The 144,179-nt window shown below is 44.5% G+C and overlaps 1 protein-coding gene across 1 annotated transcript; it reads left to right on the plus strand.

Moving 5' to 3' along the window:
* Positions 1-28,578: 28,578 nt before the first annotated feature.
* ACSL3 (acyl-CoA synthetase long chain family member 3) lies at positions 28,579-106,180 on the plus strand. The gene is made up of 16 exons (XM_058665070.1): positions 28,579-28,820; positions 55,881-55,938; positions 67,521-67,934; positions 75,412-75,589; positions 76,911-77,020; positions 78,081-78,219; positions 80,387-80,537; positions 82,038-82,161; positions 82,405-82,476; positions 83,848-83,987; positions 86,071-86,243; positions 87,732-87,806; positions 88,779-88,970; positions 90,102-90,216; positions 92,148-92,305; positions 105,446-106,180. The coding sequence occupies exons 3-16, from the start codon at positions 67,557-67,559 to the stop codon at positions 105,601-105,603; spliced, it is 2,163 nt and encodes a 720-aa protein (XP_058521053.1). The 5' UTR covers positions 28,579-28,820; positions 55,881-55,938; positions 67,521-67,556; the 3' UTR covers positions 105,604-106,180.
* The last annotated feature ends 37,999 nt before the right edge of the window (positions 106,181-144,179 follow it).

Consider the following 144,179-nt stretch of genomic DNA (forward strand, 5'->3'; position numbering starts at 1 on the left):
AGAAAACTCTCCCATCCACGGGTTTACCTCCCAAATGCCCAAAACCCCTGAGTTGGACCAGGGACAAACCTATAGCCAGGAATCAACCCGAGGATGATGAGGATTCATCATTTCAGTCATCACCACTGTCCTAGTTCCAGTTCAGTTGAAATGTCACCTCTTCCAGGCTGTCTCCTCTGCCTCTCCTGTCTAAACACACTATTAACTTTCTGTTTTTACCCTTCATGTATCTTGTAAGTCTTTGTTTTGCTTAGGAGAGGTGCTAACAGTAACAGCGCCTGCTGCTCAGGGGGTGCTCAGCAAACACTGGCTGAATGAGTGGATTCCGTCTCCTCTTGTGCTTACCCAAACAAGTTTTGTCTGCGTTTGTGGGACCTATATCTGAGTCATCCGGGCACTAGGAGGGTATCTTCTTTTTCATCTGGCCTCTCTTGAGTTTTTACTCATCAATTCCATTGTTTGACTGGCTCAAAAAAATGTCGATTAAGACTTCTATATTTTGCTGAAGGGCTTGTGTTTTTTAATTGTGTTTAAATATATTCCTAACCAAACATTCTCACTCTAAAATCCCTTGGGTAAATTCATTATTTTTACAAATTGGATATAAAATATTGAAATTGAAGAATCCAGACACTTTTATTGTTATCATTTTCTGAAATCATCTCTTCTAAATTCAAATTTGCAATTCAATACTTTAAAAAATTAGATTTTGATTGCTAATAGTAATCAACAAAAAAAGCTTTAAATTATAACCAAAAAAGCCCAATTGGTATTAAAAATAGAAATTGTCACCTGGATCATATAATGGTATCATGTTAGGTATCATTTTTTAAAATGTTTAATTTATTGAGAGGAAATAAAAATTGTGTGAAGAAATTTTGCCTGGAGTACAATGTGAGCTTTATAAGAATGTTTTTAAAGTTTTAAAAACTCATTCCTACTAGGAAATATTAGTGATATATTTTATCAAATAACAGATATAGAAAACCATTGAGAAAATTGGCTAAAACTACTAATTTTGAACGTTATATTACATATTTATTTATCCACTTGAAAGACAGAGAAAAAGGGAGGGAGAGAGAGAGAGCCAGAGGACCAGAAAGCTCTCTAATCTGTTGGTTCACTCTCCAGGGAACCATAATGCTTAGGCCAATACAGATTTGGGATCCAGGAACTGAATCAAGGTCTTCCAGATAAGTGGCAGGAATGTGTCTGCTTGAGCCATCGCTTTCAGCCTCTCAATGTTCAATGAAAGAAAGTTGCACTTGGGAGGAAAGCCAGGACTCGAACCAAGGTACTTGGGTATGAAATCCAGATGTCCCAACTGGTGTGTTAGAAATTAGGCCAAGTCACCATCCCAGCAATTTTTAAGCTAATAGTTATGTTGCTATATAAATTACTTATATGGATTTTTACATTAATATATCATTAATGAAATTTGTTTTACCTTTTCAACTTTTTAACTTAGTGCAATTAAAATACATAAGCACCTTATTTTTCTAATTCATATACTTTATATCTTTATATTACAAGGAGAAATTTATGAAAGCTTCTGTCCTAGAAGAATTTCTACCCAATTAAATACGAGAGGTTAAATAATTCAGTTTAGAGAAGAAAAACATGAACTGGTTTGGCTTAGTTAATTTTACATGATCAAAAACTAAGCATATAACTTGCTTGGTTAAAATATGAAAGCATTAAGGATAGAGAAATATTAATACACAAGCCATAATACAAGACACTACTTATGCATCTCCTATGTGCTAAGGTTTGGAAGGTCCATTTGTTGGAAAGTGTAACCCCAGGGTGGTGGTGCCTTGAGGTGGTGTGGGATCGCTGAAAGGAAGGGTCTACTGGGGAATCCTTGGGTCACTGAGGAGGCTAAGGAGAGACTACCCTGGTTCTCACAGAAGCCTGAGTTCCTGTAAGAGGAATAAGAGGAAATGGTTTTGAAAGAGCCTTTCTCTGCTCTCTGGCTTCCTGTCTTGTCAGACGCTTGCACCTTTCACACATGCTGCTACTACCATAATGCTGTCAAACATGAGGGTCTCCCCCGAGCTGACCTGAGGCCAGCACCGTGCGCTCCGGCCTCCAGAAGTGTGGGTTCAAGAGAGCTCTTTTATAAAGTAGCCAGTCTTGGGTATTTGAATACAAGAAGCAGAAAATGGCTGAATGCAATGTCTTTTTCAGGGTTAAAAAAAAAAAAACCCACAAGTAAGATGTATTAAATTGAACTGAGTCTATATATGTGAGTAAAGGTTCAGTGTGCTCCACTGTAGCCTGGCCACAAACAGAGGGGATGGGATGGCTGCATCAACGCAAACAATCTCACGAGAGTGTGTTCACTACTTGCTGAGATCATCGCATGATATTATTTTAATTAGAATAACCTGCTCAACCACATTCAAAGTTCAAATAAGGTGAAGAGTCCCCTTTATATTACGTTAATCAAGGCAGCCTTGCGTTCCCAGATGTGCAGGAAACCTGCCTACATTCCCAAGAATACCAATGACTTACACAGTCCACTTGGATCAGCCCTGCTTCCAAACATCTTGCCAAGGGAGAATTTGATTAGTCCATGGATAGATCTTAAGTTTTCCTCGGGTTATGCTGTTAGCAATGCTGTGCTGGTTTCCACTCTGTGAGCCACAGTTCCTGATGGCCTAGTTTCCTTGTCAGAGTAAACCAGGTACTCAGCTGGGTTCAGCTTCCGTAATACAGACATGATACTCAGACTAGAGACCTAGACCAGTTTGCCCTCTTCTCCATGGCCAGAGCCTCCTGCTGGTCATCTCAAGTCCATAGAATAGGAACTAAGTTCTCAAAGAATAATCATTGTAAATCTACATTTTCCGTAAAGGTTTCAGTTCCACCATGCAAATTTGCCGCACAAAATCTAACACTCCTGTGTATCAAGGAATACTCAAAGCAGCACACTACGCCGGACTAGAAGCAAAATCTGCACACCCAAAAATAAAGATGAGTCAAGAAACAATACTTCATAAACCCACAATGCATGTCCCACACTTATTCCTGTCACTTTAGGGATGTTCCATGCTTTTTCTTAAGATTTACTTATTCATTTATTTGAAATGCAGAGTGATAAGAGAAAGACGAGGGAAAAGATTAGGATCTTTTATGCATTGGTTCACTGCCCAGATAAACACAACAGCCTAGTCTGGGCCATGCTAATATCACATGTGTGGCAGGTGCCCATCATGGACCGTCATCTGCTGTCTTCCCAGTGGCTTAAGCAGGACTTTGATCAGAAGCCAAGCAATCTAGAAACTGGATATGGAATGTGACAATAGTGAGGGGTGGCTTAGCTCACTAAACCACACTGCTGATCCCTCTAACATTGTTTGAATGACACTCTGCCAGGTAAATTTTAATTCAGCACTAGGTAGTAAAAGAATATTGAAAGAACAATAAGGTTGAAGGTCAGTTAATTTCTCAGCCACTTCTTGCATTAACCTGATTTCCTTACAGTCTAGTGGGTATATAATCTCTGCTAGTGGATGAAGAAATTTTTTTAAAGTACTGCAAAACGCATTGACAAAGAATGGGGCTTCTCCTATAGCATTAGAAAATATATTTCATGGTACGTGTAGGAAAAATAGAGCTCTTAGTATTTTGTTTGTTCTAATGTAACTTTTTGTATATTTTTAAATTCTCATTCAACTTCAAAGACTTTCTTCTTGAGACAAATCTATGGTATCCGACATATAGCAAGAAATATTATTAATCTATTGCAGATGGGCTATAATTTAATTCTGTCTCTCCAAGCTTGGTTAACCTTGGCAAGTTGGTGATGATAGATGTAGACAAAAATGTCTAAATCAAATAAAATCAAACTGAGAAATATCTCTACTTATCTTCCCTGTAATTTTTCATATGATGCTTTTAGATTTTATGTCTCCATGGTAGGGGATTTTAGATGTGTTTTCTAAAAAAAAAAAGTTTGGGTTTCATAATACTCATCCTTGTGCTCTAGTCTTCAAAGCCGGGAGTTGTTTTTCTCTATACTTCTTGAGTTAAAAATCTTATTTATGGGAACTAAGGCTAATGAACTCTTTTAGATTTTAATAATTAAAACGTGTTTGAAATGGGTATGTTTTGTATTTCCCAATCGCATCTAAATGTCTCTAGTGCCATAGAGAGATTGTGAGACACCACGTAAGTAGTTCTTAATGCTCCAGATAAGTCCCTAGAGATGTGTTAAGTAGTATTTACTAAGTAATGAATCCCTCAAATGTAAATATTTCGGTAGCACTTTACGGGAAATCCCTCCCAGAAGAATCTCCGCCACTGGTAATTAAGTCTGTTCTGAACATGGTGTTTCAAAAATGCTTTAGAAGTTGGTTTTCAAGGTCATAACCTCACATATCTGTGATATTCTCAAACGATGACTTCAGCTGAAAATTTTATTTCCAAGTCAGCACCTTGGCAACATACCACACAGTATCAGAAGGATCTGCTGTATTAATTAGGATGCTTTGCAAGTGACAGAAAAACATCTCTTAACTAATTTAGACCATGAAGGGGGTTGATTGGCTCATGTAATTAAAAGCTACAAAACAAGCAGCCTTCAGACAAGGTTTGAGCAGAAAGTTCAGTTACTCTCCCCATGAAAGTCATCACTGCCTTCCAGTTCTTCAGGCTTATCAAGAGTCTCAACGACATTTTAAAAATCCCTCCTTGGATAACAAAGATAGGAACTGCCACTTACGGAATGTTTACTAGGCACTATGTTATTTATGCTACTTATATTATGCTACTAATTCTTCACAACCAACAAACATCCAAAGTACAAATTTACAGTTTTACCTGCAATAAAAAGGAGATGTAGAGAAGTCAAGTAAACTTGTCAAGGTAGAAAGTGACAGAAGCAGGAAGTGGCTGCAGAGCTGCCTAATACCAAAGCCAGCACTTGTTCCATGGGCTTCTCCCTTGCATGGGCACACGCACTATGTCACTAACTAGAGTCTTATTTTCATTCTTATCCATCAATCATATTAATGTCTACTCAGTTGAATTGGGTAAGTAATTCTGAAATAGCTGTTTATACTTGGAATCAATCTAAAAGATCATGCAAATCTGAGAGTGCTTTAAAAGTTTTGTGGAAGATTGAATTTAAAAATAAATTGACTTTAGTGCAAAGAATGTTAAAATTCAGGTATATGAGGGATCCCCAAAATTCATGGAATGTTCATATTGTGAAAAATATCCGTGGGTTGTAAAAAAATCTTTTTGCCTAAATAAACATATCTTTAGTTCCATTTTCCATGAATAATTTAAAGATCTCCCTTGGAACTGTATTTTTCTGGGGACTAAGAGAACTAGGTTCCCTAATTCTAAACCTGGGGTTCTTTCCTGGGTCCTACCAAAAAAAAGATGCAGAATTTTCTAGAATGTATAGTCTCAGGGGGAATAGGACAAATAGAAGACAATTGTTCTTGATTGCCATAGTATCTACAAATGGATCCCGAATGGAGCACCACCAGAAGTAAGAAGTACAGGTGGATCTTGGAGAGTGCACTGACCCTATTTCTTTTTCATTTTCACACGTGTTGGGAGAAACCTTCTTCCACCTCATTGTGCCACATCAAAAACCCACATTGGAATACTGTGCCTGTTACAGGCGTGTTATCTGACTGGGAGAAAGCCAGGATCCTATACCTAACAGTGCCAGTTCCTTGGCATTGCAAAACCAGTTAATCAGCTGCCACTTTTGTCTCCGCCAGCCATTCTGTTGTGTCTCAGTTCCCTCAGATCTCCATAGAAGAAGAAAAGCTGTTATTTATTGGTCTCTTAAAACTCCCATGAGCTGGCACTGGTGCCGGGGGTTAGGCCACTGCTTGTCACATGAGAACCCCATGACAGAGCACTGGTTTTAGTTCTGCCTGCTCTGCTCCCCAGTGCAGCTCTCCAAGGCAAGGAAGGCGGCAGAGGATGGCTCAGAAGCTTGGATGCTGCCATCCATTTGGGAGAGTCAGATGAAGTTGCTGGCTCCTGACTTAGCTCTAGTTCAAGAAACAGCCCTAAAGAAACTCTTTAAATCTAAAACATCGACTTTCTTCTTGATTTAAAATCCAGTGGGGTTGATGTTCCACATTTCAGGTTAAGCATATGATATTAGCATCCCATATAAACCTGAGTTTGAATCTTCACTGCTCTGCTTTGATATGGAACCCTGTTAATGTGGCTGGGAAGGCAGTGGAGGATGCCCGGCCTAAGCATCTCCTACGCACCTGTGGGAGACCCGGATGGAGTTCCTGGGTTCCTCTAACTTTGGTTTCGATCAGCCCCAGTTATTGTGGCCATTTGGGAAATGGACTAGAGGATGGAAGATTTCTCTCTCTCTTCTCTCTGTCTCTCTCTCTCCCTTTCTCTGGAACTCTTCTGTTTCAAATATATCATAAACATAATCCTTTTTTAAAAATTCAGCTAATACCATGACTTCTTGCTGAGCCAAATGAACTCAAAATAGAACTTCTCTTATTAATGTTAATGTGCATTAAGAATGTTCAGTAATGATTTACCAAGATGTACCTTTTTAAAACCCTTGGCTGCTTTTCCCAGGGCCCCTGGCAGACGATGACTGCACTGGGAGTTTCTTGGTCGGCTGTGTCCCAACCCTGCTTGCCTCTGCCATCCTCCACCCACTCAGTGCTCAGAAGGTAGTTTTCTGTGCGCTCAGACTGACCCACCTCTGGCAGATGTCTGTGCTGCTCCACTGGCAGTCCAGAACTGCCTTCAGGCCTTAGGAGGCTGCTCACCCAAGCTGAAAGAACAGCCTGAAATCCAGGGGGAGTTCAGGCCAGCAGGAATAAGCCTGAAGTTCCAGGAGAGGAGCACTGGGTAAATACTATAGACACTTGTCCTTTGAGGGGACAATTCAAGCAGGCAGGAAGCTTCTCAGACGGGTGCAGGGGAAACAAACTCTTGCTCACAGAACTGGTAGATAATGCACCCTTCTGTTGGTGTTCCCTCTGTTCCAGTCTCTGTCTTCCGGCTCACTCCTGCTGTCAGGCATCACCACTCAGTTAAACTACTTGCATTCAAATCCTGGCTCTGCTATTGGAGAAACGCAAATGAAGCCAATGACAGGAGGATGGAGCCTACACAGGATGAGACGGCTACTTTTCTGTTCTGTAGAACTCTCTCATTCCCAACTTACCCAAAATACATAACAATTTCCCTTCCCCCTCAACATGTGTGCACACGCACATACACACACTGATGTGCAACAAGCTTGTGCCAGTGCCTCTGCTGACTGAGCTAAATCTACAGATTTAGCTGTCACCACCTGAGGGCAGAAAGTCAGAATATCCCTCCATCAAAACCATTCTGATCTTTAGTCTTTCACCATTGCCTGCTTTGGACTCATCCTGCTTTGTTTTTAATACTTCCTGTTCATTACAATCAAGCAACTGATTCACGTGGCAAACAACTGCTTGTAACAGTGTGAGAGACCATCAAGGTCTTCACTGAGCTGAAAGTACCAATGAAGTTTCCAATTCCCCTGCTGGCTTCCCTGTTTCAAGCCATTGAATAGTCTTGTCTGATGCTTATGGTTCTCCTTCCTTTAGCTTTTGGCCCTGAAAGTTTTTCCTGGACAAACTCTCTTCTTCCTTATTTGACTTGGATTATTTCTATTGAGTATTCTTTAGGGTTTGGAGTGGATCTGTTTCTAGGTGTTCTCTGAGAATCTGGATAAAAGAGTTGCTTTGAAAACCACTTCCTGGGACCTGGCTGCGTGGCCTAGCGGCTAAAGTCCTCGCCTTGAACACCCCGGGATCCCATATGGGCGCTGGTTCTAATCCTGGCAGCTCCACTTCCCATCCAGCTCCCTGCTTGTGGCCTGGGAAAGCAGTCGAGGACGGCCCAAAGCTTTGGGACCCTGCACCCGCGTGGGAGACCTGGAAGAGGTTCCAGGTTCCTGGCTTTGGATCGGCGCACAGGCCCGTTGCGGCTCACATCGGATGGAAGATCTTCCTCTCTGTCTCTCCTCCTCTCTGTATATCCGGCTTTTCAATAATAATAAATCTTTAAAAAAAAAAAAGAAGAAAAGAAAACCACTTCCTACTCATTTTTTATTCTCACAAGAGCTACGGCTTAGAATCCTGCTCCATTTTTATCGCCATGGTTGGCTTTCCCTTGGAGTCTCTCTGGTTAAAGTGCCGTTGCAGCTGGGTGCTCTGGGACTAAACACTGCAATTGTTGTTAAATAAGATCAAACACTGTGGTGTGAGTAGATAGCAGAAGAGATGGGCTGCAGTCCAGGTGCATCAAGGCCTCTTCCAGCACACAGTCCTGAAGCTGTTTGGCCCTCCACAGATGTCCTATGTTGGAACGAAAATCAGCTGTGGTCGGCTACTTGCAGACTGATCATTGGATGTAGGCTGCTTTGAAAAGACAGTGTCCTTGATCATGGTGGGAAATAAACCATTCACACCTGAGGATGAGGTAGGAATATGGCAAGTGCAGCATCCGCATCCCTCCATTCTCACACTTAATCTACCAACATCCACTCCATGTTTGCATGCTAAGTTCTGGCTGGAGCTCCTTGATATGTATATCAAAGACCTGGAAACATCTTAAATATACAAAACAGGAGATGAGGAGATGACATGGAGCCTGAATCTCACGTCAGAGTACTGAAGCTTGGTTCCTGGATCTAACTCTGACCCCAGTTTCCTGCCACTGTACCCTGGGAGGCAGTGGTAATGGTTCGAGTATTTAGGTTCTTGCCATCTGTATCAGAAACCTGGGTTGAGCTGCAGGCTCTTGGCTTTGTACTGGGTCAGGCTCAGCTATTGCAGACATTTAGAAAGAGGACACGCAGATCGGAACTTTTTTGCAAGGCTAATAGGTGTCTGTTTGTCTCTCTGCCTCTCAAATAAATACATAAGTATTGTTTAGAAGACTCACAAACAGAAAAACCTCTACAAAATGTGGTACCAAAGTTGTCTTATTTTTTAAAAGATGTATTTATTTCTATTGGGAAGGCAGATTTCTGGGGAAGAGAAACAGAAAGGTTTTCCATCCATTGGTTCACTCCACAAATGGCAGCAATAGCCAGAAATGTACTGATCTGAAGCCAAGAGCCAGTAGGCTTTTTCCATATCTTCCATATGGGTGCAGGGACCTAAGTCTTTGGGTCTTCCTCCACTGCTCTATCAGGCCAGACGCAGAGAGATGGTTGCAAAGTAGAGCAGCCAGGACTCAAACCAGCGCCCATATGGGAAGCTGGCATTGTAAGGTGGAGGATTAGCTTGTTGAGCCATTGTGCTGGCCCTAGTATTTTTTTCTTACATACGCACAGGCATATGCTCGCAAACACAGAGAAACCTTTTTTTTTTAAATTTTATTTTTATTTTTTTATTTTTAAAGGTGCTTCTAATTGATCGAGGTGACGCTCTGCTGGCTCTGCCTACAAACCTGAGAGGGCCTCCCTAAGAGGCGGTTGAACTTGAACTGGACAAGTGGGATGCTGGACTCTGTATGGTGTAAACTTTTAATTAGGGAATCTCAACGGAACTTGAGCTGTGGTTATGCATCAAGGTGAAGGAATTCATGATGGGGGAAGGGTTTGGGGTGAAGGGGGGGGAATCCCAGTACCTATGAAATTGTGTCATGTAATGCAATGTAATTAATGAATAAATGAATATTTAAAAAAAAAAAAAAAAAAAAAAAAGATTTATTTTATTTTTATTACAAAGTCAGATATACTGAGAGGAGGAGAGACAGAGAGGAAGTGGAGCTGCCGGGATTAGAACCAGCAGCCATATGGGATCAAGGCGAGGACCTTAGCCACTAGGCCACGCTGCCGAGCCCAGAGAAACCTTTTTTGACATATGAGTATCAATGTTCCAAAATTCATTTCTGAAACCTAGAGCATTTTTTTCCAGATATACTAAACCTTGTGAATTCCATAGGAAATGGAAACTTAATTTAAAAAACAAACCTTGGATCAAGCTGAAAATAAAGACAACTCCCCTTTTGAACCAATACTAAAAGTTAAGCAGCCCACAGGCACTGTGAACCAAACGTCTGAAGAATTCTTCAGAATTTGAAAAGATTATAATAACAGATGTCTGGGAGTATGGATCAGGATTTTAATGTAGTTTAGGGAATACTGAAAAGGCTTCCAGTGAGAAATTTACAAATCTCTTTTTTCTGAATTTAAAGTACATTCTAAGACTTTACAAAGTTCTGTAAGATAGCAAGGTAAGCCTGCCGGAGGTATAAACAACAAAGTGTTAAGTTGCTATTGTGTGTTCTGTTGTGTCCCCTACCTCTTTCCCCAAAATATTGAATTCCTAATTTCCTAACCCTCTCTGAATGTGACTTGCTTTGAAGACAGGGTCTTTGTAGAATTAATCAAGCTAAAATGAGGTCACGGGGGCGGGGCTAACCCAACATGGAGGTTTCTATGCAAAGGTGAAATTGGACACAGAGCTAGGCATGGGGAGGCTGAGAGAAGACACGGCAACACTGGTGAACAGCAGTCGGGAAGCTAGCAGAAGGTCTTCCTGACTTCAAAGACGAATGGTGTTGGATGTTTACATCCCACTTGTTGGCACTTGGTGACGGTAGCCCCAAGACACTAACACAGCTACTGACAGCACTTTCCTGCACTGTCGTCTTTCAAGAAAGCAGTTCAGAAGTTGAACGGGCTTGATCCTGGTTCAGTCATTTCATCACATTCTTAATTCCTTTTTTTTCCTCAGATGTAAAATAAAGAATATTAATATTACCTAATAAAAGAACCTTTTGAGAGAGCTAAAGTAGATGAGTTCCTTCCTTTTTGGGTGCTTATCAATTTAAGAGTGTCACTTGAAGCTTACTGATTTGCCTCCAACAAAAGCTGATCTGGTCTAATGAGCCTCATGATATTTGCACCTCTTAAAGATTCAAGTTCAGTGCCTTCTGTCCTGCCCACTGGCTCTCGGCATTAACACGGCTGCAATTTTTATTAGTTATTTTCAGGACTGTTGTCTTCTAAGACAAAACTCTTACTTTCATGTGTTGAGGAATTCATAGACTAGAAAAACAATCTTCGCGCAATCAGCCAGACTTTCTCAACAAGTCATTGTGGCCCAGGCCAGGAACACGGTGTATTAATTAGCTCAAGGAATCACTCAGCCATGGACCTGTACGTATGTTACGCTACATATGTACACAGGGCTTAGATTTTGCACATGATGGGGATGGGGTGGGGAGAAGGGGTGGGCAGACACCCACCTGCTTGAGTCATCACTGCCCCGCCACTTCCCAGCGTTCTCATCGCAGTGGTGGGAAGGTGGATGGAGTGAGGCTGGCACCTGGAGCCAGGCACTCGGATACCAGGGCATCTCAAGCAGCAGCATCTACAGCACATCAAACACCACCCCGAGGTCTTTCTTATTTTAAATGTATTTTTTAAGACACAAAGTTCTCCTTGGTTTATGTAGGGCAATCTTAAATAATACCTAAATTCGAAACTAAATATAGGTGGTCTTTACAGTATTGATTAGACATAATTATCTGAACAGTTTCCTTTTGTTGACAGGTAATTAAGAGCTAATTAAACTACATTGTGATACTACTTCATTCCTACCAGGAGGGCTATCATTAGAAAGTTACAAGATGGGCCTGGTATGATGGCGTAGCAGTTAAAAGTCCTCGCCTTGAATGCGCCAGGATCCCATATGGGCACCGGTTCTAATCCCAGCAGCCCTACTTCCCATCCAGCTCCCTGCTTGTGGTCTGAGAAAGCAGTGGAGGACGGCCCAAAGCTTTGGGACCCTTCACCCATGTGGGAGACCTGCAAGAAGATCCTGGCTCCTGGCTTCAGATTGGCTCAGCTCCAGCTATTGTAGTCACTTGGGGAGTGAACCATCGGACAGAAGATCTTCCTCTCTGTCTTTCCTCCTCTCTGTATAGCTGCCTTTCCAATAAAAATAAAATAAATATTTTAAAAAAAGAGAAAGAAGACAGCAAATGTTGGTGAGAATGTGGAGCAGTTGGAAACCTCATACTCTGCTAGGAGAAATGTATGTGGTGGGGCCAGGCGCTATACCCTAGTGGCTAAAGCCCTCACCTTGAATGCGCTGGAATCCCTGCGCCAGTTCTAATCCCTGGCAGCCCCACTTCCCATCCAGCTCCTGCTTGTGGTCTGGGAAAGCAGTCAACAATAGCCCCAAACCGTGAAACCCTGCACCCATATGAGAGACCCGGAAAAGGATCCTGGCTCCTGGCTTCGGATCAGCGCAGCTCAGGCCACTGCAGCCACTTGAGGAGTGAACTATCGGATGGAAGATCTTCCTCTCTGTCTCTCCTTCTCTATGTATATTTGACTTTGCAATAAAAATTTAAAAATAAATCTTAAAGAAAAAGAAAAGCAAGAAATATGCACGGTGTGGTGTTGTAGAACAGTTTGGTGGTTACTCAAAAAGTTTTAGCATAAAATTGTCCTATGACCTCTAACAATTCTACTGCTAGGAATGTATCCCTAAGCATGAACAACAGATTCTCAACCATCAGTGTTCACTGTGCTGCTATCTGTAATGACCAAAACACAGAAACTTACATCAACAGATGAATGGGTAACCAGAACATGGTGCACATATGCCATGGAGTACTGGCCAGCCATAAAGAAAGGACAGAATTCTGATGCGCGCTTGCTGGGCTATGGTTTCATGTATCCCCTAAAAGTTCATGCCGTGGAAGGGTGGTCCCCCAGAAAGGTGGACTTGATATGGCGGAACTCTTTTTTTTTTTTTTAAAGATTTATTCATTTTATTACAGCCAGATATACACAGAGAAGGAGAGACAGAGAGGAAGATCTTCCGTCCGATGATTCACTCCCCAAGTGAGCCACAACGGGCCGGTGTGCGCCGATCCAAAGCCGGGAACCTGGAACCTCTTCCAGGTCTCCCACGCGGGTTCAGGGTCCCAATGCATTGGGCCATCCTCAACTGCTTTCCCAGGCTACAAGCAGGAGGCTGGATGGGAAGTGGAGCTGCCGGGATTAGAACCGGCGCCCATATGGGATCCCGGGGTGTTCAAGCCGAGGACTTTAGCCGCTAGGCCACGCTGCCGGGCCCAAATGAAGGGAATTTAATTGCTTAACGGATATAGAATTTCTTTTGTATTGATGGACAAGTTTTGAAGAGTTGTGATACTTGCATAACTCGGAATGTAATTAATGCTGAAGAACAAATGCATACATTCCCTACCACATAATTATAAGAATAAAGCTGATTATGGAGCAGGTGTCATGGTGTAGCCAGTAAAGCTTCTGCCTTTGGAGTCGGCACCCCATAGGGGCACCAGTTTGAGTCCCAGCTGCTCCACTTGAGATTCTGCCTTGGGAAAGCAGTGGGGGATGGCTCAGTTCCTTTGGCCCCTGCGCCCATGTATGAGCTCTTGGCTTCTGGTTCCAGATGAGCTCAGCTCTAGCTGCTGTAGCCATCTGGGGAGTAAACCAGAGATTTGGGAGATCTCTCTCTTTGTATTGCCTCTCCTTCTCTCTATAGTTCTACCTTTCAGATAAAAATAAATCTAAGAAAATTTAAAAAATAACAATTAAGAATCTGATTATATCACAATTTTATTCTATTCTCATGAACACCCTGCCATCATAAATTACCTTGTTCCATCTTCACACTTGAAGTAAAGATTGTTGTGCCTATTTGTCCGCCAAGGAAACGAGGGCTCAGAAAAGTCCTCCTGGCCAAGTAGCTAGTAACTGAGATAGCCAAGCATGTAATCCAGTTCCTCTTTGCCCAGTGCAACACATTAATGGTCAACACACTAATTTCTCCAATTGACCAAGATATCTGAAAGATACCTGCTATTCACAGCAGCAGATCTGAATGAGTAGACGGATCGCCATAAAGACAATGTTTTGGATCTGAGAAGGGAACGGGACAGAGACATTCAGGGAGGGTTTGCTTTGAAAGCGCCCCTGTAATGCTTCATGCATTTTATGAGCTCAGTTATCCGGAAGGTAGCCAAGGATCTGGAAATGAGCAATAATCCCCCGCAACTGAAATAGCAGAACAGAAAGCAGTACAAGTGTGTGAGCATACCAACGTCAGCTGTTCCAGGACAGCAATCTCACCTTCACATGTTTGTCGAGTCTTTTTCCCACTGCCTTGTGTGTCGTTTTGGTAGAGAGTGGCCAGAACACCACATGGAATTAGATGTTAGAAAGACAAACTGTTCTGCCTGCTGTGGTGGGTATCTTCATTTTACTCATTTAGGTCTGGTGCCTTTACTTTCATTTCTTTTACGTCTTTTTATCCACCGGACTGTTGAATGTTGGAAATTTCCAGGGTTCTGCTCTCTGCACCTCATTTTCTTATGTACTACTATATACTCTCTTGGCAGACCTCATTAACAAACATGACTTTTTTCTTTTTTCCCTAAGAGACCTGGATCTTTAGCCCTGACAGCCCTCCTGAACCATTATATCCATCACAGATCTCCAACTGAAAGCCCCAGGCATAGTTATAGACTCCCTCTGTCAACCAGCCAGTCCGGGAAGCCCAGGGACCTCTGGCCTCTTCCCCTTCTTCCCTCTTTTCTTTTTTTGTGTGCTGTCAACTCTGTGTCTTCGCTGCAGCCCCTCTTTTCCACATTCTCTGTGCTTTATTCAGTCCCTCCTTATTAAAATCTACCTGCACTACTGCAGCTGTGTTTATCTCGCTGACTACAGTCTGAATACTGTGCAATCTATTGTCCAGGGAATGATTAAACAATCAAATAAAACCACATCTGGTCATGTTTCTCTTCTCTCTGAAAGCATTCAGAAACTAATGCTAACTTGTAAGACAAAGTTCAAAGATCCAGTCTTGACATAGCTGACAAGTCCAATCCTGTGCCTTCTCTCTTGTTCTCAGGCCATTTTCCTACATGTAACCTCATCTGTAGTTATTCTGACCTGCTTGGGATTCCAAACACACACCATGATCCACCGTGCTGTGTGCTCTGCTGCTTCCAGATCTGTTTTCTGGCAAAGTCCACCCACCCCTTCATCCTCCACCTCTGCCCAAGTCTTTCATGTCCTTTGGGACTTCATTCAAATATCCTGGCTAAGCTTCTTAAAAGGTTGCCTCTTTCAATGTTTCTCTCAACAGCCTGTGTAGATCTCTATCCTACTCCTTTTTTACTGCCTTACTATTGATTTTCTTGTCTAATACCCTCAGTGAGCTAATGATTATTGGCAGGAAATGAGTCAAGTATGTGTCTTATACTTAGAGGAAGATGAAAGACACATTAAATAAATGACCCCTACCTGGAAAATTATTTAGACTCAGGTCTAAATCACAGGGGGTTGATAGACAACCACTCTCAACAATGACAGTGGAGGCCAAACTGTTCCTTCAGTTGCTAAGGCTGAGACCCAGAAGTCAAAGCATATTAAACAGATATTAGAGACACAAAGGGATGACACTGACAGTGAGCCTGAATTATTGGATGTGACTACTCGCATCTGGGAGGCTGGTGGACATCTCTTTTTTTATCTCCCAGTAATATTTCCCTTTCTTTTACTCCACTGGTAGGCACATAACTGAAATTTGTCCAATTAGGACATTCAATCCACTTTGCCTCAGAGGTAGACATGTGACCCAAATAGCATTGGTGACACTCAATGCCACCATGGTGTTCTCTGAATCTATCTAGAGAACAAGTGTCTGTTCCCCTGCAGTTCCTTGGTGGAGATGAAAGGTAGACTTACAAAGCTTGCCATCTTCATCTTAATCTAAGAGATGACTTGACATTGACAAAATTTGAGTATCTAATCCAACTTTGGATGATGTCTGGGATGTTTTGTTTTGATACTCCAGTTATGGGATAAAAATCCCTCTTTTTGAATAAGGACATTTAGTTTGGATTTCTGTCAGTTGCAACTCAGAGTCTCTATTAATAGAGAGGTCAGAAAAGCCACCCAATCTAGTAAAATCAGAGCCTCTGTGGTCCTGGAATAGGATGTGGGCTGGGTTTGAATGTAATATGTCCCCTCAGGAACTCATGCTCAAGACCGGGCCCCGTAATGAGTTCCTAAGATTCAAGGCTATGCCCTCATTAACAGATTAATCCACTTATGCAATTAATACATTATCTATGGAGTGGAATTACTATAAAAGCCACTTTAGTGAAGTCTTATCAAAGCAGCGTGTCGTCATGTGGTACTTCTGCTACCCGAGGACTCTACAATCATAGGTGACCTCGCAGCCTTGGTCCAGGACCATGAGCCCAAAGCATCCTCTTTTCCTCTTAACTTACCCAATCTGTAATTACCAGCATCAGAAAAATGGACTAGGACATCAAGTTTATTTCTGTCCAAATCATTTGGACAATCATTTGGACAAGTGGTTCTTTGAGCATGTTGTTATTGACATTATGGGCAAGAAGTACAGGAAGGAACTCCTTGTAGGTGGAGTGAGTCCTTAACTACGGCTCACGTAAGGCATACCGGCTCCCCACTCCACTCACAGTTTCCAAAAAAGCCTTTTTAGACATTATTTGGTTTTAGTTTTCTAACTAGCAAACTCTGGATATATTATGTGGTAGAAATTGAAATATTATAGAAAAAGCAAAATGTCCTCTTTCCACTGACCATTCCCTGCCAGAGGTCACCCTGTACTCAACTAGCGACCTTTCAAATGTTACAACCCAGTGTGCAAACACGCAGGAACACACAAATCCTTTTCATGTGATGATGACGATCACAGGAACTCTGCCCGCACGCCCTCTGAGTAAGGACCCAGACTCAGCAAACCGTTCCGTCTTACTACTTCATCCTACCTCAGAGATATGTGAAATGACCCTTGCTTTCATGGAGTGGTAAGATAACTGAAAATTCACATACGGTATGATCCAGCGAACTCACTTCTGGGGATAAATCCAAAGGAAATGAAATGTGCATATGAGAAAGTGATCTGCAATCCTATATTTACAGCAGCACAATTTACAGTAGTGAAGACACGGAAACAAACCAGATGCCCGTTGAAAAAGAAATGGATAAAGAACCTGGGGTACATCTATTCTATGGAATACGACTCAGCCACTGAAAAGAATGAAATTCCATTCTTCGTAACAAAATGGTCCCCACTAGAAAACATCATGCTCAGTGAAATAAACCAATCCCAAAAGGACAAGTATCACATGTTCTCTCTGATATAACGCAAATTTCATGCAAAATACATCAACAGATATGTAGGTAAACATGCATGTACATATATTCATCTAGAGGAACTGTACAAGGGGGACTATCATACCAAGAAGGGAAGATATGTTTGCAGTATGCATCTCTACTCCTGAATAAAAAATGGACTCCCAACGAAATTGTTAAACATACCTTAAAAATAGGATGATGAACTTTCCACCATTGTTGATACCTACAATGTCAGAATACACTTAAATAGCAGAATGATGGACTTGTGACTGGTTTTGAAGGACTATATTGTTGTAATAAATATAGGGGAGGGCCTGGCACAGTAGCTTAGTGGCTAAATCCTTACCTTGCATGCGCCAGGATTCCATATGGATGCCAGTTTGTGTCCAAGTTGCTCCTCTTCCCTTCCACTTCCCTGCTTGTGGTTTGGGAAAGGAGTAGAGGATGTACCAAAGTCTTGGGACCCTGCACCTGTGTGGGAGATCTGGAAGAAGCTCCTGGCTCCTGGCTTCAGATGCACTCAGCTCCATTAATTATGGCCTCCAGTGGATGGAAGGTCTTTCTCTCTGTATCTCCTTTTCTCTGTATATCTGCCTTTCTAATAAAAGCATATAAAAATCTTTAATAATAGTATAGGGGAAATCAGTGTGTATATGTGTGTGGGGGGGTAGATGGGGATGTGGTAGGGGAATTCCCTGAGCCGATGAAACTGTATCATGAAGGACAAAAATTAACAAAAGTCAAACTGTCCCCACCCCAATCTCTTCTGCGTATTCAGAAATATTCACTAAAAATTCACTATTAAAAAGTTTCCTAGGAAGGGCAGAATGAGCTAAAACTATACTTTTTTCATTAAAAAAAAATCACATAAGTAATACATGGCAGGTGTTTCATATAAAATACTCTGAAGGCTTGTGGCACAGCAGATTACATAACCACCTGACACTGGTATCACATATGGATACTGGTTTGGTCTTGGCTATTTACTTTCCAATCCATATCCCTTCTAATATGCCTAAGAAATAAGTAGCTGACAGCCCAGGCTTGCTCTCGTGCCACCCATTGGACTGGCCATTTAGGGAGTGAACCAGTGGGTGGAAAATCTCTCTCTCCCCAGGTCTCTGACTCTCTCTCTGTGACACCTTTCAAATAAATAGACAGCAATATGAGTATGTGAAACCAAAGGTGGAAATCTGCCATCCTTTCACAGTTTCATCTCACCACTTCCTTCTCTCTTCCCTGTGTTTTTCTAGTCCCTCCCCTCCTTCTATGTGTTTTTCATCTTATATATATAGTGCAGCAATACATCTTAGAGACTTTTCCATGTCCCTACAGTATGTTAGGTTAAGTCATGAAAAGCAGAGACTATGCGCTTAGGCAGACAACTTGAAGGATGGAAATGGCCCAGGAAGTTGTTACACACAGCTTGAATAGGGAGGGCTAGGCCAAGCAGCATATTAAGCATGTTTATGATCATTGAATTCAATGAGGCCATATCCAGGGCAATTTTCACTGATTTTCCTTTTTTTTTTAAGCTCTACTTCTCAACTCCAAAGCTGGGAGGATGATTATATAAGGGGTAGTAACGGGACTCCAGTTTTTCCATCCCAAATTGTTACTTAAATTCAGTATTTCTTTTACTCCAGTGTTCATTGTTTCTCATTTTGGATAGAACTAGCCATGTGATTTTCCTTCTTTATGTGCTAATTTGATAATGTACAATGGAGGGTCTTGGAAGGATTCCTCCCAGGAGTCCGTATTTCATGGGTATGGGTCAGGAAGACATAGTTTCTTCAGGCAGTCGGACAGTCCCACCACTCACTAGTTTCAGGACCTCAAGAATGTGTCTAACAAGGTTCTCAGCGTTTAAGCGTTGTAAAACAGGGAAACACTCCATGGGGTGTTGATCAGATTAAATCAAAGAATATACACGCACACTCACATATGTGCATGTATACACTCATGTTTCTAGAATGTTAATTCAGTGAGTGCTAGTTCCCCATCCAATTTTTTTGATATACAAGAGAATCCTTGGAAGTTTTAAATTACCTACCATGTCAAGCAGAACAGAGAGTGATTGCATCAGAAGATCTAAGAGAAAAACTTGTTTGTGCTTCTTCTCTGCTGATTCAATCAGAAACCTGATCCAGCCTAACCCAATACAGGAAGAAAAGGGAGCCCCAGAAAGATGACTCCTGCTTTGTACAAATACGATGAGGTTCTTGCCAAACACATTTACAAATTAAGCCTAGTGTCAGGCTATATGTTTAGCCAGTCAAGATCTAACCATAATTTCACAAGAGTTACAAACCACCTTCCAAAACGTCAGTGAATTTCATTTTAAACCCTTCCCCCTTTATTTTTCCTGTTTGTGCGTGAGGACGTCTGAGCTGGGAATGGCCCAAAGCTGCCTTAAGCAATTACACACGCACACACACACACAAACACATTTGGTCACTTTCTGGAAGGGATAAGCATGGTTGTTGACCTCAGACACCACTAGAGTTAGCGTTCTCATTCCCTTTCCTTCCCACACTCCCCTCGGTGGGCTTAATGGCTTCCAGGAGAATTAATATGGACTTGAGCTTCGGAGCATTCCCTGGCGGTCTCTCAGGACACAGGTAAAACACCAGGGCTGGACTCTTTCCGTCTCCCAAGTTCATGTCTCTGCCATGGTAAGAGAGGACAGAATGTTCTGGTTGGTAGGCTGGGTACACCTTCACCTCTATGGCTAGTATGGGCAAGCTCTGCTGGCTTGCAGTTCCTCCAGGAGAGCACAAAGGGTTCCTTCCCAGAGGCAAGGGTTGGCTTTTAATAGAAAAAGCAGGGGGAAGGTTGCTGGGCAGACAATACAACAGATGTCCACGCTAGAGATAATCTTTCACAAAATGATTTTTTTTGCTGACTTTTAGTGTCATTTTATAGATTAAAATAGGGCTTGGAAATTTTAGGTATCAAGTTCTTTATCCCTTATGAGAGTGGTCTTATATGATTTTTTTTTCTGGCAAACGCATCTGAAAGTATTAAGAGAGAAGAGTGGTTTTCAAAGTCACAGAGTGGTGCTGGGATGGGCTGGATGAGGCTCTCCCACAGAATCAACAAATTCCCACTAAGTATCTATTTGGTGGTTTTCTTTCTGCTGTGCTTGCAAAACGGGGCTGATTAAAAAAAGTAAAGAGATGAGCACCTCTGATTTTGTGTGCTGATTTACTTTGATTTTCTCAACGCCACCACTACAGAGGCCGGGAAGGTGTTCAGGCCTTGTGGGCATTTACACACATCCCTCAGTTTAGTCCTCTGTGGGAGGTGGGAGTGGCACATGTTGTGTTTTAGAGCTGCTGTTTTTGGAGGAGCACAGTTTTTTAAAGCTTTTACTTCTTCTTCTTTTTTTTCTTTTCTACCCCAGATGTTCAGGGGGTGGCAGAAGTTCCAGCCTTTTGGATGAGTAGTGAAGAGCTACAATAAACCTCAAATCTGCCCTGCTGTGCTCCCCCTGGATTTCTCCCACCTATGGTACATTCCAGTATGTCTGTGGCAGCATATCAAGACATCACAAATCAGAGATTTCTGTATCTTTTATCTAGGCCATTTAAAAAAAAAAGATTTATTTATTTATTTTTATTGCAAACTCAGATATACAGAGAGGAGGAGAGACAGAGAGGAAGATCTTCAATCTGATGGTTCACTCCCCAAGTGACTGTAATGGCTGGAGCTGAGTTGAGCTGATCTGAAGTCAGGAGCCGGGAGCCTCTTTTGGGTCTCCCACGCGGGTGCATGGTCCCAAGGCTTTGGGCCGTCCTCCACTGCTTTCCCAGGCCACAAGCAGGGAGCTGGATGGGAAGTGGGACTGCTGCGATTAGAACCAGCGCCCATGTGGGATCCTGGAGCGTGCACGGCGAGGACTTTGGCTGCTAGGCTACCATGCCAGGCCCAGTTAAACATTTTTAAATAGCCTCCTCCACAGATGTATTAATTTGCAGAATCTTATTGCGTGCTTCTGGCGGGTCAGGTCCAGCGCCAGGTAGCAGGTACCGTGGGAAGGAAGCAGACATGGCCTGCTGTTTGCATGCATCTACTTGAGGCTTAGGCTGGACTGCACAGAGTCTGACAGCTCTGTGTGGCCATGGCTAATCCAAACTGAAACGTGTTGTGAAGACAAAATGTAAATGCTAGGTTTAAAAGAATACTTTGCAGGTGGGTGCTTGCCTGTGTCCGGCTCTGCTCCTGCTGCCAGCTTCTTGCAGATGCAGGCCCTGGCAGCAGGAGGTGATGGCTTAAGTAGTTGGACCTTTGTCAGCCACATGGGAGTTCCAGCTGGAGTTCCAGCTCCTGGCCGCAGCCTAATCCACCCCTGGCTTTGAGGCAGTGAGGCAGCAGATGAGAAACCTCTTTCCGTATATTTGCCTCTTTCTTTCTCTATTTTTCAAATAAGTAAAAATTTAAAAAAAGATTATCTCCCCCAAATAACTCGTTAATCACTTTCATATTTATTATAAGGCATAAAGTATATTACTAAAATGAACTTGACTTGTATTCTTTTTACATTTTAAATGTGGTAAGCAGAAAATTGTAAGCTGTTTACTATGCGGTTCCCATCACATCTTAAATAAAGGGCTCGGGTCTACTGCAGCTTACTAGAGAGTCTCAAACTTTCCCGCGTCTGCGAATCATCTGCAGATCCTGTCAAAGCACAGTTCTGGTTCAAGCAGATCTGAAGTAGAACAAGAAGGCTTACTTACAGGTGATGCTACCGCTGTGACTGCCAGGCTGCACGTCGTACCAGTTGGCCAGAATTAAGAAATTATCAACGTGCTTTGAAATCTGTAACTAAGAAGAAATATACAGGCATGAATTCATTGCAGGAAAAATGATAAACTAGAAATATCACAGAACTAATAACTGAAATAAATAGTAAAACGGTCCTTCAGTTAAAATTCTAAGAAACAGCTTGTTATAAAACAGATTTAAATGTAGTGTCAATATCAACAATGGCATATGTACTGCAATATACATAGGCTCAAACGGATGTATTTTTTTTAAAAGATTTATTTATTTTATTACAAAGTCAGATATACAGAGAGGAGGAGAGACAGAGAGGAAGATCTTCCGTCCGATGATTCACTCCCCAAATGAGCCGCAACGGGCCGGTGCTGTGCCGATCCGAAGCCGGGAACCAGGAACCTCTTCTGGGTCTCCCACGTGGGTGCAGGGTCCCAAAGCTTTGGGCCGTCCTCGACTGCTTTCCCAGGCCACAAGCAGGGAGCTGGATGGGAAGTGGAGCTGCCAGGATTAGAACCGGTGTCCATATGGGATCCCAGGACGTTCAAGGCGAGGACTTTAGCCGCTAGGCCACGCCGCCGGGCCCCAAACGGATGTATTGTTGCTTGAATCCAACAAATGTGAATTGAGCTGTCCTGGTGTGGACAATGCATGTCCCCATACATGGGGTAGGTAGGTAGCAGGGATGAAAGAGTTAAGAAATACGCACCTAGTTCTCAAACAGTCCATCACTAAGACAAGGATTTGACCAGTGCCTTGAGAGCATGGTAGTGCCATCTGATGCCTGCTCTCTTTCACAGTGGAGATTTCCCTGGGGGTGTGTGTACTTGGCTCTCAGCCACACTCCCTCTGTGTCTTGGAGGTGTGAACTGCTGGACTGAACCCTGGCTTTTAAATGGAAAACAAGTGAGTCAGGCCTGGACAGACACAGTGTTTTGTATAAACAAACTGGGCAAAAGAAAATAGAATTTCTGGGAAGAGACTGAATTTCCAGTGAGATAACAGTCTCACAGCCTCTCCAGTCACTTGGCTGCCAAGGGGATCACAGATTAGAGAAAACACCAAGGAGGCAAACCTACGAAATGGAGAATTGCATCAGCTTTCTGATGTCATTTGAGTGCTGCGTCAAGCTGTCCTGAAGACAGACATCTCCTGGGCTGTTTGATTCTGTCAGTCAGCACATTCCATTTCTATTCCTTATACCTTGAAGAGGCACAATCAATAACCGAACAGCATGACCAAAAGAGAAAGGAATGAGTGATTTTTCATGGGAGCGTCACAGAGCCCTTGACATTGGTGTTGAAAACCTTAAGTGATACAGCAAGATGAGGTGGTTCTTCAGAAGCTAGGCTTTGGATTCTCGTTATGTTTACGGGTTCTGCAAGTAGAACAGCAGTCCTAAAATTGCCGTTCTAGTCCCTAAGATCCAAGAGTATGTTTCTAGTCTCTGGGAGAAGCTTCAGGAGCTGGGGACGAGCTTCAGTGTCACCCTTTCTGCATTGTCTTCCCAACCTCTCCTTCCAAATCTGTCCTCAGGCCTCTTTTCCTTGTTTAAATATCTGAAGAGCACTTGTGCCTCATTGTCCCCTTTGAAAGCTTTGCCTCCTACAGTCTTATTTACTACAATGATCTTAGAATGTAAAGTCTTTCAGGATCACAACATTGTTCGTCTTGATGTGTGAGAGCTGCAGCATCCAGCTCAGTGCTTGTTTTCGTAGCATTTAAACACTTGTCAAATTAAGAAAGAATGATTTAAGCAGTAAATTCAGGCTTGTCTTCACAGTATTGGCAGTGATATACACACACAAAAACAGATCCAGAAAAATGAAACAAAAAATATGAGTGAGATGAAAAGTAAGTTCAACAGTGAACCCTTCAAGGAATTAATGCATGACTCTGGAGACGACAATGTTAAGGGATGGCTATTCACAATTTTTTGGCTGCTTACTAGAGCACTGTAGAAAAGTAGCTCTTGATCTGCACTATCTTTTCAACCAAATGGAGCACTTTCTGTGCCCATTATGATACCACGGGATTACAATACTGGTCCTGGACTACCGAGTCTCACACTCCTTTATGTGGAATAAAAACCCTTACACGCTTCAGCCATTATTTTCCACTCTTAGTTACAAGTAAGCAAACAGATATAATATATCTAGGGTTTCCAGAGAGAAAGTGAGGGGTGGGGAGAGAGAGAGAGAGAGAGAAGGAAAGAAAGAAAAAAAGGAAGGAAAGAAGAAAGGAAGGAAGGGAGGGAGGGAGGGAGGGAGCTATTTTCCATTCATAAATTCAATCCCCAACTGAAATGAGACCCAGAATCGCATCTGGGTCTGCCAGACACCGACTCACGTTCTTGAGCCATTATGTTTTGCCCCCAAGAACACACGTTAGCAGAAAGCTAGCTTACAAGTGGAAGTGCTGGGATTTGCAAGCACGCTGATACGGGATGCGTGCCTCTCAAACGGCATCTTGGTCACTGTACCCAGTGCTGCTCCTGGATGCTTTCTTTTTGATCAAATATTTCAAGTCTAGAATTACAGAGAAACACTATTTTATGATTAGGATAACTGCCTGAAATCTGGGTTTTCTGCATACACACTTACGCTAATGGAAAGTAGACTCAAAAGAGTGGATACATTACAGAGTGTTAACTAATGATAACACAAAAGATTGTGCAGAAGCTTACATGTTAAACAAAAAAACTTGGTAACAGATTGGAAGAGGTTTGTGGAGTTTTTAGAGTACATGTTCATTGCCTTAACTGGGAATTAATAGATGGAAACCAGAAATGAAGATACTATTATTTCAAAAAGCCTAGTCATTGTAGGTTACTTTAATGGGATTTTGACGCACAACGGCTGAGAATAGATCGTTTCAACATGTTTTATCACTGCCAGTTCCTTAAAAATGTAGGTATCCTGTTTTGTCCTCTAAATGATAAAGAGAAGAGAAGAGTAATAAAAGCAAGTAAGGGATAGAAAATGGGTCATTTGGGAAAGGAAAAAGTATAAGTGGGATGTAATTATTTCATGCCTGTGAAGTCCTATGAGAAAGAGACTGGGGGCTTGTGCTGTGGTGGACTAAGCTTCCACGATGACACTGTCATTGCAGGTTGGAGCTCTGCGTTGAGTCCAGACTGCTCTGCTTCCGGTCCAGCCCCCTGCTAACGCACCCGAGAAAGCAGTGGCTGATGCCCCGCCAGCCCGGGTCCTTGCAGTTCCTGTAGGAGACCAGCGTGGAGCTCCTGGCTTCTGCCTGGTTCAGGCCCAGCCCTAGTTGCAACGGCCACTTGAGAAGTAAAACAGCAGACAGACTGTGAGAGGACTCAGATTGGGTAGTAGGCAGTTGGGGTATTCTGGGTCACCCAGTCATTTTTTTCTCAAATATAAAAGGGTACTTTCCCCACCATGTCTTGGATTCACAAGAGCACATTTCTCCCAAGAGACAAGTGCATACTTAACATATTAAGGACATCATTTGTGTGAGAACAACTGAGTGTGTACTATTCGTATAACTAAACGGATATCATTTATATGAGAACAGCTGAGTGGACAGCATGTGCTTGAGAACACTTAGTGGGATATACAAAGCAAAAGGAGTTCCAAACAAAAGTATAGAAACAGTTGACGGGTTTTGTTGATAAGCTCAATATCTTCTCCCTTACGCTATATGACCCTCGGTCTATAAAGTCTGATGTCACTAATAAACTTCAGCTATTGACCATTAGTCAGTAGTCCACATTTGTTACTATCGGCTCCATGCACCAAGCCCATCGTTGCAGGACAACGACAATATATCATGCAAGATGGCAGTATATTCAAGATGACCACAGTTATGTCAAGTGGGACCCCTGTAATATCAACGATGTTATGAGATATTCCTGAAAATTACAAAGATATCATTCCTGAATGCTGCTGAATTTGGGAAAATTACAAAAACACAAAAGCAGCCGCTGTCCTCCTGCAGGTCTTTTCCTTCGGTGGATGATTAGTTTCATAATTGAGTTATTTTAAAGATTTATTTTCATTGGAAAGGCAGATAAACAGAGAGGAGAAGAGACAGAGAGGAAGATCTTCTGGCTGATGATTCACTCCCCAAGTGACTGCAACAGCAGGAGCTGAGCCAATCTGACCCTGGAGCCAGGAGCTTCCTCTGGGTCTCCCACGCTGGTGCAGGCTCTCAAGGCTTTGGGCCATCCTCGACTGCTTTCCCAGGCTACAAGCAGGGAGCTGGATGGGAAGTGGAGCTGCTGGGATTAGAACCGGCACCCATATGGGATCCCAGCACATTCAAGGCGAGGACTTTAGCCGCTAGGCTACTGTGCCAAGCCCCATAACTGAGTTTTTATAACAGCAATGAGATGCAGCCAAATTCTGTAACTCTCAAAAGTTCTTAGTAAAAATATACTGCAACTTTTCTAAAATAAAAGCAACTGTGTTTTTAAAAACTGAAAGTCCCCTAAAAATAGTACAAATACTACAATTTTGTTTAGTCTATGCAAACAATATAAAATTTGGAATTTTAATTCCAAGGACTATTTACCTTTAAATATAATACATGCCCCAAAATACGTGAATAGGTGTGTCTCAATGGTGTTTCAAAATGTTTGTGGAGAAATGGAATAGAAAGTTTACGTTGATGTAAAACATTTTTGAAATGCAAGCTTAGGGTGGGGGTCTCCAAGGGTCTTCAAAAAGTTTATGGAAAAAGCATTTTTGAAAAACGACATAAGTCCACTTTCCATGAACTTTCTGAAGTGCTGTAATTTTTATCTAGAGATGGAAGGGGTGGGGGAAGACATTGCTGGGATTGCAGCACTGAAGGGGCTCAGTGTGTGGGGTCTCCTCCTTTAGAAGTTTTTTTTTTAAAGATTTATTTTTATTACAAAGTCAAATATACAGAGAGGAGGAGAGACAGAGAGGAGTATCTTCCGTCTGATGATTCACTCCCCAAGTGAGCCGCAACGCAAGAGGCCGGTACGGAACCACGGGTCTCCCACGCGGGTGCAGGATCCCAAAGCCTTGGGCCGTCCTCGACTGCTTTCCCAGGCCACAAGCAGGGAGCTGGATGGGAAGTGGAGCTGCCAGGACTAGAACAGGCGCCCATATGGGATCCTGGGGCTTTCAAGGGGAGGACTTTAGCTGCTAGGCCACGCCGCCGGGCCGTCTTCCTTTAGAAGTTGCTTGATTTAGGCCCAAAGCCTTGGGACCCTGCACACCACGTGGGAGACCTGGAGGAAGTTCCTGGCTCCTGGCTTTGGATCAGCTCAGCTGCACACCGGCCATTGTGGTCACTTGGGGAGTGAATCATCGGATGGAAGATCTTTGTCTCTCCCCCTCTCTGTATATATGACTTTGCAATACAAATAAATAAATCTTAAAAAAAAAAGAAGTTGTTTTGTTTTTCTGGAGGTGCTTGTTGGGACTGGAACTAGCGCTTACAAAACCTGTCTTCCGTTGCAGCAATGTGGCAAGCTTTCCACACTCGTCTTTACGGTGCCACCTTTCATAGCATTTCATCTCACTAAGGAGTAAAGGAAATGCTGCATTTTCTAGTGGGAGAACAGGTTGCCCGAAGCAGGTATCCATCCCTGCAGGTGGCTTCCTGGGCTCAGGGCCAGAGGTGACAGCTGTGTTCAGCGCCCGGCGGCTCCCTGCTTTGGCCACTCTAGGGAAGGAGTCCCTGCTTTCGCCTGAGGCTGATTCATGAACCCCACCTTTCACCTCAAGTTCACAGACCGGTTCAATAACGTGTTGGGCTAAAGAACACCAAGTCCCATTCCTGCGTTCACAGAAGTCTTCTCTTGCAGCACACTGCAGTTGCTGTTTTAGCCGCTGGGGTTTTGATTTGTGTGAGTGCGGTTTGTTTTTCCGTTTCGTTTCCTTTGGCAGTGAGCACGCACTCTACCTGCCTCGGAGGGCCTTTCCCTCCTTCCCGAGGGTGCCAATCCAGACACCACACTCTTCCGTACCCAAGAAGGTTCAAAACCCGTAATCTGGGGGCGGGTGCGTGGGTAAACTTTACGTTTTGGAGGGAGGCAAATACCAAACTCGTGTATAGCGGGTGCATTTAGGGGAAAACGGGTTACAACGCTGGGTTGAGAGACCCAGTGAAGACTAGAGAAATAACTGCGGACGTGCTTGGAGTTTCCGAGCTTAACCCGCTCCAAAAGTCTTTCTATTTTTCCGGGTTTCGACACCAATCTAAGAACAAGATTACCCACCTAACCCGGTATATTTACCTCACAGGCGGTCGTTCGGCTGGCTGGGCGGGGGGCGGGGGGCGGAGGCGGTCTTTCCCTGGCTCCCCGGCCGCCGGCACCCTCTCCGCCGCCGGCACCCCGGGCCTCCACGGCCTCCCCGCCGCCGGCTCCCCCGGCACCCCCGGCTCCCCCGGCTCCCCCGGCTCCCCCGGCTCCCCCGGCTCCCCCGGCTCCCCCGGCCCCCGCCCCGCGCCGGCCGCGGCCAGCTCTCCACAGAATGACCCTTAGTAACCCCGCCCCGCCCCGGGCCGCCAGCGCCGCGCTCCCCCGGCCGGCCTGCGATAGGCCCAGCCCGGCACGCGCCACCGCCCGCGGGCCAATGGGCGGCGGCCTTTCCGCATAGGCCACGAGCGCCGGCCGGGGCTGCGCGTCCCGGGCGGTTCGGCTCAACAGACGCTGCTGCCGGCGCCGGAGAGCGACGCTGCGCTTGTCCTCGCGGCCGCGGCTGGGACCGAGGTGGAGGCGGCGGCGGCGGCGGCGGAGGACGGGCCTCCCCCGCGCAGCGGAGCGGCCCCAGCCGGCGGACGCAAGGCGTGGATGCTGTGGGGGCGCAGTCGGGCCTGCGCGCGGGCCCGAGGCCGAGGGAAGCGGGGCCCGGGCAGCGTGGTGAGCGGCAGCGGCGGCGGCGGCGCCCGTTGTGGGGGCGCCCGGGGGAGCCGGTTGGCGGCGGGCTGAGAGGGTGGAGGACGCGGCCCTTTGGTGCTGGGGGTGGAGGCCCCGCGGAACCTGCTTCTCCGGGCGGCGGGTGGGTGCGCACGCCAGCGACCCGCAGCAGTTGGGGCCGACGCCGCGGCTGGCTGGGGTCGGGAGTCCCCGGGGCTGCTCGGGCCCACGTGAGACCGGGCAGCTGTGCCGGGCACGGAGGGAGCGCACGGCGTGGGCATCGGCGGCCGCGGAGGTGGGCTGATGCCTGGGGGTTGGGAGTAGCAGTTTGACTTATTTTTTTTTCCCTCCGTGCGTTGTAATTACACACCAGGACGTGCTGGGCTGTGTGTGTGTGTGTAAGAGAAGCGGGGATACTGGAGGCAGCTCCGGTTCGCAGGCCGTCCCGTGGGGTGGCCGGGATGAGGTCCATTCCACAGCCGAGGAACCCGAAGCACAGATTCGGCAGGCTGGCCCGGACTGGCTGGTTTGAGCAAGGGTGCTGTTTGATAGATAAGGTCCCGCGGACAGAGGGAGGCACAGGGCAACAACGACGTCTTTGAAATCACAGGAGGAAGCAGCAAAGGGGATGGGGGGCTTTGGGACAGCGGTTCTGGCCGCATCCCATAGCAGGCAGCCCGGTTTCTTTGGGGCCTTTGTTAGGTGGCACTCAGTGACCTCGGAGAGCTTGTCTTTTTGACAGCTCTGTCCGGTTGTTCCCCACTTCACAGCGGGAGAAACTGAGGCTTGCTTGCCCGCGTGAACTTGGCGGGGATGGTGAGGAGGTACTGGCATGGGAGAGGCCGTCTGCCCAGACCCGAAGCTCTCACCACGGGAGAGCTCGGCGGGTTGGAGTCTTAGGGGTGCAGTGGTGCTGTAGGTCGCCCTAGGGCTTGGTGAAGGACCCCACAACCCATTTTGGGTCTCCAGGCGAGATCGGGGCGTTTTGAGGGTGCTCCCGCAGTGTGCTGGGTGGGTGTTGAGGGCAAGTTGTGGTGTGACTGAGGGGCGACTGCGCAGACGTGGCTTATTTGTAGGCTGGAGTCCTCTGCAGTTCCCACCGGGTAGGTTTGAGCGAAGCCTGTCAACCAGTCTGACCTATGTTTTTCTTTAGGCCACCTGTTTTCTCAGTTGTTGGTACTGTGGGATGGTGAATGCTGGGTGTAGGGCAGAAAGGCGTACCCGGCCTGGGTAGAATTGCCAAGTGTCTTGGGGTCTCACTGATCTGAGCAGATGACTTGAAACTCACGCAGACTCTGAGTCCCAAAGCTCCTGGAAGTTAGAAAGGGAGGTGGGAGCTGGTGACTGCCTGCTGGGCCTGCCGTGGGGATCAGGTCTTAAAGCCTCAAGGTCAGGTTCAGTTGCGTTGGTGCTATTCTGGTTTTGGGTGACTGGCTCACTGCTGGGCTGGAGCCTTCTGTCTTGGGTTGCGTGTCAGGCATCACTGTAAGGTGCCGGAAGAGGAGAACAGCCGTGAACAGCATTGATGAGATCCCTACCCTCAGGGAAGACTCAGACAGGAAGCGAGTGATCATCCAGATAAACATCTAATTACACATTCTGTGACCCTCCATGAAGGGAAAGCCTGGTTTAATGAAGGTTCTGTGACCCTCCGTGAAGGGAAAGCCTTGTGTTAATGGAGATTGCAGTGGGATCCTGCCGTGGAGCTCTAGGCTGCTGGCAGAGCCGGGAGGGGAGGGAGCGCAGCTGTTGCAGCCAGTCCGCCCTATGCCCAGGAACTGTTCCCACCTTGCATTTGGAGGCTGCCATTGGGTGTATGTCATGCAGGAACTGGGAACATGGGGGTGAGGACAGATTTTCACCTCACACTTGCTATCTGAAGTGCCACTCCAGCTCACATTGCAAGGTGAGTACGTGGGAACTCTGTCTATCCGTCATTCTGAATGTCTGCCTTCGTGGCAGGAGTTAAACATCTCCTCATGCTTTGCCCCTCTGGAGATGAACAGTAGGAAAACAGGACTCTCATGTGAGATTTGGATTTGAAGACAAGACTCAGATTTTTTTTCAGGAAAACTGGGCTAAAGGTGACAGGCTTTAAAATATTTTATTTAAAAATGTTAATTTTACCTGAAAGAGCTACAGAGAAAGATCTTCCATCTGCTGGTTCTCTCCCCAAATGGCTGCAACAGCCAGAGCTGGGCTAGGCTGAAGCTCGGAGCCAGGAGCTACTTTTAGGTGTCACGTGTGCTTGCAGGGGCCCAAGGCTTTGGACTGTCCTCCACTGCCTTCCAGGAGCACAGGCAACGAGCTGGAGCAGAAGGGGCGCAGCCTGGACCTTAGCTGGCGTCCACATGGGATGCTGGTGCACCAAGCAGAGAAATAGCAAACTGTGCCCCCACACTGGACCCAGCAGGCTTCTTAGATTTTAAATAAGCATTGTCATAATTATAGAAAATAGCCATTGTTATACTTTACAGAGTGATACACAGTTCTCATATCTTAGGAAGCAAAAAAAGGGTGACCATTGTGGCACGTGGTTCTCAGCCAGTGCTTTCATAAACTGGCATCCTGTAGTGCCAGGTCTCCTGTCCACTGCTTGCAGATTTGCCCAGGAGGCAGCAGATGACAGCTCACAGGCTTTAGCCACTTGCTGGAGTGGCAGGCTCCTTGGCTTCCATGTGGCTTAGTTGCAGCTGCTGCTGGCGTCTGGGGAATGAACCAGCAGCTGGAAGCTCTCTGTGCGTCCCTTCTTCCCTTTTCTGTCACTGTGCCTTTCAAATAAAATTAATACATTACTTAAAAGAAACTTCTTGCCACTTAGCAAGCAAAAACAAACAAAAACCGTAATGGCAGAGATTAGGAAATAGAAGTTGTTAAGTAAATAAATATTTCAGTTGAACTTGGATGAAGCCATATAGATATTACAATACATCAAATGCCATCTGCTTGCAAGGCATCATCTCTAGTAGGTGTACTGTGGATCAAATCAAAAGGTGAACTTGACCAAGTCCCTGCTTTCAAGAATTCAATTTAATTAACACAAATAGAGTTAAAGTTTTCTTTTTGTTTCAAATTACTGACACGTTAACTTTTGCAAGCATTATAGGGTAAACAAATATTACAAAAAATGGAGATTTTTAGGCACCAAATTGTCAGATCATGGTTGTACACTGTTTATGGAGTCCGAGAAGGAAATGTCGAGCGATGCTGGGTTCCGTACTAATGGAACTGCAGGCGCGTGTGTGCTGTTCCGTGAGCCAGGAGATAGCTGTGTTTTGGATGAGGGGAGAACACGACCTTGGATTTGGAAACGTTCAGTTAGAGCTGCTGTGAGACCTATGGGAGCTACAGGTTTAGTGTTCAGAACCTGGGGGATGTTCTCTCGTTGTAGAGGTGTGAGCTGGAATCCAGGGTGTGCGTGGAGGTTGTCTAATGAAATGTAGGTGAAGGCTGAAGGGAGGATGATTGGAGTAATGACGGGTATAGACCCAGGTGGTGGCCTGGAAAGTGAGAGGACGGGCAGAAGTGATGTCCCCGCAGGGGGAGGTGGCTAGTACTGTGGAAGGCTTCTCTGACAGGAGACCCGTCCATTGGACCCAGTGATGTGGAGAGACGCTAGTGTGTGGTGGGAGTGGCATGGCAGAACAAGTGGCGTGGGGTGAGGAGAGTGGACAGAGACAAGCTTGGGAAACTGCTTCCAAGAGTTTTGATTTGAGCACGTTTACAGGCTGATGGCAAGGGTTGATTGAGTTGGAGTTTTGAATATAGGTGGGAAAGGGCTACTCATTTGTGGAGGAAAGCATGGGAAGAGGTGGGATTGGGGCAGAATGGGAAGGAGGGGAAACCCGTCTAACCCGTCTTCCAACCCTGGAAAATCAAGGCACTGGGAATCTGGAAATGACAGAGCTTCTGCTCCTGAAGAACACACAGTTCAGGAAAGCAAGGAAGGATAGGAATAAACATTGCAGTGTGCTGACGGAAGGAAGCCTTTGAGCAGATCCTTTACAGCTTGCTGTAATCAGCAGTGGAAGCTGCTAGGGAATGCGAAGTGTGGAGTGGCTGCAGAGCAAGGGAGGAAGCGGGGCGGGGATGCCGGCTGAAGAAGAGAACAATAGACGGTCTCACCTTGATTTTGGAGTAAGTGTATGTGCATGTATGAGAGCGTACAGACTGAAGAGGTTATAATAGTCTTGAAGAATATTGTTAAAAAATGAAGCTGAAAAGTAACATCCCCTCCCCCACCCTGCCTCTTAGAGATTTTTATTTGAAAGGCAGTTACAGAGAGGAGGCTGGACAGAGGTTTTGCATCTGCTGGTTTACCCTCCCAGTTTCTGCAATGACTGCGGCTGGGCCATCCTGAAGCTAGGAGCCTGGATCTTCTGGTCTTCATGTGGGCGGTGGGGCCCAAGGAATAGCCTTTGCTGCTTCCCCAGGCCGTTGGCAGGGAGCGGAGCAGGAGCGGAGCAGCTAGGGCCGGCGCCCTGTGGGCTGTCAATGCCTCAGGAGGAGGTTAGCTTGCCCTGCGCTGTGCCCCAGTACTGCTGCGGAGCGCTGGACGTCCCATTACCCCTGTCTTGTGGGCAGCTTTTTAACTCTATTGTAGAAGTGAGTCTGCATGAAAATGTATTTTTCTGAGGAAAAAACTTGGCGTTTCTTTTTCTAAACCAATGGATTGGTTTAGAATGAGGTTACTGCCTTTATAATATCCTGTGGTCAGCATTTCATTTTTATTCCTGAATGTGTGGTTGTGTCTGTGAAGGAGCTGTTTCACACTTAGGGACAGTGTCGGGGGTCTGTTTTGATTACACATCAATCGTCATTCCAAATAAACCCCACCTTTTTGTTTGTCATGCTGGGGAAAGCAGAAGGCCTAGTGAACTCAACTGAGCTGTTCAAGTAGAATTTTCTTCTTGACCTTGAACATAAAATGTCTGTCCTTCGTCATTCCTTAGGAGGAGTCAGTGTCCCCACCCCTTTAGGTTTCTCCTTTGGATCACAATGTAAAGGAATTGGAGGTGCCATAATCTGTTAATTGCATTGTTCTTTTTTCTGTTATGTTTCACATGTATTTAATGTTTAGAATAGCTGAACGAACTCAACGCTCATCCTCCAAATCTTTGCTTAATCATTAATCAGGATGAGGTGTTTATTGCTCTTAGGCATTGTCTACAGTTTTGGTATGCTTAATTGTATCGCAGACAGTATATGTGATATTGTTTTGTATGTTTTTAAACATTGTATAGTTGGTACTACATGTATTATGCAAGATCTGTTTTTCACCCAGCACTATTAGTGTGACTGCATCAGATGGGGCTCATTAATGCAGGGCTCATTAATTAATTTATTTGCACTGCTAGTGACATTACATTTTAGGCTTACATGTAGACAGTTATATAGAGAGAAGAGACCGAAATCTTCCATCTGCTGGTTCACGTCCCAGATGGCTGTAATATCTGGAGCTGGGATGTTCCGAAGCCAGAAGCCCAGAGCTGCTTCTAGGTCTCCCACGTGGGTACAGGTGTCCAGGGAATTGGGGCATCCCCTGCTGCAGGCCATAAGCAGAGAGCTGGATTGTAAGTGGAGCAACCAGGATTCGAGTTGGTGCCCATATGAGATGACAGTGCCACAGACGGAGGCTTACCCTTCTAAACTACTGCCCTGGTGCCACTGTTGTATTTAAGTAAGTATCAGATAAAGTCAACATTCCAATAACTATGAACTTATTTATTTATTTTTAAGGTCTGCACTAATTTTTTCCCTAAATGTCACTTTTTAAAAAAAGATTTATTTATTTTTATTGAAAAGGCGGATATACAGAGAGGAGGGTAGACAGAGTGGAAAATCTTCTGTCCGATGATTCACTCCCCAAGTGGCCGCAACAGCTGGAGCTGAGCCAATCTGAAGCCAGGAGCCAGGAGCTCTTCCAGATCTCCCACACGGGTGCAGGGTCCCAAAGGTTTGGGCCGTCCTTGACTGCTTACCCAGGCCACAAGCAGGGATCTGGATGGGAAGTGGGGCTGCCAGGATTAGAATGGCACACATATGGGATCCTGGCGCACGCATGGGGAGGACTTTAACCACTATGCTATCGCGCTGGGCCCCTAAATCTCACTTTGTATCATTGCTGTTATTTCAAAGAAGTCTTCACATTAAAAAAATCTACCTTAAGAAATTTTGAGTGCATCATAACCTTCTGTTGGAACACAGAGCTTGCTAACAGCAGAGAAGTATAAATTGTGGAATATTAAGTACATTTTGCTTTGTTCTAACACCAATAATTTCAAGTTTATCTTGTGCTTTGACTCTTGGGCATACATAACAGGTCATGGAGAGAAGGCTGACCTGGGCCGTTTTGCGGTTGGACAGCCAGCAGGAGTCTTCTCTTGCTGTTTTTGAAAGCTTTGTGTATTGTGACCTTGAAGATGATCCAGGTGTTTCTAAATATGATGAGGCTTGAAAATTCATGAAGCTTGTGCCTCACCTATTTTTTCTTAAAACCATTATTTATTTATTTGAAAGGTAGAGTTAGAGAGTTAGAAAGACAGAGATTTCATTTAGTGGCTTTCTGCTGTGCTGTGTGTTTTGAACTGAAACATTTTAAATTTAATGTCTTCTCTAGGATTTACGACAGTTTGTTATTTGAAAAGTAAGCTGACCAGACCGCAAAAGCCCCTGGGGAGTGCAGTGGGGCGGAGAGTGGGTTCTGTGGAGGGCTTGTGGGCTCCTCTCTGATGGGCTGCAACTCCCACTAGTGAGCATGAGAACCAGGACTGGGGGTCGGCCTGGCTGGACAGGCAGTGGCACCTGCTGGCATAGTGTGGGCTGGAAGGTGGAATCGATTGGGTTGAGTTAGGTTTCAATGCCCAGTGATGTACCTGAGATCCAAATGGGATGTGGGGCTGACAGGACCAGTCCATTGCACGTGTTGGCAGGCGCAGGAGCCAGAGCTGGGGGCCCAGTCCAGTGGGGGATCATTGGGGGTGGCTCTGACTGGGCTGCAGCTCCCCTTGGTGTATCTGAGGGCTGAGTTTGTGTTGGGCAGGGCTGGGCTGGGCCACAGCACCCATTGGTTTGCTGAAGATGGAGGGCAGAACAAATTGATCTACTACCCCGGTGAAACTTGACAACAAATTTCTGGGCCAGTGGAAACTCAGAAGTGGACTATGGCAGCCAGGCAACCTTGGAAGATTTCTTATCCTTAGAGCAGCGATAGCAGCAGCTTCTCAGAACTATTGAAAACACATGAACAGAACCCTCAAAAAATGCTCCCCTATGGGGACCCTGGGATGACCCTGGGCGGCAGCTCCCCATCCTCCAGGTAGTGTGGCGGTTGGGAGGCTGGGTGTGGTTTCTCCCCTTGCATCCCCCTCCCCCATACATGGGAAGAAGAAGAAAATGTGTAAACAAGGGTCTCACCCATTACCCCCTGATCCTCGACCCTTCCCACCCTGATCAACTATGTAAATAAACATCAACACTAATTAAGCAAAAGAAAATAAGCTGGCCTGGTTATTTCAAGGTATTTTTCTACTGTTTTTGCATGTATTTTAGAAATTGTAGTGTATTTGAATATTTGTGTACAGTTTTTCTTAAGTATAGTAACATGTTCAATAAGAAAATTTAGTAAATACATAAGAACATAAAGGAAAGTTAACAACCACGGCTGCTTGTACATTCCTGTTTTAAATTGGAGTATTTAAAAAAAATTGGAGCATTTTTCATCTTGGTGACTATTTGTATGTGTTAACAGAAGTGAGATTATATTGTGCGTATTTAATACTTGTCCTCCATTTCTTCCTCTCTTATTTATCTTGAACAATTTTTGTGTACTAAATGTGCTTTGAAAATATCTTTGTGTTTTATGAGTCTACCCTGTGCACATAATATGTTGTACCATTTTCCAATAATTGAGTACTTGTTGTCCTCTGCGTCATTATACATAACTAATGGAACTTCTCAAGGAATATTGTTTCTTTTTGTTAAGTATTCAGAAAAGTGGATTTGTTGGGTCAGAAGGGTCTGAAAGATTGAAAAGCTCTTCATAAAAGTTGCACGTGTGTTTTTGGAGCAGCTATACTTGTGTGCCCTCTGGGGGATTTTAAGAGTATTCACAGTGTACCGTACTTACATTTATATAAAGAAGCTGAGGAGAAAAGATATTTCATATTTGTATAACAAAATTCTTACATTTTGTGTGATCTTTATTCAAAATTTCTTACCAACGTATTTATTTTGGTTAAATCAGTCTTTTTTTTTTTTTTTGAGACTTCTTTATTAGAAAGTTAGAGTTACAGAGAAAGAGGGGGGGGGAGGAAGGAAAGGAGGAGGACAGAGAGAGAGAGAGATATCAAGACCGAGAGATCATCTGTCCTCTGGTTTCTTTCTAGATGGCCGCAGTGGCTGGGGCTGGGATCGGCCCAAGTCAGGAACTCCTTGGTCGCCCATGTGCACTGAGTCACCTTTCACTGCCTTTTCCAGACTCCTTGTAGGGAGCTGGATCAGAAGAGAGGAGCCAGGCACCAACTGGTACCCATTTAGGATGTTGGCACTGCAGGCTGTTGCTTTTTCCTCTGTGCCACGTGTTGGTCCCAAGATTAAGTCAGTCTAATCTGGTTTGATTTAAATAGTAAGCTGTGTTTGTAAGCCATATCTTGATAAAATGTAATAGAAAATTTCTAGATTTAGATTTTATTTAAAGATACTAGAGTAAGAATTAGTTGGAGGATATAAATCTTCATTTATGTAAATTTTTGAAGGAAGAGGTAAAGTTGGGCCTAATTATGTAAGGTTGTCTTTGGGTTGACTGATCTCATTGTTCGGTGTAACTGTTAATGGTGAACGTTGGCATTTCAGCTTAATATACATGTTAGGGCTTTTACTCTAAAAATTGCACCCCAAATTAGGTTATTATGTGCATATCACACGGTGTCGCCATCACTCATTCAGTGATGGGGGCTGGGGAGAGGGTATGGGTATAAAAGCCTTGATAGGAATAGGGGTGGAGGGAAACATTCGTCCATGTGCCTTAGTCATGATTTAGATCAGGATAAAAGCCCGTCTGGGGCTCAGCACGGTAGCCTAGTGGCTTAAGTCCTCGCCTTGAACGTGCCAGGATCCCATATGGGTGCTGCAGCGTTCTATTCCTGGCAGTCCTGTTTCCCATCCACCTCCCTGCTTGTGGTCTGGGAAAGCAATCGGGGACAGCCCAAAGCCTTGGGACTCTGCATCTGTTGGAGACTGGGAGAAAGCTCCTGGCTCCTGGCTTCGGATTGGCTCAGCTCCAGCCATTGCAGTCACTTGGGGAATGAATCAACAGATGGAAGCTCTTCCTCTCTGTCTCTTCTCCTCTCTTTATCTGCCTTTTCAATAAAAATAAATAAATCTTTTTTTTTTTTAAGATTTTTTTTATTATTATTATTGGAAAGCCAGATATACAGAGAGGAGGAGAGACAGAGAGGATGATCTTCCATCCGATGATTCACTCCCCAAGTGAACCGCAACGGGCTGGTACGCGCCAATCCGAAGCCGGGAACCAGGAACCTCTTCCAGGTCTCCCACGCGGGTGCAGGGTCCCAAATCTTTGGGCCATCCTCAACTTCTTTCCCAGGCCACAAGCAGGAAGCTGGATGGGAAGTGGAGCAGCTGGGATTAGAACCGGCGCCCATATGGGATCCCGGGGCGTTCTAGGCGAGGACTTCAGCCGCTAGGCCACGCCGCCGGGCCCATAAATAAATAAATCTTAAAAAAAGGTCTATTTGGTATGAGTTTGAATCTGGGTTTTTATTCAGTAAAATGTAGGCTGCTTTCTACTAGTTTGTTTATTTTATTTTGTGATACATTCTGTAGGGTATGAGTCATTAACTTATGTCTTAACATGACGAATAAAAACTCAGTTCCCATCTTAAGAAAACAAGCAAGCAAAAATAGTTCTTCTTTTTTTTTTTATTTATTTTTTATTTTATTTATTTATTTATTTTTATAATCCATTTTATTGTATTGTTGTTGACAATCTTTACATAGTTAACTATAGTTGAAGGAAAAACAAGAAAGAGAGAGAAAAAAAGAAAAAAAAATAAATAAAACAAAGGAACTAAGTATCTTTGAAATCAAAAAAAAAAAAAAAAAAAAAAAAAACAAAAAAAACAAAAAAATAGTTCTTCACTTCTAATCCAGAAAATTACTAGAAAAAAAATCTGTAAATTTGCCCTGATATTTACTCAGTCTTCACCTAGTGATTTTAAAAAGTTTTAAAATATTTCACTTGAAAAGCAGAGAGATCTTGCATTCCCTGGTTTCTCCCCGAATGCTCACAGCAGCTTGACTGGGTCGGGCCAGGCCCGGGGGGTCGGAGGGAGCTCCGAGTCCCCTCCAAGGTGAAGGACTCGCTGCTGTCTTCTGGGATGTGTGGGAGGTGAGATCCACTTTGGCACCCAGGTACTGCAGCGTGGGACAGGGGTGTTTCTAGCAGCAGCTTTGCTGCTTGGCCCACTGCCTACCCCAGAAGTTCCTGTATCCTGTGGAAGATAGCCTAAAGGAATGATCGCCTCTGGGATCCAGAGGGCAGCCTGTGATGCGGCTCCTGAGCTGCTGGCTGGGTGTCTGTGGGCTGATGGCACACACCAGCCAAGAGGATCTCCAGCCTCTCGCCAGGCTCAGAAGCAGGCATGTGGTTCCTTAGCTCTTTGCTTTTCCTGATGTTTCTAACTTGTTCCTTCCTGAAAACATTATTGAACATGACATAGGTAATTTTTCTAGGTTTCTTGAGATAGGTATTTCAAAGACGAATCGTAGTGTTTACCAGTTTGAAGTAGACTGAAACAACCCATGTACGCACAGTAACAAGTGCTAACACAAAGTTACAGCTCTGTTCCAGGAAGAATGACTTTAGGCAGACACTAGAAGACATCAGAGAAGACGTGGCATTCGAGCTGGAGTTGGGACTATTTCTTCAGTATGAGAGTGCTGGGATTAGTGCCAGACTTGTGGCATAGTGAGATAAGCTGTCACTTTTGATGTCGGCATCTCTTATTGGACTGCCTTTTTGAGTTGTAGTTATACTGTTTGTAATCCCGCTTCCTGGTAATGTGCTGGGAAGGGCAGTGGAAGATGGACAGAGTACAAGAATGGCCCCTGCCATGCACATGGGAAACCAGCCTGGAGTCCGTGGCTTTGACTTCAGCCGGATCCGGCAGCCCTGGCTGGGTTGGACATTTTTGGAAAATATGTCTCGGTCTTTCTGCTTTTCAAATACATAAATCTTTTTTTTTAAGGATTTATTTTTATTGGAAAGGCAGATATACAGAGAGGAGGAGAGACAGAGAGAAAGATCTTACATCCACTGGTTTGCTCCCCAATAGGCCACAACGGCTGAAGGCTGAGCTGATCTGAAGCCAGAAGCCAGGAGCCAGGAGCTTCTTCTGGGTCTCCCATGTGGGTGCAGGGCCCCAAGGCTTTGGGCTGTTCTCTGATGCTTTCCCAGGCCTCAAGCTGGGAGCTGAAAGGGAAGTAGAGCAGATGGGATGTGAACTGACACCCATAGGGGATGCTGTTGGATGCAAAGCGAGGACTAGGCTACTGTGCTGGGCCCGAGATTAGTATTTCTTAAGGGATTGTTTGTATTTAGGAGATTGTACTGAAAGAAATTAATTTGTTCTTAGAGAAGGTACTTTTGAGGGTGTTTTAAAAATCAGACTTTGCTGTTCTTTGGAATGGAAAAGGCTAAGGAGGTGGCTGGCCATTTATCGAGGAAAAAATTTTTAAGGCTGTGATCTGTAGAGTGCTCAGGATCTGTTCAGGTAAATCAGAGCCTGCCACATATGTAAACCTGTTTATTTTATCAGTGAGACAAGTTGTTTTGAAACTTAACTTCATTAGGTAACTACGCTGACCACTACTCAAACACTTGGTACCATTCTCCTTCTAATGTTCTTTTCTCAGTAAAATGGTTTTTAGGCATAAGACAGTTTTTGGTTTTCTGCATGGATATTTCCGGGTTTTGGAATCTTCAGTATTATTTCGCCCAAAATTATGAGAAGTTTCTTTTTCAGCAATGGGAGTTCTTATTTTTACTGTTGTTGGGATCATAGTGATACTGATTTGGAATCTTTACATTGACTTTTTGTGGTAACTTTAAACAGGCTTGCTGTTGAGGCTGACTTGATAGCTGCTATTTTGGACGTGGAAGGGGTAGGGTTGTTGAAATCTCAGATGAATTAAGGAATTTATCTCAGCTTTATAGAAAACCAGACTGAAGAAACATGAGTTACCCTTAGAACTGCATTTGAACACAGTTAGCATGCTCATACTAATTGAACTTGTGTCACATGGTCTTAGTGTGGGGTCATTATTTTTTACAGGCTTACAGTTATATCTGCCTAAATGATTTTCATCATATTACACCGTTTACTTTGCAACTAGACCAGGCAGGAGCTTGCGTAGGCTGCAGAGTTCTCCTTGGAAATTACAACTGGTGTGTAATACTCTTTGGGACGTAAAAATAATGCCTGCTCTAACCAGCAGTATCTTGATTTGGGTGTTGGGGTGGTGGCTGATTTGGGTGAAGGGCTGGAGTGGAAGGGAGGTCAGAGTGTGTCCTGTATGACTAACAGGAATGGGATGGCAGGCAGGGGTCGGGGAGAGTTGGAGTACTGGGACCACAGCACTCTGTATTTTTTTCTTTTTAAAGATTTATTTAGTTGAAAGCACTGTTACAGTGAGATAGAGCTTACATTTGATGGTTCACTCTTCAAATGACTGGAGCTGTGCCTGGTTGAAGCTGGGAGTCATGGCTTGGTCAGGGTCTCCTGTGTAGGTGCCGGGGCCCAAGGATTTACACTATCCTCCGCTGCTTTCTCATGTTTGTTAGCAGGGAGATGGATGCATCAGAATGGAAGGCCAGTGTTACAGGCTGGTGTCACCGTGCTACAATGCTGGCCCTGATTCTGTTTCTTCAAAGAGAAGGATAATGTCTCTTTCTCCTCAGCGTTACACCATTGGTTACTAGGTGCTGGAGGAAAGTGGTTGAAATATTGTGATTTATTGTCTCCGTATTTTATATACATGATTTATAATGTTTATAGTATGCTAGGAAACAATACTGAAATTACGCATTTGGAATACAGCTTTAGAGACGAACTGAGTGAGTGCCGAGTTTGTTGGCCCTAGGGATGGAGTGGAGAGTGCTGGATTTGGGGAGCTGGTTTCTGCAAGTACATTTGCAGTTATTTTGTGAAAGTCTTATGCAACACAGTGTCACACTCAGTATATTCTCATTGTATGTCCTCATATCGTGTGTTAGATGATTCCATGGTTGAACTTTGGATGGAGTACCACCCAGGGACGTGAATCACTGTTGGGGAATTGCCCTTGATGCCTGGATAATTTACCTGTGACAATTAGGAGCTGACTCTGTGCATGCTTATGTTAATAAGGTTTATTTATGTGATACCAGAGCACAGGCATGGTAGCTGCAGGTGATTACATTTTTTGTTTGTTATTAATTGTGAATAGATTTATGCAGTGGTTGTGTTTTAGGTAAGTCAGCAATATCATCTTTTTCCTTTGGACTCTTTAAGGGAGTAGGTTTATCCCTTTGCTAGACAGAAAGCTCTGTGGTAGAATGGACGCTTAACTGTTCACTGTGTGCACCTGGTGTCTGATATCTGGGAGGCATTCCTGTTGAATCCATCGATCTTTGCTTTCCTGCCACCTAGCACAAAAACGGACTTGAGCAATGGAGTAAGCATTGATTAAGTTGGATTGAAAAGTTTCAGCACAATACCAGAAAAGTTTTGGGAGGCCAACAGCCTCACATCGAAAATGACCACTCTGTACTTGTTAGTGGAGCTCTTGAGTTGAACAAAATGGGTTTAATGTCAATAAATATGTATTTAAATAGCCAGCTGGCTGAGTAATGTATCCAAATATAGTTTTAAAAATTGTGTGGTAAGGAAGATAAGAAGAGATAGATTGCTTCAGGCCAGACTGCCTTTGTGCTGAATGTCATTATTAGCTTGTTCTCTGTGGCTTTTGACATTTCTGATGATACCCTCTTTAACCTTCATGTTTACCTTCTTTTGGATTTTAGGGTACTAGCTGTTGGTTCCTTTACCTTTCCTATTAGCTTTACAGTGATTATCCATAATCTTTCTTATAACTGAAATTATTGCTTCATGATGAATCCATTGTGTTTTTAGTATATCCAATAAATGTATTACGTTTTTGATGATGTTTACATGGTTAAGGATGCATGTCCATGTGGACTACCGATTAGGGTGGGTAGGGTCAAGTAGGGGAAAGTGGACGAGACAACTATTTCTAATCTCCTTTTATCTTCTGTATCTGGGGGGAGGTGAGGAGAGAAGGGGAGAGGGCTCCTCCCAGCATCCCAATTGCATCAGTACCTGGGGTAGGGGGATGGCCCACCTGTTGTCATCCCAGGGTCCCTATGTGGAGCATGTTCTGCGGGTAGTGCTGAGGTGGTTTTGATAGTTCTGAGATCCTGTTGATTTTCTTGCTCTAAGGTTGAGGAAATCCTTTCAAGGTCCATTGGCTGACATAGTCCACCCTAAGAGTCTTCACTCACCCAGATACTTGCTGTCAAGAGAGTTGTCCAATTTGTTCTACCCTGCGTAGTGCTAGACTTCCTCTGCAGGCCTCATTGAACTGGTTGTCATGTCCTACATGTGCATTGGGGCATGCCATCTGCTGCACAGGCTTCAACAACTGAGAAGGCTTAGTTCTGATACAAGCACTAAACTGTCAGACCACAGATCCTGTGATTTCCTCTGTGGTTGGAGTTCTAAGTACAGGGGTCCAATTGGGGAGTCCCCAAAGAAACCTCACCAGAGGTAACCACAGGTCTAACTCCTGTGTGTGGCTGGCAGTGTGGTCCACTCACTGGTGGTCGCAGTCACTTGGTCAGTTCTGTCTCCAGCCCCATCTCATATGCAAACCAATGGATACTGCAGCCTGGTTAATCCCTGCCTGCCACACATTTGGCCCTCATGCACACCAGCAGGAACTGTAGCCTTGCCAGAGCAACTCCCAATAACCCCTACCAGGCCTGCCCCCTGCTTCAATTCCTGTGCATGTTCGTATGTGCAGCAGACTGGTCTAGTCCATCCTGCATCCCATTTGGCTCTTTTACACATCAGTGGGTGTTGGATCTTAGCTCAGCCTGACCAGCCCCACTGTCTAGCCTGCACTTATGCTGGTGGGTGCCATTGCCTGTCCAGCCAGGCCTGCCCCCAGCCCTGGTTCCCATGCTCACCAGTGGGAGCTGCAGTCCATCAGAGGGGTGCTCATAGTTTCTCTACTAGGCCTACTCCCAGCCCCAGATCTTGCACTTTCCAGGTGCTTTTGTGGTCTAGTCTGAGAGGACTTGCCTCCAGGCCTAGCACCAGCTAGCTGATGCTGCGGCAAATCCCAACCAGCCTGTGCTTACTCTGGCTCATACAAGCATCAGTGCATATGGCCACTTAGCCCCACCTGGCTTTCCCCCTAATCCAGCTTACATGCAGGCTAGTGGTTTTTGTAGCCCTTCCCAGCCCGGTCTGCCCCCAGTCCCAGTTCATGCTGGTGGGTGCTGCAGCCTAACCAGCCTGGATTGCCTCCAGTCCCTTCTGTAATGTGAACAGGCTGGTGTTGCTGCCTAACCTGTCCTGTCCTGCACCCTGTCCTGGTTCTCACATCTGCCAGTGGGTGTTTTGATGTAAAGGCTGGCTTGTCCCCAGACCTGACCTACACACATGCCAGTGAGTATGGTAACCTGGCCTGGTCTGGGCTGCTTCCAGTCTTGGTTTTTGTGCTTACCTGCAAGGACTGCATCCAAACAGAGGAGTTCCCCAAGTTTGTGTATCAGGTTGCAGTGACAGATCTTGTGCACCCTGCTGGGTCTTGGCCTAGCCTAACTTGGTTCACCTCCTGTCCTGGAAGGTACAGCAGCCTTGCCCAACCTACACTCACATGACTCACATGCTTCCCAACTGGAGCTATGACCCACCAGGGGAGTTCCCCAAGTTCCCCCATCACACCCTGTGGGAGCTGCAGCCCATCAGAGGAATGCCCACAGTTTTCCTACTAGGCCCACTCCCATCACCAGATCTTGCACTTTCCAGGTGGTTCTGAGAGGACTTGTCCCTAGTTCCAGCACCAGCTAGCTGATGCTGTGGCAAACCCCAACCAACATGTTGGGCCGCAGTACCAGCTAGTTCACATTTAGGGCCAGGATGTGGGGCAGTTCGGGCCCACTCCCATACCCAGATCTTCTGCATGCCCTTAGCCAACACAGTCTTGGCCTTTGTGTGTGCTGGTGGATGTTGTGACTCGGCTCTCCCCATACCCAATTCTTAGATGCAGCTGTGAGTGCTGTAGCCTGGACCAGTCCAGCCTGTTCCCAGCCCTAGCACCCACGAGTGTTGGTGAGTTCCATGGTCATGCCTAGCTCAGCCTGTCACCACTCTTAGCCCTCAAGCAAATGAGCTGGTATGGCAGTCCCACAGGAGTGAGTCCAGAGATCCCTGACAGAATCTGCTCCCAGATTCGACTCTCTCGCATGCTGGTTGGCGTCATGGCCCAGCCTGGCATGGTCTACCTCCTACCCCGACACTCATTGATGGGTAGTGTGGTCAAGCTCTGCCAGGCAGGCTCCCCAGCCATGGCTTTAGTGTGTGCCGCAAGGTGGTGGTTGATAGCAATAAGCCCAGTCTTTCTTTTTTATTTTTTATTAAAGTTTAATTCTTTTTTTTTTTTTTTAAAGATTTATTCATTTTATTACAGCCAGATATACACAGAGGAGGAGAGACAAAGAGGAAGATCTTCAGTCCGATGATTCACTCCCCAAGTGAGCCACAACGGGCCGGTGCGTGCCGATCCGAAGCCAGGAACCTGGAACCTCTTCCGGGTCTCCCACATGCGGGTGCGGTGTCCCAATGCATCGGGCCGTCCTGAACTGCTTTCCCAGGCCACAAGCAGGGAGCTGGATGGGAAGTGGAGCTGCCGGGATTAGAACCGGCACTCATATGGGATCCTGGGGCTTCCAAGGCGAGGACTTAAGCCGCTAGGCCACGCCGCCGGGCCCAAGTCCAGTCTTTCTTGTGGGTGCGTGTATTGGTTTGGGCCTGAAAGATCCTCTGGTTTCTCTCAACCAAACCACCTGGTCTCAGCCCCCTCATTTACTTACCAGTTCTTTGGCCTGGTTGGTGGAAGTCCCCCAGAAGTCACCTCTTACCTGTACATTCTCCCTCAGCAGTCCTCTCTCCACACATCCCTAGACCCCCTTCCCTGAGCAATCCACAGCCCCACAGCCTCTGGCTTTGTGTTGTGTTGTGCCGCCCTGGGACCCTGCCCGCCTGTCCAGGGCCCTGTGCTCACTCAGGTGTGGATTTCCAGACCCTGTCTGCTGGTGTGCCAGTGTCTGCCCCCCCACATATCTTTAAAAAGATTAAAAAAGAATAGGCAATGATGCTGGCACACTATAGTTAACACAAATTGGGCATTACTCTGGCCCTGAATGCCCTCTAGTTATTAGTTGCTTTTCTCCCAGCAGTGTAACTTTGGTAGAGTGTAGAGTGTAACCTGCAGCTGGGGCATTGTATTTCAGTGGAATGTGAAGACTAAACCCTTTGCTCTTGGTTCTGTCTGGAACTCCAGCACTGTATTTCCAACAGTGTTACATCCCATAAACTTCACACCCAGTTCTTCACTTACATGGTCTCATGCATGTATTTCCTCTGCCTTCAGTATCCCTCGTGCCCTCACAAGCTGTCTGTCTATTCCTCTACCATGCTGGAAATGTTAACATTAATCTGGAAGCCCTTTCTCTCTGTATCCTAGCTGGCAGGCTTATTAATTTTGCCTCCATGAAATTTTTACAGTTGTTTCTATTTTTGTGTGTGTGTCTGCTACCTCCGGTTCTACAACTCTTATCCTTTGGACTATTGCATTACAGTATACCTTTGTATGTGGTACATACAAAGTACTCATCCAAGTACCCATTCTGAAAAAAAATTTAACTAAATGCCTTACTGACAAAGGCACTCTCATTCTGTGTTTTCCATTACCACCCTCCCCGCAATATTTACTGTGTTCAGTAAATATTTACTCTTGCTACTTGAGATTCTTCTTTGTCCTATCATGAGTATTTTTAAAGATTTATTTGAATCATCGGACGGAAGATCTTCCTCTCTGTCTCTCCTCCTCTGTGTATATCTGGCTGTAATAAAATGAATAAATCTTTAAAAAAAAAAAAAAGATTTATTTGAAAGGTAGGGCATCAGCAGGGGGAGAGAGGAGGGAGGGAGGGGAGGAAGGGAGAACAAGAGTGGCAGGGAGTTCCGCCATTCACTAGTTACTTCCTAGATGTTTGCAATAGTCAAGGTTAGGCCAGTCCAAAGCCAGGAGCCAGCAACTCCATCCAGCTCTCCCACATGGGTGTGAGGGCCTAGGTGCCTGGGCCATCGCCCACTGCTTCTCCAGGTCCTTTTAGCAGGGATGCTGAATCGGAAGTGGATAAGCTGGGACTTGATCCAGTGCTCCTGGGTGGGACACTGGCCTGTCGAGTGGAGGCTTAATCCACTGCTCCACAGTGACAGCCCGTGTGACTCCTCATGCTGCGGTCATTCAGCTCTGACCCCAGACAGACTGATTCAGTTCTGTTGTGAGCCCACAGGAGGAGGTTTAAACTGAATCTCACGGGGTAAGTTGCCTTTGGCTGGATTCTTTGCTGCTGCTGTTGTTGTTTCTCCGGCATTCCATATCCCAAATGCCAAGTTCTGGAGAGAATATGATTGAATCAACACATCTTTGGGTGCAGGCTCCTGGATGCCTGAGAATTCCCACATTTGCCTCATCTGCTGAGTGGAGATTGGAGAGAAGTGGCATCTTGTTGTTCAGAGAGGACCAGAGCTTCCCAGCGCACTCCGAGTGGGCTGGACATGGGAGTTCTGAAGGCTAAGGCTGACATCACTGGAGATGATTCCAGAGCTGGAGAGAGACTGGTAACGTCCCAGCTTGGGGATGTGCAATTGTGAAAGAGAGGTTATTAATTGACCGCTGATTTGGTTCAGGGATGTGTTCCCTATGAGTCCTGAATGTAATTGCTTACCTCAGTTCTGCTTTTTCTTCCGTACTGTAGCAACTCACTGAAAACTTTACCTATTTTCAAAAGGCAGGTTTTACAGAGAAAGGAGGAACAGAGAGAGATCTTCCATCTGCTGGTTCATTTACCAGATGGCTGCAATGGCTAGAGCTGAGCTTGTCTAAAGCCAGGAACTAGAGGCCTCCCCTGGCTCTCCCACATGGGTGCAGGTGCCCAACGACTTGAACCATCCTGTGATGCTTTCCCAGGGAATAAGCAGGGGCCTGGATTGGAAGTGGCACAAGCTGGGACACAAACTGGTGCCAGTAGAGTTGTGGGCTTGCTGTGCCACCCTGCTGGCCCCTACTTACTTAATGCTTTTTTATCCACTTATCTGAAATATACCATAGTCAAATTTTCCTTTCTAGTTCAAATATTGTGCTAGAAAACTCGCATTCGTTTTTCAGCTAATAGGGTATGCACATTAAGTGTTGTTTTTATATTTCAGTAGCTAATCTTTGAGAAATTTTTCTTCATAAAAGAATTAACGTGTAAAGTAATCATACAAAGCAAAAAGCATGATAAGTCATAGAAAGATTTTGATTTGAGGTTCTATTTGATATGTTTGTTTTGGTAGAACTGCGTTTATCTTTTTCACTAAAGAGTAAGTCTGCTTTAACAAGTATTCAGATTACTAAGTGCCTAAATATATCATTATATATATTTTAAAATATTATATGAGATTTTTTAAAGTTTCTTTGCTGTTATGACTTAAGATTTTTTGGATTTCATTTTCTGTGTGGTTCATAGGATAAGTATTTTTATTACTGTATAATACTTAGCTATGTTACTGAATTTTCCCTCTGGATATTTTTCAGTTGAATCTTTTTTGTCATACAGCAGTTTGCTGCAAATAGCAATAGTTTGTCATTCACCCTTTCCCGGCCTTTTTTCTGATTACGGTGCCTGAATTGCAGTGCTGCTTGAAGGAAATGCAGTGAGACCCATAGGTGTGAGTCGTGGGATTAAAAGTTTCTAGTATGCACATTACAGTAAGAACAAACAGGGAAAATTAATTTTAATGTATTTCATTTACTTTTAGTGCAGTACATCCAGAATATTACTTCTGTCACCAGTGTAAAAATTATTAATGAGCTACTTTACGTCCTAATTTTTATACTGAGTCTTTGGAATCCCATGTGTATTTTACATTTAGAACACATTTCAGATTCTCAGTAGCAGTTTGGCTGGTGGTTTCTACATTGGGGAGCCCGTGGCCAGAGCCTTCTCAGTGTTTCCACACTTATGGCCACGGTTGGCCTTGTCTTGTTTTCTGTTCTAATGGATATCAATGTGGAGGATGATGGTTGCTGTTGGTTCTGAGTAGGAAGATGCTTTTAAAGTTAGAAACTGATTCTGACTTTTCTTGAAGATGTACTGATAGACCTGTGAATGTAGAGAATGGTAGTAACAGTCAGACTGGTGGAGCTGTTTGTGTTCACACAGTAAACAAATCACACTAGGGTTGTGGTGTGTCGTTTTACCTCTGTTGCGTTAGATGTCCTGGCATTTCAGGAGTTTTTCCTAATGTTCAGGGTGTTACCAGAAAAGCCTGGCGGGTTCTTTCCTTAGCTTAGCATAGACATAAAAAGCTGGGAACCAGTTGCAGACAGAAAAGTTTGTGAAGGGACCAGGCGGGCAGGAAAAGGAGAGGGAAGGGGAAGCACCTTCCAAGAGAGAGCCAGGAGGTGGGGCCCCTCTCAGCAGAAGGGAGAGACCAAAGGGTTGAGGAAGGGCCTTGGGCTAAGCCTTCCCTGACCCCTTCTTGTTGGGCAGGGACCTACAGGTAAGCTGTTCCCCATTGGTGGTCTCGTAACTAGTTAGGAAATGGGTGGGCACTGCTTGTGCCGCCCACCTGAAGGTTTGACCAAGACCTCAGCAGGCCTGGCTGGTCTGTTCTGTAGAGAGAGTATCCTGTGTGATACCTCATTTTTTTTTTTAAGTTACCATTGTTCTAGCTCTTGTAAAATAGATTACAAATTTTTGATCTGAAAGATTGTTTTGAATGTTTTTAAAAATTTTTTTGCATTTTATTATTATTATTATCATTTTATGATACAGTTCCATAGGCTCCTGGCATTTCCCTTATCCCCTCCCCAATTTCCTCCCCCCAACCTAGTTCCTCTATATCATTGCTAAAATATAGTTCTTTATACACAGTCATATGTCCATGATTGCGGACATATGAAGCAAGCAGAAGAAAGAATCTCAGAATTGGAAGATATTTCCTGTCATCAGGGGGAAGCAAACAAAAAGCTGGAAGCAGAGCTGGATCAGGCCAAAAAAAGTATTCAAGAATTGAAAGACACTGTTAAGAGACCAAATATAAGAGCTATGGGAGTCCCAGAAGGTGCAGAAAGAGAAGCTAAGTTTGCAAAAGTATTTAATGAAATAATAAAGGAAAATTTCCCTAATCTAGAGAAAGAATTGGGAAACAACATCCAGGAGGGGCACAGAACTCCCAACAGGCCTGATCAAAAGTGATCTTCACCGAGACACATGATCATCAAGCTCTCTTCAGTTGAACATAAGGAAAAGATCCTTAAATGTGCATGTGAAAACAATCAATTGACATATAAAGGAATGCCAATTAAACTCACAGGAGATCTCTCACAGGAAACTCTATAGGCAAGAAAAGAATGGAGTGACATATTCCATATTCTAAAAGAAAAAAATTGTCGGCCTAGGATAACATATCCAGCAAAGCATTCTTTTGTCTTTGAAAATGAAATAAAATTCTTCCACAGTAAAGAAAAGTTAAAAGAATTGGCCTCTTCCAAACCTGCCCTACAAAGGATACTTCAAGATGTTCTCTTGGCAGAGAAGAGGAATAGCACCTACCAAAACCAAAGGCAAACGGGAAGAACATCCCAGTAAAATGACAACAGAAGACTAAACCAATGAATAACCCATTCCTAAAATGACAGGACCAAAATTTTTGATCTAAAAATTGTCCTTTAAAACTTTTATTATAGGAATATACATGCACAATTAAGACCTTTTAAAATGTAATTTTTAGCAAAAGATATTTGTGGGATGTAGATATTCCAAGTCATTGCATGTCTGAAAATTTTTTTTATTTAGCTTCAATTGATTGGAAATTTAGTTGGGGCTAGAATTTGACATTAAACTTAATTTTCCTTAAAACTCCTAAGTTTTGTGTCTAGTGCTCCGGAAGTATCTGAGGTTAGAGATTGTTCTCGTTCCTTTAGGGGAATGGTGAATGCACCTCCTGGTTTGTTTGGAACGTTTCAGATTACATTTTCTGGATTTTGTTCTTTTTTTTACATTTTATTTTTGATGGTGTTTACATGGTTGATCAGAGTGGGAAAGTGAGTGAGACTATTGTTTATACGTTTTCTTCTTCCTGTTTCTGTTTATTTTGATGTGTTTAAAAATGGAATAGAGAGAGAGAGCGCGCGCGAGCGAGCGAGGTGGGGGGCAGAGGCAGACAGCCGGGGAAAGTACTCTTGATGTTCTCTTCATTGATTCGTTCACTGCCCAGACATCCCACCAGCCAGGTGTGAGGCAAGCGCCAGGAGAGCTTGTGCCCATGGGCAGGCAGTTGTATGAGACGCACGGGGACTCAGTCGCAGGAACTCTGTGTGGCTAACGGACTGCCCATGCTGTGCCTTTAACCTGCCCCGCCACGTGGCCTGCCCCAGATTGTACCTGTTAGTGTTGTAGTCTCCTGTGACTCTGCACAGTGTCGTTTGTTCAGTTACAGAAGACCTTAACTGCAGGCTTCTGTGTGCTGTGTCCAGACCTCAGTGATTTTTTCCCTTTTTCATCCACTCAGCCCTGCAGAATGCTTCATTTCTGCCCTTTCAGCTTTTTTCTTCTTTCTAAAAATTCCTTGTGGTGAAATTAGGATTTCTACTTTTCAAGCGAATTTTTAAAAAGATTTATTTATTTATTCATTATTGGAAATGTCAGATATACAGAGAGAAGGAGAGACAGATCTTCCATCTGCTGGTTCACTCCCCCAGTGGTCGCAGTGGCCAGGGCTGAACCGATCCGAAGCCAGGAGCCAGGAGCTCTTCCAGGTCTCCCATGTGGTTGCGGAGTCCCAAGATTTTGAACCATCCTTGACTGCTTTCCCAGGCCACAAGCAGGGAGCAGGATGGGAAGTGGGGCTACCGGGATTAGAACCAGCGCCCACATGGGATTCTGACGGGTTCAAAGCAAGGACTTTAACCACTAGGCCACAGCGCCAGGCCCTTGTCTGTTTCTTAGTGATGATTTTTCTCAACTATCTGGTGAATGAGACTTTATGCATGGAATTTTGGTTCTGAAGTGGTTTTCCTGTTTTTAGTTTCAGTTTCCATAAATAAATCTTCAACATTGTCATCCTATTTTATATTATGAAGCGGAGGTCTGATTATGTCATTCTGCATAACAATGAGATGCTCATCCTGACATGTCTGGGATCTGAGCCACTCGGCACACTGGACGTTCATGCTGCCTTTGTGGCTTTGGGAGGCTGCAATGAATCACCACACATTTGGTGACTTGAAATAATAGCAGTTTGTTCTCTCTTCTTCTTTTTAAAGATTTATTTGTTTTTATTGGAAAGGCAGGTTTACAGAGAGGAGAGACACAGAAAAAGATCTTTTGTGCACTGGTTCCCTCCCCAAATAGCTGCTCTGGCCAGAGCTGAGCTGATCTGAAAGCAGGGGCTGGGAGCTTCTTCCGGGTCTCCAGTGTGGGTGCAGGATCCCAAGGCTTTGGGCCATCCTCCAGTGCTTTCCCAGGCCACAGGCAGGAAGCTGGGTGGGAAGTGGAGCAGCTGGAACACAAGCTGGCATGCACAAGGTGAGGATCTAGCCACTGAGCCATCATGCCGTGCCCAGCACTTTATTCCCTTACAATCTGGAAACCAGTTACTGTCATCAGCGTTCCGGACTTGAGATGAGGGTGTCAGCAAAGCGTCACTCCCTGGACATGCTCTAGGAAAGGATCTCTTCCTTCCTTCTTCCCGCCTCTGTTGGCGCTAGCATTCCCTGTCTCAGTGCAGTCGCATCCAGTCTCTGAGGCCACCGTCTTCACATCTCTGCTGTCTTCACATGGTTCTCTCTTCTCTTTGCTCCAAAGCTGCGTCCACAGCTGTCTTATCAGGACACTTGTAATGGCATTTAACGTGTGTGGGATAGACTGGGATCATCTCCTTGCCCCAATATCCATAATTTAATTATACCCAGGAAGCTGCTTATTCCTGACATTTAGAGGTCCCAAGGTCTTAAGCCTAGTGCCTTCATAGTCATTTAATATGTTTACTTCAAGTAGTTAGCTTATCTCGAAAGCTTATCTTCCTGGTACTATCTTTGTACTTTTGCAAATACTCTATTGGCTGCAGTTGTTGCATACTTGGAAAAAAATAAGCATACTTGCTAAGCTTATGAGTTCCTAGACAGAGGATTGCTTTGGCCTGTTTTTTTTTTAAAGATATACAGAGAGGAGGAGAGACAGAGAGGAAGATCTTCCATCCGATGATTCACTCCCCAAGTGAGTGCACTGCCTGGTGCTGTGCTGATCCAAAGCCAGGAGCCAGGAACTTCCTCCAGGTCTCCCACGCGGGTGCAGGATCCCAAGGCTTTGGGCTGTCCTCAACTGCTTTCCCAAGGCCACAAGCAGGGAGGTGGATGGAAAGTGGAGCTGCTGGGATTAGAACCGGCGCCCATATGGGATCCCGGGGCATTCAAGGCGAGGACTTTAGCCACTAGGCTACGCCGCCGGGCCCTGGCCTGTTTCTTAACGCACTGAATCTGTGTTCTTGTCTAATAGTTTTTGCGTGTTAAAGCAATTTGTTTTTTCACATTCTGCCATGAAAGTAGGAGTTTTATGGGTACCATGTTTCATTCTCAAAATGAGCAGTATCAGTTGAAGTCAGGTTGGTGTTTAGTAAGTACTTGTGGAAGACATTGGTTTCGTTGCACTAGGATCTGTCATTGGGCCATTTAATTAATAAAACGCACCAGAGGAAAGTAAACAGGCACATATGCCAGAGTTTGTGCAAGGTAGACTTCTCTAAAGATGTGCTGAATCATCAGAATGTATATTATCAGCTTTTAATAAGAGATGTGTTTTATTTTTATTGGAAAGTCAGAGTTACAGAGAGAGAGAGGGAGAGACAGAGAGGAAGATCTTCCATTCACTGGTTCACTCCCCAAGTGGCCGCAGTGGCTGGAGCTGAGCAGATCTGAATCCAGAAGTCAGGAGCTTCTTCTGGTCTCCGACGTGGGTGTAAGGGTCCCAGGACTTGAGCCACCCTCAATGCTGGCTTCCCAGGCCACAGGCAGGGGGCTGGAAGGGAAGTGGAGCAGCCAGGATACAAACTGGTACCCTTATGGGATCCCGGTGGATTTAAGGCGAGGAGGACTTCAGCTGCTAGGCTACTGTGCCAGACCTTATATTTTCAGCTTTTCCATATGTCCTCCAAACTGGCTGTTCTTTCTCCCAGATATCAATAATTATTCTGTTCCTATATATTTTCATCACTTTGCTTTCTTTTCATTTAAAAAAAATCAGGTGGGGAAATTGATAGTTCTTCAATTTTTATTTCCTTTTGAGGCTGACTTTTTTTCCATAGTTATATGGAGATGAATTTTTTCTGTGAACTTCCTGTTGATGCTGGAGTTAAACTTTTAATATTAAACTTCAGAGTGTGGAACATGGAACTAAAACTTTTTTTCTTTTATTTTTTAAAGATTTATTTATTTTTATTACAAAGTCAGATATACAGAGAGGAGAGACAGAGAGGAAGATCTTCCGTCCAATGATTCACTCTCCAAGTGAGCCGCAACGGCTGGTGCTGTGCCGATCCGAAGCCGGAAACCTGGAACCTCTTCCGGGTCTCCCACGCGGATGCAGTCCTTGACTGCTTTCCCAGGCCACAAGCAGGGAGGTGGATGGGAAGTGGAGCTGCCGGGATAAGAACCGGAGCCCATATGGGATCCTGGCATGTTCAAGGTGAGGACTTTAGCCGCTAGGCCACGCCGCGGGCCCCCTTTTTTTTCTTTGTTAAGATTTATTTATTTACCTGAAAGGTAGGGAGGGAGGTTAGAAGGGAGTTGGGTCTTCACCTACTGGTTCGCTCCTCAGATGATTGCAGTGTCTGAAGCTTGGTCAGTCCACAGCCAGGAGTCAGGACCTTCCAGGTCTCACACAGGAGTGCAGGGACCCAAGCACTTTGAGCTATCCTTTGCTCTTTCCCCAGCACATTAACAGGGAGACAAATTGGATGTGGAGCAACCCAACTCAAAGCAGTGCTGTTATGGGCTGCCAGTGCCACAGGTCATGGCTTTACCTGCTATGCCACAGCACTGTACCATGGTACAATAGGCCAGTTTCTAAATCCATGCATGAGAAGGGTCTGCAAAGAGTACACTAAAAACATGTTATGAAAAAACAATGTATGAATTTCATTTAAGATATTTAAGTAGTTCATCAGTACCTTGTTTGGACTTTATAGCTTTTCCTTCTAGCATTGAGTAATTTTCTTTGTTTGGGTGTAATATAGTCTGTTTATCCAGTTGTCTCCTGAGCAACATCTTTGGTCCTTGCAGCTCCTGGTGATGAAGGATAAAGCTGCTGTGATGATCCACGTTCCAAGTATTTGTGGGAACTTTTTTTTTTTTTTTTTAACTTTTTGGAGTAATTACCAGATGGATGATTGCTATCTCATAGGGGAAGTACAGGTTGAGATTTTTATGACACCATCACACTATGCACCAAAGTAGTGGTTTTATGTTTCTTTCCCACCGACACTGTCTTGGTTCCTGTTGCTCCACGTCCTTACCCGCATTTGCTGTTTTGGGCTTGGTCATTCTGGTGGCTGTGTAGTGTATATGCTGCTCTTTTTTGGTATTTGGTGCTGATTAACCAGATTATTAGTAATGTTTCTCTTTATGTGTTTGTCTTAACAGGTATTGACACAAAGGCAGCTGCCTTGAAGACACTTGTATCACCTACCATTGACAACTGGTAAAATACTTACTTCTTATTATGAAATATCTTATTGATCTTGAATGTTTTAAATTAGTACCAGTTATAGTTTAACCAACAAAAGGCAAAAATTAGAAATTCTTCCCATTTTTTTGTGGAATTACTATTAAAGCTATGAGGGGGTAATTTTGTACTTATTTTAATCTTGTACAAATTCAGTGAAACATGAAACCATGCTGTTTTTCTGTATTGTCTACTTTGCTTTGTTCAACTTGAATTTCATTAAGTGTCTCTGCAGAGGGTTTGTCTTTCAATGCAGTAGGTCTTTCAAATATGTCTTAGTTTTTTTAGGAAAATTTTAAATGGATGTTTTAATAGGAGTCATAGATTTGAGATCAGAAAATAGCAGTGAGTGTTTTGTTAACCTAGAAAATTCTGCATTATAATTATGCTTGTTCTGAGGTATAAAAATGGTGCGGCATCGTTTCATTCTCTTGCTCTTGTGGCTTCTGAGGATTTTATGGATTTATGTCGTAAGAATTTAAGACTCAAGTGACCTGAAGGTTTTTAACATTCTGTGAAATGAAAGTACAGTGGGCTAGGACAGTTACAAGGTCACGTGCTTAGAGTACCTGCGAGCAATTAGCGACTTATCGTTGCTGACATTCATCTTCTGTTTTAGAACGTTTTTTGTTTGTTTAAAGATTTTATTTTATTTATTTTATAAATTTTTTATTGGTAAGGCAGATATACAGAGAGGAGGAGAGACAGAGAAAGATCTTCCACCCATTGATTCACTTACCAAGTGACCACAACGACTAGTGCTGCACCGATCCAAAGCCAGGAGCCAGGAACTTCCATCAGGTCTCCCACACGGGTGCAGGAACCCAAGGCTTAGGGCTGTCCTCTACTGCTTTCCCAGGCCACAAGCAGGGAGGTGGATGGGAAGTGGGCCGCTGGTATTAGAATTGGTGCCCATATGGGATCCCGGTGCGTGCTAGGATTATCTGCTAGGCCCTGGCACTGGGCCCCAGAACATCTTTTCAAAATCTTTGTCCACATCACTTGAATTTACTAGTCATTATATGTTTTCATGATCTAAAACAATTATACAATTGATATGTTTATTATGTCTCTTGCTAAAAGCTGTCAGTAGGAGAGAATAAGATTGGAAACCTTCCTTAGTCCTGATTCTTAACCCACAGATTATCCCTTTACAGTGTGGAATGTATCCATGCTGGAACCGGTACATCTGGATTTCCATCTCTTAATGAGGCAGAAATTAAGGAAAAAGCTGTTGCTGGGCCTTCCATTTTTTTTTTTTTAAGATATTTTCCTTCTTTTATTTATTTGTTTGTTTATTTTTATTTCCCTTGTCTCCTTCCCATATCCCTTCTGCCCCCCTGAATTCCCCTATATTTTTACTGTAGCATAGCTCTTCATAACAGTCACATGTTCATCATTGAGGGCATGGACAATGGCAGAGAGTCCAGCCTCCTGTTGTCCAGATACAGCTAATAGTTTCATTGGGACTCCATCTTTGATCTGGAAGTAGAGATGCACACTGCACTGCATCCTCACATCTGGACATGATAGTCTCCATTACACAGTCACCACACATCCCTCTTAAATGAAAAGCCACAATACAAAATCAACAATAGGAAGAAAAATAGAAATGTATAACACCGTGAATTTCTCAAGAGGTTTTGATAGTTCAACAGTCCTAAATTGCTGGCGATCCCACCACTCCAATCAGTATCAAATTTCTCCCAAATCCACTGGCTGCTATAGTCCTCCTTAGTGTGTCTGTCTGCCCAGATCTTCACTGCCAATGATTGGCTGGAGTAGTTGATCAATTTTTTCCGTCTTCCGTCCTCCGTTATAGTGCCAGGTGTCCTTTGGAGGCTCCTTGTACATTTGGATATGATGTCCTCTGCTCCGTCTGAGCCACTGAGGAGGCCCAGCTCTGACACATCCACTCCCACAGTCAGCCCATGGAACTTGCAGTTCTCTCCATGGTTAGAATTCGGAGTCCAGCAGTTCAGTTGGTAGGGAATTGCCCAAGAAACCTTTGAGGCCATCCCAGACCTGATTCTTGTGTGTGTGTGCCAGTACAGCATCTGGCACAGTCTGTCACCCAAATCAGCCTATACACACACTGACAATTGCACTTGCTGGGTCAATTCTGTCTCCAGCCCTGTGTTTTACAAAACCCGATGGGTGTTGGAGCCCAGCCTAATCCTGCCCACCACATACTTGACCTTCATGTAAACCAATGGGAGCTGCAGCCTAGTCAGAGTGACCCACAAAACACCCCAACAGGCCTGCTTCTGCCCTGGTTCCTGTGCTTGCCTGTACGTATAGCATACTGGTCCTGTCTGTATATGTTAATGGTTATTGAAGCCCAGTTCGTCCCAACCAGCCGTACTATCCAGTTCACACTGGTAACAGTGGGTGCCACCATCTCTAGGCCATTCCAGTGCCTGACAGAATTTGTCCCCTGTGCCAGCATCTGCCAGCTGATGTTGCAGCAAAGCCCAATCAGTCCACACTGACGCTGACTTATGCATGTACCAGAAGGTACAGACAGCCCAGCCTGGCTTTTCCCTGGTCCAGCTCACATGTAGGCCATTGGATGTGGCCCTGCCCGGCCTGATGTGCCCCCATCTTAGCTCTCATGCTCACCAGTGCGGGTAGTGGCCCAGCAGAGGGAGTCTTCGCAGCCCCTTCTCCAGGGCCATCCCCACCACCCCTCATGTTTGGGTGCTGCAGCCCAGTTTGGCATAGTCCCCTCACCTTGGCATTTGCCAGTGGGTGCTGTAGCCTGGCCAGGCCAGGCCCACCCCCAATTCCAATTTACACTGGTGGGGGCTGCAGCCTAGCTCAGCCCTGCCAGCCCCCAATCCCGGCCCTCATGTGGACCGGCTGGTATTGCGACCCTGACCCAGCCCAACCCACACTTCATTCTGGCCCTCAGATTCGCCAGTTGATGATAGGACAGACCCAGTCTGACCTGCCCCTGACCTGCACCAAATGTACGCTGGTGGGTACCGTATGTTGTCCTAGTTTGGGTCGCTCCCCTTCTTGGTTCTTGCACTCACCTGCATGGACTGTGTCCCGACAGAGGAGTTTCCCAAGCTCCTCCATCAGAACCTCTCTCCCAATGGCAGATTTTGCGCACACAGGTGGGTTCCTGGGCCAGCCCTACTTAGTGGTGGGCCTTCATTCTAAGGTAGACCTTTCCTTGTCTGTATCTCCTTGAGGAGTGTTTTTGGCCAGGTGAGGAGTGCTGTGAAGTGACTAGGCATGTTGGAACAAGTACAATACTCCTACAGATATTTTTGAGTGGTAGTTGGTTATAGGAAACATAGATTGTGGATTTCTAGCTTAAACTGCTTCAAGAGTTTAGGCTTGCAGTGAAACTGAGAACAAAGATAATATATGACATTAAATAATAATAAATAGTAATGCATTGATACAGATAATTGTAGTTAACATTGTCTGGTTTTGGGGAGGAGGTTTTGTTGCTATAGATATTTTGTTGTTGTTTAATATTTATTTTTATTTGAAAGGCAGAGTTAGAGAAGGAGAGCCAAAGAATATTCCATCCTCTAATCTAGTCTCCAAAGGGCTGCAATGGTGAGAGCTGGGGTCTAAAGCCGGGAGCCAGGAGCTTCCTCTGGGTATTGTCCTGAGCTCAGAGGCTGGAGGGAGAGTGGAAAGTGCTACAGGCAGGGGCTTAACTTTGCCATGCTTGGTGTGGACCCTTCTCATAGTGTCTTAAATTGATTTTCTGTCCAGAATTTCTTGACCACCTTATTAGTTACGTAGCAGAAGTCCCTGCAAAGGTTAATGATGCTGATTTGCAGCCCTGTGTCTTTGCAGTATCATATAGCAAAAACACCTGTAGCGTCAGAGTTGAAATATTCAATGTTGTTGGGAGCTTTTGTTAATACTTCAGGGTTTAAAAAGGGAAAATCCTTTCTACCTCAGTGAAGAACTCCATTACACAACACTGAGATAATCGACTGTGTGTTGGTGAAGAGTTTAACCACCTTCCTACAGTTGAGGATGCTTTTTTGGGCAGAAGGATTGCAAGATATACAATCAGTGAATATTTTAAAACCTTATGTATTTTTTACTATGCTTTTAATCTTGGGACGCAGAAAAGAAAACATGTTTAGCAGATCCAGGTTCTCCTCTAAAGAAGCTTCCTGATAACAAATAATAGTTGCTGGTTGTATTTTCCATTACAGCTCTGGGAGGAAGAAAATAGTTCTGTCTGCCTTTTTTGACCCTGGTTTCTCATTTCACCATCAGTGTTTTAAATCATTCATGTAGGACCCTTTTAGTTTCTATAGACTGTTCTCATGTAACTTTTATTTTTCCGGAAAGGAGAATCAAAAGGTATATAGTGAGGGGCTTTTATTCTTTTTTTTTTCTTGTAACAAGTGTTAACCACAGAATTTACTTAGGGGGTGTGTGTATATTTAAAACGTTAGGTGTGCTTTGGAGAGAGCTTGTTACAGCAAAACAGTTGAGACATGGAGTCCTACGATAAAACGGTTTGTGGAGTCATTGCATGTGATGACAAGAGAGAGGCTTGGGCCTGCTGACAGCTCAGCACAGCGTCTTCCAGTGCAAAATGTTCGTTGGACTGTAGCTCAGAGCACCTTCAGTATCTAACAGTGAATAAGGCCTGAGTCTGTGACATGGAGAAGAGCCGAGAGGGCAAGGTGGGCTAAGCAGAGAGGAGTTTAGGGGTAGGAAGTAATACATAAGAAGTCATTGTTGTTTCTGAATTGTTTGGGGTTGTGAGCAGGATGTACTGGCATTTATGTTAAAGATTGTTTTTAAAGATTTGTTTACTTTTTGAAAAGCAGAGCCATAGAAAGAGAGCTTCCAACTGCTGGTTCATTCCCCATAGGCTGCAACAGCTGGAATTGGGCCCATCTGAAGCCAGGAGCCAGGTGCTTCTTCTGGTTTCCAGTGTGGCTACTGGGCTGCACTGCATTCTCAGGCACACTGGCAGGGGGCTGCATCAGAAGTGGCGCAGCTGGTGTGGGGAGTGGGGCTGCTGGCCTTGTGGGATGCATGTGCCACAGACTGGCTTTAAATTAAGAGTCTAATAAATATTCAGAAATGCAAAGATCTTTGGTTCTTAGCATTCCCCCTTCCCTTTTTCTACCACTGTAACTAAATTTAACATATCTTACTGTGTTTATCATACCAACACGTAAAACATTTTTGGGCATCTATTTGGAAATTCTGGTTTTTGAGAATTCACATTTTGTGTTTGCATATTTTATGTTGCTTATGAAATTATGTTGTAGAAATTCCCTTATCTGTATAATCCACTTACATACACCTCATTAGAAAATATGGAGCTGGGTTTGTCTGTGGATATGAAGTCTGTAGTAGCAATGCATGCTCGGTTATTGTAAACTGAAAGGAAAATACGGAGGAGGAAATCAGATTATGAGGCAAAGTAACCAAGAAAAAAAATGCCCCCTCTGAAGCATTTGTTCTCCACTCCCTGCCCTTGGCAGCCTCCTTCCGCCCTCTGGTGGTTGAACTTGCAGGTCTCTTCTTGAGGAGAGGTGGGAGTAGGGAGGCATGAGCAGAACATGCCCGTTCTGTTGGTGGGATATGTGAAGAATGGCTGTGTCACTCCCTCGCTTGCAGAGCCCTTTAATGGAGTGAGCCACCAGCTCTGTGGGAGTTAACCTTCTCGGCCTACCAGTTTGGGATTGAAGTGCTATGCTGCCGGTGCTGTGGAGCCTGTGAAGTTTGGAATGCTTGCCTGTGTATCCCTGCAGGCCGGTCTAAGTGGGTCATCTAATGTACTAGGATGCATGCGTGCCTGTGGCAGTCGGCTCCCTCTCGTGTTTGTTATGTAATGCGTGTTGGCTCTGTTGGAAGCCTTTAATATGAGGATTTATGTCCTTTTATGTTAAAATCGGAATTTAATGCACTCTCTTAAAGACCTGATATCAGTTAAACATAAAATTTGGTTTTGGTATCAGTTTCATATATTCTAAAAATGTATCAGTTAAAGGTGGTATTTTTAGGTGAGCATAAATGATGATTACTCTGTGTACAGTTGTTTTCATAACCATAAAATCAATCCTCAGATTCATGACATCGACAAAAAACCCTATTTTCACCATCTCTTCCACTCTTTCCAAGTGGTTTCTTGCAAATAATATAGGTTATATGAGGAAAAGATTTTTTTTTTACTAAACTGAAAGCAAATACTAATTAAAATGATAAAATGTGTAATTTTTGACATAATGCAACTGAATACTGAACATTTTAAAAACGTATTGTGTTTGAACCTAGCTATTCGTTATCACATAGTTTCCTGTTTTAAGATTCAATGTTTGCTCATATGTAATTGTATAACAAATAATAGGTCATTTCCTTGTAATGTTGTTTAACTTGATTCATTTTAATTAGCAGTTCTGAGAGTACAGTGAAAGGTGTAATGGTGAAAGGGGAATAGACTTTTACTCGCATTGTTGAAGCTGCTTAGAAGCCTTTGCACTGTTCCTGCCCTTTGTGTGGTTAGGCAAAGAGCCTTGGGTACCCACGGTTATTTTCGCCCCCTCCATGCGCTTCTTGGAATCCCTCCAGGTCAATGCATATGTATGTGTTTGTGTGTATACTTTTACAAGATTTGTTTATTTTTATTGAAAAGGCCAGATTTATAGAGAGGAGAGATAAAGAACTTCCATCCGCTGATTTCACTCCCTCAATGGCCACAATGAAGCCAGGAGCTGGTAGCATCTTCCAGGTCTACTAGTGGGGTGCAGGGGCCCAAAGCTTTGTATATATAATTTGTTTTTAATGTTTACATAATAAAGCTGGTATTGTTCTAGGCTGTCTTCTTTCTTAACTCTGGGTCATAACCATCTGTGTGTCTTTATCTTTAAAACAAAGGATTTGATTTGTCTTGGCTGATTAAACCATTTCCCTGTTCTCTTTCTCTTCCTGTTTTTTCTTGAACTTCTCCAGTTATGCTTTGGTATTTAACACAGCTTTTCTTCCCATGGTGAAATTGGATGTTTGATTCTCTTTTTTTTGGAGGGGGTAGTGGAGAAAGGGGTGCAGTTTTTAATTGTAGACAGTATGTGTTCATCATAACCATCCTTAAGCGGTGTAACATCAGTAAGAGGGCAGGGACAAAACCCATCTGAAGCCCAGAATTGTAATTTTGTGTAGGTTATCCACAGAAAGTCACCGGAGAAGTGTGATGGGTAACTTCTTTCTAGTCTCATGATAAAAGTAGAAATCTCTAAGGGTGGAATGGCAGGTTTTTCCTTGCCACAAGCACCCTCTGGGTAGAAGCACACAATGTGTACACTCTTTGTGGGACTCCTCCCCTTTGCTCCTGCCAGCAAGTGTTGACCCTGTCTTATCCCGTCACAGGAAGTGGGGAGGTATGTCTGCAGAATCTTCATTTTACAGAACTAATCATATAATTGTGATATGATTGGGGCATGTACTATGTTTGGAAAACACTGCTGTATATCTGTGTTTGAAGTAGTATGAGCTTAGTCAAGCAATAGATATCAGAGAAGGAGTAGCATTTACAACTCATCCTGGTGTGAATAAGAAGTTGTTAATGAAGATGATTTCTGGAAAGAGCATGATTTATTTAGTAAACAGTTGAGGCAGTTCATCTGAGAAGGAAGAAGATTAACTTCGTCACACAGTATAGAAAGGTAAACTTTACTTAATAGAATCTATATGGGAAAGTTATCCAACTACTGAAAAAAATCTGAGACCAAAATTTTTACCTTGTAATGGATGAAAGGCTTTAAAAAGGATTGAAAACTCAGAAGCTATGAAGGAAAGACTGATGTATTTAACTATTCAAGCTTGTTTTTGATACTCATTCTACCATGCGGCAACATTAAGATGTACCCTGGGCTAATTTCTCATTCTTTTCATTTCCTGTAGCCGTTTTAGCAAATAGGGTTCAGTTGGTCCAAGATTAGTTATCCGATTTAAAATTCTGAAGGGAGGGGCCCGTGCCGTGGCATAGTAGGTCAGTAAGCCTCCGCCTGCAGGGCTGGCATCCCATGTGAGCACTGGTTCATGCCCCAGCTACTCCCTGCCAGTCTGGCTCCCTGAGAAAGCACAGGCAATGGCTCAAGTTCTTGGGTCCCTGCCCTCCTGTGGGAGAGCTGGAAGAAGCATCTGGAAGCTGGCTGGTTGCCAGCTTCATGGCGGCTCATCTCCAGCTGTTGTGGTCACGTTGGGAGTAAACCAAAGGATGGGGAGGACCTACCTCCCTTCCTCTCTTTTTCTTGGTAACTCTGCCATTCAAAATAAAACCAAATAGATCTTAAAACAAAACAAAACAAAACACTAGTGTGTGTGGGAAACCCTAAAAATGTAAAACATTAAAAAGAAAATTTGACATGAAAAATATATCCTTATAAAATAGGAATATATTGTGGGCAGGTGCGCCTGGTGTTCTCTGAGAGCTGGCCGCCTGCCCTGTAACTGCGAGGCCTTGAGTAGAGTGACACAGCTCCCCTGTCGGAACCTGCTCACATTCATTTTCCATGTGGCCTCGCTCTTTCTGAAATTCTATGATTCCATATATACAGAAATAAACATTTCTCTATTAAACTTTCTCATATTTTATGCATGTGTCTATTTTTTGGGTACACATAAATCCGTTCTATATGTATTCATATTCAGCTAACAGATTTGGCAGAAATAGCCCTGGTGGCTGAACCACAGCATGGTTTGGGACTGTCCTATTCTGCCAGGCACATGATTATGTTTGAACCAGTCAGTAGTTTCGTTGGCTTTTTCAACCAAGTGTGGTTTTAATGTACAAAAATCTCGTAAAGTTTTGTCATGTAAAATGCCAGTGCAGACTAACAACACATTTTTAAATTGAAATTTTTATCCTTGGCGTAACTACCCAACCCCACCTCAGCCCTGCTGGTTTTAAGTTGGAAATTGTGGCTTTGGGGGTTTCAGTGTCATGAATTTTTTGGGATTTTAGGGATTTTCTTTAGGCTTTAGGGATTTTGATCTTTTGTGATTTCAGCATCTGGAATTACGGATTTGATATTGTCTTTTCGGTTATAACCACAGTGTTACAGAGCTACCAGCCTCATCTAAATTGTTGCCACTGAAGCCTTGTAAGTTTTCACGATGCCATTGGGTCCGAACTGTGTGCGCGAATCATCGAAGTCCTCATTCCCAAGGTCTGCTGAGGTGCCGCTTGTTCTCGGCCTCTGCGGCATCTCCGAGGCTCTGTGCTGCATCTGGGCCGGCAAAAGTGGTTTTTCTTTCTTTCCTTTTCCTTTTCCTTCTATCCCCCCGTATTTCTCCCTGTTTACCTCCCTCCCTCCCTCTCATTTTAGAATATTATTTATTGAGGCCTAGTGGGTTAAGCTGCCATCTGTTAATGTGACTGGAAAAACAGCAGACCCAGAGAAAGCTCTGGGCACCCTGGCCTTTTTTGGGAAGTGAACCAGTGGAAGATCTCTCTCTATACCTTTCAGATTGTGTGTGTGTGTGTGTGTGTGTGTGTGTGTGTAATTATTTGCTTGAAAAGCAGTGAGGGGTGGGGAAGAGAAAGAGAGAGGTTCATTCCCCAAATAGCCATAATAGCTGCCCTGGGCCAGGCCAAAGCCAGGACATTGGAACTCCACCTGGGTGTTCTGTGTAGGTGGTAACAACCTAAGTATTTGGACCATCTTCTGCTGCCTTCACAGGCGAATTAGCAGGGAGCTGGATTGGAAGTGGAAGTGGAGAAGCCAGGATTTCAACCTGCATTCCAGTATGGTATCCTGACCTTGAAAGGTGTGGCTTAACCCACTGTGCCACAGTGCTGCCCTGATTTTGGGAGGTTAGTCTCTGCTCTGTGAACAGTTGGCTAGGCCATGGCTGTGCTAGCAGTCTTTATTTGGAGCTTTTCTGACTGTAAAACCTCTGTTTTTTTTCTACAAGTGAACAGATGCAATAATTTGTGCTGCGTGTTCATGGCCGGCTGTGCCTGAGGGTGAGCTTGCACCCTATGAATAGTGACTGGTGAAAGACATTGCAGTTCTCTAGGCTTTATGCCTGGAATAGAATGCATGTGGAGATGGAGGGGACCAGGTAAAAAATGCTGGCTCCCTGCCCCCTCTGAGGACAGATTGGAGTCCTGGGTAGGGTGCTGGTTAGTTTGCTTCCGTTTGTTTCTTAGATGGGTAGTACCCACCTGCTACACAGCAGCCATTTCCTCTGCCTGGAGTGTTCCTCCTCTGGGTGGGAACCTAGCTGTATTTCTTCCTTTACAGGTCTCTCTGGGCATTTCCCACCAGAGACCTTTTTCATGGCTACTCAGCTGATAGATCCTCTCCAAGCTGGATTTCTCTTTGCCTGCAGCATTTGTCAGTACTTGGCATGCATGTGTACCTACATGTGTGTTTGCCTGTTTGCCTGTCCCAGAAGGTGTAGAGGTGCCAGGAGAGCAGGGACTCGGCCTGTTTGATTCACTATTGTGTTCTCAGGATTTTTGACAGTGTCTAATACAGCACATTGTCAGTAAGTCTTCTGAATGAATGCAAAGCATTGAGTGTAGGCAAGTTTACTGCTTTCTTCTTTGGTTTCACTTACCTCAATTGAGAAATGTCTAGAAATGCAAATGTGAGTGTCCCTACTTCAGCTGTGTGCTGCAGCCTAAAGTGAGCGTGAGACTCGCTGGGAAAGAAGGCACAGTGAAGGTGAGAGGAGGATGTGGCATCTCATGCTATGACATGTTAAAAAAAGAAAAAACAAGGTGGCTAAGTTTTTGGCTTACATTCTTGTTTTTTTTTCTTTTGGTTTGACCCCTCTTAGAACTGGGAAATGTTTGCGAAAGCCTGGGATTAGATTGGAAAGACCATCTATTTAGCGTGCCATGGAGAATTGTTAATTGGGCAGAAATCAGTCTCCTGAAATTATCAGAATGTTGCGGGGTTCAGTGTACTAATTCCTTCCCAGCTTTTATTTTTAAACAAACACACCAACCAAAGGACACCTTGTTTGCTTACCACCATCGCCAATCACCTTCCCCTTCACCGATTTCCCCTATATCATTAAAATAGTATACTCCTTCAAAAACAGTCAGAAGTCCATCATTCTCCTATGGAAGTGTATCCTGACATTGTAGGTATAGATAAGTCCAGCGTCCTATTGTCAAGATATATTTCACAGTTTCATTGGGGGTCCATCTTTTATTTGGGAGTATCTTCCCTTCTTGGTATGATAGTCCCCCTTATATAGTTCCTCTAGATGAATGTATGTACATGCATGTTTACCTACATATCTGTTGTGTATTGCATGAAGGTTGCCTAATATCAGAGAGAACACATATTTGTCCTTTTGGGATTGGCTTATTTCACCGAACATAATGTTTTCTAGTGGGGACCATTTTGTTGCAAATGGTGGAATTTCATTCTCTTGAGTGGCTGAATAATATTCCATAGAGTAGATGTACCACCGTTTCTTTATCCAGTCCTCTTTTGAGGGGCATCTGGTTTGTTTTCATGCCTTCAGTGTTGTAGATTGTGCTGCTGTAAATAAGCTAAAATAATTTTGACTTAATGTCTTTTTATTCCTTCTAGATTCTTACTGGAATCTGTAATTCTACTTTGGAACACATGAATAACCTTGTATCTTCAAAACCGTCTACCATGAAACTGAAACAGACCATCAACCCCATCCTTTTATATTTCATACATTTTATAATATCACTCTATACAGTTTTAACATACATTCCATTTTATTTTTTATCTGAGTCAAGACATGAAAAATCAAATAAAATTAAAGCAAAACCTGTAAATTCAAGTCCCGATTCTGCGTACAGATCTGTTAATAGTTTGGATGGCCTGGCTTCAGTGTTGTACCCTGGCTGCGATACACTAGATAAAGTTTTTATGTATTCCAAGAACAAATTTAAAGACAAAAGACTTTTGGGAACACGTGAAGTTTTAAATGAGGAAGATGAAGTGCAACCAAATGGGAAAGTTTTTAAAAAGGTAAGCTGTTTCATTGCCTTTCAGTTCCTTGTATAAATTGTCCTCTTAGAAACGGGCCAGGGCCAGGCACAGCCTGCTTTAAGGGAGTATGCTGATGTCAGAAAAACTGTATAGGAAGGCAGTCTCATCTCAGCACTGATTTGATTTGCATTTTAGAAAGATACCAAATATATGCAATCCTGGTGTCTGCTATGACTTGAAATAGAATGTGAAGGATAGTTTCGGGGATTAAACCATTGTTCCTGTTGTCGCAGCATCTGAGTTCTTAAATGGCTTTTCTTGGGGTTTGTGGTGTGTACTTAATGTCTTGATAATTGTGACAATTGTATGGTTTTAAAATTTTCTTGTCACAGTCACAGAAGAGCTGGCCATTGTGGTTTGACATAGAGGGTGGTGTGTTCTTCGAAGCACAGTGGGTAGGAGCCTGGCCTCCAGACATGGACTATAGGCTTCAGTTGTAGCTTGTCTGTGTTGTAACTTTATGACTTTGGAGAAATTACTTAGCCATCTTGTCTCATTTTCTTTATTTCAAACATGGGGATGATCATTGTTTATTCCTTAGTATTGATCATGAGTCCAGCTATTTCATGAGTCTGCATTGGTCAGCTTAGCTCTTTGAGTTACCATTATCCCAGGTTTACAGATGACATTGTGCACAGATGGGTTGAGGTGCCTTGGCTAAGGCTACAGTTCAGCTGGAAGTCAGGTCCCAGGCCTTCTGACTCTAGAACTCCCACTCCTTAGCCATTTGGAGAGGATTGAGAAGGACACAACAAGCACAGTTTGCTGTCGCACCCATCATGCTCTGTGCTGCCCGCCTTGGAAGAAGAGGGAGGTTTCATTACTGGCCAGTAGAGGGGAGGGAATTGACTTGAATCTGCCTTCCCGACTGGGGTTTGAAGGAAGCTTTGTTACGTAGGTAGGAACACGTGTTTAGAAACACTGGAGAAGTAAGTTCTGATTGAAGGGGCTCAAAATCAATCTGGCCAGCTCAGAGTCATAGCTGTTCAGGTAACTGTTCTTGAGAAAGCAGGCGCTTTAAGCAGACGATCCCAGACCACGTATAGCTGAGTGAGCGCGGTTCTTTCCTGCCTGCTTTGGTGTCTTTGTATTTGGTGATTACTCAACAAAATAAAACGTTAAATTTGTACAGAGAAGTTAGGGGCTGCTGCTGTGGCACAGGGGATTAAGCCACCAGTGGCAGGCAGCACTGGCATCCCGTTTGAGAGTTCCAGTCCGAGCTGGTCCACTTCTGATCCTACTCCCTGCTAAATTGCTTCAAAGAGCCCTGGCCCACTTCCAGTCCTGCTCCCTGCTAAAGTGCTTGAAAGAGCCTTGGAGGATGGCTCAAGTACTTGGGCTCCCGAAGCCACGTGGGAGACCAGAATATAACACCCAACCCTGGGCCTTATGGCCTTTTGGGGAGTGAACTAGAGGTGGGAGACAATCTTTCCCTCTTCCCACCTCTGCCTCTTCCTCTCTTTAACTCTGCCTTTCAAATAAATAATAATCTTTAAAAAACCTGAAAAGTTAGTCAGTGAGACATAGTGTTAGTCCACCACTTTTTCTGCTAATAGGACATTACTATAGGATTTTTGAATTTCCATAGGTTAAAAGATCTGCTTAATGATAGTATTTGTTAATAGTTAAATGTCAGTTGGATTCATCAAACCTTATGAATATAGCTTTAAAAGAATGACAGAGAAACACATTTTTGTTGTATGACATTAGATTTGTTGGAAAGCTAGAAATAACTTTAGAGTTTGATTTTAGTCAATCAAGCGTTTTCTGAAGAAAATGTGCAGTGCTGCTGGTTAGTTAAGACGTTAATCTCTGTAGTTCCTGCCGCATAGCTGTGGCAGTGTCAGTGGGGTGCCACTTGGAGAGGGACTCTCTTTAGAGCCTGCCAAGCAGGGCAGCTTCGGGGAGAGGTCAAAAGATGTTTTTCATGAAGTGCATTGTTTGCTGTGTCTTTGTGCACGGAGGTGATAATAATATAGGTGGACTATTGACTGATGATCGGTAGCTGAAGTTTATTAACGTAACCAGACTTTAAAGACCGGAGGTCACGTAGGCATGGGGGGAGGAGGGTTTGAGGAATTTACATATCAGCTGCCAGAGGGAGTTGACTTGAGACAATGGGAGTTCCTACACACCTGCCTGGAAATGCCTCACTGTTTTGTAAACTTGGCCTGAGGATTAGGGGGCTCCTGCCTGTGCATTTCCATATCAAGTGTCCCCGGAGCCGTTTGCAGCTGGCAAGACTTCCCATTGTTCTGTCTTAATGAATTATCTTCCTACAGATCCAGTCATGTCCTCCTACAGTGCATCTTCAATAAATAGTTTTCATATTTGCAAGTAATATTCAATGGAAAAGCTAAGCCAGTGGTTTAGCAGTACCTTAAAGCTTCTTTCTTGTTTCATGAGATAGACTATTTACAATAGGATTAAAGTAAAATGTGGATCTTACCTCAAAATAACTTTGAAGCATTGTTCCATCTTAGCTTAACCTTTCCCTCTGCACTTGAACATGACGATAAACACATTACTGTAAGGAAGCCTGAGAGGCTGACAGCTCCCACATCCCTGAACACCCGACAACAATCCTGAGGATGGCATGAGGAAGGCAGCTACCGCTACTAGTGTCTACTGCATATTAAGTCACTGCCAGAATTAACACATTAAATTCTTAGTCATTACATGAGCTAGTTCCCATAATTACCTTCATTTTGCACATGTAATTCTGAGGCACACGGTTCTAGAATAAGATTAATTTTGGAACAAACGCTACGAAATCCACACATAAAAGAAGTTTTCAAAAAGTTTATGTAAAATGTTTATAATGAAAGCATGCATTTCAAAAATTTTTTTTGCACAAAAATAAACTTAACTGAACTCTATTTTTCCACAAACGTCTCGAAGTATCCTCAAAACTAACTCACAGCTAAGTCATGGGACCAGGATACAAGTCCAGGCAAAGCCATCCCAGAGTGGTCTTACCACTAATCTAGCAAGGAGTCAGTTTCCTACAAAGCCTGAGAGACAGGTGGCGTGAGATAAAGCTGATAAAGATAGCTCTACTGCAGCGGTGGGGGACTGGCTGCAGGTAGGGAAGGTTTCATTAGCAACTAGTGTGGAAGCAGGCATACCTATTAAAACAATGGGGCAAGGATTGTTGTTATGTAAGACGTGAGACTGGAGCAATTTTGTGTGTAGTAGTGTGTTAAACAAATAGAATGGCAGGGAGCAAAAATGAAAGAAGTTACACTGATAACAAAACTATATACACTGGCCAAGAAATCCGCCATTACTTCTTATACTAATTATGAGGCAAATGTCCTAAAAAAAACTCAGAAAATGCCAGTCATACATATATGCAGCACTAAGAAATATGAAGTAACATAAAAGTAGGCATTAAGAAACAGGAAAAGAAAATTAAGTCAACTTATATGAACAGAAATGAGTGTATCTTTTTGGATTAATTTGGAAAGAACATAGCAAAATCTTCTCTAAGTGCTCAAATGAGGGTGTGTATGTGGAAGGAATAAAGAAGCAATTTAAAAATGCAATAGCTGCAATAAAGAGATAAGCAGATTGGTGATGAGGGAAAGCCTTCCTAAGCAGTCAGGGTTAGGCTGCAGCCTGAGCTATCACTGCCCTGTTAGGGAGGCCCAGTTAGGGAGGTTCCTGGTGTGCACTGGGCCTGACGAGAGAGTGCCTCCCTGGATGTGTGGCCTGGTGCCCGTCTTGTCCTTGCTGCACTGTTTGGAGGATAGAAGGAAAAGTTCTGTTTGGGGTGAATCGGGGAAAGAAGGCATGAGGGGCATGGAGAGGCTTATGCTTTGTAAAGTTCTAGGGTCTGTTAGGCCAGGGGAGGCCTTTTGGGCAACCTTTTCCTGAAAAAGGAAATCATGCAGAGTGCTTATGCAAGTGCGTGACCCAATTTGTGTGAGTTTTGAGAAAATAGAAGTGAGAAACAGTTTATCTAGTTGGTACGAGTTCAGGAGAGAAATGGACTAGGGTGGTGGGAGCAGAGGTGTAGACAAGGCTGAGCTTGCCGAGGTTTTATAGGTAACAGTAGATAAGAACCGTGGATTTGAAGGTAAGTGTAATAGAGAAAAACCCAAGTTTCTGTTCCGAGCAGGTGGGGATGATTTACCCTCTGCGGACAAAAGCAAGGACCAAGACAAAGAAGGAAAACGAGATTGGTTGAATTAGGTGACTTTGCTAGGGAGCTTGCTTTCTTTTAGACATCTAAGTTGAACAGATTAAAAAAGTGTCAAGCAGATCTCCAAATATGGGTGATCAGATCAGACATAGAAATTTGGAGCGTTTTTTAAGCCTTTGTTGGAGACACTTAGCCATGTGGACTAGATGTGCATACAGACAGAGGTAAGTTATTGAATTTGATGGGAGGTGTTTGTTTAATTTTTGATTGCTCAGTGAAGTAGGAGACATATTGTCATCTAGAGGAGAAGGGAGTATCGATAGTTTCAAAGCTATTTCAGAGTGTGAGAAAATAAGATTACAGGCTAGGGAGGTCTGTGGTCCTGGAGTTTTCATATGATTATGAATTTTCTTGTAGCTATGTTCAACAGTAGAGGCCGGAAATAAATACAAATGGGTTTAATTTGGGATTGAGCTAACCATAGGGCAAAGTAAGAACTAAAACTCTTTTTTCCAGCAAAAATCCCATAAAATTATGGGCATGATAGAGTCCTTTAAATGTAGTTTTTATAAGAAAAAAAGATAATAATTACTTTATCCAGTGGTTTAATGAATTAAAGAGATTCAGCATTTTTATGTATGAGGAAACATTGTACTCAATATACTCATGAGTTAGTTTCTTACCACATGATGACATCACAGCATGAGTTTTCATGTTTGTATCATAAATTAGATGCCTTTTAGAACAGTTACATTGTTTTTAAGGTTTACTTATTTTTCTTGGAAAGGCAAATTTACAGAGAGAAGGAGAGACAAAGATCTTGCATCTGCTAGTTCACTCCGTAAATGGCTACAGAGGCCAGAGCTGAGCCCATCTGTAGCCAGGAGACCGGAACTTCTTTTGGATATCTCACATGGGTCCAGGGTCCAAAGGATTTGGGTCATTTTCCACTGCTCTTTCAGGCTATAAGCAGGAAACTGGATGGGAAGTGGAGTAGATGGGACATGACCCCGTGCTCATATGGGATCCAGCCATGGAGCCATCATACTGGGCCCATTACATTTGTTTCTTTTCTTTTTTAGATGTTATATTGGGGCCAGCAAGATGGCTTATCAGGCTAATCCCCATCTGTAGTGCTTGCATGCCAGTCTCCTCCCTGTTCCACTTCTGATCCAGCTCCCTCCCTAGGGCCTGGGAAAACAGCAAAATGTGGCCCAGTTCTTTGGGCACCTGCAGCTACGTGGGAGACTCAGAAGAAGCTTCTGGCTCCTGGCTTTGGATCAGCTCAGCTCCGGCTGTTGCAGCCACTTGGGAAGTGATCAGTAGATGGGCAGTTTCTCTCTCTCTGTTTCTCCTCTTAATAAATTTGCCTCTCAGATAAAAAAAATCATAAAAATATTTTTTATTAATATAAGGAGAACCAATTTTCATGTATTTCATAGATCTGATGCTAGGATGATAGCCACGCTTCTCTCCTGAGAACACACCTAGTCTTTGAAATGTATAAGGCCCATCACTCAGCCTCTTTGGAACATTAGCATTTTTAGTTGCTGCACGTTGCTAGCCAGATTCTCCTCTGTCTCTCCTCCCCACCTCTTCCTCTTTTGAACCCACAGGAGCTCCCTGGGGTGCTGAGCTTTTCAGGAGGGTAAGGGGGGTGTTTAGGACCAGAGTTAAATGACTGTCTTAAGTGCAGATGGCTTGACCATCAAAATAAAAATTTGCATTTTAAATCATATCAGCGAATGAAACACTGCAGGGCAATATTTATCCTTTTTAAAGTTAAAAAAATTTCTAACCTCTTATTTCTAGAAATTTCTTTAATGCTGTTTGCATTTTTAAAAATGAATGTGCTCTGGTGGTTTTAAAGTGTTTCAGACATGCATTTGTGAAATGACCGTATTTTGGAACCTTGGCGTGTTAACAGAAAAGAACTTTTTCTTTTTATCTAATCTGTATGTAATCAGGATGTGTACAGTCACAGGTTAAAAAAAATCTGTTGATCAGCTTAAAAGGAAGGTTATTAATGTGAACTTGGTGCTGCCTGTACCCGGGTGTGCCAGTGATCATGGAGTACTTGGAAAGGGCGGCCTGGAATAGTACCAGTAGTTCCTAGTTGGTTTCATAAATAGAAACTTGCTTGCTTTGCTATCTAGATTGAACAATCATAAGTATTTCTATTAGCCTGGGTTTGGCCTCTTTCTGTTTTGAGTCATACAGTGCCATCATATGTTGAAATCCAGGTGTTTTTTGTTTTTTAAAGATTTATTTATTTTTATTGGAAATTCAGATGTACAGAAGGAGGAGAGACAGAGAGGAAGATCTCCCATCCGATGATTCTTTCCCCAAGTGAGCGCAACGGCCGGTACTGCGCAGATCCGAAGCCGGGAACCTGGAACCTCTTCCGGGTCTCCTGTGTGGGTGCAGGGTCCCAAAGCTTTGGGCCGTCCTCCACTGCTTTCCCAGGCCACAAGCAGGGAGGTGGATGGGAAGTGGAGCAGCCAGGATTAGAACTGGCGCCCATATGGGATCCTGGTGCGTTCAAGGTGAGGACTTTAGCCGCTAGGCCACGCCGCCGGGCCCTGGACGTGTTCCTTAGCTGCTCTGAGCTCAGAAATCCAGGTTTTTAAGGTAGTACTTAATACCTTTTAAATTAACATCTGAATCACTTAGGTAATGAGATCTGTAACTGGATTGTTAGTAAATGACCATCTGACCAGTAAGGTAACCTTTAAGATCCCATCATACTGAATATTTTTGAAAGAATAATTTTTTTAAGACTTATCATTTATTTTTATTGGAAAGTCAGATACACAGAGATCTTCTGTCCAATGATTTACTCCCCAAGTGGCCACAACGGCCGGAGCTGTGCCCATTTGAAGCCAGGAGCCTGGAACCTGCTGTAGGTCTCCACCTGGGTGCAGGGACCCAAGGCTTTAGGCTGTCCTCAACTGCTTTCCCAGGCAACAAGCAGGGAACTGGATGGGAAGCCAACCCATAGGGCATCCCCACGCGTGCAAGATGAGGACTTTAGCTGCTGAGCTATCACGCCGGGCCCAAAAACTAAAATGAATTAAAGTTACAGGAAAAGATTTAGAAAAAGAATTGAGGAGTCATAAGATAATATAAAACAACTAATTTAAAAAACAGATCTTCACTTGAAACTCAAGTTAGAAAAAAGTTTATGCAAACATACTGGCATAACTTTCAGGTTAATTATAGAATTTGGAACATATTTATTTCTTTTGTAAGGTAATATTTTTTGCCCTATTCAAAGCTAGTTATATTTTTTTGTGTATTTTTCATCAGGTTATTCTTGGACACTACAGTTGGCTCTCCTATGAAGATGTCTTCGTCCGAGCCCTTCACTTTGGAAGCGGCTTGCAAGTGCTGGGTCAGAAACCCAAGACCAACATCGCCATCTTCTGTGAGACCCGGGCCGAGTGGATGATCGCCGCACAGGCGTGCTTTATGTACAACTTCCAGCGTACGTGGGCTTTCTTACTGTCTGAAACAGTGGACTTACATTACTGTAGACAAGAAAATGATGAAAATTCTACTATTTCACTCTCAAGAGGGTGAGAGTTAAAATTCTTAGATTCATTATCTTAGTGCATCCAGACAGTGGAGAACTCCTAACTGTGACTTGGCATTGTTGGTCTGGTTTGAACAAAGACCCAGTTGTGGAACAGATTGTCACAGTCCCTGTAGTGATGAGATCTGTGCACTTTGAGATCTGTACCACGAGGCTGTGCACTTTGGCATCAGGGCTTTGCTGGCATCGCTCGGAGTCCACATTTGAGGTTACTCTTTAGTTAATGTCATGTTTCCCATGGCAGCACTTGACTTCCAAGTTGTTTTCATGCTTGAACCTGTGGAACTTCATGGTGGCAGGTTAAATGATAGTATTTTTATTTATTTTTCTTGGAAAGGCAGCTTTACAGGGAGAAGGAGAGACAAGAGAGAAAGGTCTTCCATTCACTGGTTCACTCCTGAAGTGGCCACAATGGCCAAAGCTGAGCCCATCCAAAGTCAGGAATCTGGAGCTTTTTCCGGGTCCTGAGGCTTTGGGCTGTCCTTGACTGCTTTCCCAGGCCACAAGCAGAGAGCTGGATGGGAAGTGGAGCTGCCGGGATTAGAACCGGCGCCCATATGGATTTGTGGCGCTTGTAAGGTGAAGACTTTAGCCTCTAAGCTACCACGCCAGGCCCAAATGATAGTATTCTAGTATTGTAGTTACTTCAGGGTTAATTGTTGTGGCTCAATCTGTGGTATATTCCTGAATGCTTGGTTCAGAGGTGTTGGTGCCAATGTGTAGGTGTAGTCAGATGGAGATGCTCCAGATGAAATGGGAACGGTACTTTCCCTAGGTTTCCTGCTGACATATTTGAATTCTTTTATTCATTTATGTAATTTTTATGAATTAGACACATACACACATGCTTACAGAGAGAGAAGGAGAAGCACTTGTGGGCTGCTCTGTTGCTTCACTCTCCGCATGCCCACAGCTGCCAGGGCCAGCCTGGGCCACAGCAAGGTGCCGGGAATGGCATCCCAGTGGATGGTGAGGAGCCTGTCGCTTTGTCATCGCTGCTCCTCCAAGTGGGCATTACCCGGAAGCTGGAGTCAGGAGCTGGGATCTTAGAGAAGGGTAACTAGGTCTGTTGATTCACGTGTTAGACTGTGGATCTCATAGTTTCGAATGCTCTGTGGTGATATGTGATACACATCCCCTGTGAGAGGCTTTATTTCTCTCTGGTGCTTCATCAAGCATGTGAATTCTTGATTTGCTCTTCTTTTCCTTGTAGTTGTCACATTATATGCTACTCTGGGAGGTCCAGCCATTGTTCATGGATTAAATGAAACAGAGGTGACCAATATCATCACAAGCAAAGAGCTCCTGCAGACCAAGCTGAAGGTAAAGTGTGAATGACATTTTAAAACCTGCAGTGTGAGGAATCCTGGTATTGATACTTAATTGTGGTCTTTTACATTTTTTACTGTCATTGTAGGCTTTTAGGAATAGCAGACTCTTATTTTTCTTGACAAACTAACAGCTGAATTTCATATATATACAAATTCAGATAATCCAGAGTTATAAGTTATCAATATTCTTATATCTGGGAACGTCTGTGTTCTTACATAGAAGGGGGATCACTGCTTCTTTTGTTAAGCTCATATATTTTCAAACCTATTTTTAATAAACTTGTGCTTTCTAAGGGATATGTTTTAAATCATAATACCTTCATTCATTTATTTATGCTTTCTACAAGTTTCCAACTGAATCCTTGTTCCGCAGCCCACCTCCTCGTCCTCTAGTTTCACCTCTTAAAAATGCGAGGCGGGGACTCGGACTTGTTGGGACTCGGGTCACCTGTGTGTGTGCGCATTTGGCAAGGCAGTGGCTTCACTGATTAGAATTTTACCAAAGAACAGGGAGGGACTCACACTGTAAAGAAGCTCGAGTCAGCACAGTCACTTATCCAGCTGCATTGCAGCTCTCTCTCTTTTGAGAGAAGAAATTTTTTTTTTTTTTAAGATTTATTCATTTTATTACAGCTGGATATACAGAGAGGAGGAGAGACAGAGAGGAAGATCTTCCGTCCGATGATTCACTCCCCAAGTGAGCCGCAACAGGCCCGTGCGCGCCGATCTGAAGCCGGGAACCTGGAACCTCTTCCGGGTCTCCCACGCGGGTGCAGGGTCCCAATGCATTGGGCCGTCCTCAACTGCTTTCCCAGGCCACAAGCAGGGAGCTGGATGGGAAGTGGAGCAGCCGGGATTAGAACCGGCGCCCATATGGGATCCTGGGGCTTTCAAGGCGAGGACTTTAGCCGCTAGGCCACGCCGCCGGGCCCGAGAAGAAATATTTTCAATAGTTTACTCGCTGTGATAAACCTGTTTTCTTGTATCTTGAACCATTTGCTAAACTGAGCGAAAAATAACGAAGAACATGGTGAATGTTGGGGTTTCTCCAGGATATCGTTTCCTTGGTTCCACGCCTGAGGCACATCATCACTGTGGACGGGAAGCCACCCACCTGGTCCGAGTTCCCCAAAGGTGTCATCGTGCACACCATGGCTGCGGTGCAGGCCCTGGGAGCCAAGGCGAGCGTGGGTATGTGTGCCGCCCTCCTTCCAGGGGTGGTGGTCTCCAGGATTACTGAGCTTCAACAGGAGACACACTGCGGTGTTTTCTAACGTGACTTGGAGAAGTGCTTGTCTCTAGGTACCCTTTTATCTAGGCCATAGAGAAAGGTTTATGGAAGTACACATTATTAGGATTATGAAAGTTAGTATTTATTTGAAATTAGTTTAGTAGTCCATTTTCTCTCATATTTTTAGTTTTCTCATTTCCTTTCTCTGATAATTCTTGTTAAAGTTAGTCTTATAAATATGCCATTGAGCTTGTTCATGGGAGTGAATTCTTGCATATGTTACCAATAGAGTGACTAGACCTAGAGTCCTTTTTCTACTCCCTGTTCCAACTCTTTTTGGAGGTGACACCCTCTGGCAGGGCTTGGAGCTAGAAGTTTCTATTCATAAATAAGTATAAGAAAATGTTAGGGCGCACTAATGTTTAGAGATACCAAAAATGTTGCTGGAGTAGTGGGACTTTCTCAGTAGTGAAAGACGTAGTAATTGAATATGAACATTCATTCAGCTCAGGGACAGGGCTGCACTGACATGTATTTGGGGCATGTTATGTTTTAGATGGTCATGGGGCATTCACAATGTGCAAACATGGCAGGCTGGAGTTTGGAATTAAGAGTTGCAAATTCATTAGAGCTATGGGAATAGTGGAAGTTACCAGCAGGGAATAGTGTCTCTGAACGGCACTGAGTGTGTGGCCAAGGAGAGGAATTCTAGGTAGGTCATCAGTAGGACCAAGTATATAGATACAGAGAGAGTCAAGTGGCACGGGGATTGCAAAAGCACCTCCAGACTTGGCAAATGCTGCCTTAGACAGTGCCCGCGATGCCTTGGAGGTGGGGAGTGGCACTGCGGAGGAAGGAGTAACGCGGAGGTAGAAGCAGACTTGACTGGTCTGTGGTGAAGAAGGCAGATTTCTTGAGGACATATATGAAGACTCACTCTTTCTTTCTCTCTCTCTCTTTCTGTCTTTCGTCTTATTTAGAAATCTGCATGAAACAGTTTTTTTCAGGCAAGTCAGCAGTTTCATCCATGACCCCCCCTTTTTTTTAGGAGAGGCATATTTTTAATTTTTTTATTATTATTTTTTTATTGATTACATTGCATTATGTGACACAGTTTTATAGGCTCTGGGATTCCCCCATCCCTCCCCAAACCCTCCCCCCATGGTGGATTCCTCCACCTTGTTGCAATACCACAGTTCGAATTCAGTTGAGATTCTTTCATTGCAAGCATATACCAAGCATAAAGTCCAGCATCTCATTGTCCAGATAAGTTCAACGGCTTCTTGGGGAGACCATCTCTGCCATGACCCATTTTTCTGTCTTTTGTGCATTGGCCTGTCTGTGGCTTAGGCTTGTTGTCATTGCAAATGGGTAACAGTGTTTTTCAATCTAGGACTTTGAGAGTAACCAAACTAATTATACCACTGTAAAGAAGAGAACATTTTTAGTAGATTTTTAGGTTCCCCTAGTTCAAACGACTATTATTTTTTAGATGAATTTGTGGGATAACTTTCGTCTCCCAAATTCCCTTCTTGCTTTTCTAGTTAGCTAGTAGGATATAGCAGCCAGGTAATCCTTACCACAAGAGATGACAACATTGTGAACAACATTGCTGTGTTTTCTGAATTACAGTCCACAGTCCTTCGCGTGGACCCTGAGACCCTCCATATACGCTCTGAAATGCACTTGAGCAGGATTCTCTGGCTGTCCTTCTCATGTCTACTCCATTGCCACTGAACTCCTTGCTTGTGCTTTAATATGCCACGCGCATGTCTACCTCACAACCCTTGCACCTACTTAGTTCCTTCTCGTTTGAATAATCTTCCGATTTCAGGGTTTTGGCTCTGTTCCTCCCCTTTGTCAGCTTTGCGCTTTAAATAACTGCAGAGGCTTTCCTGACATATAAATCTAAATAGCACCTGTTGTCATTTTCTTGCTTTGTTTTGCTTTACTTTCATTCATACCTTTTACTTACATTGCAGATTTTCATTTGTCCCAGTAGATTTCATGTTCTTTATGTGTTTCCCCTACACAAATATTTTTGTTGAACTGAGTTGGAGAATAATTATGAAAAAATGATGATATGAATGAATTTCTCAGAAATGTGTGATTATTCCTTTAATACAGAGAACAAACCTCACAGCAAACCACTGCCCTCAGATATTGCAGTAATTATGTACACAAGTGGATCCACAGGAATTCCCAAGGGAGTCATGATCTCACACAGTAACATTATTGCTGGTGTGACTGGGATGGCAAGAAGGATTCCAAGACTGGGGTATGTCATTACTAAAAATAAATAAATAAATTTTAATTTTAATTGGCTTGTAGCTATAAATTTCTAAAATTGCTTTAATTAGTTGATACTGTTGCTCTTTTTGTTTTTGTCCTTGTCTTTTTAATGTTAATCTGTAGATAGAAGAAGAGGCAGAGAGAGGCTTTTCCCATCAGTTGGTTCACTTCCCAAATGGCCACAACAGCTGAAGCTAAGTAAATTTGAATCCAGGAGCCAGGAGCCTGCTCTGGGTCTCCCACGTGGGTGCAGGGTCCCAAGGACTTGAGTCATCCTCGAGGCTGGCTTCCAGGCCACAAGCAGGGAGCCGAAAGGGAAGTGGAGAGCTGGGACCCAAGCCAGGCACCCACTGGGATGCTGGTGCCCTCAGGTGTAAGATTAGCCTGTTGACCCGTCGCCCTGCCCAGTATCATTTCTTTAGTCATCTTTGTGCTGACATACTGTTCTGATGGCTTGATCTGTTCCACAGATATTTTTTGAGCTATGTTCAGAGTGTGATTATTTTCCTTAATTTTTAGTTATTTATTGAGCTACTGAGGGAAAGAAGGAGATGCAGCCAGCAGTTACATTCTCTCTGTCCCTCTTCCAGTGCCTGCTGTGGCTTGATCCTAGGACTTAATCTGGGTTTCCCATTTAGTGGCAGGAACCCAGCTGCTTCAGCTGGTGCTTGCTGCTGTTAGGCAGTAAAGATCCCAAATTAGCAGCAACCTGAAATTGAAGTGAAACTGGGACTTGAACCTGAGGACTGCAGTATGGGATACAAGCATCCCAGCCAGCATGTTAACCACTCGACCAAGTACCTACCCCTGGCTTTGCTGTGAAGGCAAACTCGAGTGAGAGCATGCTCGGTCTAATGGAGTGGGAAAGAGATGATGGAGGAAACAGATGGGGTCTGAGGGATTGTCAGGTAAACATTCGCAGAGCTGAAATCAGTGTTCTGGTGAATGCCTTTTGGGAACCACACACACACCACACACACACACGCACACACACCACACACGCATACATACACACACCACACACACACATACACACACACCACACACACACCACACACACACACATACACACACCACACCCCCCCACACACGCATACACACATACCACACACCACACACACACACACACACACACACACACACACACTCTGGGCTTGGGGAAAGAATGTGAAATTTCTTGTATCTGTTAGGAAAAATTTCATCTATTACATTTCAGAACAGATTAATAATAATTCATTTTAGGTTTGCCTCACTTGTATATTTTGAGGGTAGGGGTAATTGTTGAATTATAAACATACAAAACCTGTTCTTTGCAGTTTAGTCCAACTTCCAGCAAAGAATCTCTTCTGTAAAACCTGGCCATCTCTCCTTATCTGCCTCCACCATTTTAGGTTGAACTGTAGTTCTTTTTCAAATGTCGCTCTGCTGTTGTGGTCACTTGTAGCAGAGCGCACAGTTGACCTTGCCTCTGGCTCCCTTCTCCTAGGGAGGAAGATGTCTACATTGGCTATTTGCCTCTGGCCCATGTCCTGGAGCTGAGTGCCGAACTCGTCTGTCTCTCCCACGGATGCCGCATTGGCTACTCCTCACCACAGACTTTAGCAGATCAGGTAAATTAAATGTCTTTGACTTGACATACTGAAAAGCCCATTACGCTTAATGCTTTCTTTTCTGTCAGCCTGACCATTGTCTGTACATATTTTTAAAATAACATGTTGCCTTTGAACCTGATTTGTAGAGTATAAGTACACCAAAATGATGAATTTATAATATACTTTCATTGATTTAAATTTTCTTTGGATTTTCAAGACAATGACTGCTTTATATAGTTTTTTATTTTCTTATTTTTATAGTCTTCAAAAATTAAAAAAGGAAGCAAAGGGGATACAACCACGTTGAAACCGACCCTGATGGCAGCTGTTCCGGTGAGAGTTGAAATGAGTGAATACTGAATACTAAAGACCTGGCATTTGTGTAGAGCGGTAACGTCAGTGAAAACATAGCACTGACATGGTAGTTAATGCAGAATTATTCTGTATTGATTATTCTAGAGCCTTAAGCTTTGCAGGATTTACTCATTCTTATTTTAGCTTTGATTTTTCTTCATACTTACTGAACACTGAGCCTAATTTCAGCTCCCGTATATTATCACTACATTCTTTACTTAAACGGAATAAGATTATAGGAAAGGGACACCTAGCAGTTTTTTAGCTCCTCCTAATGTTGGTTTTTTGTGGCTTTCTGATTTCGCTTAAAAGTGTTGGGAATCATTGTTGGATACTTTTGCTCACATCAAGTGTACTTACACAGTTATTCCAAACTCAGGTGTAAATGGTTAATAGTTTGAAGTTTCTCTGTAACTCTTGGCTTCTAGTAGGCTTTGAAGTTCTTAATTTGCTCAAAAACTGCATGTAACTTAAAATTGTATAGGGAGAGTTTAAAGTAGACTTATTAGTAGTGAGCCATGGCAGGCAGGATGAAGATGAGAGAAGTTTCATCAGAACAGTGTTAGAAGACAAACAGATCAAAAAACAAATTCATGATCCTGTGTGAGCTAAGAATGTACTACATTTATTTATTTACAAGATAGTTACATATTATAAGAAATATTTCGAAAGCCATCACCATGGCTCAACAGGCTAATCCTCTGTTTCAAGTGCTGGCATTCCATAAGGACTCTCCTTCGTGTCCTGGCTGTTCCACATCTGGTCCAGTTCCCTGCTTATGGTCTGGACATGCAGTGGAGAATGGCCAAGTTTTTGGGACCCTGAACACGTGGGAGACCTGGAAGAAGCTCTTGGCTCTTGGCCTCTGATGGGCTCAGCTCTGGCTGTTGCTGCCATGTTGGGAGTGCACCGGTGGATGGAAGCTCTTTCTCTGTCTTTCCTCTTGTCTGTAAATCTGCCCTTCCAATAAAAAAGAAATACATCTTTAAAATAAGTATTTCAGATAGATGGTAATTATTTTGTGAGTTTAATTTTTGGCTCAGAGTAAGAAAGATAAGTAAATGAAAATGATTAGTAATTATATATTCCTGGGCTAAGGCCTGATTTTCCTTTTTTTCTTCGTGTTTTTAAGAATATCTAGATCTATTTCTATTTAAAATTTTTTTTAGAGATGTCATTTTTAAATTAATTGTGGCTCTGTTGCAAAACTTCATTCCTGATAGAATATATCTTTTATAATGTCTTGATCATAATTTAGATAGCCTTTAATAAAAATACAAATCAGAGGTAAGGTTTACATATTTAAGATCGCTGATAATATCCACTGTTAATTCACTTTCATGTGTGTAGGAAATTATGGATCGGATCTACAAAAATGTCATGAATAAAGTGAATGAAATGAGTAGCTTTCAGCGTAATCTGTTTATTTTGGCCTATAATTACAAAATGGAACAAATTTCAAAAGGACATAGTACTCCACTGTGTGACAGGTAAGTAAGTCCCTCCCCAACCCTGAGGATTTAATCATTTCTTCCTTGTTAATAGACAGTTGATTGAGATAGATATAAGAAATGCTTGGCAGAGGGTGAGGGGATGTTGTGGCACCAACTAACCTGCTGATATTCCTGGGAAAGTGGCAGAAGATGATCCAAGTGTTTGAACCTGAATGAAACTCCTGGTTTTGGCTTGACTCAGCCCTTGCCGTGGCGCCGTTTAGGGAGTGAGAAGATGGAAGATTTCTCTCGCTTTCTTCTCTCTGTGTGTGTTTATGTGTCTTTCTCTGCTTTTCTCTGTAACATTGCCTTCCAAGTTAATTAGTTAATCAATTTAAGGGACTCCTTAAAAATATGCCCTGCTTGAGAATATAGCCATTTAAAAATAATTTGCAAGGGCTCGTATTAGGGGTTGGTGGATTAGCCACTGCCTGTAATTAATGCTGGTATCCTGTATGGGCACCACTTCTTGTCCAGCTTCCTGCTAATATGCCTGAGAAGGCGGTGAAGGGAACCCAAGGAGGGCCTGGGATGCAGCTCCTGACTTCAGGCTGATCCAGCTGGAGTCATTGAGGCCGGGAGGGGAGTGAACCAGCAATAGAAGATATCACTGTGTCTTTCCTTCTAACTCTGCCTTAAAATAAATTAGAAGGGCCTGGCACAGTGGCCTAGCGGCTAAAGTCCTCACCTTGATTGCACCAGGATCCCATATGGGTGCCAGTTCTAATCCCAGCAGCTCCACTTCCCATCCAGCTCCCTGCTTGTGGCCTGGGAAAGCAGTGGAGGACGGCCCAAGGCCTTGGGATCCTGCACCCACGTGGGAGACCTGGAGGAAGTTCCTGGCTCCTGGCTTTGGATTGGTGCAGCACTGGCCATTGTAGCCACTTGGGGAGTGAACCATCGGACGGAAGATCTCTCTGTCTCTCCTCCTCTCTGTATATCTGACTTTGTAATAAAAATAAATCTTTAAAAAAAATAAATAAGTATAAGTACATGTTTTGTAGTTAAAGTTTTAAATGATCAGTTTTATCTCAAATATGTATTTTGTGTGTTAAATAGATTTATTGCGAAATAGTTTAGAAATAATAAATTGAGCTATGACATTCAACATTTTTTATGAGAAAATAAATACATTTTTCAGATGCTTCATTTTATTTTGGACTTTATAAACTTATTTCTCCTGCCTGATTTAATGATCTCTTCAGCAGGATATAGTTTTTTTCCCCTTTGGAAAGTCTTTTTTCAGTTATTTAAAAAGATTTTTTAAAAAAATCCTGAACTTTTGGATTGGATTGGGGTGATGAACAATTGTTTATTGAAGTACTATTAGAAAAAGATGATGAATTTTTGAAAGATAATTTGTCATGTTTTTAAACTGCTAGTGTGATGTTAACAAGAGTGAGAAGGTGCGTGTGCAACCTCATGGTTAAGGCTGAATCTCGTATTGGACTGCTGGCGTGCAGTGTCTGGCCTCAGCTCCCAGCTCTGGTTTCCATCTGACGCAGGCCTGGGAGGCAGCGACTCAGACAGCTGGGCACCTTTCCGTGTGCAAAGCTGACCTGAATTCCTGCCTCCTGGCTCTGACATGGCCTCTCCTGGATGTCGTGGGTGGAGTGAACCAGCAAATGGGAACCTGTGATGCCTGCCTCTTCTCGCCATCAACAAAAAAGAGCTACATGGCTATGTGTAAATTTATGTACAATTCTAATAAAGTAAAGCAAAAACTTCATAATACACGGTATATGTATCGTATGTATTATATTGCTATATAGTGGTATAAAACCAATTACTTTGGCTTAAGAGATTTAACATCAAGCTACAGAATTAAGTGTTATACTTTGAATTCAGATACTAAAAGAAAAGTTCTTAAGAGGAAACTGTATATTCTTTATCTTGTTAAACTACCAGGAACTAAAATTGAAGTAGCATATCAAGAATAACTCCCTAATTATCTGTGTGATTTTGGTTGGATGAGTCACTTAATTTAGTTACGAATTAAATTAGTAATTGGAAAGTTAGTTTAGATGATTTAGAAATCTCATTCAGTTTTAAGATCCTATGACTTTGGTTTCTTTTTTAGGCTTGTTTTCCGGAAGGTTCGGAGTTTGCTGGGTGGAAATATCCGACTTCTGCTGTGTGGTGGTGCTCCACTCTCTGCAGCTACACAGCGGTTCATGAATATCTGTTTCTGCTGTCCCGTTGGCCAGGGGTACGGACTCACTGAATCCACTGGGGCTGGAACAATTACGGAAGGTGAGTGTGGTCACTGAAATGAAGTGTCCACCCAAGACTTACGTACAGTTCCCCTTTTTTTGTTTGTTTGTTTTTGGTATTGGTTATTTTTTGCAAATATATAGAAGAGTTAATGGAGGCTTTTGTTTAGTAGAGTAGTGACAAATTATAGGTACTATTATTGTTGATACTAATTTTTAGCATGTATTGGTTGTATCTATAATCAGCCATTCATCCAGAGGAACTTTTGATACTAAACTGTGTTACACATCACCAAAAGTATGCGTCTTTCATAAAGCTTTAGTGACCAGCATTGACTTTTTGTATAATTTATTTTCTATTATCAGCTGTTAGATTTCTTGTATTAAAGTTGTTAGGGAAGTGAAACTCAAGTTCAGAAATGTGTGTGGAGATCTTTGTACATGTGGACAGGAGCTAGATTCGGGTCTAGTGAGTTTTTAACTGCAGTCTTCATGATGTGTGGAGAGCAGCTCCACTGCCTACCTGGCGGTTGGTTTCCAGGTGTGTCCCGTGAACGGGGCCTCGCGGGTTCACAGTGCTTCCCAGTGTTAGAGAAAGCTGTGTTTCTGTTTTCTGTCTTCTATATGTTCACAGATACTAAATTTTTTAACTACTCATTTTTTCCATATTTATGTTGAGTGCTACTGTATACCAGTGATATGCCAGGTGTTTTTTGTTTGTTTGTTTGTTTTGCATTCTTTATTTTCCTACCTTTCAGAGTTGTTCTTTATACTTTGTATATTTTTTTGGAGCTACTTTTAGATACTGTTTTACAGGAAAAAAGCTATCTTAAATATACACAGATATAGGACTTTTTTTGCAGATCCTTAATTTCTTCCATTTTTAAGATGCAGATTGAATGTGTATGTTGTAAATGAAAGTCTTTCAAGTTTTAAATACCAGCCTTTGTTTCTAGTATTTGAATACTTTTTAAAGAACAAGTGTAGTAGTTCATTACAGTGGGTGATTCCAGCACCTTTACTGTTTTTGGTCTACCCTGAGTGGTATGGTGGAATTTCAGGCGGGGTTGAGAGCATAAGCTGAGGTAGGGAGCTGCAGTGGGGACACAGCAAAGATTGAAAGATTGGGCGCTGCACTGAAGCTGGGGCTGCACACTCAGGAACAGTCCCTTGGGTGAGTGCAGTGGGCACTGACTTGAGGAAATGTGATGGGGGAGGATCCCAGGGACATTGAGCAGGCTGCTTGTCCAACAGAGGCTGCCATGGTTGCTCTGCCTCAAATGTGGGTCTGACCTTACTGGAGATTCCATTTTTTGATTATTAAGAACGGCAATAGTTAATTGAGGTTTTAGTAAAACTCAGCAACAGCATACCTGTACAGACCACAGCTTGTGCTTTGCCGGTTTCCTGCATCTGCTTTTACAAATTCCAATTTCTAAGCTTTGGGATAAATTAGTTAGTAATTTAGAAAAATAAAGCAAATGATTAACTACTGTTTTGAAGTACTTGTTTTTTCTTTGTTTCTCAGCGTGGGACTACAATACTGGAAGAGTGGGAGCACCATTGGTGTGCTGTGAAATCAAATTAAAGAACTGGGAGGAAGGTAATGTCCTATTGTAACCAAAGAGCATACATACATTTTTATAACATTAAACTTTAGAGTTGTGCTTCATTTCTTTGCTTATTTTCGGAATAAAGAACTGTCACCAGAGCGTATTTTTGTCCTTTGTAATAGTTACATTCTCTCTAGAGTTATGGGTACACATTTAGTTTCTTTGTTTCAATGATGGTTCTAAAGAATTACACTTTTTTTATTTTGTTAATTGTCTTATAACACAAATATGTGTAAGAATTATGATGTAAACTTAAGAAAGGCGCTAAATGAAAAATGTTATTGTTTTGTAGCGGGAAAATCATAAATCCCATCACATGTGATTTTGTGTGTGTGAATGTGCCCTTTATTTCTTTCCCCTAAGAGCTTCAGAGTCTATCAGCAAACTATCACTCTGATTCCATGTAGCTCTGTTGCATGCACCCTTGAAAATGCTAGCCACTTTGGAACCCTCAGCGAGCTGCTGACGTGTGTACAGTTCCTGTGACTGCTTCCGATGGACCTTCTCTACGAAGGTGACATGCTGAGGCTCAGGGATCATAGCTCAGCCAGTTGTAGCAGAAATTGTGGAAATGTTTGGTGAATTTAGGCTTGTCATTCTGAAATGATGTCTGCAAGATACATGGAAAACTGACTTTCTAGATACTTGTTCTATTATTAAATGTGTAGCTTAGTACTTTTATTACATTGGTGTGATATTTAGGACTCCACAGAATCTTTGATGAAACCTCTTATGTGTGGAGTATAATTATTTTATAGGTGGATGATACTGAATTTTAAGGAGTAATTTTTAAAAAATAGTTTAAAAGCATACTTGCCTATGGTTAAGCAGCTGAAATTTTGCACCTACTGTTACATTGATAAACGTTGTCCGTTTATTGAAACTACTGGTTTCAAATGTTTACATGTTACATATAGGAATAAAATAATGACTTTACTCTTAAATTATTTTATATTTATTAGGTGGATACTTTAATACTGATAAGCCACATCCCAGGGGTGAAATTCTTATTGGTGGCCAGAATGTGACAATGGGCTACTATAAAAATGAAGCAAAAACCAAGGCTGATTTCTTTGAAGATGAAAATGGGCAGAGGTGGCTTTGTACTGGAGATATTGGAGAATTTGACCCTGATGGTTGTTTAAAGATTATTGGTAAGCCATCTGGTAATTTTTTGGTAGTGAATATTTCAGAAATAGTTTTGCCTAAAGGTGTTGCACATTTAGAGAAGCTATTTAATAACCTAAGAGTCTGTCTTTGTATAATTTGACATGGTCTGTTAAATCAAACCTGGAATACGAAAGTTTTTTAATAGGTCTGCCTTTTACTTTCTCTGCTTAGGCAGATAATTTCGAAGCTTGTCATTTAGAGGTCCTCAAAACTCCCTATAGTAGTGATGTTTTTAATTACCGTGAGATAATCCTTGGTCATTTTCTCCTGCTTGTATAGGAGAGAATCACTTTTGTTAATTCTTTGACACTAGGGTTTATTTGGTGATGCTTACACAGCTGTTGCCTTCGGTTGCCCAATAGAACAAAAGCCTGGCAGCTCAAGTAGTTACCCGTGTGAGGCAGTAAGTGCCTGTCCCTCCTGCCCCTCTACGGGTCTTCCTTTTAGTTACTGGCATTTCTGTCCCCGTCACGCTAACTTGAAACCAAAGGTGAGCCAAAAAGCTCGTAAGTCAGTTCCTAATTCCTGTCCCATCTCATAGATTTATCTTATGAGACATGCTTCAAAATCATATTCTTTCCCTCCTTACGGGATTGAGGGTCTAATTTGAGTCTTCTAGCATTCTGCGATAAGAAATTCCTTTTTGTTTCCGTTCCTAGCTCCCCTTAAAAACATCTGTCTGCCACTGTGCCATTACTCAGCACTGTTCTTACTGGGTCTCTTTCTTCTGAAGACCTTTTGGTGGCTGCTGGAGCTCGGTGCAGGTTAACTGTTACGTGACCCCTGTTGACCTGCCTGCCTCCATCCTCAGCTGTCGCCTTCTTGCTCTGTGCTACGGTTCTTAGACCTGTCAGATTTTAGGCCTTTGCCAGTGATTTCCTTCTTGGCTGCATCTCATTCTCTCTGAGACCTGAGCTGTATGTAATAGTACCACAATTATTGCATAATTTTATTATGTTTTGCTACTTTCAGCATAACCATAAATACTTAATGTAGTAAAACTTGCAAGTAATTTGATAGCAAGTTATTTAGCATGTGACCAGTGTTTATTTGTATTAAGGGTGTGATCAGTGGAGTTCTTCTCAATGTTGTTTCCCTCTTTTCTTTTTGTGCAGATCGTAAGAAGGACCTTGTCAAACTCCAGGCAGGGGAATATGTTTCCCTTGGAAAAGTAGAAGCTGCTTTGAAGAACCTTCCACTGATAGATAATATTTGTGCATATGCAAACAGGTAAGAATGTAGAATGCAGACTGCCTAAGATATCTGGTGTGCTGTGGACATTTCCTGCCTCTGTGGGCCTTCTTTATACAACTTTGCCAAGCGCTTTTCCTTCTTACCCATTATCTCTGGGAAGAGCCTGGTTGTTAGAGTCATTCCTGATTTCTCCCGTCAGTGCTTCTCCCTCATCACCGTGCTGTTTCTCTTTTCTACTTTACCTCTCATTGTGGTGTCCTGTGTGGTAGGGAGAGGAAGAAAACAAAGTCTTTCTTTCTGCTGTCTTGGTGTGCTCCCAGCTGTGTGATCTCTGCACAGTTTGCAGGGTTACTGCAGAGGAAAGGGCAGTGAAGCTTCAGGAAACAGGCCACTGTTCAGCACTGAGTCGCTGTGCTGTCAGCAGAACCTGTTGAGCTCTGTGGGTGGGGCTGGAATCTCCTAAACGAAGCCCTGTCAAGTCATGGCTTTACCATGTAGCATTCCTGGCTCATGAGATCATTGCAAAGGAAGTGAAGATGGAGAGTTTGTAAAATCTCAAAACTACATTCTTGAGAAATGTTGGAATTTCAGATTGAAACTCTGATTACATGTTTCATTAAAGTATTGTAAGTGGTAATTGTTCAGAGAGAGCTTCCATTAGCTGATTCACTCCTCAGATGACCAGTGGCTAGTGCTGCACCAGGTCAAAGCCATGAGTTTTATCCAGGTTTCCTGCGAGGGAGGTAAGGACCGAAACGCTTGGGCCATCTTTCTACTGCTTTTCCCAGGAGTTAGTGGGGAGCTGGATTGGAAGTGGAGCAGTTGGGCCATGAACCAGCACGGGAATGCTGGCTTTACCGATGGGTAGGTTACCTGCTACTCGGCAATGCCAGCCCTTCTTCCCCTGCTTTTTTTTTTTTTTTTTCTTTTTTTTTAAGATTAATTATTTTGAAAACTAAAGTTACATACAGAACGACAGAGAATGATAGGCTATTTTATAGAAGGACCTAGGAACCTATCTATAGCAGGTGGCGTTTATTGTGGGAATATTGAGTTGGGTATTAGAAAAAACAATTTAGAATAAGACTGGGGTTTGGGCCACACTAAAGATGAACTACAGTGGGACAGGTGGTTGCCTAGCGAGTAATATGCCCACATTCTGTATGAAATACCTAGGTGTCGTTCCCAGCTCTTGCTCCTGGCCCCAGCTTTTGTCTTTGCAGACCCTGAGAGGCCATGATGATGGTTCCTGCTGCCCACCTGGGAGACCTGGGCTGAGTTTCCAGGTCCTGGCTGTGGCCCCTTCCTGTTGTGGGCTTTTAGGTAGTGAAAGAGTAGGTCAGAGACTTTGTCTATCTCTAAATAAATAAACAACCTTAAGTAGGTGCACTACATTGATTTGTGAATGATTCTACACATTAATTAGCCATTTATCTCACCACAATTTTATATTTCAATGATAGTAAGTAGAACTATGCTCTTTCAGCTGTTTCATGACTGTTAGCACAGGGCTGCCTTCATTTCCATGCTCAGAGTTGAATTGTCAACAGAACTTCTAATGATAAAGAAAAAGTATCATATAATTTTGACTTGCTGCCAGAGTTCTTTTAGCCACAGTTCCTAATTTACATTGGACTGTATTTTTTGTTTAACCTGTTACCATTAATTACTTATATTTTAAAGATGACTTAAAGTATTTTTAATGACAATTTATAGTAATTAGGAATACTTGAGGTTTATCATGGGTTGTCAAATTAAGGCTTATTTCGCAGTGAGTTCTCAAAACCTTGGGACATAAGATGCAAGAAACTGTTACCTGAAGTAGGTTTGTCATAGTAAGTATGGTATGTACACTTTAAGAAAATTGTAAATAGACAGTTACTAAATGTCATTGAATGTAATTAGTAACTGCAAACTTAATAAGCTGGTTTGTTCATTAACAGAGATCCTTTATATATATATTGCAGTTACCATTCTTATGTCATTGGATTTGTTGTGCCAAATCAAAAAGAACTAACAGAATTAGCTCGGAAGAAAGGACTTAAAGGAACTTGGGAAGAGCTGTGTAACAGTTCTGAAATGGAAAATGAAGTACTCAGAGTGCTTTCTGAAGCTGCTGTTTCAGGTGAGTGTTTCGGTCAATCTGAGCCAAAGAACTCATGCCTGTCAACCTGTGTGAGGCTTACAGTACATCATTGTCCAGAAACCATTCCTGCCATTGGTAGATGGAAGAATACACTAATGAATCTCTACAAGAAACACACAACTCATCCGCTCCCACCGAGCCAGTGTTTGTGGGCCTGTATTTCAGTGTTTGTATCTCTGCTACTGTCTTTTCTGGCCCTTTCTCTGCTGCTCACAGCTGTTCCTCAAGCCCCTGTTTGGTTTTCTGTCCACATTATTCCACGGGGAACGCTGCACAATTCCTTCTGCAGCCTTGGGTACCCTTAGTGTGTAGTAGGTGGTTGTACTCATATGTTCTGTGCTTATTTTTCTTTTGATCCGAGACTGGTTTAGTGTTGTTGGTTTGATAAAACGGTTTTGTCTTTGCATTTTGTACTATAGCAGCTTGAGATAGCTTTCAAACATTTTCACATAATTTCAAATTGTGGACTGATGTTAAATTGCTTTAATTAATGGATCTTTGTTAGAAACCTACATAATTCTTAAATAAGGTGGAATATGGAAATAAGTCTTAATTTTAAGTTTGTATGTTCACTAGTTGTGTAGCCATCAAGCCCAAAAGAGATGCTGCATCCATTAACAGACACTCTCCATAATCACCCCAAACCCCATCTGTCATCAACCGCTAAGTGATTGTCTATCTGTAGACTTACCTACTCCAGAGAGGAATCGTCTAATCAGTGGTCTGCTTCACTACCATTGTGTTTCAAAAGTTCATGTGCCATGTGCCAATACTTCATTTCCAAGTAATATTACTACATTTGAACATTTGCTTTTTTGTTCAAATGTTCAATTTGTTCAACTGAACATTTTTTTCTACTTCAGGCTATTATAAATATGCTACTATAAATTGTTGAAGTGTGGGTTTTTGTGTAGATTTTTTTTTTATTTGGTAGATACTTACAAGTGAAATGAATAGGACATTCACCAACTTCATAGTAACTCTTTTTTGAAGAACATCTAGAGTAACAGTATTTCCTAAAATATTTTTTCTGTTTTTCAAAAATGGCAGCATTAACTCTTATTTCTACCTCTGATGTATGTGGGTAAAATAATATCTTCTTTTTTTTTAAAGATTTATTTATTTTATTACAAAGTCAGATATACAGAGAGGAGGAGAGACAGAGAGGAAGATCTTCCGTCCAATGTTTCACTCCCCAAGTGAGCCGCAACAGCTGGTGCTGTGCCAGTCCGATGCCGGGAACCAGGAACCTCTTCCGGGTCTCCCACGCGGGTGCAGGGTCCCAAAGCTTTGGGCTGTCCTCAACTGCTTTCCCAGGCCACAAGCAGGGAGCTGGATGGGAAGTGGAGCTGCCGGGATTAGAACCGGCACCCATATGGGATCCCGGGGCTTTCAAGGCGAGGACTTTAGCCGCTAGGCCACTGTGCTGGGCCCATGATATCTTCTTAATGTGTCTGATTTACATTTTCTCGCTGGCTAATGAGGTTGAAAATATTTTTATGTGCCTGTTGACCACTGTCTATATTCTTTGACAAATATTTAGATTTTTTTATGGATCTTTTAATGATTGTTATTAAGTTGTATGCTGTATATCCAGGATATAACTCCATTGTCAGGCATACAGTTTACAGAAATTTTCTGCTGTTGTTTGCCATGCCTTTTTACTTTCTTCATGGTGTTTTTTTTGAAGTATGGAAGTTTTAAATTTCAGTGAATTACAATTTTTGTTTTTCTTTTTTAAAAAGGTTTATTTATTTTAAAGGCAGAGTTACAGAGTGAGGGATAGAAAGAGATCTTCCGTTCTTGATGTTCACTTCCATAATGGCTGCAGCCATCGAGGCTGGGCCAGGCCGAAGCTAGAGCCTGGAATTCCGCCTGGGCCCGCTAGGGTGTCGGGGAGCGGAGTTGATGAGGCCGTGTGCTGCTGCTTTCCCGGTGCGTCAGCAGCAGCGGCCGCACCTGCACTGCACTCAGGGTGTTGGTGTCACCGGTGTGAGTTTGCCCTCTGTGCTGTGGTGCCAGCCTCTTTTTTCTTCTCGTATTTCTGTTTGTGGTGTCCTGTCAAAGAAGCTCTTGCCTAATCCAAGTCCCAAAGACATAGCTTCAAAGACATAAAACTTCCTTCTAAGGGTTGTTTTACTTTTAGCTCTTACATGTAGTCCTTTAATTAATTCTAAGTTAGATTTTTTTTTTTAATGTGGTGTGAAACGGGGTGGGGAGGTAGGTATAACTTCATTAAGTTGTACCTGTACTAGGCATGATTACTCAAGAAAAGTAAAATCACTATTAGTTTACATGCATATATGAAGATATGACAGGTGTGTGTGGTGTGTGGACTAAGAGAGGGAATGTTGCTTCGAGAAAATGGCTTCTTTAACAGTGGGGACCGATTAGCAGTGTCCGAGATGTCCAGGGCAGCCTGTCCGAGGAGAGTTCCTCACGCACGAGCTGCTGCCCACGTGCAGGCTTTCTCTCCCTTACAAGTGGCCGATGTAACACTCTACTTCTTATAGCTGATATTTATACACATAAATCTTTGTTAAGTCCATATAAAGACAGTTTACAAATACCACAGGCACCAACTATTTTCTATCTACAAGGAACTCAGTTTAAATCTAAGGATTGTCAGGGCTAATAAAAAAGGACATAAGATACTCCACAGAAACAGTAAGTAGGTTGAAGACAGAAGGTGGCTGTGACTACATTAAATAAAAGACTTTAAGGCAAAAACGGTCACAGAAGACTAAGTTAGAAACTATGTCATGATAAAAGGTTGGTTACCCAGGAAGAGATCTCTATGAATTCCTGCAGTACATCTGAATATCACTAAGCCACAGCCAGGGGAAGGCAAGAAGGGGACTCGCCAGAGACACGTGGTGATCTGGCAGGGTGCTCTCAGCCTGCGCAATGATAAGGAGACATAAAGACAAACAAAGTGTTTTTTTTTTTTTAATTGCAAAGTATTTTTAATGGAAAATTAAAAGGCTAATGTCTTTGCCTTGCATGCACTGGGATCCCATACTGGCGCCGGTTCATATCCTGGCTACTCCACTTCCCATCTAGCTCCTTACTTGTGGCTGGGAAAGCGGTTGAGCATGACCCAAAGTGCTGGGACCCAACACGCGTGGGAGACCCAGAAGTTTCTGGCTCCTGGCTTGCGATTAGCTCACTTGTGGCTATTGCAGCCACTTGGGGAAATCTTTCCGTCTCTCCTCTCTATAAATCTGACTTTCTAATAAAAATAAATAAGAAATTTTTTTATTTCTTCTTAAGGAAGAAAATTGTTTAAATGTTTAAAACAAATTAAGAGCAAACCTCCTCAAATTCTCCACAAAAAATGAAAGAGCAGGAAACACCAAATTCATTCTATATAATCATATTCTGATATCAAAATCAGAAGGCGAGAGAAAAACTACAGATCTAATAAGTACTGACTGATGCAAAAATGCCCCCAAATAGTCTCAAGTCAAATTCAATAGTACATTAAAAGGGATATATACCAAATCAAGTAGGAGTTACACCTGAAATGCAAGATGCTTTTCAATACACGAAAAATCAGTGAAACACACCAAATTAAAAAATGAAGTTTTATAAAATTAATAATGATCCACCAGTTAATGTAGAAAAAAGCATGATAAGATTCAAATTTTCTTCACAATAAAAATACTCAGCATGAAATAGGAAAAAAAATACTACTTCAAAATAAGCAAAGGCATATATGAAAAGCCTACAGCAGACATCGGGGGAACAGTAAGATAATGAAAGCTTTCCTGCTACTAACAGGCACAAAGGAAGGGTGTCTCCACTCACACTGCTGTTCAGCATAGTCCCAGAAATACCAGCCAGAGCAGTACGACAAGAAAACCAAAAATGGGCGTCTGAACTGTTAATAAGCTGAATGCTAATATGTAGAAAATCCTAAAGGATCCACAAAAAATGATAACAAAAAGATTTCAGCAACCTTTAAGGATACAAAATCAACATGAAAAAAATCACTTGCATTTCTATTTACTGACTATTAACCTAACCAAGGAGGAGAACATTATGTTCGTGGACAACTACAAAAGGCTGCTTAAAGGAATCAAAGGAGACACAAAGAAATGAAAAGATTATCTTGTATTATTGGACGGGAAGAGTCCATGTCTTTAATAGGTTCCCCCCCTTCTGTTTTGTAATTCAAAAAGTTTATCTTGAGCTTGCTAATTTTTTCTCTTTTCTGGTCAGATTTTCTGTTGAACTTCTCTGGTGAATTTTTCAATTTATGTGTGCTATTACTCAGTTCCAGAATTTGTCTAGTTCTACTTCTGCAGGTTTTTAAGATTATTATCGGGCCCGGCGGCGTGGCCTAGCGGCTTAAGTCCTCACCTTGAACGCCCCGGGATCCCATATGGGCGCCGGTTCTAGTCCCGGCAGCTCTGCTTCCTATCCAGCTCCCTGCTTGTGGCCTGGGAAAGCAGTTGAGGACGGCCCAATGCATTGGGACCCTGCACCCGCGTGGGAGACCTGGAAGAGGTTCCAGGTTCCCGGCATCGGATCGGCGCGCACCGGCCCGTTGCGGCTCACTTGGGGAGTGAAACATTGGACGGAAGATCTTCCTCTCTGTCTTTCCTCCTCTCTGTATGTCTGACTTTGTAATAAGAATAAATCTTTAAAAAAAAAAAGATTATTATCATCTTCACTTACTCTCAAGTTACTTTCCTGATTTGTTCTGTTCTCTCTGTGCGCTTAACTCCTTAGTTCCTTCATTACGGTATTGAGTTCTTCATCTGATGATTCATGCGTCTCTTTCTTTGAAGTTGATGTCTGGAGATTTGGTTTGACTTACTCCGTCTTTAGATACATCTCTCTTTACTTGTCTTCCGGTGTTTTGTTGGCACTTTGGCACTGTAAAGGAAGCTACCCTTCTTTTTTTTTTTTTTTTTTAAATTTTATTTTAAATTCATTAATTACATTATATTATGTGACACAGTTTCATAGGTACTGGGATTCTCCCCACCCCTCCCCAAACCCTCCCACCATGGTGGATTCCTCCACCTTGTTGCATAACCACAGTTCAAGTTCAGTTGAGATTCCCCCATTGCAAGCATATACCAAACATAGAGTCTAGCATCTTATTGTCTAGTCAAGTTCAACGGCTTCTTAGGTATACCCTCTCTGGTCTGAAGACAGAGCCAGCAGAGTATCATCCCAATCAATTAAAAGCTCCAACATACCATCAGCAAAAATTTACATCATTATGGAATTAATTGACATAGTAATGAGTAACCAATATGGTAAAAGTAAATGCGATTTCTTATCCACCTTCTGTGACCACCTCATTGACATTTCAATTTTGGTTTATACACAACATATAACATTCATAACATAACTTGTTATACATAACATCATATCAAATTAAGGCAAACATGTGGTATTTAACCTTTTGGGATTGGCTCATTTCCCTTAGCATTATGGTTTCCAGTTTGGCCCATTTGGCCACAAAGAACTGCATTCTTCTCAGTGTTTCACCCTGCGATGAATTCCTTCCTGAGGTCCTGGTGATTTCCCAGCTGGCGCCAGGCTTGCCTGAGGCGCCTCTGCTCTGGTTTGTTGTTTGTGATTCAGGCGCTCCCTCTTGTGTCTCTGTGTGATAGTGCAGCCTTGGAAACTGGTGCCCTTGATCCTGTAATACATAGTTCCAGGCAAGCCAGAAAGCAAAACCAGAATTTTAGATATAAATTTTTCTCCAGGAAGAAGTTGGGAAATGGGGTTTCCTCCATATGGCGATGGGAAGGATGGACTCTGGAGGGTGAATGCCTGGTGTTTTCTCAGACTTTAATGCTCTTGTCTCACTTTGTGCTGGAGCATAAAAGCTGGCTTCAGGTCCCTCCCAAGGGCACGTGCAGGATGAGAGTCAAGTCCATGTCTTAGATGGGGTGGCGTGAGAGGAGCTATATCCTCTTGTCCTGTCAACTTTCTGACATCACACTTAACTTGCACCTTTTTTGAGGAATTGTTACAGTTTGGTCTTTGCCTATTTCTTCCTTTCTGGTTATGGACCATTTAGAAACATTATTTGTTTTTGTGTATTTTAAACATTATTAAAATACTTTAGATATAATAAATTCTCAGGAAATACCCGTCAAAAGGATGAAGAATACGTCAGTGATGTTAAGGTCTTGTATTTCTTTAAAACTCCATCTCCTCAGGGCTGGTGCTGCGTCCTGCAGGTTAAGCTGCTCCGTGTAGTGCCGGCATCCCCCATGGAGCAGCTGTTCCACTGGAGTCCCAGCTGCTCCACATCAGCTGCACCTGGGAAAGCAGTGGGACGCAGCCCACACAGCAGACCTGCAAGACATTCCTGACTGGTGGACCGGTGGATGGAAGACCTCTCTGTCTCTCTCCCTGCCCCCCCTTTGATGTCTATAACATTGCCTTTCAAATAAATAAAATAGACCTTGCATTTAAAGATTATATAGTTAGTAGAGTTCACATGTTTTCACGACACTGGTTTAGAAGCACAGGTTCTTCCCTCCTCCCCTCCCTATCTCCCGTTACTGGTTTTTTTTCTCCAAATGACTGCATCAGCCTGTTCATTCACTTCACAGTGAGAAGCTTAGCTCTCCGATATAGAAAGACATGACATGGGAAGTAGAGGGAAAGAATGATACAATGTGAACTCAAATTAAAATGGACATGCTGCCGTCGCTCAGGGTTGGTGCGTGCTGTACCAGCCGTGCGCCCCAGGGTGCTCATCTTGATCCTGCAGGCTGTATTACTGTGCTGGGTGTTAGCTCTCACAGTTTGGAGGAAGCATGATGCTTGTCTTTTGGGCACTGACTTTTTTCACTTAGCTTAGTGGTTTCCAGTGGGGTCCATTTTGTTGTAAATGGTAAGATTTCATCCCTTTTTATGGCTGAGTAGTAGTCCGTAGTTTTTGCATGCCATGCTTGCTTTATCCAGATTTCAGTTGCTGGGTATTGGCTATTAGCTCTGGTGCATTGCGCCGCTGTAAGCATGGGGTTACTGTAGGTAGTGCTCTCGTATGCGGGATCCGTGTGGTTGGGATGTATTATCAGCAGTGGGACGCCTGGGTAGCATGTACGTCTCAGGAATCGCCATATGGTCTTTCATGGGGCTTGCACTAATTTACATTCCCACCAGTAAAGGATTAGGGTACTTTTTTTTTTCAACACCTCATCACATTGCTTTATTTTTATTTTTTTTTTTTACAATGTTTACATTGTTAATTAGGGTAAAAAGGTACTAGGGCTATAGGGAAGTGGCTAAGACTATTATTTCCCCATTGTTTCCTTTATGTATCGGAAGTAAAGGGAATATTGAAGAAGCCCCATCCAGTCTCCCACCCACCCCAGGTCCCCAAAGTGGGGCATGCTCTGAGATCCTTGCTCAAGTGGTTTTGATGGTTCACCAGTTATGAATTGCTGCCAATCTCGCCACTCCAGACACGATGAGGTCGTTGAAGAATCCATTGACATAGTCCATTGTAGAGTTTCCATTTGTCCAGTATTTCGCTGCCAACATATAGCTGAGGTGGTGGATTGACCTGTTCTGTCTTCCGTCTTTTTTTGGTTAGGGTTCTGAGTCCACCATTTCTATTGGGGAGATCCCCAAAAGAAGCTTTGAGGTGTTCCCAGACCAGATTCTTGTATGTACTAGCAAGTATAGGGAGATTAGGGTACATTTTTTGCCATATCCTCAACTACCATTAATTGGGTTTTGTTCATTTGTTTTTTTTTAAAGATTTATTTATTTTTATTGGAAAGGTGGATATACAGAGGAGAAACAGAGAGGAAGATCTTCCGTCTGATGGTTCACTCCCCAAGTGAGCGCAATGGCTAGAGCTGAGCCAATCCGAAGGCAGGAGCCAGGAGCTCTTCTGGGTCTCCCACACAGGTGCAGGATCCCAAGGTTTTGGGCTGTCCTCAACTGCTGTCCCAGGCCACAAGCAGGGAGCTGGATGGGAAGCGGGGGCCGCCGGGTTTAGAACCGGTGCCCGTATGGGATCCCAGTACATGCAAGGCCAGGACTTTAACCACTGCGCTATAGCGCCGGGCCCTGTTCATTTCTTTTAGTTTCTATGTGATAGCCATTCTCCCCAGAGTTAGGTGGAGCCGCAAACCCTACGCATTTTTTCCTATGTTTGCTAGCCATTTTCTTTTCTCTCTTTTTTTAAAGATTTATTTGTTTTTATTGGAAAGTCAGATATACAGAGAGGAGGAGAGACAGAGAGAAAGATCTTCCATCTGATGATTTACTCCCCAATTGACTGCTAAGGGCAGTGCTACGCCGATCCTAAGGTAGGAGCCAGGAACTTCCTCCAGGTGTTCCATGCAGGTGCAGGGTCCAAGGCTTTAGGCCGTCCTCGACTGCTTTCCCAGGCCATAAGCAGGGAGCTAGATGGGAAGTGGGGCTGCCGGGACTAGAACCGGTGCCCATATGGGATCCCGGTGCACTCATGGTGAGGACTTTAACCACTAGGCCATAGAGCTGGACCCCTGTTAGCCATTTTCATTTCATCTAGAAAAATACCTGTTCATGTCCTTTGCCTAGTTTTTAACAAAAAATTTTTTTTTTGCTGCTGTTGTTGAGGTTCTAGAGTGACTATTCACTTTGCAGTGCAGAAACTTCCTAGCTTGATGTAATCCCGTTTGTTTACTTTTGCTTTAATTGCCCGTCCTTATGGATTTTTTTTTTCATGAAGTCTTTGCCTACACCTGTGTCTTGCAGAGTGTTCCCAGTTTCCTTTAGTAATTTGATGGTGTCAGATCACAGAGTTAGAGCTTTGATCCGTGTGTGTGTAAAAGGTGGCGGGGGACATCTTGTTTCTTCTGCACATACACATGTGGATCCAATTTTCCCAGCAATTTTTTTTCCATGGATTGATTTTTGTTTGCTTATTAAAATAAACTGACTGTAAATATGTGGGTTCATTTGTGACGCTTCTGTCCCACTGATCTTCATGTCTGTTTCTGTGCCAGTACCAGGCTATTTTGTTTGTAGCTTCTCTGTAGTACATCTTGGTGTCTGGTATTGTAACCTCTGGCTTTGTCTTTGTTGTTTAAGATTGCTTTAACAATTTGAAGTCTCTTATGTTTCCATATGAATTTTAGCATCTTTTTTATATGTCTGAGAATGTCACATGTATTTCAATTAGAATTCCCTTAAATCCGTAGATTACCTGGGGCGTTATGGACATTTTAAGGTGCTGGTTTTACCTATCCATGAACGTGGCATATTTTGACATGTTTGAGATCTTCATCATAGAGTTCCTTCTGTCCCTGGCTACATCTACCTAAGGCACTGAATTTTTTTTTTTAATTGCTGCTACTATGAAAGGCACTGGTCTTGGCAAACTCTTTCTCAGCTATGAAATTATGTATATAAAGGGCACTGATTTTTGTGTATTGATTTTATTTCCTGCATCCTTGGCAGGCCTCGTGAGTTCCAATAGTCTTTCAGTAAAGTCTTTTGATCCTCCTCTGTAGAGAATCTTGCCATCTGCACACAGGTAGCATGACTTCCTCCTTTCCCAATTATTTCCCTTTGATTTCTTTTTCTTGCCATATAGCTCTGGGTCTAACTTGCAGGACTGTTGAATAGCAGTTGGCGTCCTTCTCTGATTCCAGATTTTAGAGGAAAGGGCTCCAGGTCTCCCTAGGCAGTTTGAGTCTGGCATTGGGTTTTTCCTATCTTACCTTCACTGTGGTGAATAATGTTCCTTCTGTGCACAGTTTGCTTAAATTTTTTTAGCATGAAAGGATGCTGTGTTTTATCAGATGTTTTCCCTGCATCAGTGGAGCCAGTCACATGGTTTTTATTCTTGACCTTGTGAGTGTGGTAGATCACACTTGTATTGATTTGTGTGTGTTAAGCCATCCCTACATACCACATGTTCTGAGTTCATTTTCTCATATGTTGTTGGATTCAATTAGCTACTATTCTGTTGAGGATTTTTGCATTTATATTTATCAGGGATATTGACCTGCATTTCTCTTTTTCTGTTGCATCTTTTTCTAGTTTTGGAATTCAGGTCATGTTGGCCTCATAGTTGCCTGCTTTTCTGTTGTATTGAATAAACCGTGAAGGATTAGAATTAGTTCTTGAAAGATTTGGTTAAATTTGGTAATGAAGACATTTGGCCCTGAACTTTTTGTTTGTTGGGAGAATCTTTTTCACGGATTTAATCTTTGGTCTGTCGACTGGTGTATTCAGGTTTTTGACGTCCTCGTGACTCAATTTCGGTAGGTTATATGTGTCCAGAAATCAATCCATTTCCTGTAGATTTTCCAGTTTTTTGGCACATAGCTATGTGCAATAATTCTTGATGATGTTTTGTGTATCTGTCGAGTACGATGTTCTGTTTCCTTTTCATCTCTGATTTTAGTGATTTGGGTCTTCTCCCTCCTTGTTTTGTTTTTGTTAGTTGGGCTAATGGTGTGTATCAGTATTGTTAATTTTTTCAAAAAACCAACTCTTTGATTCGTTGGTTCTATGTTTTGAATTTTATTCTCTAGTTTTAATTATTGTTTTCTGCTGATTTTGGATTTGGGTTGCTGCTTTTGTAGTTCCTTGGAGATACATGCAGAATTTAATGCCTTTCTTATTTCCTGATGCAGGTACTACTTGCTGTTAACTTCCCCCTTTGCACTCCTGCTGTGTCCCATGCGTTTTGATATGTTGTGTTGTGATCATCATTTCCAGAAGTCTTTTCATTTCCCTTTTGATTCCTTCTGTGACCCACTGTTCATTCATAAACATGCTATGTTTTTGCATATTTTCTTGGGTTTTTCAGTTTACACTTTCATTCTGTGATGATCAGAAAGCATACTTGCTATGATTTCAGTTCTTTTGAATTTGCTGAGGCTTTATGGCCAGTCAAGTGGTCTATCCTGGAGAGGGTTCCGTGTACTGATACAAAGAATGTGTGTTGTGTATCTTTGGGATTATGTGTTCTGTAGATATCAATCGGGTCCATTTGATCCACTGTGTAGGTTGGCTATATTGTTTCTTTTAAAATTTATTTTTATTTGAAAGGCTGATTTTACAGCGAAGGAGGGATAGGAAAAGCCTTTCATCTGCTGGTTCACTCCCCAAGTGGCTGCAGTGGCCAGAGATAAGCTGATTTGAAGCCAGGTGCCAGGAGCTTTTTCTGGGTCTCCGACATAGGTGTAGGGCCCTAAGGAGTTGGGCCATCCTCTACAGCAGTCCCAGGATATAAACAGAGAGTTAGATTGGAAGTCGACCAGCTGGTTCAGGAACTGGCAACAGGACAGAGAATTAGCATGCTGTGCTGCTGCACCAGCCTCAACTATGTTGTTTTTTTGTTGAGTTTCTGTGTTGTTTTTTGGTTGAGTTTCTGCCTACTTGATCTGTCCAGTAGTGATAGTGGAGTTTTGAAATCCCTCCACTGTGATTGCATTGGAGTGTCTCTCCCTTGAGGTATGTTAACAAATGTTTGAAGTAGCCAGGTGCTCTGCATTGGCGACATAGACGTTTACTGAGTCATTTCTCCTTGTGGAATGGGTGAGCATCCCTTGCCATGCTACCAGCACAGACTTGAAGTGCATGGAGAGTGCTTGCCTGCCCCTCTTTGAACATTCCTAATCATGGGCATGTGCAGATGCTGGCGAGTGGTGCAGCTACTGCCTTGCTTCCCTGACCTGACCTTTGTGGTCGAAGAGAAGGCTAGGAGGCCCTTGCTCCATAATGATTCAAGGACTCCCTGTTCCTGGCCCTGGGTCCCATCTGAACCTGAAGTTGCTGTGTACCCTAAGATTCTGTGTTGGCAATGTTGCCTGTGGGACTGGGTTTCACAGCTGGTGTGGGCAAAGCTGCAGCTCCCTTTCCTGGCTTTGGAATGGTACCCACCCCTCCCTGACCTGGGCACGCAGGTTGGGCCTAGGGGAAGGAGATGTGGTTATCCTCCACAAGGTCTGGTGGCGCCCTGCCTGCCTGCTCCAACAGGCCCTGCCAGCAGCCAGGGCTGTGCGCTAGACCCACACCACAACTGACCTCCAGAGGCCCTGGCTGCCGCAGCCTGCTTCCTCTGGCTCAGCGAGCTGCACACTCCGGTGGCCCCTGGTGTTCCTGCTGGCCGCCACGTGCCTGCTGTGTTCACACGTCTCTCCGCTGTTCACCGTGTTTTCATTACAGGATTCTCTCAGATTCTCCCCTGAAAATGTGCTTCCTCTGGGCAAAATGCGCAAGTGCCTTCCCCACCTAGCATCTTGGAATATTAAAATTAAACCCTAAACCACAAAACATCTGCATCTCCTCACCTCCCTCAGATGCTGTCCCTTTCCCTCCCGTCTCTCCATCCGCCAGCGCCATCAGTCTGTGTGTCAGTGTGAGGAGCACGAAGGTGACCAGGTCTCCAAGGCGTTGTTAGCATGTAATGTCAGCATGCTTTTGTAATGAAGTAGAGAAAAGCAAGTGGAAATGCCCTTGTATCCTGGTCGCTAGAGGTGTCTGGTGCCCTTGTCCCAGCCTGTTCTGCAACTTGCCTTTTTAATTTTTTTTTTTTAGCTAACAATATATTGGCTATACATACAAGTGAAATCCACTTTTATACACAATTGTATGGCTTTTTATTATTATTATTAATTACGTTGCATTATGTGACACAGATTCATAGGCTCTGGGATTCCCCCATTCCCTCCCCGTGTCCTCCCCCCTTGGAGGATTCCTCCACCTAGTTGCAGTATTACAGTTCAAATTAAGTCTAGATTCTTTCGTTGCAATCATATACCAAGCAAAGAGTCCAGCATCTTATTGTCCAGATAAATTCAACTGTTTCTTAGGGAGACCTTCTCTGGTTTGAAGGTAGAGCTGGCAGAATATTGTCCCCGTATTGCTTTTATACCTAATTTATTCAGTTCATACTTCTGTTGATGGGAGTCTATTAAATAGCTTTTTGCTACACTAACCCAGGTAAGTGTCGATTCCTAACTTACACTGCCTTTGAGGGTCAGCTCTCTTAGACCTGAGATTCAGGAGTCATTTGTTGCTTGTACAATTTGATCTGTGCTCAGAGATTGAGGATGTTGCATTACTTGCTTTTGATTGTACATTTTAAATTACTTTCCTTTTGCTTTTTTTTTTCTTTAAACTTCTCAGCAAGTTTGGAAAAGTTCGAAATTCCAGTAAAAATTCGTTTGAGCCCTGAACCATGGACCCCCGAAACTGGCCTGGTGACAGATGCCTTCAAGCTGAAACGCAAGGAGCTTAAAACACATTACCAGGCGGACATTGAGCGAATGTATGGGAGAAAATAGTTATTCTCTTTTGATATCGGTTTGCTACAGTGAGCTCAGATCAAATAGGAAAATACTTGAAGTGCGTGTCTCAAACGTGAGACGACTCCATTCCTCATGTTAAACCGAAACTGTTCTCATGACATCACCATTTCTAACTGACAGGATTAGTAAAATATTAAGACAGAAAACTTGTGTCTGTCTCTTGTTTGTTTTCCCCCTATTCCAGTTTACCACCTGTGACTATAATTGTCAGAATGAATTTTTCCGAATCTTATTGGGGAAACAGTGATTTTAAAACCTCGAGTTTTTAAACATGATTTATATGTTCTGTATAATGTTCAGTTTGTAACTTTTTAAAGTTTGGATGTATAGAGGGATAAATAGGAAATATAAGAATTGGTTATTTGGGTTTTTTTTTACCTAACTATATTTAAAACATGCAAGGGTATTGATGTGAATTATGTAAATTTCAAATGCTTATGAATCAAATCATTGTTGAACAAAAGATTTGTTGCTATGTAATTATTGTCTTGTATGCATTTGCGAAAAATAAATATACCCACACTTATGTTTTAAGAAATCGAGAGCTTGTGAATATTTGCCTGACAGTGTCTTCTTTATATATTTATTTATTTTTTACTGGAAAAGCAGAAGCAGAGTGAGGTTAGTTGAGCAGGACAGAGGCACGGTGTAACGGGAAGGACTTACACAGCGAATGTTAGTCTCTCTAACTCATCGGTTGTTAGTCTCTAGTTGTTTATTATCAAAATGGGATCTTTTGTTGAGCTGTTGAAACCAGGAGAAGGTCCAAACTTAAAATAGAAGCAATTCTTCTTTAAAAAGATGTTTATGTAATTGACAGTGTGTACATTGAATGTTCTCTATATATGAACACATGCGTCATAGAAAGTTACTCCACTCCAAACTCTTAGTTTTATGCTAGATATGTAATCATATGTCTCATTTCACAGTTGGAATTTTTGTTTGTCATTTGTTTGTACTGATATTTGAAGGCCAGTGGTTGTGGTTCAATAAAAAGTGCATTATCCTCTCTGCCATATTCACCTGTTGTAGAGGATGGAATGATTCGGAATCCGTGTGAGGTAATGGTCTCAGTGAGAGACATGAGAGTATTTTATGATGAGGTGAGTTTAGAGTGGTTGGCTTTGTCAGTGTAGAATTTGTGACTCCTAAGACATTGCTGTATATATATATATATACACATATATATATAGAGAGAGAGAGCGAGAGAGAGAGAGAAAAAATATTTCCATTTTTTATTGCTTGTTTATTATTTCAGGATTGTCAGTGTAATATCACACCAATTAAGATGTATTTGAATCAGATTCAAAAATATACCGGAACCACATTTTTTCATGCCAGACTAGTTTTGTTTTCTTAGCATCTGTGCTGCCGAAGTGAGCATTTTTTTTCCCCTAGCTACTTTGGCAATGATAACAGAGCTGTGTGTGTGTGCGCGCGTGCATAGAGATATACATGCCTCAAAGAGAGCAGGCGTGTTGTGAAGAACCAGGACTCACATTACAAACACCGAATCAGGAGATTGCCATTCAATGTTTTGTTTTCAACTTTTTTGTTGAGTAGTTGTGATATATCTTCGATTCTTATGTTTTTGTTACTGTTTAAATTTTAATAATGTTTGGAAAAACTGCTAAAAAGTACAATTGAGGGATCATAAATGAGATTTTGCATCAGAATGATGTAATCTGAAAGTTGATTCAGGGTGGGTAGGAAAAAGGCTATGTCTAAGCTTCCGAAGAGAGAACTGATCGTTGTGACGTCAAACTGTCAAATGCATACGTAACTTATCACCAATTCAGAATAAAGATTATTTGTCTTCAGAAACAGCTAATGAAACTAGTTTAATTTACATCTAGTTGTATTTATTTTCTCATATGATTCAAGTTTGTGATTTTTCAGTCCTGAGATGTCAGATGCTGGATTTGGAATGAACATGAAATTGAACAAATGTAGAACATGAAATTGAATAAATGTAATCACTTTTCCCTTGCCAAACTATGTTTAGTGAAAAATGGTAAGTTGAAAATAAGTATTATTTTTGAATAATTGAGAAATAATAAGATGATCGATTAGAAGAATCCCCACGCATTGTGAGAAATATTGGCTTGCCCAGGAAATTACTTGGGGAAGAAAACTTTAAGGAATTTCTCACAGTAAATCGCTAAATATGATACACATACTTAAAAGCTGAATGTAAGTCCGACAGAATTACTGTCTGTTGGAAATGAGCTGTGTGAAGATGGCCGAGACATTTCCTGAAGCCGAACTTTGGTAGCTTATAGTGCCAACTCCAGTTCCTCACATCCATGGTCACTGGCATGTCTTACCTGAAATCTTGCTATGAATTTTTTTTTTTTTTTTTTTTTTTACTAACAGAACAACACAAAGTGCTCTCTACTTTTTCAATACTACTTGAAGGAATACAGTTGATAGTCATGATTTCTAAAGCTTGCAATTCTGGGGATGATGTTTAAAAATTAACTTGAGAAAATTACTTGCTTTAAATGGCTATACTTTTTGAACAATTGGCCCCAACTTAGGAAAAAAAAATCTCTAATCTGTGGATACCTTGTTTTCAAAGTGAGCTATGTACATCTGTGATGTGTTGGAGCACGGTCCACATTTCAACAGTATATGTACTTGGCCACGCTGCAAATGTAGTCTCCTTTCATACTTCAAAATTAGTGGTTTCCTGTGAAGTTGTTCGCAGTGTATTCTGGATTATTGGTGTTTTCTGCCTGAAGAAGTGTGTATCATAAAGTGGCTACATGGTATGGACTATTTATTTATTTATTTATTTTTCTGTTGCAAACAGAAAAGTTTATTTGTGAAGGGACCAGGTGAGCAGGGAAGGGAGGGGAAGGGGAAAGCACCTCCGAAGAGCCGGGAGGTGGGGTGCCTCTCGAAAGGGGAGGGAGAGAGAGACACCAAAGATTTGAGGAAAGGTCTTGGGGTTTTATGCCTTCCCTGGCCCCTCCTTGTTGGGCGGGGAACCTACAGGTAAGATGTTCCCCATTGGTGGTCTCTTAATTAATTAGAAAACGGGTGGGCAATGCTGGTGCCGCCCATCTGAAGGTGTGGCCAAGACCTCAGAAGACCTGGATGGTCTCAGTCCCCCCTCTTGAAATCCCACATCCTACTTCTGTAGGGGTAAGGGGCGACGATATCTTCTGGCTGCTTCCTGCTGAACCGGGGTGTCGTTTGGGTAAGGGGCCCCTAGAGGTGTGGGATCCAGAGAGATGGATCATAAGACAATTGAGAAGCCAGTTGCGTGCTCCACATGGAGCAGGAGCCAATACAGATGCAAGGAGGGCCCACAGGCTAATAATGTTCTTAGTTAGGGCCCATCCTGCTAGCCTTGATGATGGTATCGGTGACAAGATGTGGGGAGCACATAGAAAGCACTTATCTGTCAGGTGCCTTTTTGGAAAGCAGCTTTAAATCCTCCAGTGCTTCCCAGGTTGGTTCTGCAGAATCTGGTTGACGGGGTGCTGACCTTAGACCATAGAGTCAATATCTACCCCAGGAGGGAAAATAGCCTTGCACGTCAGGGGCCGAGACTAAGCCTACAAGGATCTTCATCAATATCTCATCCCCAATAAAGGGGTTGGTTTCTCTGCAATACAAAGATGGAGTGCAAGAAGTGGAGATCTCCACAAGTACAAGCCCATGGCCAGAGATGTCTCAGTCACTTTAAATGGATCTCGGCCCATGAGAGAAGGAGAAGAAGGTAAGACAGAAAGTCGAGCACCTGTTGGACTATTTATTTGTAACTTGACCTGAGTTTGAAGAATAAAGGGATGTAAAAATCAAAGTTTCTAACATTAAAACTCTTTAATGTTGGGCCCGGCGGCATGGCCTAGCGGCTAAAGTCCTTGCCTTGAATGCCCCGGGATCCCATATGGGCGCCGGTTCTAATCCCAGAAGCTCCACTTCCCATCCAGCTCCCTGCTTGTGGCCTGGGAAAGCAGTTGAGGACGGCCCAATGCATTGGGACCCTGCACCCGCGTGGGAGACCTGGAAGAGGTTCCTGGTTCCCGGCTTTGAATCGGCGTAGCACCGGCCGTTGCGGCTCACTTGGGGAGTGAAACATTGGACGGAAGATCTTCCTCTTTGTGTTTGCTCCTCTCTGTATATCTGCCTTTCCAATAAAAATAAATAAATCTTAAAAAAAAACTTTAATGTTTTTTATTTACAAGTAAAGCAAAAGCTCTCCCGTATGAGTCAAACTTTGACATTTTCAGTTGAAAAGGTTTCGAGAGTTTTGTTTCCTGTTCTATTAGAACGAGAGTGCCTCTCTCTGGAAGTTCTGATCTGTGTTCTTTCCTGGTGTTCCCGTATTCTAACTTTGCCCTAACTGTACTGTCCAGAAGGTATGCCATCAGCATTTTAGAGCCATTGTTGATTAGATGTTTTCGATACCTAGGACCTCTGCAGGATGAGGTCTTAAATAGAGGTGGTAAATTAAAATTTGCAATGAAAATTTACAGAATAGAAGCGATAGGGGGGTTGTGGGAGGAAGAGTGTGGTGCCATGGTGTCTTGGAAGCTAACACCTCCTGTGTTGACTGCTCGGCAATGTTTGCCCAAACTAGGACCGTGTGGCTTCATGGTAAAACACTCAAAGTGTTGATACTTAAGCCCCTGCACCCACATGGGTGACCGGAAGGAAGCTACTAGCTTCAGGCCAGCGCAGCTCTGGCCATTGCGGCCATTTGGGGGAATGAACCAGTGGATGGAAAATAGCTCTCTCTTTCCTCCTCCTTTCTGTTAAATTGCCATTGAAATAAAAAGGAAAAAATAAATCTTAAAAAAAATTTATGTGCTGTGGCTGCTGATTCTAGCTCCTGCTAATAGCAGACGCTGGGAAGTAGTGGTGATAGCTCAAGCAAGCAGACTGCCAGCCAGGTGGGAGTCATGGATTGAATTCCCAGCTTCCACACTTGGCCTCCTAGCGCTGGCCCTTTAGGACATATTTGGGAGTGAACAAGCAGATGGGAAGCCCAATCTAACAGAACTGTGCTTTTTTTTTTTTTAAGATCTATTTGTTATCACAAAGCCTGATATACAGAGAAGAGAATTGACAGGGAGATCTTCCGTCTGTTGATTAACTCCTGAAGTGGCCACAACAACTAGAGCTGCACCGATCAAAAGCCAGGAGCCTCCTCTGGGTCTCCCACGCGGGTGCAGGGTCCCAATGCATTGTGCTATCCTTGACTGCTTTCCCAGGCCACAAGCAGGGAGCTGGATGGGAAGTAGGGCTGCTGGGGTTAGAACTGGCACTCATATGGGATGCTGGCATGCAAGGTGAAGACTTTAGCCAGTGACCTACCACGCCGGGCCTTTATATGTGCTTCTAAAAAAAGGAAAAGAGAAGAAATAATGGCAGTGCGTATATGTACTTGATACAGTGTTGACAGTCTTTTCACAGCTCTTCAGCAGATCTCTCCCCATCCATCTCCTTATTTGCAGCTGTCTTTGAGAAACGTTGCCTTTGGTGGGATTCAGAGCCAGCTTCTCCCATTCAGTGGTTTTTTTGTGAGGAGAGTCGATTATTTTCTGAGGGGTTTTGTTGCCAGTAACATGGGGTCTGGGCATGAAACCTTTTCTGCAGTCGCTTCTATAGAGACAGGGTTTTCTCTAGCAGGAGCTCCCTGTCGCTGGAAGTCCGCAGGCTTAGCTGCAGTTGGAGGGTTAGAGCGCCTGCCTTGTGCTGAGAAAGGGAGGGTCTCCCGGCCTTCTGCCCCTGTGACATCCTTCCTGTTCAGCCAGGGGCAAGGCAGCGCTGAAGTTTCTTTCTGTTGACCTGTGGAGTTTCCGGTATGGACTCTTTGCTGTTAATGATGTTTTATGAGTTAAGACTTCTTCACTTTTGTCACATTCTTAGTTCAACAACAACAATGTGAACTTACACATGCTAAATCAGGGCAAGGATCTTTAGAGAGTTCAGATACTTTATCAAAACTTTAAGGTCGTAGGATTTGACGTGGCTTTTCTCATGGAGTGAGACATCCACTCTTACTTTTGGTCTTACTTTCTTGTACTCTGAAAGAAATTAATGACAAAGTAATGGAGAATGCCAGAAGAGTTTTGCCTACAAGGCTTAGAGATTCATTTATTTCAACAGGAAGATCTTGCGTCAGTGGTCTACTCCCCAAACGGAGAAGTTCACGTCCCTGAGAACATGGGACTTCAGGTGATTCTCTGTGTCCTCTAAAGCCTGCCATCCAAGCGTTTCTTTTTGGAGATGTTGTTGATATTATTTTCACTCATTAGCCTTGAATCCAGATGAGAAGGCAAGAAGCAAGCAGAAAGGTGGCGTGAAGTGTGTCCCCGGCAGAGCCCGGGCCTCTGCACACCGGGGACCTGGTTAGGTCGTTGAACCACATCAGGGCCCCCTCTCCCGTTTCTTCCCGCCCGCCTTTTCCCACTCTAACCTTCTGTCTCTTACTAACTTCCCTCCCAGCTCTTCCCTTCCTTCCTCTGTGATTATTCAGTTGTACAGCAATTTCTTACGTCTTGTGAGTCACTGGAGGAATTTTGTTCTGCTCTTTCCCAGAACTATGCTAACAGTAGAACAGAAATGAATTCAGAATCATGAATCAAACGTGGGATGGTGTGGGGACTGGCTGGGAAACCTGAAGCCTGTGTGTGTGCTCGCCTCCCCTCCACAGCACTGATGAGAAGCTGCGGGCTCTGTGCAATGACTGAGGCTGGCGTCTGCGACTGTCTGCCTCCCCCTCCCCTCCTCCTCGCCCCTCTGTGATTTGGCACCCTGTGTGCCTGTCCACCATGCTGTGACGCACGCCAGCCCTGTAGCTTCCATCTTGCCAAAGTGGCACAGACAGAGCCGTGGGAGTGTGCTGTTGTGGCCGAAGCTTCCTCCAGGTGGAGAGCAGGAAGAACACGGGCCTTTGCCAGGCACCTGTGTGCCCCGGATGCTGAGCTGACGATCAGAGCCGAGCACAGAGATGTGGAGAAGGATGATGTCTCAATTATTATTCTGTAGCAAGACTTGCTCTTTGAATCTGTTGAGTGGTAGCTGCCTGGTGATCTCTAGGTCCTTTGCTTTAAAGATACAGAAAGCTTTTCCTTATTGGCAAAACCCACAGAGGGACAGGCTCTGCCGGATGTGTCCCTCTTCCTCATGTGTTCTGAAATAAGTATTCCAGGAGGATTTACTGCATTAAAAAAAAAAGATTTATTTATTTATTTGAAGGTCAGATATATAGTGAGGAGGAAAGATTAGGAAGATCTGTCCGCTGATTCACTCGCCAAGTGGCTGTAACAACCGGAACTGCAACATGAAGACTGCTGTATTATTAGAATAGAGTTTTGTTAACTTTGGCTTTGAGCAGGCAGCATAACTGTTCTGTTCTTGAGACTTCAAGCACCCTATTTCAAGCTTGGTTTGCATATTAAAACTCAAGCTCACATTTCCCACTTAAATTTCCCATACAAGGGATTACTTTTTATTTTAAAAAGTGTTTGTTTACTTATTTTCCATTTTCTTAGAATGAAGAGCACAACACACACACAGACACACACACATCTTCCGTGCACTGGTTCACTCCCCAAATAGCAGCTACAGCTAGGGCTGGGGAGAGTGAAACCACAAGTCCCCTGCTCAGAACTCAATCTGGATCCAAATGTGTGTGTGTGTGGCGGGGAGTGGCAGCGGCCAAAGCGTATCTCTCTCTCTTTCTTTCTTTCTTTCTTTCTTTCTTTCTTTCTTTCTTTCTTTCTTTCTTTCTTTCTTTCTTTCTTTCTTTCTTTCCTTCCTTCCTTCCTTCCTTCCTTCCTTCCTTCCTTCCTTCCTTCCGTTCTTTCGTTCTTTCGTTCTTTTCTTTCTATCTATCTATCTATCTATCTATCTATCTATCTATCTATCTATCTATCTATCTTCTATCTCACAGAATCTTCCTTTCATTACTGGTTCATTCCCTAATTGCCCCCAACAACCAGGCCACAGCAGGAGCTTCTTGCAGGGGCCCAAGCACTCAGACCATCTTCATTTGCTTTTCCAGATGCATTAGCAGGGGGCTGGATGGGAAGCAGAGCAGCCAGCACTTGGACCAGTGCTCCAAAATGGTATGTTGGCATCAAGAAGGACTTTAATAAGGAAGGGGTAGGATTTATGCTGTGGCCCCGCTGGTCCTTCCCGGGTAGTCCCACCCTTGCACAGTGGAGCTGGAGTCTGGCATCATTGTCCATAGCCCTGAAATGGGTTCTCTCAACAGGGTGGCTCCCGATGCTGGTTCCTTAGACTCCCACAGCATCTCACTGGCTAACTTCACCCAGACTACAGCAAAGGGAAAGCCTGCAGGGACACAGACAGCCACTATAGACTTCCTAGGATTTCCACTCCTGCTTTTCTTTGGGTCTCTCACACCCTAGGGTTGGGAGATTTTGGGGGAGAAAAGAGAGCTGGCCTGCCTTCGGCTGCAACTGGCAGCCTTCTCTTCCCACTCCTGGGGAAATCACTGCTTCCCAGCCTGCTCTGCAGGGAGAGGTGGTGTTGCGGTTCCCTGATCCTGCTCCAGGTTCAGTGACTGTGGAGTCCTGCAGCTCACCAAGTTGCCTGTTAGACAAACTGCACCTCCACCTCTCCTGGAAGATGTGGCCAAGGACAACAAGCTGTGTTTGTAAGTTCCTGAGGCCCCTCCTTTGTTTATATTTTTGCCTTGCAAAATGTGCCAAAGCAGATCTCATTGAGTGGCAGTGACCTGAGATGTTTGCCTCCGGAAGTGGCTTCTGGAACTGAGCCATGTGGAGTGCAGTGAGAGCATTTGCTCCCACTACATGCTTTGCCCATAGAGACCTCTCCACTTTGAGGGGTCACTTCATTTTCTAGTGTTACAAGGTCAGGTTCAATGCTAAGATTGAAGACATTTGAGACAGAGATGCTAAGGAAACTTGACATGATAACACAGTAAAGATGCCCATAAATGAGGTCTGACTCCTGTCTTGGGAGTAGTGAGGAGCCAACTTGTAAAGTTAACTGAATGACTTCTGTTCCCAGAGAAAGAATAACACACTCCTGTGATGGAATATTGTACCGTTATTAAAATTGTTTATGAGTATCTTTGTGTCTGCAGCAGTTAAAAGCCAGGGGCTCAGTGCAGTTTGGAAGCCTGCTGAGGGATACCTGAAGAGCAACAAGGACTGTGTCCCTTGCACAAAGTCCAAGGAGAATGGAGAGGAAGGGGCAAGCGGAGAAGGCACCATGGATGTTATGAACACAAACATAACTCTCTTTCTCATTCCCTGAGTAACCATCCCAACCCTTTACAAAGGCTAGTACCAGGAGTGAGGCAGATGGTAATATTTCATAATATTATCATAAGATTCATATCTATTTATTCATATGTCACAATGTTGTAATATTTAGTTGTTGACATTTCACAATATTATTGTAATATTTTATAAAACCGAACCAACCAAAAGCATGTGTTCCTAGAAATACGTTGAGTTGGTTCTGTTTGTTTTTAGTTTTGTGTATTTACTCCTTCCTTCCCATTGAGTCATTTGACTGTCTCTGAATATTTTACTGAATATGTGAATCATTAGGAGCATGGTCCTCAAAAGCCACGGTGATCTAAAAGGGTGTACTTGGGAAAGTGTCTTCCTCCATCTGTGCCCCCTCGTTACTGTGCACCCTGGAAGGGATCTGGGCTTGTTAGAGACCTCTGAAGGAGCAGAGCCAGTAGCCCAGGAGATGACAGGCCCTTTTCTACAAGTCCTCAGCCTGGAGAAGCCGGAGGAGTAGTCAGCCAGAGTCCAAAGATAGAGAGTGGGGCTAGGGTGAGGGTGGGCTTCTATGTTTACATTCTTGATGCATATTCTTCTCTCCTGGCTTATAAAGTCTACATTTAATTTTATCTTTCTCCAAATGGCTGATTAGATATCCAGTACTATTTATTAAAAGGTCAGTTTTTCTCAGGGGTTTCAGGCTGAATTTTGGGAGTTATTTGTATCTAATCCTGTTTCTTTGGTTAGTCTGCCCATTCTTGCTCCAGGATCACACTGTTTACTTGTGGGAGCTCTGCAGGATGTTCTCCCACCTGCTAGATCCTGTAGTGTTTCATGCTCACCGTTTAATGGCCATTCTTGCGTGGCTGTTTTTTCTAGGCAGGATTTGCACATTTCTTATTAAATTTATTCCTGCATTTTCTTTATAGCTATTGTGAAGGCATTTTCTCTACTATCAAATTTCATACCTCCTTATTGTTTATGCATATAAAACTGTTATTTCTATGCATTCACTTTATGTCTTCCTCAATTTTTAAATTTAGTTTTAGCACAGATTTTGAAGGGTTTCCAACTGTCTTAAAGTATTGACAGTTTTGGAAATTCATATTACTCTTCCTGGTTTCTCCTGTCTGGTTGTACTAAGCTACTATATTGTCCCAAAAGTTGTACTGCCCAAAATATGCAGTGTTGAATATGCAGTAGTAGAGATAGTGTGGATAACTTTCCACAAAATACTTAGTACCTTGAGGGACTGGTTACCTCGGACAGCAGTGTTTTGCCAAAGTACCACATTCGGGATATCATTTCACCTTACTATGGTGATGAGACTAAATTTTGATACAAGAGAAATACATGGAATTTTTAAGTGGTTCTTTTGAACTTTCCTATCTTGTCTTTTCATTCGTGGAGTTTGGATGTAACGATTGGAACTCTAGATACCATTTGGAACCTCCAGTGTTTCTGGGAGTGAGAACCATAGCTTTGCATTAGCAAGACAGAATGAGCGTTCCTGGTTATCAAGGGACTCTTGACCATGACCAGACTTCCAGCCCCTGGAATTTTAACTTTTTAATAGTATTTATTTGCTTATTTGAAAAGCAGGGTGACAGAGAGAGAGAATGAGACAGATCTTCCTTCCATTGGTTCACATCCCATTTGGCCACAACAGTCAGAGTTGGGCCAAGTCAAACCCAGGAGCCAGGAACTCCATCCTGTTGTTCCATGTGGGTGGCAGGGGCCCTGGGACTTGAGCCATCTTGTACTGCCTACATAGGTGCATTAGCAGGGAGCTGGATCAAACGTGGAGTAGTTGGGGCCCAAACTGGCTCTCCAATAGGGGATGCCATTGTCAGAAGCAGCAGTTTATTCTGCTGTGCCGTAAAGCTGGTCCCTGGACATTCTTGATGAGTTTATAAAATCAGCCTGTTACTATTGCTTGGAATTCACAATCACACATAGTCATAATTCTAAAGGAACACAGTTCTTCAACTGTATAGTGGTCATAAAATTTCCCCTCACCAAGTGATCAGAATTAGGTGCAATAGTTCACTTTTTGAAAAGGATGGATGTAGTAGACACACAGATTTATCCGATGATTGTTACATTTGGGTAATCTTGATATTGGAGTATTGCTAAATGTCAAGTTTGGATGGAAGGCCAACAAACTGCTTTGCACCCATCCTTCACTTTTTTAAAAAATATTTTTATTTTGAATTTTGAATTATGTGGTACATTTTTGTATAGGCTGGGATTTCCCCCCAAACTCCCACCCCCATCAGATTTTTCCCATTTTGTTACAATAGTGTAGTCCTTCATAAAGAATCATAATTCTATCAGTCTGTTATTTAAGTGTACCCTGACATTGTTGGTACAGACAATGTCAGACAGTCCAGCATCCCATTGTCTACACATGTCCAACAGTTTCACTGGGATTCCATCTTTCATCTGGATGCAGGGATGCATGTTCCATTATACCCCCACATCTGTATATGATAGACCGCAGTACTCTATCACTATACATTACCATAAGTGAGAAGCCATGAAACAAGGTCAACAACCAGTATGAGTTAGAACAGCCACATCAACAACAACAACATCGACAACAAATTATAGCACCTTATAGACAAAAAGATAATGCGCCACTGAGTAGCCAACGCATGAATGACAAAAAGGAAACACAGAAGTCTCTTGGGAAAAATTATGCCATAGTATAATTCATGAGCACTAATGAATTCGACTAGAGAAAAGAGATTATTTGGAAGGAACCAAACTGAAATAAAAACATCAAAACACACAGGATACAGCCAAAAAAGCAAACAATCAGAAAACAGTATGGATTGAACTACTGGAGTTACACTTTCCATGTTGGCTTCCTTATATAAGAGAGAATATATGGTATTTGTTCTTTTGTAATTGACTCATTTCACTGAGCATAATGGTCTCTAGTTGGGACCGCCTGGTTTTTTTTTTTAAAGATTTATTTTATTATTACAAAGTCAGATATAAGAGAGGAGGAGAGACAAAGAGGAAGATCCTCCGTCCAACGGTTCACTCCCCAAGCGACCACAATGGCCGGTGCTGCGCCGATCCAAAGCCGGGTGCCATGAGGGATCCTGGCAGTTGCAAGACGGGGATTTATCCACTAGGCTACTGCACCGGGTCCAATCCACTCACTTCTAAACCTTCATTGCCACACATGCAAGAAACCTGCATACTATCCTGGCACAGTCTTCTTAGAGTCAGTCCAGTGTCTGCTGAGCACCTGCACTCACATGTCTCACCTCCCCTCCAAGCTAAATTCATGAAGAGATGGTCCACAGAGCAAGCTTGGTCCTCTTGCCCTCTGCCCTGTGCTGGTAAGGGCAGGCATTCACCAGCCTGGCTGTGGCTTGAGACTCATGCTGGGCCCTCCCTTGGCCTATACCTGCAGCCACCAGGCACCAGCTCCTACGTCTGGAATCTTCTGAGTATCTCCTGATCCTTGCCTCTCTGCCTTCTCCACCGCCTCCCCCGTGATAGCATCTGTCAGTTACCCAGCACTGCTGAGAGCAGTCTAATACTGGACTGCCTGCATAGTTTTCGTACTCTTTTCATTTTCCACCCCCCATACTAACATCAGGTTGATATATTTTTTTTCCAAAACAAGCTTTATTATGCTTTTAAAAAATACTACTTCAAGTCTGGCATGATAGCGTAGTGACTAAAGTCCTCACCTTGAAAGTGCTGGGATCCCATGTTGGCACTGGTTCTAATCCTGGAGGCCCTGCTGCCCATCCAGCTCCCTGCTTGTGGCACGAGAAAGCACTCTAGAACAGCCCAAAGCTTTGGGACCCTGTACCTGCATGGGAGACCCTGAAAAAGCTCTGGGTTCCTGGCTTCAGATTGCCACAGCTCCAACTGTTGCGGCCACTTGGAGAGTGAACCATTGGACGGAAGATCTTCCTCCCTGTCTCTCCTCTCTGTATATCTGCCTTTCCAATAAAAATGAATACATCTTAAAAAAATACTATTTCATGAGATGTATAATCCACATACTACATAATTCAGTTCAAGTGGAAAATTCATGCTTTTTATTGGAACTGTGCAAATACCATTACTCTAATTTTAGGGATATTTCTGTAAGTTCCCCCAAGGGGAATCCTGTGTGCCTCAACAATCACCTCCCATTCCCCCAGAACCCTAGCCTCAGGCAGCTGACCTACTTCCTGCCACTGTGGATCTGCTGAGTCTGTGTGTTTCATCCATAGCATAGTCTATCAATCATCTTTAGCGATATTTTTTCAGTTTTGAAGTTCACCTGCTGTAGCATCTTATTAGTTCTTCATTCCTTTTTAACTGACTCATAGTATTCCATTGTATGAATATATCATGTTGTGTTTGTCCATTAACCGCTTGATTGATATTTGGAGTGTTTCCACTTTTTGGTTATTATGATGAATGAATGCTACAGTGAACATTTGTGTACGTGTGTGTGTGTGTGTGTAGCTGTGTTTTCATTTCTCTTGGGTATATTCCTAGCACTGCAGCCCAGGGCCTGCCCCCGGAATTGGAGGACCTGGAATAGTCTTGCTTTTGCTTCCCACCTGGCCTCCTGCTAATTCTGGAAGGCAACCGATGGCGGCTCCACGACGTGGTGGGTGTCGATGGAGGAAACCAATGAGTGGCGGCTACGTTTCTCCATCTCTGTCCCCTTTCCTGACTCTCTCTGTTTCTTTTCCTCCTAAACAAACAAACCAAATAGTATATAAGGCAGTTCATGGAAAAAATGGAACTTAATAATTTTGATGCCAAAATTGAAATCCTTGCATTTTGTTCATAGTCTGTGCTTGAGTCTTTTGAGGAGTCCTAGTGTGATTAGTGATGGCTCCTTCTCAGACTTTCAGTTGCATGTTATGGCTCTTGGAAGGATTCGGTCCCTCTTCGCTTGGTGTGTTTCCTGGAGGTCTGATCGCACTCTGCTTGCCATCATGCCCCATTACATGGTCCCTGTCTTCCCGAGGGTGACAAAGGAGCTCTCCTGAACCCCAGCCAGTCTTCCTTCCCCTTCTTTGTTGGTTCTCAGTGTGCCTCACATCCCAGCTCACCTGTCACCTCTGCAAAACCCTCTGATCTCATCACTTTATTTGCACCACATGGTACTCCTTGTGGCACTTGTTACAGTGAAAATTTTACATTCTCTTTGTAATTTTTGACCTAATGCTTTTTTCTTATTGATGCCACAACTCCAAGCGTGTTTGCTTCTCCTGTTCCTCACTCTTATGTTTCCAGCATCCACACAGGGTCCAGCACATGATAGAAACTCAATGCACGTTTGTCAAGCGAATGACTGAAAACATCATCACTTCCTACCTCACGACGGAATGCTAAGCAACATCCACTTTGTTGTAGAAATATAAATCAGTCCAATGGTTAGGAAGATTGTTCCAGTGAAACGATGACATTGGTCTTAACCAAATGGCACAGTCTTCCCAAAAACCTCACCAGCAGCTGAGCAGGATTTCTCAACAGCAGATGAACTCATAAGGCTTATCAGAGAATGAGCTCACAAGGCCTGAGAATTTCTGATGGAACAAGGAGCCCTCGGATCTGCCCCTTAACTCAGTACCCTAGGGTAGAAAAAAAATGTATATTTCCCAGGGTCAGAATTTACCATAGGCTACCTCCCTTGGCCCAGGGGGAACTAATTGAATTAGATCAGAATGTCATCTGAGCATCTCTCCCCTCCACCCCCACAAAATCAGGAAACCAGAGGATTCTAAAAAAGAAACATCCTCCCTCCCCCAGCGTATTTCAGGGATGAAGGAGGAACTGCCTCCGGCTGTGCTGGAAGCAAGGTCTAACTGCTTTCTGAACCCCAAAACTTCCTTCACCTAGCTTTCCAAATCCATGCAGGAAATGTTTTCAAGGTAGGTAAATTCTGGAGCGATGATGCCACCTTTTCAAAGGAGCACCAGGGATGAACATTTGCTGGCGTCTGGGGCACAACATCCTCTTCTGGGTCTCCTCAAGGGGCTGCCCCCACAGTTAAGAGGCACATCTTGCAGTGGCCACTGTGGTCCCTAAGGAAAACTCTTCTGTCTGGTGACATGTGAGAGGCCCAACTGCGGCTTGTTCCTCCCGGTTTTTTTCTCATGTTTTACATTGGCTGTTCCCTATTCCAGACCTTGAGACAGATGAGAATACCTGGGCCAGCGATGGGTGGAAGACAGGCTCCCAGGTCCCCAGAGAGGAGCAGTAGGAGTGACAGTGGTGGTTAGGCCAAGAACAGGTTCTGGCTTGGGCAGCATCCCCCAGATCCTGCTGAGGATGCTGGAGTGTACACCCCGAGGCAAAGACTGCATCATCGGCTAAGGCCCCATGGGCCAGTGTCTGCTCCTTGCACCTGTGTGTGTACCTGGCCCTGGAGCCTGGGGGCTGCTTCCCAAGCTGCTGCTGCAGGTAGGCCTCAGGAAACAAGGGCAGGAAACATGGAGCACTACACCACAATGGTGATGAGCAGGCAGGGAGCTGGCATTGTGGTGCAGTGGTTTAGGGTACTCCTTACAATGCTGGCATCTCTGCTGTGCTTCAAGTCCCTGCTGCTCTGCTGCTATTTTCGGTACCTGCCCGTGTGCCTGGGAAGGCAGTGGCATCCTGCACCCATGTGGGAAACTCTGTTGAAGTTCCTGGCTCCTGGCTCCTGGTTTCAGCCTGACCCAGCCATAAGGGCTGCTGCGTGTCCCCGAGCCCTGTTGAGATGCCCTAGGCACCCTAATTCTTCACTGTCACCGCCAATGTGTCCCTCGGCAGGAGCCGCAGCGATAGCCTCAGAGGTCTCTTTTCCTCCAGACCATCTCAACCTGTTGCCAGCTTAGTCTTCCTAAAGCTCTGTTTTCACCAGATCATTCCCTTTTCCAAAAATGTCCTCTAGATTTTTCTTGGGTTAATAAGGCAGGTGAAACTCCTCTAGCAAGTAGTGGAGGTCTCCGAGAATCTCGTGCCTGTCGCGTCCCTGAGTTTTCTTTGCCTGGGAAGACCCTCAGCTGCGGAGGAATGTAAGAGAGGGACTTGGATCTGAGTGTACCTCGGCTGTTGAATTCTGTTCTGGCACCAACTTGCCCTGGTACATGGAGGACATTCTGTTATTCCAAAGAAACCAGCCTGCTCATCCAAGCAAAACCACGCAGCGGAGCAGCACGACACGGTCCTTCGCTCCCACAGGTCACATTTTTGGCAAATGGCAGAGTCCACCGTCATTCTCTTCATGTATATCTTGCTGTTTCTCTAAGGCATGGCACTTTCTTTTGTTTCAAAATTAAAATGGAAGGAAAAGCAGTCACTTTTTTATACTGTACACGAGAATAAAGGTCTCCAAGCTGCCTGCCCTGTTGGGGTCTCATGAGGACGCCCAGCTGGTTCAGGCTGGGGCGAGCTCAGGATGAGATGTAGAATTCCTTCCCATTCCATGGTGTGCTTGGAAAAATCCCTTGCCCCGTCGCGCCCTTCGTGCTTCAGGAGCCGACACAACTACATGGACTGATTCACAACATTTATTCACTATCCTCGTCACAGAGCCTTACTTTCCTTGTTTGTAAATCGAGAGGACTAGAACATGTGGACTGGACGGTTCTTCCTCTACATAGGCTCTCAATGCTACTTCATCTTTTTTTTAATTTGATTTTTTTATTTTTTGATAATCTTACTTAGTTGATTAGGATATGAAGGGTCAATGGCTACAGGAAAGTGGGTAAGACCATTGCTTCCACACTAATATAATCGTTTTTTCTCTGTATCCGAGGTCAGGGGAGAAAGAAAGGGAGAAGCCCCACCCAGCCTCCCACCCATCCCAGGTCCCTGATGTGGGGCATGCTCCGAGGGTCCTGCTCAAGCAGTTTTGACAGCTTAACAGTCTGAATTGCTGCCAATCTTGCCATTCCAATCGCGATGAAACCTATTCAGAATCCACTGGTTGACACAGTCCCTTCATGGTTGGGGTTCTGAGATCAGCAGTTCAGTTGGAGGGATCTCCAAAGAAACTTTCTCTGAGGTGATCCCAGACATGATTCTTGTGTGAGTTTGCCAGTACAGGGTCCGGCACAGTCTGTCGCCCCAATCAGCTTATGCACATGCTGGTGGTTGCAGTTGTTGGGTCATTTCTGTTTCCAGCCCTGTCTTCCATGTGAACCAATGGTTGTTGCAGTCCAGCCTGATCCTGCCCACTTCATACTCGGTCCTCATGCAAACCAGTGGGAGCTGCAGCCTAGCTGGGGCGACTATCCACGACCCCCACCAGGCCTGCCCCCTACCCTGGTTCTCATGCTTGCCACTATGTACCACAGACTTGTTCAGTCTGTCCCACATCCATTTAGCTCTCATACATGTCAATGGGCATTGAAGCCTAGTTCAACCCAACCAACCCTATTATCCAGCCCACACACATACTGGTGGTACCTTTCTGTCTAGCAACTCTGCCCCTGTCCTGGCTTTCGTGCTCTTCAATGGGAGTGGTAACCCAAGAGGGAGGTGTCCATCATTTCCCTTCTAGGCCACTCCCCAATTATGCACTCTCTAGGTGGTTCTGCAGTTTAACTTGACAGATTTAGCCCCCAGTCCAGCCTCTGCTAGCTAATGCTGTGGAAAAGCCCAACCAATACTCACCTACTCTAATTTTTGCTTGCACCAGTTGGAATAGTCAATCCAATCTGGCCTTTCCCTATCTAGCTCACATGAGGCCCACAGATGTTGTTGCCGTGCCTGGTCTTGTATGCCCCATCCCAACTCATGCTCTCCAGTGGGGGTGACTGTCCAGCAGGGGAGCCCACATTCCTCCTGCCGGCCCCATCCCTTCCTTCCCTGGTTCCTACATGTGCTATTTGGGCGCTCACATCTGGTACGGCTCACCGTACCTTGGCATTCCAAAATGTGCACTGGTTTGTGTTGCAACCAAACCTGGCTCGTCCCATACTTTGTTCTGGTGCTTGGATTCGCCAGCGGGTGATGTGAACTGGTTCAGCCTGGTCTGCCCACGATCTATGCCAAATGTATGCCAGTAGGTATCCTTTTCTGGTCTGGTCTGGGTTGCTTCCTATTGTGGTTCCTGCACTCACCTGCAGGGACTATGTCCTGCCAGAGGAGTTGCCCAGGCGCCTCCATCAGAACCTCTCCCTTTGCCAGATCTTGCGCATACTGGTGGGTCCATGAGCCAGCCCTACTTAGTTTACCTCCTGTCCTAGCAGGAACAGTGACCTTTCCTTGCTGGCCTTCAACCCATTCTGGTTCTTATTGTTGGATGTTTCAGCCCAGCCAAGGCTCATCCATACCCAGACACTGCTCACACATGGCTCAGTAGGGGCAAAGACCCAGCCTAGTCTGTCCTACATCTACCCAGGTTCTCCAGATCACCAGATGGTGCTGGCGTCTAGTCTGGCTGGGTGTACCCAGCCCCAGTTCACACTTGTGCCAAGGGAGATGGCAGCCATATCCAGACCAGGAGGTAGCCCCCATTCTGGCTCCTGCACTTGACAGTGGGAACCCCAACCCAGCAAGGGTGCACGCTCACAACTCCCCAACTGAGCTCATTCCCAGCCCTAGATCACATGCATGCTAGTGGTTGCTCCAATCCAGCTGGCCTAGCCCCTCACCTGTCCCAGCCCTCACCCTCGTTGTATCCTGGCCCACACAGGCCAGTCGGTGCAAGAGCCCAGTTTGGCATGGTCTGTGCACCATCCTGCTTTCTGTTCTTCCTTGTGAGTTGAGGTTTGCTCGGCTCTGCCTGGTCTGCCTCCCCCCTACCAGCCGCAGCTCGGCCCTCCTCACATCCCACCTTAGGATGTACATTTGGGTGCCGCCGCCCTGACCCACCCAGACTGTTGTCGGTTCCTTTACCTGTAAATGATGGCAGGTTCCATGGTCACACCTAACTCAGCCCATGACCACCCCAATTTGTGGGCTAACCAACAGGACTTGTATTTCCACAGGGTTGGGCCCATACTTCCCCCACAGAATCCATCTCTGACCCGGCACTCTTAGGTGCTGGCTAGTGACCCGACCCTGCCAACTGTGACCCATCCACTGTTCCACCACTCAATCAGGCACTGGTACCTAGCCCTGCCAGAGAGGCCCCCATCCATAGCTTTGGTGTGGACTGGTGCGTGGCAGTGATGCTCTACGCTAACAGCCCATCTCAGGATTCCCATTTGGGCTGGTGAGTCAGTCTGGCCCAAATAGATCTTATGGACTCTCCCCTCCAAACCACCAGGCCTCAGTCCCCCACACTTGCCAGAAAGCTCTGTGACTCCATGCTGGAAATCACTCAGAATTCATCCCTCACCTATACTCATACTGGCCCAATCCATGGATGTCTCTAGGCAGCAATTACATATCCCAAAATCCCCAGAGCTGGGCGGCCAGTAGGCAGAGCCTTGTGCTCAATAGATGCACTGGCTACCCAAAGCCCAGGACTCGGTCACCGCCCTTTCGCAGTGGCTTTGGCCTGAGTCCCCAGCACTGGGTCAGGCCTGGCTGAGGCGCCCCCCACAGCCGCCACACTGCAGGGAGCTGCTTTGCCCCAACCCCACAGCTGAGCCTCAATGCTGCTTCTTTCCCTTGTTAATAATTCAGATACGTTGGTTTGAAGCTGAGGTTGACTTTCCACCTCCACGAATCTTTCATTCATTTTCTTTTACATATTCTGGAAAGGAGACAACCCAAGTGGACTCAGTACCATCCCATGGTCTGAAGTCCCCGTTCCTTTAAAGCACTTTCCGGTGCTGATCACACATCAGTTCTCCTCAGCCAGCACGATCCTTAGGTAGCTTCTGGTGCCTGCCGCTCGCAGAGTTTGAAGGCCTTGAGGGTGATGGAACTGCTTTATAAATGTTAATAATACATAATAAATGATAATCAAAATGATAAATTATGGTGCTGCTGACCTCACAAATGATTGGCCCAACCCTGTGAGACACGTGGTATGCACGCAGGTGCAATGGGAGTGAGCAGTAGGCTGAGAGCAGGTGACTCTGGAGGTTGCTGATCCTCCCTGTCACAGGTCGACCCGTGGGTCCACTCACAGGTGAACAGGGGCCTTTCTCCTCTGCCTGCACCATCCAACCCATACCTGGCTAGCTAAGATTGGGAATCTAACTGTTAGCCTCTGCTGGGAGTACTGAAATAGAAAGGCTGCCGTTTGATGCGGTATACACGACATTCCAGATAGGCTGGTGGGTGTTGGGTCCTGAAGCTGAAAGGTGGGGCAGCCTCCCATGGCACACCTTGCAGCCGCACATCCTGGGACAACCACGGCTGATGTGGAAGCCTGCCCCTCCTCAGTGCTTGCTGAGGGAAGGGCAGCTGTTCTATTCCCACCTTGATGGACAAGGAGGACACTTCTTTCCCCCCAGCAAGAGCGAGAATCATCAACTTAGAACACTCCAAAGGGAGGCGTATTTGGAAAGTCGAGGACCGGAGGAGAGAGAGTGTAAAGAACTTCTTCTGGGTTGGGGACAAGACACTAGAAAATATGCATTTCACACTAATGCTGGGACCCTGGAGGGTGTCTGTTTTCACTGGGTGTAGTTCTGAGGTTGTCCACAAGATGGTGCAAAAATGCCGCCCATAGCAGGTCCTTCACTGAAAATGCCTCTCTGGGTTTGCAGCCTCCGGTCAGAACCCCGGTGCAATAAATTAATAACTGGCTTTGGGAGCAGAGCGAAGCCCTTACTGTGGCAAAGGCACCTGTGACATTTTAAGCATCTTGATTGACTATTCAACTAAAAATATATTGCATTCCCAGTAAACTAAATGGAGTGACAAATGTGTACACCGTGCAACGTGCAACGCACGGTTGCCTAGGCGATCTGTGCAGGCGATCTGTGAGTGTCAGGCAGGGAGTTGCAAATGGAGAACTGAGCAAGACGTTATGCAAGCACCTCTTGCTCATAGAGAACTCGAAGCCAACTGGGGATTGGGTCACTCATCACATTGGGCACTTCCTTCGGACAGCACTTTTCTGGTTGCTGTGGGGCAGGGGGCTCAGGAGACGTCCCAGTCCTCAGACTTCGCACCCTGCTGAGAGGCTCAGAGGAGAAAAAGCGCTGGTGTGCCAGGCGGTGGCGCACATGGGGCAAGCATTAAAGCTGACAAACAGAGGTGAAGGCCACTCTTAAAACACCCTGGCCTGGGGTGTCTCTCTCTCCCTCCTCTTTCGAGAGGCACCCCACCTCCCGGCTCTTCGGAGGTGCTTTCCCCTTCCCCTCCCTTCCCTGCTCACCTGGTCCCTTCACAAATAAACTTTTCTGTTTGCAACAGATTCCCGGCTTTTTATTTCTATACTAAGCTGAGGAAAGAACCCACCGGGCATTTCTGGTAACATATTTTCCCTGGTGCCCAATGTGGGGCGTGAAAAAAAGAGACTCAGACGGGAGCCACGTGGCCCAACTCAACCGAGAGAAGACTTCATAAGGTGGGATCTCAAAATTCGTGAGTGGACTCCCGGACACATCTTGGTTGTATCCTTAAAAATTGGGACATATTTGGCTTGCGGATTGTGAGCAAGAAGAACTTGATCTTTTTCTGCATGAAGGCTCGGCCCAAATACTCCCTTGTTAATGGTGAAACTTGGCCTCCCACAGGGAGTCTTAATTACCATACTATTTCAGAATTGGACAATTACTGTAGACGTTGGGGAAGGTGGGTAGAAATTTCCTATATTCGAATGTTTCTCCACCTCCGGGATCACCTTAAGAATGGCAGAATAGCAGACAGCTACTCCTACTGGAGAGCTTGGGCTGAGATGGGGACAGACCAGACTAAGCAAGGCTGCAACACCTGTGTGCTGCACGTGGACTACATCAGGGAAAAGCCAGGCTAGGCGGATTAGCATAAATTAGAGTGGGTGAGGGATGTTTGGGCTTAGCCACAGCATCAGCTGGCAGAAGCTGGCACTGGGGACTAATTCTGTCAAGTCAAATCACAGAACCACCCTAAGAGTGCATAAACCGGGACTGAGAGAGACCTGGGAGGGAAATAGTGGGTTCCCCCCTCTTGGGTCACTACTCCCGCGGGAGGGAATGAAAACTAGGATGGGGGCTGGGGTGGCTAGACAGAGAGGCACTCAACAACATCCGTGAGGGTTGGATGGTTGAGCTGGTTAGATGGAACTAAGCTTTAATATCCACTAACAAGTACAAGAGCAAATAGGATGTGGGACAGACTGGATTAGTCTGCTATACATACTGGCAAACCAGGGGAGGGGCGGGCCTGGTGGGGGTTATTGTGGGTCGCCCCGACTAGGCTGCAGCTCTCACTGGTTGATGTGGGGGCCGAGTATGTGCTGGGCAGAACCAGACTGGACTGCAACACCCATTGATTCCAGTGCAAGTCAGGACTGAAAACAGAACCAACCCAGCAATTGAAACCACCAGCTGATCGGGGTGATGTACTGTGCCGGGCCCTGTGCTTGCTAGAACATACAAGAATCTGGTCTGGGAATACCTCAAAGTTTCTTTGGAGATCTCCCCAATTGAACTGCTGGACTCAGAACCCTAGCCAAGAAAAGACAGAGGACAGAACAAGTCAATCAACCATCTCAGCTATATGTTGACAGCGAAATACTGGGCAAATGAAGACTCTATGATGGACTGTGTCAATCAGTGGACGACCTCATCGAGTGAAACTGGCAGCAATTCAAAGCTGGAGAACTATTAAAACCATTTGAGCAAGGATCTCAGAGCTTGCCCCACATCCGGGACTTGGGGTGGGTGGGAAACTGGGTGGGGCTTCTCCATCAATATCCCCCTTTACCTCAGATACATGATGGAAACAATATGGACATGGACATAATACTATTACCCACTTCCCTATACCCCCTGAACCTTTTTTTTTTTTTTACCGTAATTAACTATGTAAAGATTGTCAACAAAAATACAATAAAAACAAAACAAAACAAAACAACAAAAAAACAACAAACCACCCTGGCCGGGAAGACCTCTGTAAAAAGGTGACATGTCAGTAAGACCTCAAGGATTGTGGGGGAAATTATGGGCAACCTCTGGAAAGTCTGTTCTGGGCAGAGGACACAGCACAGGCTAAGGGCAGCAGGGACGGGATAGGTCAACATGCAAGGTCGGGGAGGCCAGTGGTGGCCGAGGGAAGGGAGGTGGGCGGTGGGAGTCAGAGAGCTGTGGTTGGGGACGAGGCTGGGGATACCGAAGCCGTCGGCTCACCTGCAGCGTGCACGGTATCGGTGTTGTCAGATTTGGAGTTGCCTTTGGAGCAGATGAAGAACATCGAACGTTCTGGAAAAGAAGAGTGGTGAGATCTGACTTGACAAGCTCCACTTTGGCTCCTGGATGGAAAAGGAGAGAAAAGTAGGAGCATCCTGCACCCCCATCCTACTGGGGTCCAGGGCAGGGGAAGGGGACAATGTGACGGCCGCAGGAGGGGAGAAGAGCGGTCACATTTTGGGTGGCTTTTGAGTTCACAGATTTGATGATAGCTCACATGAATATTTAAGAGGAAGAACAGGGTCAAGGAAGACCTTAAGGTTATTTCCACGAGCAGCTGGGCAGATGGAATTGCCATTAACTGGCGTGAACTGCAGGAGCAGGTTTTTGGGGGAAAGATCAGGAGTTTAGTTCTGGCTCTGCTGCGTTTGAGACACTGTGAGAATTCCCTGTGGAGACGGAGATCTGGGTGCCCAGAATGCAGGGTGCGGGTCCAAGCTGAGGTGCCTTTGGGAGAGTAGGTCTGTGGCTGTGTTTAAAGGCACAGGCTTCAGGGAGAATGCCCGGGCAGGGGTTGACTTTCCATGCCCGAGTCTGGGTGCTTCCGGGTGTTAGAAGCTGGACAGATGAGGAGAGGACAGCAGAGGTGACAGGCTGGTAGACCAGTAGGTCCCCAAACCCTGGCCCCTAAGCAAGGGGATGGCCACAGCAGCCAGAGGTCAGCTTCAGCGGCACTGTCGCTGCAGCTCTCAGGCACTGCCCGGCTCCCTCTACCCTGTTCCCCCATGTCGCCCTGGCCGCTGTCTGGGGCCAGACACCTCTGTCCGGAGTGTCCTGCACATGGCAGGGTTGTTAGCAGCATCTGTGTGCTGCGCGATGGGTCTTTGTCAACATTGTTCTGTGAAAGACAGAATTTCCTCTGCCTGAGAGAAACCTCAGCTTTAACTCAAGACCTGGAGCTCTCGGGGAACAAAGATCTGCTCTAATGTGGCTGCAGAATCTCGCTGGACAAGTTAGGACCGGACTGGAACGGCTGGGGTGCCGTGGCTGCGCAAGGAGGGTGGCGGAAGGGCGGCTGGCACTGGGTCTGTGTAGAGACCCTTGCTCTCTCAGGGGTCGTGGACAGAGTCCTAGCAGCTCTGGGGTCTGCGGCTGCAGGCGCAGGGCTGGTTTCCATGGCATTCCTCACCCAGGAACACTGGAGCCCAAGTGACTTTTCTTCAGAATGTGCCAAGAGCTGGTCTTGGATGACAACGCATGTTCTACCCCTTAAAACCCCCAATCAGAGAAGAAAAACTGCTCCCCGTCCCTCCTCACTTCTCCTCTGGCCCCCAGCCTCTAGCAGTTGTCCGAGATGAAATATAAACAGTTCACCTTCTGCCTGGTTTCCAGATACAAGATCATTTCCCCCCATTGGAATATTCAAGTAATTTATAAATCTGACTTGACATTTTTTTCTTGGGATGAGTGCAGTGGTATGCAGGCTAATCCTCCGTCTTGTCATGCCAGCACCCCATATGAATGCTTGTTTGTGTCCCAGCTGCTCTACTTCCCATCCGGCTCTCTGCTTCTGACCTGGGAAGGCAGTGGAGGATGGCCCACGACCTTGGGACCCTGCAACCATGTGGGAGACCCATAAGGAGCTCCTGGCTTCTGGCTTCAGATAGGCTCAGCTCCAGTCATTGGCTCCATTTGGGAGTGAACCAGGGAATGGGAGACCTGTTTATCTGTCTCCTGCTCCCTCTGTAAGATCTGCCTTTCACGTGAGGAAGAACACACACACACATATACACACACATATACACAGTTGTTGGTGGCGAAATTCGACATCTTTTGAAAGGAGTTACTCCAGGGCTCACCAGGTTTCACTGAGCACTCATTGCAGTGATTACTTGCCAGTGATTTGTTTTTTAAAAAAGTTGTATTTATTTGAAACAGAGAAAGAGAAAACGCTTGCTCGCTCTGTTTCACTCCTTGACTGGCCTGAGCTAGCCTGGGCAGCAGCCAACAGACGGGCACTCAGGCTGTCTTCTGCTGCTCCCCCAGGCACATTTGCAGGCATCAGGGTCAGAAGTGGAGCAGCAGGAACTCAAGCTGGCACTCTAAAGTGGGGTGCGACATCGTAGGTGGCAATTCAACCTGCTGCATGACTCCCTGGCTCCTTGGCGGTTCTTGTTCTGGACATTTGCCAGTCTAGCCAAGACAACAGATTGTGTTGCATATGCAATAATTAATCTTATTTTATTTTATTTAAAGATTTATTTATTTATTTTATTGGAAAGTCAGATATACAGAGAGGAGAAGAGACAGAGAGGAAGATCTTCTGTCTGCTGGTTTATTCCCCAAGTGGTCGCAATGGTCAGAGCTGAGCTGATCCAAAGCCAGGAGCCAGGAACTTCTTCCAAGTCTTCCAAGTGGGTGGCAGGGTCCCAAGGCCTTGGGCCATCCCTGACTGCTTTCCCAGGCCTCAAGCAGGAAGCTGAATGGGAAGCAGGGCTGCCGGGATTAGAACCAGTGCCCATATGGGATCCTGATGCTTGCAAGATAAGGACTTTAGCCACTAGGCTACCACACTGGGCCCTGTTTTATTTTTTAAAAATCTATTTATTTTTATTGGAAAGGCAGATTTTACAGGGAAGGAGAGAGAGAGGAAGATCTTCTGTCTGATAGTTCACTCTCCAAGTAGCTGCAACGGCTGAAACTGAGCCAATCCAAAGCCAGGAGCCTGAAGCTTCTCCAGGTCTCCCACAGTGGTGCAGGGTCCCTAGGCTTAGGATCATCTTCTGCTGCCTTCCCAGGCTACAAGCAGGAAGCTGTATGGGAAGTGGAGCAGCTGGGACACACACTGGTGCCCATATGGGATCCCAGGACATGCCCATATGGGATCCCAGAGGGTTTAGCCACTGAGCCCACATATGCACGTGTTTGGACAGAAAAAATCTTTAGGGTGAAAAGTGATAAATTGCATTCTTCTCTGAGGAAGATGTTAAAGCAGAAAGTTTTAGGACTTTGAGCAGAGGAGAAAGAAATATTCGCAGAGAAGTAGGTTGGACTGGCCTCTGGCATCACGCCGTCTCTTAAGAACTTGCTGGTCAACTCTGATGGCGAGATAGAAAGAGGAAACTCCGTTAACGGATGAATCCTTCAGAAGCCAGCCCTGTAAGCTGGCCATGGCACTGTGCTGTGGCAGGGGCTCCTAAGGCTGACTGCCTAACCAAAACGGCCAGGGATTCAACAAAACCCGAGCATGACCCATCTCTAGATTGCGGACCTGTGAGCCACATGGCTTTTGGAAATCAGTGACACAATTTTCACAGAAAAGAAAAAGTTCCAGGTGTAATGTAAGGGCCGAGTTGTCATCTGGTGAAGCTGGGCTTTGTATCTGTAGGTCAATAACGCAGTGTGTCAATGTGGCAGGTCAGAGCTGAGCAGGCATGTAGCAGAAAAATCAGGATTTCAGCTTTTTATTTTAAGCAGAAGTGAGTGAGCATGTGGTTGCTTTTCCAGTTTGCCTTGGCAATGAAAACTGTTGCTGGGCACTCTGTGCTTTGGTTCCTGATGCCCTGACAAGTGACTCTGGGACTGGGGTCTCGGCTGGCCAAAGGAGCTGCAGGAGACTCACGTGCAAGATCCTTCTCCGCTGGTGGTGGAAAGAACAGGCTCGTGGGGACTTCTCACCTAAGGGCTTGGCTTGCGCTGGGCTCGGAAGCTGACAGCGCTGCGCGGTATTTCCGTGGTGTCGCAGTGTGAGATGTCAACAGCGCCCTGCCGTTCTTCCTCAGTGTCACTGGCAGAGGTGTCTCAGCAGGAAGGCAGGTCTCTGCACATGGGCCCAGCTCCTCTGTGGTCTCCTGCAGCAGCAGGGCTCTCCTCTTTCTCTGGTGATGTTTGCAGAGTGTGTTATATGCTTTGGTTCAATTAGAAGACAGAGACAAATCAAAGCAGTTCTAGCAGCTGATTTCTGCTTCTAACAGTTCGCAGGAAAGTGGGCACTGTATGAAGCCCCTCCCATGCCTAATCTCATCTGATTTCTCAATAGCATCTGAGGCATGTCAACTGTCATTATCACCATTTTAAAGATGAGTAAAACTGAGGCTCAGAAGTTTTCTTGAGGCTGATAAGGGGCAGATTCAGGAGTCAATTGCAGAGAAACACTCTGTTCTTCTGTTCCTTGTGGTGCAGTAAGGACCCGGGTCTGGCTTGTGTGGGCTCTGCATTCTGCTTCTTACAGGGTAGAGTGGAGAGGGCACACAGGAAGATTCAATTCGTGATTCCGCTTGCTTTGCTGCGTCACTCATGGTTCCATAGAAAGGATCTTTCAAAGAATAAACGAACCCTCTCGCTGCTGATCGTGTAATCACCCCAGGAAACCAAGCGGAAGATGAAATCCTGAGCCGTAGGATGTTACTGGTCTTCACTGTGAAGGGCTTTAGCCCCTTAAGTAACATGTCGCTGACTTAAGTAACATGTCGCCATTAAGTAACAAGCCACTGACATGTCGCTGACTTCTTAATGAGCAGCTCCCGACTTGCAGCTCGCAGACAGAGCTCCACGACCCTCACTGTCCTAATTGGCAACCCCGTCGCTCTGGGAGGGCATGCTCCGTGTGTTTTGAAAACCTCATACCACCACCAGCGATTTCCTGATCACTCAGGAAACTTTCAACTATCTTGAAAGTTGCTGCTTTCCTGTAAGTGTTATTTCTACTAATGAGACCCGAGGGCAAGGCGACCTTGTGTTCCGGCTCAGAACTCGGTGGTCAGCTCCCTGCTTTTATTTATTGTCACGAGGGCTGGCTTCATCTAGTCTCTGTTCTCGGAGAAATCTTCTTGGATGTTAAACAATTTGGTTTTTTTTCTTTCAGGGAAGCGGCCAGGCCTCAGGCTCATTCACTTTGGTTCAACTGTACCCCACGTTTCAGGGTCCTGTCTGACCCTCAGTCTGTGCCCTGGGCACACTCGAGGCAGACTGCATTTAGTAAGCTCCACTGTGTGCAGGCCCTGAAGAGTGGATGTGTATAAGGTCAAAAGGCCCATGGGGTGTTTACAATTTAATACAGAAGGCAAGGGGAAAAAAAAAGGATGTAAAATAAACACAGTACAATGACAAATAGATGGTTTAGGAAGGATTTTCATGAGAATGCTATAGAAATGAAGAGTAGGAGATAATATTTTCTGCAATGATTGTTTTTTCAGCAATTAGGATCCCACTTAGGATCCCTGAATTCCCTTTCAGAGTGCCTAGTTTGAGTCCTTGGTCTACATTCAATCCTATTTCCTGCTGGTGTGTATGCTGGGAGGCAGTGGACAATGGCTCAGGACCGCGCCTCTGGCAGCCACCTGGGAGATCGGAGTTCCTGTTTCCTGGCTTTGGTCCGGTCCAGAACCAGTTACTGTAGCCTTCTGATGAACGAATCATTGATGGAAGTCCTCTGTTTTTTCCTCTCTGCTTTTCAAATAAAAATGAATATAACCTAACAAGCACAGTGATAGTTTCATAAAGCGCTGTCATCTGATGCATCGTGGAAACTCATTGCTTTGAAAACCCTTCTCTAGCTTGGCACTAAATGTGCTGCCAAACTCAAACCCTGCCCGACTCCAGTTTTTTTCTTGCAACTGAATATATGCTGGGTAAATCATTGCTTTTCCAGCATCGCTTAAGCATCCCTGGGTCCTTTGTTCTGTCTGTTTGGCTTGGTGCCCCAGAAGGTCCCGTGTTGGCTGGCCCAGTCGGTAAGCCTTCGCTCTCCGGGAAACAGCCATAGATGGATGCTGCCGAAGGGCTGTGGAAGGTGGGTCCTCGGCCCACTCTGGATTCTGACCATGGTGCCTCGGCACAACATGCAAATACCTTTGAAAAGACTTGCTGTTGATCCAGCAAGTTTTAAAATCATCCAGATAAAATTTCTAACACTTATAAGATACAGTTTTTCTGTATCAGTTACTTCCACTCTCCTCGTCATCAGACCTCCGTGCTTTATTCACAAGTCCCCAAGAGCTGCCCTCAGGCGCCCTCAGGTGCCCTCAGGTGCCCTCGGGTGCCCTCTAGCCCCTCCTGTCACGACTGCTTTTGCCTGCTCTGAATTCACTCTCTTCGTTTGCTTTGCTGGTACCCTCCTCCCACCAGTGCAAGCTGAAGCCATCTGGGCTTGCTTCCAGACTCTGCTTCTGTCCCTGGGCCGCACCTGTTCCTTTTAACTGTTTCTGTCTTTTCCTTCAGCTTGCATTTCAAGTTATGATGAGTTTCGTGTAGGTGGGGAGTTTTGCTCGTGAGGACACCACATTGCTGACACCTAAAGCAAGGTTTGTACATTTCCAGCCCCCAGAAAAGCTCCATTCGACCCTCTCAATTGGCATCCCACAAGGGGAGTCTTTGTTCTGACTTTGCTCATCAGAGTTGGCTCTGCTTACTCTTGAACTTCATATCAATGGAATCATGCAGCGGGTACTCGTTTGTGTTTAATCACTCTGCTGAAGATTACGTGTTGCAGATCCATGCAAGTTGTGTCTATTAGCAGCTAATTCTTTCTGATTGAAGTGGCTTCAGATACTCCCAAGAACACGACAGCAGCAGTGGAAGGAGGGATGGAGGAGAAGAGGGAGATGACAGAGAATTCTTGGTAACACAAACATGCTGACCGTGATGACATGTGGCCTCCAAAGGAGGATGAGGCTGATCGGTTATCTAGGCAAGGATGGTGAAGGCACAGCGAGGCAGTGCAGTGTGTGGGTGGTGAGACCGTAGCCAGAACCATCTCCGGCAGGATGATCCTTTCACTGCCGAGGAATGCACTGTCGGAAGCTGCTTTCCTGGGAGGGCACTGGTGTTCGCTGTTTGATTGGAGACCACCGGGTGGAGATGGACCTGTGTGCTACTGGGACCTTTAAACTGCAGTGAGAAGCCAGTGGTCATGTCTAAACACTCGAAATTCATACTCCATGGATATCATGTCTTGTGAATGTATTTGCTGCCACATTTGTGACCTGCACCAGTGACCTTTGAATTAGCAGATAACCATCCATGTAGTAGAGGTGTTATTGAATTGGTTGCTTTTTACCATTTAGACAGTGTGGCAGTAGGAAAAGTATGATGGCATTCACGTGAAAGGGTTGAAGCAAGGTGGGTTGGAAGCTACCTCAGTTTATTATACCTGCAAAGACGTGCTTGGATAGTGAATAAGCAAGGAGTTCGAGCTCCTGGGAGACCAAGTGACCCGTCTGAAGTCTTTACTGTAGCGGGTGGGAAAATCACCTGGCTGCCAGGCCTCACAGTGCCAAGGGGGGCTAAGCTTCATCCCCAACTTTCCCCCATGGATAATGGCTCCTGGTGAAGCAGACCCCATACCCTTGCAGGTCAGGATCTGTGTAGTTAACGTTTCCCCCTTAGAGTTTTATGGAGCATTTTATGGATGTTTCCATAAATCTCTGATGACTTTAAGCTTTCAAGCTGAAAACAGGTAACATTGTATGATAGTGAAAAAGTTAGAAGACCATGGTGTGCTTTAAACAAGATAATATGATTGCTTGTAGTGATTTGAGTGGAGGCATTTGGAGGGCTGTTTGTGCACAGAGAGCTTAGTCTGCACCTGCCTGAACCCCTGCCTTCCGGTCACCCCTCCAAAGCAGTGAAGTTTGACCAGCATTTCATTTCCCTCAAGGCAACCCCTGCCATCACCATTCTATCTATTACTATGCGTTCAACTTTTGTGAGGTCTCAATTATTTGTCTTTCTCCATCTGGCTTATTTTAGTTAGAAAATGTTCCTTAAGTTCATCCACATTGTGACAAGTGGCAACATTGCCTAATTTTGTGGCTGAGCAACACTGCAAACCACAGTTCTTCTATTTACCAGCCAATGGAGGTTTCCCTGTCTTGACCACAGAGAATATTGCCACAACACACATGGCAGCACAGCTATTTCTTTCAGCCACTGATTTTGTTTCTTCTAACAAGACATATACACATATACACACATGATAAACAGTAAGGGGACAGATGTGTTCATTTCATTGGAGTAATCGTTTCACAATACATATGCACATCAAGCCACCATTCTTGTATGCCTTTAATGACACAATTTTGTTTGTCAATTGTACCTTAGTGAAGCTGAAAATCAACTTAAAGAGTGTCCTTCAGGCTCTCAATGGGGCAGTCAGGTCCCCAGAACTGCTCTCCAGTCACGGGGGAGCCCCTGTTGCTCTGCCCTGATAGGGAAGCTGAGCCACATGAGACATTGCTGTGCTTGGCAACTCTGAAGGGGCTGCTGCAATGTTCAAAGCCTGCTGGGACATTCTCCAGGCCAGCTCTAGTGCGGCTGCCTGACTCAGCTGCCAGGAACGTCCTGGCCTCCCCCTGGAGGGTGACTGAGGCACGCTCCCTTGCTCTGTCCTAAGACTCTTCCCTTTTTTCCTCTGAACCCCAAAGTGGGATGAGGTGGCCAGATCCTCCTTCCCTAGCTTCTTTTTTTCTTATTAAAAAAACCCACGTATTTGAAAGGCAGTTACAAAGAAAGAAAGGGACAGATATATATATATATATATAGAGAGAGAGAGAGAGAGAGAGAGAGAAAGAGAGAGAGAGAGAGAGAGAAAGAGAGAGAGAGAGAACAAGCTTCGATCTGCTGGCTCTTTCCCCAAATAGCCACAGTAGCTGGGTGGGGCTGGGACAGGCTGAAGCCAGGAGCCCAGAGCTTCTCCTGGGTCTCCCATGTAGGTGCAGAGGCCCAAGCATGGAGCGTGTTCTGCTGCCTTCCCCAGGTGCACTATCGGGGGACTAAAGCCACAACACCTCCCTCCCTTTGCACCCATGTCTACCAAATGTGTGTGCACCAAGTGGGGCGCATCCTGCCAAACAAACGGGATTAGCAGGAATGAAGCTTTTGGCTTCATTTGTAGAACGAGGCTGCTTTTGTCTTGTACTAAACAGATCACAAATAAAAATGGCCTAAAACCAAAATGAGAATGGGGGAGGCAAAACAAAACAAACCAAACCAAACAAGACAAATGACAAATCCGTGAGAGACTCTTGAATGTTACGTGTGTTTATTTCTGGTCCTGTGGCTCTGATATTAATTTAAGGGAATCTTTAAAAGACTCAAGTCTCTTTGTTGTAAGATTAAAGAGAATTTCCCACATAAAATGATATGAAAACCTTGGATTAAAGAAAGCAGTGCTATGGGGTAGTTATTTTTTTTCTCTGCTGACTTCATCATAGACACTTTTGAACCCCAGGATTTAAGATGGAGCAACATGTGAAGCTTCAGTTTCCTCAAGTGCTGCCTCTACAGTGACTCTGAGGCCACTGGAGAAGCTGGGGGCCAGCTGTTTGTCCAGTGGGGGGCACTGAGCCTCTGGTTGTGGCTGAAAACATTGTGCTTTTCATACAGGAGCTGGCAGAACTTGTGCCATGCCAGTGCCTCACACAAACACCTCTCAGTGACCAAGCCTGGTTATTTAATTAACCTCTGTCTGCTCTGGCTTTCCCTTCTAATTTCAAAGGTAGACTTGCGAGTCTGGAAACCTGACATCTGTGCTCTGCAGCCCGGGAGAGAGAAGACACCATGAAGCCATGGGAAGATGACCTTGAAGGAGGTCACGATGCATTTAGACCACAGATGAAGACTGGAAGATTCTGGAGCCTGGCTGCTCAGAGCTCCCGTTCAGACAATGTCACCATGAGTAGACATCTTCTGATCTCCAGCATCGCACACGAGGGGTTCCGGGTCGCCCACCTTCCCACGGCACTCCCGGTTTTTCCCAGAACCTTTGCTGCTCTTAGCAAGCCTGGATGAAAACCACTTCCTCTGGAGGCCTGGCCCTGGCTCCTGGGGCTGCGGGCTTCCCAGCTGCCCTTCCAGAGTGTTCTAGGCTTCCATCCCTGTCTCTCTGCCTGCCGCTCCCCCTACCTGCTCTGTGAAGAACCTGCTCGACTGTCTCTTAAGAGGCCAAAATGGAGGTGTGATTTTTTTTTTCTGGAATCTCAATAGATCTTAGCTCTTCCTTCAAGAAGGGCAGTGGCTTCGACATTCCCTCCCTTGGAAAAGTGCTTTGCATGTGAAAATGCCTTTTCCCAGCTCTCAGGCTATCTTGTATGGTATCCTCGGAGCCTTCTGCACAGCTAAGGGAAGGCTCCTGCCTAGTTGGCATTTTTGGAGCTGATGTGCTCCTCTGGCTTCCTCTCAACTTGGAACTTCCATCATTGTCTTTTCTGGCTAGCCATCCCACAGTTTGGTTATCTGGTTGTGGATGGGCTCAAGTTTCTACCCTTGCCTAATATAGGAGCAGTGGCACTGGTGTTGGGGATCAGAGCTGGGGCCTGGGAATTGTGCGTTCCTAACTGTGTGACCTTGAGCAAGTTAATTAATGGCTCTGTGCTTAAGTTCCCTCTTGTGCATAATCAGAGTAATGGGAGAATTTACTCGTACGATCATTGAAAGAATTACATGAGAAAGCATCTATTAAGGACTTAGCAGAGTCTGTAGTAGTTAGTAAGTCGCTAAACAAACCAAACCAACAACGAGGTCAGCTAGCAGTGAAAGTAGAAGAGGGAGATTTAATAACCCTTATGAAAAGCACTCAAGTCTGAAAGCTCACAGTGTGCCTGAGACGGACACAGCAACACCATCTTCCAAGTCTAGTTCTTGCTTGCAGCGAAGAGGAGCATGCTGGGCCAAGAGCTCTGTCTTCCTGTGAAAATGTGAATGCACTCTGTCTTTGCTTTTTCTCCAGGTACCAAAGGGAAGATAGTGTATTCAATGCCAGGATTTCTCAAGTATTTGTGTGCATTGAAATCACTAGGAGGTCTTAAAAATCCACAGCTGTAAATCACTGCCTAGGTTGTATTGTGTCTCAGCAAGTGTTACACTGCTGGACGAAAAGCAGCCAATAGCTGGCAGGCATTGTGGGCCTGGTTAATGCCAAATTTGTGTTAACTATACCAGTGTGCCAGCGTAGTTGCTGTTCTTTTTTATTTTTTTAAAGATGGGGTGGGGGGCAGATGCTGGCATGCCAGCAGTAGAGGTCTAGAGACCTGTGCCTGTGTGGGCCCTGGGCAGGCAGAAAGGGTCCCAGGACAGCATGGCACACTGCCAGAGGACTGAATTTGGGGATCTGCATTCTTGCAGGCATGGAGGGCTGTGGATTGCTCAGGGAAAGGGGTCTAGGGATGTGTGAAGGGAGGACTACTAAGGAAGAATGTGACAGGTGAGGAGTGACTTCTGGGGGACTTCCACCAACCAGGCTAAAGCACTTGCAGGTAAATGAGGGGGCTGAGACCAGGTGGTTTGGTTGAGAGAAACCAGAGGTTCTTTCAGGGCCGAGCATGTTCACATGGAGACCTGAGCTGAGCTTGTTGGTGTCAACCACCATCTGGTAGCCCACATGAAAGCCATGACTGGGTCTGGTTGATAGGGTTTGACCATACTACCCACCAGTGTTGGGGCAAGGGGTGGAGCATGTCAGGCTGTGCCAAGACAGTAACCAGCATGTGAAACAGTCAGATCTGGGAGTAGATTCTGTGGGGGGATTTGTGGGCTCACCTTTGTAGGACTGCCATACCTGGTTTGCTTGAGGGTTGAGGGTTGTGATGGGCTGAGCTACGCAATGACCATGGCACTCACCAACACTCATGGATACTGGGGTTAGGAACAGTCCAGGCTTCAATACCCCAAGGCACACACAAGGACTGTGTATGGACAGGCTGGGCTGAAACATCCACCAGCACATACAAAGGCCAAGACTGAGGGGTAGATTGTGCTGAGTAAAGGCCTAATACTGGCTGACACTTGTGAGAGCTGGGTCTGGGAGTGGGTTTGGGGGGCTACTTGGGAAACTCCCCTTGTGGGCTGTAGCTCCAGGTAGTGAGCATATGAGTTGGGTGGGTGTTGGTCAAGCCAGACAGGGCTGCTTCATTTGTTGGCAAGTGTGTGGGTTGGCCCTAGGGGAGGAGGGGTGGTAAACCAGACAGTGCTGAGCGAAACCATAGTATACTGGCACTTAGAGGAACCAGGATGGAGTTCAGACCATGATGGGTTAAGTTAGGCTATCACATCTATTGGTTTGCATGAAAGCCAGGGATAAGGGCAGGTTGGGCATGGCTAGGCTGGAACACTCACCAGTGAAAGTTGGGTCTGGAGTGGGCCAGGCCAGGCTGCAGCATCCAATTGAAAATTCGGATAGGTGATGGATAATGCCTGGCTGGATTGCAGCAACCACCAGCATATACAAGATCTGTGGCTCGGAGTGGGCCCGGTTGGGAGCTAAGGTGATGTACCAACTGAGCTGTGGTTCCAGTGGGCATGAGAGCTGAAATTAGGGCAGCAAACTGGGCTGGACATGGCTGTAGCGTCCCTCAGAATGGATTTGGATTGAGCCTGGGGTGTGCTAGACTGGGACAGGTTTCAGAATGCACTAGTGCTTGCGAGAGACGAGGTAGATATAGGACAGGCTGGGCTAGGTCTTGGTATCTGCTAAACCACACAAGAGCAGGGTCTCGGGGTGGGCCAGTTAGGGCTGTGCTATAGCACCCAACAAGAGCTGGAATGGGTGTTGGCTGGTCAGTCAAGGTCTCTGTGCCTGCCAGGATAAGAGGTGGGTCATGTCAGGCTAGGACAAGAATCCACCAGTGTGCTCAAGATTTGCCACTTGGAGATGACCTGATAGAGGAGCTTGGGGAATTCCTCTGTCAGGATGCAGTCCCTGCAGGTAAGTGCAGCAATCAAGGCTGGGAGCAGCAGCTCAGCCCGGGTCAGGTTACCGTATCTAATGGCATGTGTAGGTCAGGTCTGTGGACAGGCCAGGCTTGGCCAGTTCATAACACCCCCTGGCAGATGTGAGAACCAGGAAGGGGTGCAGACAAGCTGGGTTGGGCTGCAACACAGGCTAGCTCACATTAGGATTGGGATTGGGGGCAGTCCAGACTGGTCTAGGCTGTAGCACCCACCAGCATGAGCTGGGACTGGGCACAGACTGGGTCAAGCCAGGCTTCAGCACCTGCTGGTGAATGCCGAGGTGAGGTGGGTTGTCAAACTGGGCTGCAGCATCCAACAGTACATTTAAGACCTGGAAGGGGGTGAGCCTGGTACAGGGGCTGTGAGGACTCCCCTGCTGGGCCACTGTCCCTGTGGTGAACCTGAGTGGGACTTGGGGATAGATCATTCTAGCCAGGGCTACAAAACCCACTGGCCTGCATGTGAGTTGGGTTAGGGGCAGAGTCAAGCTGGGCTGAGGAGCCAGAGCTTATGGGCTGGCTGGGCTTTGCCACAGCAATGGCTAGCAGGTGCTGGCACTGGGGGCAAGTCCTGTCAGGCTAGACTGCAGAACCACCTGGAAAGTGTAAGATCCAGGGCTGGAAGTGGGCCTGGTAGGGCACTGTGGGCATTTCTCTGATGGGCTACAGTTTCCACTGGTGAGCATGGGAACCAGGGCTGGGGGCAGGCCTGGCTGCACAGGCAGTGGCACCTGCAGGCATAGGTGGGGGCTGGATAGTGAGGTTTGTCAGGCTGGGCTAGGTCTCAATACCCATTGATGTGTATGAGAGGTGAAAGAAATGTGGGATGGACTGGACCAGTCTGCTGCACATACTGACATGCACAGAAACGGGCTGGGGGTGGGCCTGGTGGGAGTGTCTGGGGGTTGCTCTGAGTAGTCTGCCATTCCTATTGGTGTGTGAGAGCTGAGTGTGTAGTGGGCCAGGATGGGCTGGGCCACAGCATCCATTGTTTTGTGTATGATATGGGTCTGGAGACATAACTGACTGGGTGTAAGTGTAGGCTGATGTGGGTGACAGACTGAGCTGTACTTCGCACCGGCTGGCACGAGTGAGAACTGGGTCTGGAGCCATGTCTGATGAGGTTTTTGGGGACCCCCCCCAACTGGACCACTGGACTCAGAACTTCAACCACAAGGAAAATCACAGGATCTGTGATCTGATCCAGGAATGCTTGTGTCAGAACTGGGTCTGCTCTGTTGTTGAAGCCTGTGCAGCAGATGGCATGACCAGATTCACATGGAGGACATGACAACCAGTTCATTGAGACATGTGGAGGATGTCTAGTACCACGAAGGGCAGAATAAACTGGACAGCTCTCTTGGTCAAGCTTTGACAATGGGTTTCTGGGTGAGTGAAGACTCTGTGTCAGCCAGTGAACTTTGGGAGGATTTCCTCAATTTTGGAGCAATGAAATCAACAGCATCTTAGAATTATGAAAACCACTTAAACCCTGCCCTGGGAACATGCTCCGCTTTGGGGACCCAGAGATGACATTGGGTGGCTGTCCCTCATCGCTGGGTACTAATGCAATTGGGTTGCTGGGAATGGCCCTCATCCTTTCTCTCTCCACTTTCCCCAGATACAGGAAGAAAAATGGAGATTGGAGGTAGTTGTCTCATCTACTTTACCCCATTCCTTTATCCTCCCCACACAAATCAGTGGTCCATATGGGCATGCATCCTTTTTAGCTATGTAAACATCATCAAAAATAAAAATAAACTTATTATTAAAAAAAGAAATCACTTGGAAGTCTTAAAAATATTGATTTTTGTCAGGTGGTAGCCTGAGAAGAGCCTGAGAATCTGAATTCTTACAAGCATACAAGTGATGCCACAACTTCTGGTCTGGAGCCACATTTTGAGTAGCAAAGACCTATAGATGGTCTGAGCTGGGGGAGGTGCAGCCCAACCCTAGGGGACACTGGGTGAGGAAGAATACCATACATTCAATTGTCCTGGTGGTGCTTCTTGCTTCTGCCTGTCAGCCAACCCCTGCCCCCAAATAAATGCAGAGATGTCCTCTTACTATAGGTCCTGAGGTGACTACGAATTTTTTTTTTTTTTTTTTTTGAAGTTACAAAAGTCTCTGTTTTTTTACAAGTTTTTAAATTAACATTTCACCCTGGCAAGATGAGATTTTGATTTGGGAATAAAAACCCCACAGGCATGGTCTCGGTGCCTACGTCCCCAGCGCAGGTGTGCGTGGGACAGTGTGGGGAGGGGGCCGTCACGCAGGCTCTGGCTTTCCACCCAAGCGGGCTCTTCAGTCCTGCAGACCCCACACGCACATCCAGCTGGAGGCCAGTGATGAAGCTGCAGAGCCATGGAGGGGAC

Source organism: Ochotona princeps, chromosome 5 (genome assembly GCF_030435755.1).
Source record: "Ochotona princeps isolate mOchPri1 chromosome 5, mOchPri1.hap1, whole genome shotgun sequence".
Taxonomy (NCBI): Eukaryota; Metazoa; Chordata; class Mammalia; order Lagomorpha; family Ochotonidae; genus Ochotona; species Ochotona princeps.

Coding starts and splice junctions, on each gene's coding strand:
- ACSL3 (XM_058665070.1), top strand. CDS start 67,557: ATGAATAACCTTGTATCTTCAAAACCGTCTACCATGAAACTGAAACAG. Junction 67,935..75,411: donor ATGGGAAAGTTTTTAAAAAG/GTAAGCTGTTTC, acceptor ATTTTTCATCAG/GTTATTCTTGGACACTACAG. Junction 77,021..78,080: donor TCCTGCAGACCAAGCTGAAG/GTAAAGTGTGAA, acceptor GGGTTTCTCCAG/GATATCGTTTCCTTGGTTCC.